The sequence below is a fragment of the Conger conger genome, chromosome 6, assembly GCF_963514075.1.
Source record: "Conger conger chromosome 6, fConCon1.1, whole genome shotgun sequence".
NCBI lineage: Eukaryota > Metazoa > Chordata > Actinopteri > Anguilliformes > Congridae > Conger > Conger conger.
This window is the reverse complement of record NC_083765.1, coordinates 18385844-18497246: the sequence shown is the minus strand read 5'-3', so window position 1 is coordinate 18497246 and position 111403 is coordinate 18385844. Positions and strand designations below refer to the sequence as shown.

The following is a 111403-nucleotide window of genomic DNA, read 5'->3' as shown; positions in this document are numbered from 1 at the left end:
TAATTGGTTTGTGACTAGTGTTTTTTACTAGATAAATGGATATCTCTAATTCTAAGGCTGAGCAGGTTCTGAAAAAGAATCTTTCAATCTTTAGACCTCAGTGGTTCCTCCTCCCCATGAAAAAATCATTAAAACGAACAAAAAAAGCACAAATTTGCTACTTGTTTATCCAACAAAATATTTTTCTGTGGTTTGATTTTCTCAACAATTTTCGCAGAAGTGCCTTTCAGCTGGGTTTGTTTATAGAGTGAGGTCCACAAGTCTGAGACCACATTTTCTATGTAATTGTGGAAATAAACATACAATTTTAGCATTTGAGTAAAATTTAAAACAAATTAAAGTTACTTCAAAGCTATTCAAGAACTACTTGAAGACCACAGAAGAACAAGGAATGCTGCACAATCCACAATCACCTGATCATTTATAGGGCCAAGCATTCAGTAACATCACAAGATGCTCTTTGGAACATTGTCAAATAATGCTGGGATAACATGGATCACCAAGTTTTGCACAAATTTGTGGAGTTCAAGACAGCTCAAGTGCATGTTGCCATGAAAGCTGGGGGATTCTGAAAATGCATATAAATCTTTCACAGATTCAACTTTTCACTGAAAATGTTTTGCTAATAATATAATTTCTCCTTAAATTAAACTTTATAAGAATGCAAATTCTGGTTTCAGAATTTTGGACCCCACTGTATATATTATTTTGCTTTAATGGTGTTGGGTAAAATTGCCATGCAGTAAAACAGAGAAACAGTGTCATGCGATTAAGCATTTTGATGGTTGGTATTTTAGTGTACCAGCATATGTGACGTTGAGCTGAAAATGGCTTCCCACTACTTGTGAACGGAGGCAGTCTCTATGGCTCTCTCTCCCCATGATTTCAGTCATGGCAGCAGCATTTTGAGTTCTGTTTTTCTTTTTTCCTCCCTTCCCCTTCTACACTTTCTCTGCATGGCTGTGGATGTTTGCCACATCTTAGCTGAGAGGTGCGTGAACAAATTTGGCTTGTAACAGGGAATTAACAAATGAAACCTAATATACAACATGATGGAATGTGTACATTTATATTAATGCTTGACTCAATCCAGAAATTGGCATATTTGAAATTTCAGTTGGGGTTCAGGTGTTAACAATACTGATGTTTAACTGTTGAGATTAGGTTCAAAGGCAGTATAAACACATCTTGTTACTTGTGCCCAAGTATTATGTTCCTGCGTGGCATGGTTCCATCTGCAAGAAAAAAATCTCCTCCCAAAATAAATCACAATTAAGCATACAGTATGCACACACGCTGAGCCCAACGTAATGTAATACAATATGGGTGCCATGTGTGTCCTGCATCAGTCAGCCAACACATGTTGATGTTCCAAGGACTTGTTTTCAGAAAACAAATCTGTTCTCATTGTTCTGTTTCAGGACTCTCCACAGCCCAGTCCCTGGGATTGGCAGACAGTTGGCCAGTGACCTGACTCACCCTGTGTGTCAGAAAGTGTCCCAGAGGAACAGTCTGTGAAACTCCTACACGTTCCTCCCCTCTGGTAAAGAAGGAATACTCATCCTGGGTAGGGTCACCAGCAGACACGAATTCACCATGTTCTCATTGCACATCTCCTTATAATTACAATGGATTCATATTCATCACTTCTAACCTTGTGGTGTCGTAAACTCAGAATTTGACACATTGTTCAAATGCATTTTATTGTAGCCAAATAACTAAATTCAACTTGATAGGGAATTCCAGACTGTGCATTTAATTGTATTGGTTATGGACAATTTGACCTGATGACAATGTGTACTATTGTATGATTAGTACCCGGATACATGACCAGTCTTCTCAATGAGTAAAAATAACTTCACAGAATTGTAACTCAAAGTCGAATTGTTACTGGTAATTGTGTTGACAGACATTCTTTTTAAAGATAATGTAAAATGACACAAGGATGTAGAATGTACAGTGTGTCAGAGACCCTGCTGAAGGCACTTGTGATATGGACTAGCCGTGGTAAATTGTGGGGATTTTGAACGTTCTCAGCGTGAGCTAGAGCTCTACATTCCTCAGTGATTTATAATGGGCTGAGGGCCACACCCACTGCTCTGCTTCTGAAGGACCCACTGCCTGGGAGTCAGGCGGACATTTTAACACGTCTCACATCCAGGGAGCGGGCCTGCATGTTTTTACATCCACTCCACAGCCATTTATCACAAGCTAAAAGGAAAATATAGCACCCAGACTAGCGAAAACATGGAAAACTCATGTTCAATTCTACAAAATTACTGCATTCAAAAAGGTTGCAAGAATTGGAAACTATTTATTTTCCTAAAGCTCTATCTTGGATTTAATGCAGTTTTTCCCCTTAATTCAACATTGACTGCATTAGCTTGTTGAAAACACCATACTGGCAAGGTACCAGTTATGTTTCTAAAAACATTTTGTGAAGAGAAGAGGTTTTCTCTCAGAAACAATTTATTAAATTAAATCACTTGCATAGTTTTATATAAAAAAAAGAAAGAAAGGTAGGTTTAATTTTTCATTTATTGGTTTTTGTACAAAAGTCTTTAGATATAATCCAAAGCAAGGGGCCATGAGTATGTTCACGACCGAGTCATATTTATTTTACATCCATTCCATGTACTGCTAAAACAACTTTTGATAATGCATACTACTGTATTAATTACACAGTTTGTGGTAGTACATTTTTTAAATGCTTGCATCAGTTTTTACAGATAGGACAGACATACAGCAAATACATTACAACTCAAAAGATGTCCCTTCTAAATTTGTTCAATTGTGCCTGTACAATAAATAAGTATAAAATATATCTCTGTTATCAATCTTGATGTATTTTAGAAACACATTTAACATACAAAACACTAACAGCTACAATCTCCGAAAAAAGTCCAGCTATTTCGGCAAAGGGAAACCAGTATCCTGTTTCTTGCCACATCGAAAATATTGGCCAATGCATTACTGATGGAAATGTGAACTATGTCAGTCATCTCCAGTAACTTGTAGTTAGATATTAGACAGTCTGTTCAAATTGATTTAAGAGACATTTTTGATGTAAATGGCCTTGACAGTTAAGACAGATTATAGTTTTAAATTTCTTGCTGGTACATCTACAACATTAACAAATGGACCACAAATTCTGATATGAAACAAATATATGAAAAAGCATCACAATATTACATCAGGAACCATCACAGCATAGGATAAATTTCTCCTGGAATGAGACAGATGTCAACACCACTGAACAGGACAAAAATGAGGAATGTTGTCTTTTCTTTCTTTTCGGTAAAGTCAAGTATAGTCAACGAACAATACAATCGAATCACACATCCACATTTTTCACATACATCGAGACCAACTGGGAAGGTAGCTAGGTGGCACTAACACATGCTTTTGATTTGCACAGATTCAGTAGTCCTTTTCTGTGAATCATCCACGAGTCTCACACGATCCTTTTGGGCAGTGGTGACAGCGGGAACGTCCCCCCTTCTCTCCTCGTGTCCTGTCTCATAGTTTCATCTTCTTCACCACGGGGATGGGTAGAACCTGGTGGATTTTGGACTTCTCCTCGTCCGCCACTAACTTCACCCAATCAGGACGGAAGCTCCCTTTGAAGCCCACAAATGCCAGTTTATCTGAAAAGGCAGAAAAGACAAATCATAAACTACTGTACATGCCCTTGTCACATGTCTGGTCTATTCAGAAAATGCTGAAATTCAACATAATGTCTGTGCATTGTTACCTCCTTTGCAGGGAGTTGAAGTGCGCTTTTGACTGTACTATACACTCACTAAGCACTTTATTAGGAACAACTGTACACCTACTTATTCATGTAATTATCTAATCAGAAAATCATGCGGCAGCAGTGCAATGCATAGAATCATGCAGATATGGGTCAGGAGCTTCAGTTAATGTTCACATCAACCATCAGAATGAGGAAAAATGTGATCTCAGTGACTTTGACCATGGAATGATAGTTGGTGCCAGATATGGTGGTTTGAGTATCTCAGAAACCGCTGATCTCCTGGCATTTTCACGCACAACAGTCTCTAGAGTTTACTCAGAATGGTGTGAAAATCAAAAAACATCCTTGTTGATGACAGAGGTCAACGGAGAAGGGCCAGACTGGTCGAAGCTGACAGGAAGGTGACAGTAACGCAAATAACCACACATTACATCAGTGGTATGCAGAAGAGCATCTCTGAACACACAACATGTAAACCTCTACGTGGATAGGCTACAGCAGCTGAAGACGTAATAAGCCTAAAAAATAAGTCTAATAAAATACCTAATAAAGTGCTCACTGCGTATATATTAAGAATGGAATGCTGACAATGGATTGCCTTTGAGGTGTCTAGGATTGCTTGAACAAAATGAAAGACTTTTGGCTGAGTGAATAGTATTAACAGAGGCACGGTTGCATTGAAAACATTGTACTACTTGCCTGTCTTGGATGATAATGAAATCTGGGAAGGGTAAATTATCATTTTGAATGTCAATATAATTTCCACTTGATCTAACTAGTGGAAATTATATTGACATTACATATTGGAGGGATAAGACTGCAGAAACATAAATTGATTGGAGATGGAAGATGAACGGGGGGGGGGGGGGATAAAGAAAAAGAATAAAGAGAGATACAGAAAGAGAGCCTTTACTGCCTATATGTGAAATGTACTTTCTGCAGAGAGGAGGCTGTGTATGTTACTCATTGTGGGTATTAATGGCGTCATTACCATATACGCTTGTGAGGGAAATGAAGGAAAATAAAATTATGCAAAATCTGGGCTTTATTATTTTGCACGAGTGAGGAGTCCATGCAAAAACCCATTATGCTGACTGAATTAGCAAACCTCTGTAAACAAAGGTCAACATTCAGAATATAATTACAGAAAGCTTTGAGATCTCTTTGCTCAAGGGAAAGGATACAAGGTTTTGAATAATTCTGTGAATCTCTCCCGGTGGAATGTACCCACTAGCACCCCCTGCTGTATTCTATGAATGCTGTTCACGTGGCTTTACTCAAATTCAGCACAATTTGCTAAGAATATTTTCTATCCATTTGGCCAAAATGTGAATATGAAGAGAAATGACTGCTAATTTATTTACTAAATGCTAAATAAAGCCTGATTTCTAAGTAGAGACCAGTGCAAATTGTAGGGAGAAGGACATGTGGGAGTTGTAGACATGACATGCGCCCGACACTCAAAGTGGAGCTTTGTCTGTTTATACACAAATTGCTCTGCCAATAGCAAACAAACATATTGCAAACCATTACTTCAGTGACCGTGAGTGCTGATTCCTTGGAGTGAGCATAAGGAGATGTGTACACTCGTTGTCTGTATTGCCAGTTCTCCCCAGGGTGGTAAAATTGAAGCGTCAACACTAAAGAAAATCACCTTTCAATTTCACAATCTTGTCTGCTCCAAGCTGTTCAAGTATCTTCGTCCACGGTCCTCTGGTGACAAGGCGTCCTTTGGATGTGATTAGCACTATGGATCTAGAGTCACAGGGGTGACATTAGACAAAAAGACATGTACCATCTGCAACATCAATATCTTAAACATGACTGCTGGTGCTGCTACTGCTAAGACTAATACTACAACTAATAATGATAATAATAATGATAATGATAATATTAATAATAATAATAAGAAAAATAATTTGTAGATGAACACAGCGTATGTGATACAGAAACAGGGAGGCTCACTCGTCCTGTAGGCCAGCGATGTAGCTCTCGATCTGAGCTGGGATGCCCAGCAGAATGGAGTTTCTGAAGCTCTTGCTGTCCAGCACCTTGCCACAGTGTCCGTCGATGACGGTCAGCTGCACTCCATCATCGGCCTGGTAGATCTTCTTTCCGTTCACCTGTGAACGACAGAGAGGTGATGACCACGGCTGTCTGTAAGTGTGAGGGCCGGCAACCACTGCACCAGATCAGCAGCCCTGGGTGCAGTCGGTGATGGAGCCCAGGCTGTTGCAGCGACAGAAGAGTAAATATTTATAGTGCTAATAATACTGTTCCGTGGAAAACATTAACCAGGGGCAACGTGCCGTACCTCTGCATATGCGAAGTCATCCTTGATGTGGAAGAAACGAGTGTTGTATGACTCCAGTTTGATCTCCAGGAAGTGCTCTGTTGTAGTCTGTTGTTGGACACAAAGGAATTTATGGACCTTAAAATTTTATACAGCTCAACATGGCAATAAATCCTAAGTGCCACGCTTTGGGCATTACTGGAGGTGCAGCATTCCATTGCTGTGAGACTAACAAGATGGAAACCGGTAGAACAGAAATAATGAGGCACATTAGTTAGTGCGATTAACCGGGGGAAAATCCACAGCCAAACATATTGAGCGACTTTTCTGTTCAGTCACAATTGATATTTACCTCATTAAATTTGTAACATAAATGCTTCTTGAGAGGTTCGCTCATTTTTGTGGTGCTGACTGTTTTTATTGATTTACCGATAAAGAGCTTTTAAACAGAATGCAATGTTTTCTTAGCATTTCTCTTTTCCATGACGTGGAAGAATTTAATCATTTAAAATAAACTAGGATAGAAATAGGACAGGCCATGGCCTTTTTACCAGCTTGGTGGTGGGCAGTTTCTTGGGCATTGGTACATCCACAACAGGCATCTCTGTGTATCTGGGGTAGGCCTCTGCCATGCAGTCACTGGGGCCGCTGCCCTTCGGGATCACAGCCTTAATCTTTATCCTCTCACATCCCTTCACTGAACAGAAGGCCAAACCCTCCTTCTCACTGTAGGCTCTGACCTTCATGAACAGGAGCCTGGAGGAACGGAGGAGAAGACCCAGTCAAAACCAGCACAGCCATTTTCAAATGACTACTCATTCAGCAAACATCCCTCACTAGCAGCACAAATATTTGGTAACTCCTTGTATTACAGCCTGTTAATTACCTAGTATTTCGTGGCTAAGTACCAGGTACTTATTAGGTAACTATTTTGATTTCAGAGGTAAGTACCATGAAACTGGCTGTAAATGTACATAGTACTTATATACACTCAGTGAACACTTGATTAGGTATTTATTATAATTATTTTTTTGACTTATTAAGTCTTCTGCTGCTGTAGCCTGCTGCTGAGTGATGATGCATTGTGTGTTCAGAGATGCTCTTCTTCTTACCACTGTTGTAATGTGTGCTTATTTGCGTTAATGTCACCAACCAGTCAGCTTTGACCAGTCTGACCATTCTCTGATGAAGTTTCTAATTAACAAGGCATTTCTGCCCAGAGAACTACTGCTCACTGGATGTTTTTTTGTTTTTCACACCATTCTCTACTAACTCTAGAGACTGTTGGGCATGAAAATCACAGGAGATCAATATTTTCTGAGACGGCCAAACTTGTATCTCACTTATATCACATTTCCTCCCCATTCTGACATTTGTTCTAAACAACAGCTGAACCTCTTGACCATGTATACATGTTTTTATGCATTTAGTTGCTGCCACATGATTGGCTGATTAAAATGGGCTGATTACATTAACAAGCTGGTCTACAGGTCTACCTAATAAATTGCTCACTGAGTGTATATGGTACTCACTGACTTTGTTTATAGTACTTACCACTGATATCAAAGTAGTTACCTAATAATTATACAAGTAGACCAGTAAATACTAGGTAATTTTCAGGCTGTAAAATAAAGCATTCACAATAAGTCACAAAATCTGTACAAATTCTAGACTTAAATAGACCTGAAGCCATCAACTATGCATCACATACATACAAAGACAGTGAAGTGATTTCAACCGGTTCCCATTAAAAACAATTCACTGAACAATGCCTGAGAGCAGAAAAAATTATGTCATTTAAGAAAGATACATGACGCTGTAAATATTCTCTACATGCAATGATGCTGTGTTTCAAAAGAGATTCAAGCTATTTTCATGCAGTTCCCTTTCAGCCGACAGTAGCGGAACTAATGCATTAGCAGGAGAAGCAGTCTAGAACTAATACGCCTAAGCCAGCCCATGCAGTTTGCAGTCATAATTCTCATTCTTATGTGCTTCAGAGTGACTGAGCAGCAAGCCAATTGAGCCCTGTTTCATATTTCATTGCTTTACATTATACAGTTCTGAGCTGCTGTTGTAATACACGGTCTTCTTCTGCTAACGAGAGCGCCGTGGGCATACCCAGTCTCTTCCTCCCAGTAGTAATAGCCCCTTGACAAGTGGCTGTGCTCCATCTTCTCCCTCTGTTGGGTTCTGAGGAAGACCCCTGTCTTCCTGGTCTGTTTGGTGAGACGGTTGTGAATGTCTGATATGATGGTGAAGGCTGTCCCTTTAGGATAGCAGAACCCCACGTTTATCCATTCATTCCTGCGTGATAACAGACAGCAATGATAGTTATTGAAAGAAAAAACAAAAAACAAAAAAAACAATGAAGCAACTGAGGTGAAAGGACGGCTTAAATGACTGACATACTTGTTTCTGAACACTAGGTGGCACCAGAACACAAACCAAGTTGGCCTTGGATTTTTGAGTTACATTCCCTGAATTGCAAGTCGTGAATGTCATAGAAATGCATTGTAAACCAAGCCTTTGTTCATCTTTGACGAACTGTGTCAGTATGCACTAGGGGTATGCACTGCATGTCTCAAGGAGTTTCATTGCTTGTAGGGACCACAAAATGTCATGCCACATTTGTACATTGCATCTCATCCTGTAGCTCTCTCAATGCTGATGGGAGAAGACATTTTGGGTGCCCAGAATGACAGGAAGAACACTGAAGACAATGACAGAGGCCAGACACGAGCCACCAGCATTACGTGATTCAGAAACATTCACTACATTTTTCAAGTGTTTCACAAACCCAAAATATCCATTCGCTTCATGTTTGATGCATCAATAGTATACAGTATAGAGCCATAGAAAGTTGTAGTGGGCACAATTTGAAATAAGCAGTTCAGGCGTGTTGAACTGGAGTGGCCTCCGTGGTTTTTACACAGCGAGGGCTCACCTGTTGAAGTTGATAAGCCACACGGTGACCTCGGCTGGGGCAGCCCGGTCCCAGTGCACGGTGTAGCCCTTGGACAGGGTCACCACCGGCTGGAACTGCTGGTAGTGGTTCCTCTTTCCCAGGGCTCCTTCCAGGATCAGTGGGTGTTCTGGGTACTCATCCTTCACAATCTTCATATCCAGGTTGGCCGGGTTACGTATCTGAATGTATATCTATGACACAACACCACAGAAATGTTTTAAATCAGAGCAGAATTGCAGGATACGTCGGTTATAGCAGAAACTGAAATGCGCTTGCCCATGTCAGATATTTTACAGCAGCAATTGAATTGAATTGAATATACTGTACAGTTGTGTTCAAATAAATAGCAGTGTGTTCAAAAAAATATTTTTTAATAGCTTTTCAAATGTAGTAGAAACATTACACATTCAATTCCAAATCAAAGCATTAGAAAATTTGATCAAGTCTGCGTTATTCTTTTACAGGAAGCAAGGAAAAGGAATATTAATCTGTTCAAAAAAATGTCAGTGTCAACATTTTTTTCTTCAAACTGTCTTCAAACTGTATGAACTGAAGACATTTTTCAAGATTTCACTTCACTTTAAATTCCTCAACTAATATTTAGTTGCATAACCATTGTTTTCGATAACTGCTGCGCATCTGCGTTGCATCAAGTCAATCAACTTCTGGCACCTAGAAACAGGCATTTCAGCCCAGGATGAACAAACTACATTCTACAGTTCCTGTGAATTTTTGGGTTTTGCTTTAGAAACTGCATTTTTAATGTCACCCCACAAGTTTTCAATGGGGTTGAGCTCAGGGGATGGATCTGGCCACTCCATTACCTCCATCCTTTTTGTCCGGAACTAAGATGTTCCAAGCTTACTCGTGTGTTTGGGGTCATTGTCTTGTTGAAACACCCATTTCAGGGGCATTTCCTCTTCAGCATATGGCAACATAATCTCTTCAAGTATTTTGATGTATTCAAATTGATCCATGATCCCTGGAATAGGAACCCAACATCGTAATATGAAAAACATCCCCATACCATGATTTTTGTGCCACCATGCTTAAATGTCTTCTGTGGCTTGAATTCAGTACTGTCGTACTGAACGTACTGACGTACTGTCGATGACCACCAGACCCGAAAATAAATTTAGTTTCAATAATGCTAGCTTAATAATGCTGACAACTTCGCTTTGATCAAACGTCTTCTGACTGTAGCAGCACTTACAGGTAATTGTAGATAATCTTTGATCTTTCTGGAGCTGATGAATGGCTGAATCTTTGCCATTCTGACTATTCTTCGATCCGTTTTAACAGTAGTTGCTTGTTTTCACCCGCTTGTTTCGGGTTTTTGTTGCCATTTTACAGCATTTGAGATCATTTTAGCTGAGCATCCTATAATTTTCTGCACTTCTTTATACACTTTCCCTTCTCCAATCAACTTTTTAATCAAATGACGTTGTTCCTCTGAACAATGTTTGGAACAGCTACTCCAATGTTTGGAACAGGAATTTTACTGAGCAATTCAGAAGGAAATATATTTTATAACAATGTGTCAAACATTTGCTTCCCTTCTTCCTTAATAAAGGACAATTAATGACACCTGCTTTTTCACTGAATTAATTAATTATCTAATTAAACTCTACACTGCTATTGTTTTGAACACGCCCGATTCAATGAATGAGTCAATTACTCAGAACAAGCAACATGGCATGTCATGACAGTTGGGTCTGTTATTTTTCTATTACACTACTACATCAACAAGTAAAATATTTGGCATGCAGAAATATCACTACTACTAATAACAGTGGTTCATCAGATTACTGATGTTGTACTGCTATTTTCTTGAACACAACTGTATGTATAGACTGGCGTATGAACGCAGACTGACAGTATACATACAGGTGAGGGACAGAGTACTGCGGGCAGGTAAGGAAAGCGTTCCTCTGACCTGGGCGTAGCGTCCGCTGCAGATGGCTGCCCTCCAGTCAGGCACATCGATGCAGTCGGGGTGTCTCAGCAGCCAGTTATCGTCCTTCACCAGGAAGGCCCCGGGGTACTCGCTGACCGTGCCGTCGATGTCGTGGAAGACCGTGGTCTTGTCCCCGTCCATCTGCATCTTGTTGAACCAAGGGCCGGGCTCCCCGAAGAACACCCGCGACGTGATCTGATTGGTTGTGAAGAAAGGGGAGGGGAGAGCTTTAACGAGGGCGCGGCCCCAGTCAGCCCCCTCCCAGAAGCACGGCGTGTGATGTAACGGCTGTGCGATTCCAGGCGACAACTTATACACAAACACCGCACTCTCTCTTCACACCGCAAGAGCAAGCAACGCGTCAGCGGAGTCCAGAAAATTTATCATCCAACATCTGCCTCCACTAATAAAATACTGCTTCAACCAGAGAAAGCTCCTGTAAATTACAACAGTGTAAAGAACTTCAAACACAGAGTGTGAAGTATTTTGACAGCTCACATTTATAAGGTTTTATATGCAGGAACAATAGATCTGAGGTAATAAGTTTCAGAAATTTCAAATCCCACATCATAGTCTCATACATATCCAAGTCTTATCTTAGATATATTATTATAAAACTTATAGTTTTATAGAATGTTTTTAGCTGTTATATACAGCAGAAACATAATAATAAATTTATAATAATAAATAAATTGAATAGAAGACATTTTTGCCAAAAATATCATAGAGAAGCCTATAATTCTAAGCCACCAATCTGCTTAAAAATACTTGGAAGCAGGATTTAAAGCACCTAATATGAAACATACATAGAAACATAGTAATTCAATGTACAAACAGTTTGGCTGAATGAGCAGGGAGTTTGACTCACAGGGACGTTGTCGAAGGTGATGTCGGTGACGTTGTTGTTGGGACAGCTCTGCCATGAGTTGTTGAGGCGGAAACCGAAGGCGCTGGTGTGACGTCCATCGAGGGCGATGTATTTACGGAAAGTGCAGTTCTGCACATTTATGGGCCCGTCGTAGATCTGCATGCCTCGGATGGGGAAGTTCCTGCAGGGCACAATGGAAAAAGACTTAGGATCGCTGTGTGAATAATACAACATCCACATATATTGCCTGGCAGGCTGACATTAACGTTGACGGGACAATGGAACTTATTTCGTGACTCTACTATATCATGGCAGCCATGCCCTGAAGCTGGTCACTCACACTCCTCTGGGAAGAGTTCTTCCATTGAGGTCTGGCCCCCCAGGCCCCCAGATACGGCTGTCGGGGACGGGCATCCCCCTGTTCTCGCTCTCCCCCACAAACAAGGAGTTCTTCACCTCCTGCCGGGAGCCATCATCATCCGGGAAGGTGCCCCCACTGCGTATAGGAGATGTCAGTTAGAGGACCACACGCAGACAGCCATCCCCACTGCTCCACACTCCCACCCGCTTAAATCGCTTTCACACCCTTCCAAAGCTCTCATTTCCCACTGCATCTCAAGCGACCTCCATATAAGGCGTTTTCCAATCAGGATCGCAACATGCCAGTTTACTGACGGTTCTATAAATACAGAGAATGCTTCCGTTCCTCGTTCTAACAGGAGAACTGGTACCAACCCGCTCACCTTGCGAGAGTCAGGCCAATTCCGTTATCAGCAAATCTGGGGGAGATAAAGGTCAGGGTTAACGCATGCAAAGGCAACGCAGTAGTTTTCATTACGTCAATACGAGGGAGTCTAAAGACAGTGCGCAGCAGGGCTTTTTCACACGCGAATGGACAGTCAGTAAGTAAGACGGCAGCATTGTTTATTGTCTTAAATGGATTCTACCTTCCTCCAGCCCCGTTAAGGCAGCGGAAAGCTTCAGTGTGGGTGCGCGCTGTACGTGATAAGTGGAGACAGGCGTGAGACAGAGCCGTGATGACAGCACACACTCACTGGCAGTTGTCGAGCCACACGTCACCCCCCCGCAGCCACGCCCCGTGGTCCTGGTTCTTGTAGGCCACAAAATGGTGGATCAGGGCTGGGACCCTGGGCTTGAAGGGATCAGCATCCTGGTGCGGGCCGTACCTTCATATCGGGGAGAGAAGGAGAGTGGGGGTTGTGTGTGTGGCCAGCGACACCATGTTACTCCCTCAGTGTGCCTTTGCCCTTTCCCACAGCAGCTGTTCCAAATTCAATAGACTGAATGTATTCAATTAAATCTATTCATTTTATCTTAATTTTTCATTACTGCTAACACTTCCACTAATGCATTTTATTCCTGTAAGTGCTCAAAGCATAACTCAAAGACTCAAACAAAAGATCTAAAACACAATTAAATGCTCAATTAAACTCGATTGTTCTCGTTTTTAATGCCATGTCTTGATTTAACCATGCCTCCGGGAAAAAAAACCTATTGTCAAAAGTTGTTAGTAAATCACGAAAGATCCCTGGAACTGGCCAATGGCAAATAACAGTTCACTAACTCTGAGCAGTTAGAAGGAAATTGCTCTAAATACCCAATGTCCACAAACAAGGCATTCTTTCCAACTTTTGCCATTGATTTAGGGAACTGAAATATCCAACTTTAAACAACAGCATGCTTTGCTTAATAAACCTTCTGAGATGTGGATATGGATGTGGATTGATCATGCACTATAATGAGCCCATGTTCTGAGCCCAGAGAGCCATAAGAGGGAATGGCTGTGCTGATGAAGGGGATTTCAATGCTAACCTGGCACCCACGAGAGACAGAAAGGGCCTCTTATCCTTGGCATTGGCTTGTGTGGTTTTCACTCCGTTGTCAAGGATCATTCCAGCCTAAAACATCGCATCAAATAAGTCAAATAGAAACCTCCTGGTGCGGGAAGCAAGAAATTAGCAAGAAGAAAAAACAGTAACAGCTCTGCACATCAGCTATTTGACAGCTAGTCTTGTGTTTTGATGTTTTTACCTTCTTAGGAATACGTATTTCAAAATAAGAGGTACGGGAAAGACATTTTCCGGCTTATTTATGTTTTGTGCCGCTCTGCCTACTCCGGTCGCCCCAGGCAACGACATAATGGCCTGTATACAAACCCAAGGACACATTACTTATCTGTCTTTTATTATCGCCTTTCAACAGTCAAGATGCTGTGTACTGCTGTAGAACATGTCTCATGTTTTATGGACAGTGATGACTCAAGAGAAACCATGTTTCAATTATTACATGGTATTAACTCCCACAATTTACATTTCAAGGATGAGGGGGAAATGAAAGGATCTGCTTCTATATTTCTGTCTTCACTGTACATGCAGGGGAACAAACATCTGAGGACATTACCAAGAAGAAGTGACTGTATTTTTTAACTGTATTTAAAACAATATAGATATTAAATATGTAAAATATGTAGGTATGTATACAACACCAGCGATACTGTATTAGCAGGTAGAATAGCAAACTCAATTAATAGATATAGTTAATAGCCTGGATATTTGTATTTTGAGCTTTAGGAACACACATTTGTTAATATGGGAATGGACTACCTCATCATGGCCGAACCAGATATCCATATATTTTCCCATTTCATATGAGCGTCCTTGGAAATGTGTTCACATTTTGGTTTGCAACTGCACTCCATAATGTATTCTTGAACGAAAAGTGTAATGGGATTATGATAATAGCATTATTCCTTGATAAATAATGAAAGGAAGCAGGACTGGATCGTGTCCTTGGGCTCTCGGTCCCCTCTGTATATCATGAAGCCTGTGTTGGCAGTGCCGTCACGCAGCCCGGTATAGCTGAGGGCAGTGCCTGTGGCTTACCCTGTAGTTGGAGTGGGCACGGTTATTGATGAACTGGCCCATGGGAGTGTGTTCTGTGCGCCCGGCGGGGTACAGGCCCTCCGAGGGCCCCGTGGGGATGTGGTGGAAGATGAACCAGAATCCCGTCTCCTGCAGAGGACACAGGGGGGGATTCAGCCACGGGGGTGGGCAAACACACGCTCTAATCATACTAATAACGTTTAAAACATTCACACACACTCACCCACACAGGGCTGAACTCAAGCAACATTTGTCTCACAACTCTGATTTACAATTAGCCTACATGCAGATGCATTTTTCTCTTCTGAATTATCGTTAGTTAGGCATATTATTTATGAAGATGGCTGAACTCATGATGACTAAAAACTACATTTACACTATTAGTCAAATAAGGACAAATACTGGCCTGACGCATTACTGCACACACACAGGCAGACAAACACACACACATACAGACAGGCGCACACACACACACACACACACACACACACACACACATACAGACACACACACAGACACACACACGCATGCGCACACAGAAAAACAGCCGTAAGATCCCTGGAGCTCATCATGTCCATTCAGCCGCTCATGGATGCTTTTACACTTGGTGGACTAGCGGGAATGAGACAGACTCTGGCGGCTGCATGGCCGCCTGGCTCTTTTATTAATTTTCTAGTGGAGAGAAATCTGAGGGCCCGGGCAGGTCTGGTTTCTCATCTCTAGGCCATTACTTAGGTCAAACGGGCCGCTAATGAGCCTCAGCGGGGCCCCACTGTCTGCTGAACACAGCCAGGTGGAGGACCAGACTCTTACCTCTGAGCCGGCTGCTGCACAGTTGATGAGGTTGTTATTGGGGTTAGCAATCCAGAAGGTGGATGTGGCACTGCACAGAGACATAACAGCAGTTTAAGACCCATTCCCCTCACCCCATCACTCATATTCCAGCAAATGCAGGGCGATGCCAGGATGGCAACAATGTCAAATTTCATCCTGGACTCACAAAAATGTCCTGAAATGCTGTCTCAGTGATTGTAACTTCAGAAACTATAACAGTCAGCGGAACATTCCATAACAAAGAGGAGTATTACCGGTATTTTAGTCAATTACAAGTATTAATTCAGGCCAATTGCTGCCAACGACTACGAAATCAAATTAAATATTAAACAGCCTATAGCACTGCAATAAAATGAACTAATGCAGATACATGGATTAAATTAAATTGAACAATAGAAATAGAAAAGGTGTGCCAAAGTCATATTATAATCATTTATGGGTGAGATAGCAGGATTGCAGAAACCATAAGACTGTCCCGTCCATATCCACACTGATGAGGAAACATTTTCACCATAACTGATGCTCCATATGGACACCTCCAGACGGAAGCCCTTTTTGTCATGTCAGCAGAGCTATGTGAGATAGCAGTCATAACTCAATAGTGTTCCATCTGTCTATACCATATTTTATCTTTGGTTAGAATCATTTGACTTGCAAAACCAATGTGTGATGTCACGTCACGACCCAATAACAATGGCTCACTACCAAACGTCAGCCTTTTGGCATCTCGCTCTAAAGAGGAGAGCAGACAGTTTGGCTGTATGTTTTCGTCACATTTATTCAGACCAAAGGGGACAGGGTTAAAGATAGAGATGAGGTCACAGGGCAGAAAGTGCCATGGTGGGGAATTTCAACCCATGTTAATGATGGCCGCCTTTTGGACTGCATCCTACATCTACACTCTCCCTTTTGTCTCATTTTTAACTGCACAGAACTATTTTCCAAATAAATGTGGAAGAAGAAAGAAAAAGCCTTATGTACTTGTAAATGAAATGCAGTTTGACTTGTAAAGAATTAAAAACACATCAGCTTCTGCCTGAGTGATCCCACCGGCACCCAAATACTCTGGAAAAAGGGTATGGTATTCTGCAGACACAGACTTCTCCCTAATTCAGCTTAGACTGCAGGTACAGACCACTCCAAAGAGCAGCAGTTCATTAAGTGTCCCAAATCGGGGGATTCCTTTTCCCATCACAACAAAACTGTGTCAATGTTTTGTTTAAGTGACTCATCTTCTCGGTTTGAGGATACACCCAAAACATTTATCTGAAGTCTGGCAGGAGTTCTGTCATGGAAAATGGATTCTGCACCCATTCCAGTGTAACCGATTTGTTTTCCATTCCAGGGAAGTAAGATTTGAAGTCACAACCCTGAAAATATGTTTTAAAAAAATAAAATCTATTTGACGTTCTTTATGAATCCATTCATGGCAGTAATGTGTCTTCAACTTTAGTTTGGGAAAAACATCAGCAGGAGAAGCAAGGCAGGCTACCCAGACAGTGTCCTCAAATACAACACGAAGGAGCTATGAGCACATACACCAGAAAAGCACATACTTCAATACGCAATTCAAACAGCCTGTAACTGCAGTGTTTTACCACAGGAGAGCCAGTGAACATCAGTGTGAGGCAACAGCTGCTGGAGCTCTGACCCACTGTCTTGGCAGACACTTTGAACAAGTCTGTGATTCATAGGCCTGGACTGGATACAGTTCATCACTTTAACTGCATCATTCAGAACAGTTAACTTTGGTCTGATTCTTTTCTCCGACTAGCTCCTCACTGACACTGTGTATGCACTCAGTGTCTGGGTTAACCTGCTAACCTCCCACAGACCCTCCAGACATAGCAGTGGCCCTATCCCTGTACACACAATGGAGGAGTTCCAATCCAGATTATGTTCCTTATCAAGAACTTGAAAAATATCATCTGTTTTACAGTACCAACACAAGGGAGGTGTATGTGGGATGGCCACTGAGGTCCACTGAGGTGCAGATAAGTCCAAGAGCACACTGATCCTGACAATGCTTGGCCTCTGTTTTCTTCTTTTCTGCAAGCTCGTCTCAGTTTGAAACTTGGTTTTAGCCACTGGACAATGCTTACTGGTGTAACAGTTCCCAGAGACCAATGGGAAACTTAGTTGTATGCTACAGCACATAATTTCATATTTCATATTACTTTGTTATTTTCACTTTGTAGTTAATTACAACCCGATTGTGGCACAGTGAAATGGTCTGAGCCATTTAGATAATGCATAGAAAATATAACTTTTTGAAATGTATTTGATTTGTCTATATTCTGTATTTTTTGACCCAGAAATGTAATTTATTATGGTCCCCCTGGGGCATATGTAGGAACCACTGCTCTAGATCAGTAGGCTGTAGGCTCTACACCGCCCTCTAGTGGATCCCGCGTGACGATCTTCCACTGCTGAAAGTGCAATACTTGCAGTCACGACAATGTCCAAATCTCGGCGTAGTGCAGCAGTGACAAACTCATTTCAGATGAGGCGCTGCTTGCCAGGATAAGCGGCTTTGCAATAATGAATGGCTAATGTCAGAGTGGCACAGTAATCATCAGAAGCATGGCGGCGACAGGCAGCCTCGCTCCCACAATCTTCCTCCACTCCACAGACCGCCAGCCCCAAAGGAGAGGCGGCCACATCCAAAGAAGAAAAAAAAAAGCTCTACTTTTATCTGCGCATTACATACCTCACTTTTTGTTATTACTTCATTTGAATCTGATATTTCCTTCAGCATATGTCCAATTACGTGAGTGAATATGTAAAGCAGAGTGATTCTTGGGGTGGTGGAGGGTGCAGGTGCTCTCTGTTTTGCTGTGATATATTTGAAGTATTAATGTGTGCGTGTGTGTGTGTGTGTATTGAATTATACATATAAACTCAGTGAGCACTTTATTAGGTATTTTACTTTTTTTTTTACTTCTACTGCTGTAGCCTATCCACTTAACTCCCTGAGTTATGATGCATTGTGTGTTCAGAGATGCTCTAGTGCATACCACTGTTGTAATGTGTGGTTATTTGCGTTACTGTCACCTTCCTGTCAGCTTCGACCAGACTGACCAGATTCTCCTCTGACATCTCTCATTAACAAGCTGTTTCTGTCTTTTGCACCATTCTTTGCAATCTGTTGTGCGTGAATATCCTAGGAGAACAGCAGTTTCTGAGATACTCAAACCACCCTGTCTGCCATCATTCGACAGTCAAAGTCACTCCTGGCCTGTAATCTACATGATTATATGCATTGCACTGGTGTCACAAAATTGGCTGATTAGATAATTGCAAGAATATGTAGGTGTAATAACATAAAAATGTTCCTAATAAAGTGCTCAGTGAGTGTATGTGAGCTAGATAATGTTTCAGACATTGACATTTTAGATTTTTAATCAAACAGGTATTTTTACACTCCAGAATTCATTCTGTTGCTGCTATCAGCAGTTGTATAATCAGTGAAGACAAGTGAACCAGTATCTGTGGTAGCCATATATGCCCAAACCCTAACATAACCACCAGATGAGGGAGGAGGGTGCTTTGGATTTTGGGCAGCTCCTTTCAGCCTCCACACTTTCCTCTTGCCATCACTCTGATAGAAGTTCTATAAATCTTGGTCTCATCTGTCAAAAGATATTTTTCCAGAACTCAGGCTGCAGGCTCTTTTAGATACTTCTCATCAAACTGTAACCTCATCATCATGGTGATAATTCTGGTGAACACACAATCTGAAACACTTGTGAAGCCATTAGTTAGCCCTTAGTTTGCTCTGAAATGAAGGGACTATGTTTAAAAAGTGCCGTAATTCCTACATTTACGTGGTGAAATAATAATAAATAAAATAATAAAACCTGAGAATCTACACTTTAATACATGTGAATTGTTGTTGGTGTTGAATTGTGGAGTACAGAGCTGTCTTTACATACATATCAAGTCAAGGAATGGCGAAAACAACCAAGATTAAACTTTGAGACAACATCATTTTTAGTCCTTTCACAATCTGAAAGGTGCATAAAATAATACTGATACTGCCTAAATAATCATGAGATATAAAAGCATAATAATCCCTGTCAAAATGAAAGCCTGTGACTGCATCAGCAGTATCTCAGCTTTCACACAGACTTTCATTAACTCTGATCGTAGTCACAGTGAAAAACAAAGACCAGGGAAATGAAGAATAACAAGTGACTCGATCAAGCTTTCCCGTGCTTTAGGTTGGGCTGTAATTATATTAATGTCCTTATGTCAATATGTAGTTTGTAACATTATTCTCTTAGATCACATTCACTGTTATCAGTTTTGATGAAAATTAATTTGCATTTGGTATAAAACTAAACTGGGGACATTATTTCAAAATCTATATCAATACCAATTTGATGCTCTGTTACTTTTCAAAGCAAATAAAAAGGAATAGAGATCAAGGCAATAAATAGACTGTAATGAAATCTAATCCCCTTAAGCTATGATTGACCAGAAGTCCACTGAATAAATTCAAGAGTTCCAAGAGTTCTTGAAGCAGATTTGTCCTAACTTCTCCTATGCAAAAAACAAGTGTTTGTGAGTCTGGGTAATTACAAGCTACTCTGAATGAGACGGGGGAGACAGAGAGGGAGCATGGCCGGTGGCTGTAACTAAAGGCAGGATCAAAGGGAGGGCGGGCCTCTCTCACCTGCAGTCCTGTCTGGGGTTGGCCACATAGCCGGGATAGGCGCCGTCGGTGATGTCTCGGCACATCTTGCTGTCCCTGTCGGAGGGCAGCAGAGTGCCCGCCTTCACCAGCAGCCCCAGGCAGTGGTCGAAGGTGTTGCGTTCCTCGGGCCCGTCCTCGGTGAAGAAGCAGTGGCCCAGGGAGTTGTATCCCACCACATCCTTCACCTGTCACAAACAGAGCCCAGCTTCAGAGACACGCTACACACCCAAACGCAGGTCCTTCCCATTATCTGCCTGGACAGAAACTACACTTTATAATTTATTTACCAGAACATTCCCGGTTTACATAGCGCACACATAATTCATTTATACCACTGGTTATGTCCTGAAGGAACTCAAGAGCACATGGAAGTGCTCTTTCTGGGAATGCGACGACGCTCCAGTTCAACGTTATCCATCTATTTCTGCAGACGGTTGTATTTTTAGAGCCTTTCTCACTCACAAACAGGTTTAGTGTGAGGGTAGATTCGGTTTATATAACCCATAACCTGGCACAAAAATAAACTTGATGATCATATCACTGGGGAGGAATATGACAAGCCCCAATGAGTCAAACCAGCGATAACGTCACGGGCAGATTTCCACTTTCGCCATGAAGCCTTCTGGAACCACCCCAGCGGGGCCCACTTGTCTTCTTTTCTCATCGGAGATCACACATCTCCTTTCTCAGCTCCGCTCTTAGCAGGCCCTTTCAGACGAAATCAAACAACCTCTCACACCGTCTCCAGCACCCCTTAAGGACATTTTATGAAGATCCCTAAATTGCCCAGCTGACTTCATTAACCACACAGAAGCGACAGATGGTGGTGCACTTGTTCAATCAGCGTAACCATCCTGACAATATCGCAAACATCGCACCAGCTCTTCTTCGCAGCGGAGGGGACATTCTTCACACAAAAAAGATTCATGCTCTCAGTGAACTTTTCAACTCTGTGTTGGTGGATACTAACAATAGTACATCAAGCCTTGTCACAGCATTTTCAGACAGACCAGTCGGTGCAGGCAAGATCCAGCATCTATTGATGGCCGCTGAGGTACCTTTCATTATTAAATCACAGCAGCCTTTGAACCCCACTGTAAATGGTGCTCCTCTTGAATACCCTGTTATCCCTCAGTGATGTGGGTCTGACTCAGATCTAATGTGTTTGGAACATGTGGGGGAAAAAAAACGGCCACTGGGGTTCAAAATGTGCCAATGGTACACAGTATTCTAGGACCTCCGCAATATATATCCCTCATTGACCGGCATGTTATTTGTAGCGAAGTGTATGTCCTTTTGGTGCCAAAAATGCTCATATTCCAAAATACAAAAACATAATTCAATAAGTAGTTTAATTTCATGTGAAACCACTGTCTCCTGTAGTATAATAATACAGTACATACAATACAGGCATTTGTTTTTTTATAAATTTTGTTTTAATTAAGTTTGTTAATTAAGTATTTTATATATCTTTCTGCCTTCATTAGGGTACATAAAAATGATAATTGTTTTTGAATGCAATGAATTGTCAGAAACCCAAACAATGCTGTTGTATTTCTGTCTGGGTTGCAATTATGTGACATGCAAAAGTTGCAACAGAATCGCCATCTACCTGTCTCTACCCCCCTTAACTCTGTCTTCCCTGCTTAACCCAATCTCCCCAACCTTGTGCCCCCCTCCCACCCCACTGCTCCCCCTCACCAGAAGGCCGTTGGATCCATGCACCGTCACACAGCGGGAGAAAGTGTGGTGGATGGACAGTTCCTGCACGTACGTGGGGGGGTCGTAGCCCCCTTTCTCATCCACATCGCCGTTCATATGGAAGTGCACGGGGTAGTGCCCCATCAGCTGCTGGCCCATATGCACCATCTCCACACCTTGCATATGGACAGCCTTGAAGCCATGCTCCACCTGGGGGAGGACAGCACAACCTCAAATCCAAATTCACTTTTTCCTCAATGTAGTCCATTCTTCATAACCATACAAACACGTCTTCAGTATGTATTCTATTAAATCAATGAAATTGTAATACTTGTGTATTTTCACAACAAAGCTTTTTTCAATTCTTGAAAATGATTTGAATCTGGATTTTATGTCATCGTGTACCAGCGGGCGTGTATGTAGATCAAATTTCCGTCAATTTTCCATTCCCCTCCAATCAATATCCTCTCACGCTGCGGTGTGTATTCTCTCTCCCAGAGCTGGAGAATACGGCTCTGTTCCCCCTCCTCATTTCACGCCAGTCAAATCGACACCCCGCCCTTCAAAAGCTCTCTGTATACTGTCATATCGCTGGAGGTAGTGCTGCTCTCACCTCCATTTTAGCTTGTTTTTCAGCGTGCAGATATGTGTGACTGTGTGTGCGCATGCCTATGCAGGGCAGCATTACTCTACTACCCGCTCTCGCATTTCTAGATGTTATGGCAGATTTATTTCACAATTTCATTTTGGATCCTGTGAGGACCGAGATTATGGTTTTACTTGTCAAAATATGTGAAATATATATGTACGGCTTCAGAGCTGAAATCAAGAATTCTGATGAAAAAACATCACAGAACAGGATACACCCTTGGAGAGATCGCAGGCTGCTTTCAAATAGGCATTTGGCTGCTTGTGTTTGTGGGTGTATTCCACTTTGTGTGGAGGCTGCAGTCTTATATGTCTCTAATTGTTTCAATATTTGTTAAATGTGCAACACTATAAATTATGTTCACAGGAAGCAATGAGAATGAATTCAAATTCACAAATAGACGCAATTTCATCCAAAGTGTTTTCTTGAGGGTGATAGATTTAATAAAAAAATACTGGCCCATAAAACAGGAAGCCACACTTTTACTGGTACAAACAGTTATTGCCATTCTCCCTCTTAGTGGGTAAAGTGCTTTAATTTGTGAGAAATATAAAATGTAAAGGAAATTGCAACTGTAGTTCCAGAACATTAAAGTAAAATTTTTTATACTGCCACATTTTTATGCACTTTCTGAGTTATGACATCCAATGCCTAACAGACAGAAAGTGCATAAAAAATTAACTAATGTGACACATTTCCACAAAGTAAAAGTTCCAACATTGACATTCCTCAAATCATTACCATTACTCAGTACTGGGCTGACACCCATCCAGGGCTGTCAGCATTTCAAATGGTTCTGCTCAATATATCTTTCACAAGCATAGTAAACAATGACAGAACATTATTCATTATGTTCCAATCAAGAGCATAATAATAATCATAATAATACACATGTAACTCAGAGCCTGCAGGGAGACACATACTGTACCTTTATGTGTCCTCCAAAGGTATCAAAGTCGAAGAACTTGCAGGCTTCGTTGCCATAGCAGCCGGGCTCCATCACTCCCTTAATGAGGATGTTCCTGGTCAGCATGGCCACCTCCGCCCTCATGTCCACTCCATCCACCTCCTCTCCTATGTGGAGGTAGTTTGGCTTCCCTGCAGGGTATGGAACACACCACTCAGCACAGTCCCAAGAGCAGGACATAGAGCAGGCCAGCTCTGTATCTATCACATATACACGCAACAGTTCAATGTGGCTTTTATACCATTTTCTAAAATGTGTTATTGTTGAAGCAGGTTTTCTGGGAAGGGAGTTTTCACAGAGGTTGAATTGAGCCTTCAGGCAGCTTCCCTGCAGTCGGGTACAGAGAGGATGACCCAGATAGGGCTGGAAATGGCAGGAGCATCGCGCTTCAGACCTGGGCTTAATGACTCACAGGAGGCCCTGTGCTCTTCCCTGTTGGCACAGATGACTGCATCTGGACACTAAAAGAGCTGTGTAACAAGGATAAATTGGCTCTCCCGGTGGATGAAAGCATTCTTTTTATTTCTCTATGACTTATTTATTTTTACTTTGTACCAAATGCCTGTAGCTACCTCTCAGGAAGGAGCGTGGGCCAACAGCAACACTCTGTGACACGTGAAGTGTGGCACAAGGCTACTAAATATAGGTCAGCACTCCTGACCTGAACACTGCTTGATACTGCAGACTTTGTACTTAAACAGTCAGATACTTCTTCCAGACTTTTCAGAGGAAGATGCAACAGTTTGTCTTTCAAGCACTTTTATAGGAAGCATTAAGTTAGATGTGTTTTTCTTGCAAATGTAAAAATGTTTATTGCAGTGTTCTGCCATTAAACAGAGTAGGCCGTAGAATTCTTGGTTCAGTAACGTTGAGCAAAGTGATAGATCTCTGAGAGGAATGCTGTAAATTAACTGTTCCCATGTCGATCCAGTAACTGATGGAAAAATAGCAGAACATTACATTCTCGCCTTGGACAGCAGACTATCTCCACGGGCCAAAGGCAACAGGCAGCGCCTGGCCCAGTGATGAGCATATCGGATCCCCAGTGCGAACGGCAGACAGATGGCTGCGTCTCACTCCAGCGTGTGTACACACGCCTCATAGGCCGCCCTGAGCGGACCCCGAACTGAAAACAATTACTCTGGGTTCATCTGAAGTGGCAGCACCTTCGCGAACAATGATTCAAAAATGATGCTGTTCATTCCGCTTGTTGCGAGGGTCTGTCACTGAGGGTCAGCGTGCACGCAGGGATGGCGAGTAATGACAGTAAATACATACACAGAGCAGAGAGCAGAGAGCAGAGTGAGGAACGCTTCAAAGCTCATTACCCGCCATTGCGGAGACGTCCCCTTGAAGGGCTGCACTATTAATTTATCATAAGAGTGGCTTTCTCATTAATTACAGAAAACCCTAGCATGCAGACCTTATTAAATCTACATATTTCAATTATTTGCAGAGGTGTGTGTGTGTGCTGTAACTCAGCCGTGAGTCTATAAACAGAGTGAAGACAGTGACAGGTGATGTCATCGCTCCACAATGCTACAGCTTCATTAGAAGTGACAAAGCAATGAATACGACTTGGAGATGAGCGTTTCAGCACTGACACCATGGGCTCCACAAACATCACTTTTGATTAGGGCTATATTTAGAGCTGTCTCAGCAGGCCCAGCGTAATGCATGAGGAGCAACACGCCAAGAAACATGCCCCACCAACATCAACGCTGTATCACAGCAGCCTCTATGTCAGCTGGGAGCTCCCTGTAGCTCAGTCAAATACCCACAACACGTCTACACACACACACATGCCATTTATCACACGCGTGCAGGCTACAGTACTCTCAGCTCATAAACCTACACATGCCAGTACAAATCTCACTGCACTGAAACACCTTTTATATTTTGCATTATATTTGTGTTTATGCTCTTCACCTATTCATGACCATTTACACAATATAAAATAAAATGCTATTAAACCAAATGGCTACATAGAATGTTTGTGAATAAATGCAAGTGCACACACACACAATGTAGTACTTTTCTTGTATGCACACACACACAGACAGACAGTTTATAGTTTATGTACACTGGACTGAAGTGTTGTACTCCTCATCAGCCTCCCAGCAGAGGGTCCTTCTCCATCAGCATATCTCTTCTTTCTCACAGAGCTCATTGCAAATACCACAGTGCAATCTTTTCTGACACACTTTGCCTCAGGGAAAAGTTTGGAGCTACGTCATAATCCTCAATTTAAAAAAAGTCTCCAACCAGACTTTTATTTATTTATTTCTTGCTAAAGGGTGAGCAAAATAGATAAAAACATTTTTGAGAGTGTGGGTTCCTGAGCTGGTTAGAAGGAATGCCGTCAGCCACACTCAAACCACTCATCTACATTAAAACACCCCAGGTCCTCCAGAACACAGGCCCACAAGCCTTTGCGCTCTATAAAAAAACAGCTCCAACAGGAACATGTCACCACTGCAATTCATCCGCACGCCTCGTGGAACAGAAACAAAACAACAAACCAAAGGCTGAAGCACTACGTACATGTCAAGTAATCTCTCCCACTCTTCTTTCCAGAACTAAATTATCCAGTTTCCCTCATAGCATGTTAGGCCATTGCATATCATCTCTGACCGCTGAACACAGACATGTAACCTGCTAACACCATAATGACAAGGCTATATTATAAAGAGCAACTGCTAGCATTATTCTCCCTCTCATTCAATTAGTTGGGTGTTTTGACATATGGCTTCACTGATAACAAGAAAATACATTTTCATATTCATTTTTCTGTGTTTAATGTTTATATGAACATTTGACAGTAGTGTAGAGGAGTGTTTTATGGCACATTAATGCGACCCAACATAGGTAGAATACAATTGCTGAAGCAAACGCAACCACAAAACCCTACAAAACGACCAAATGCAGATGCACATCTGGGACACCATGGACAAGGAGTAGACAAGACGGCTTCTTAACAAACATGAATCAGGGCAGAAGGTACAGATTAATATGATGAATTATGGTTCAGAAGAATTAAAATAAGACAGAGCTGTCTGCTCCCAAAATAGTCTAACCCTCATTCAAGTGGAAAGATGTCACATTAAATTACTAGTAACGTGTAAGCCAAGAGAAACTCACAGAAACAAAAAGATAAGAGGCAGCAAAAGAAGAAGACTTTTGTCATCCTTTATTTGAATGGTCTGTCAGTAAAGTTAGAAAGGGGGAAATCATTGGCAATTAAATAATCATGAGTTTGAGATGATTATTGTTTTTGATTATTAGCTTTCTGCTTACGGTCTATTTATCATTCACTATCACATAACACTACATGAATCACATTACTTTGCAGATGAGAAAGGTTCAGTCAAACTTAAAATTCTCGGTGGTTAGGGAGACACTAGGCTGTGTGCAAAGTACAGGATAGATGAACAGAAAATAATTATTTTGAATGTGAAAAACAAAAATCCTATGAATATATTACAGAGCAAGAGAGGTTGTATGGGATGTAGCATGTGTACAATATTTGTTACCAATGAGATGGCCTCTAAAACCATAACATTTGAATTTACAGAGTTATAGCAACACAATGATTAATTAATAGTGTTCATTGATATTCTTGCAGAACAGGCAAAGTTACAATCACAGGATTCTATGAATTTGCTGCTTGACCTTTTGGCCTGAAAAAGCCATGTATAATTAGCCTTTTTAGCAACCGGAACCACTTTTTCTGACAGAACCAGACAACAAGCTTGTGAACAGCTGAAGAACCACCTGCAAATAATGCGCCTTCAGCATTTTTTCAGCTTGGCACAAAATAGCTGAGTCATGCTTTAAAAAGTAGGAACATATTAGCTGCCTACATTCTAATGGCACAATCAGGCCTTTAATGTAAGTGTGTGCCCAGAATTTCAAACAAGGGGTCAGCAATCTTGGCATAATGTTGTTCACTTATAGAAATGCTACTCCTTCAGGAAACAGAAGGTATAGTCGTTTACAATTTTTCCGATGGGGAATTGGAAAACGGGGGGGGGGGGGGGGGGGGCATTGAGTGACAGAGAAAATTACACTCTTCTTTTTTTTTTCAGAAGAACATCCAACCCCATTTTCCCATCCTCTGGGCCTTCAAGCTCAGAGAGGGAATTTCCATTAGCCGGAGTAAGATACCAGCCATAAAAACAAAACTATTGCCACCTTAATTAAATTACCTCATTGTTTTTATACCATTACAATCCCTATCTCTAATGAGACTATTTGTGAATTATAAAAACAAGCACTTATCTGTATTATTTATTTCCTTTATTTTAAAATGTATGGTTCAATTTGTTTCCTTTTTTTTCTTTCCTGGATAATAGAAAATGTATATTTTCCTTGACCCATTCTTTCCTTAACCTTCTCTTCCATGACTTTCTTTGCATTCTTATGAGCAAACACAGGTGTCCAGACAATGAAATTTCACAAAACTGCACCATTTTATATGGATTACGATTGACAAGCTAGAATTAATTCCTACAAAGAGTCCTCGGCAGCGAGCCAATAACATCGATGCAACACGGTGTTCTCCACTCCTGGACCACCACTAAACTTCCAGGATAGTCCATTTCTATCGCTTAGAGAATCCAGCAATTGACTGACAACTGATTTACAGCAAAAGATTGACAACTGAATATGGAAAACTGGCTGGGAGTTTGGAAATGGTTAGATAAATATTCAAACTAAGGAATCTCGCACCAGTACTGCATGCATCAGTCAACACCGTGTGTTGTCAGAGAGTGAAAAGCTTTAACCAACAACTATGCGCTGTGAAAGCACAGCACATAATGTGATTCCAACAAGATCTAACTTAGATCTTGGTCTGCCTATATCTTGCTGGAACGGTCTGTGCAAGCAGGATGTGAAAACATACTTTTGCAGGTTTGCGTGTTTAATCTACAACAGGTAAATTGAGAACCATGTTTGCCAGCCGAATGCCCGGGGGTTAGCAATTATGTTCATCATGTCAGTATGGCTCTGTCATAATGAAAAATGCTTTCTGAATGACAGCAGACACATGTTGTTCTTTATGATTACTTAACCTTTAGAAATCTGAGGAATTATAATCCCTTTTACAATCACAAAACCAATCTGCTTTCACAGGGGTGAAAAGCTTACAATGCAAAGCAGACTGGTGTGCGACTGTGCGACAGGCAATTACAGACGTCTCGCTACTGCACTTGTTTGTTCCAGTTTTACAGCTCCTCTCTCTGCCTACTTGTCGGCGTCTTCTACCACAGCTGAACTCACAATCAAACAGCCCACATATGCCAGAGTACTGTACACTGCAGGAACAGATTGGCTTAGTGAAAACAATAGCATGCAAATCACCCACCGCCTCCCCAGTTCAGTTGTGTGTCCCACCCAGACACAGCTGCCACACCTCCGGGCTGTACAGTACCCCAAAGCTGCTTTCCACAACCTTCTCCAGAAAGCCAAATGTGTTCAACCCCTCAATCCCTCAACAACAGGGATGCAAGTAAATAATTCCCTTGTTATCTTGACCAGAAAGGCAAAATACACGGGGAAATGGAAACACAGGAATGACCTTATGCCGTGACTGTTTCAAATTAGGGAATTTAACAAATAAAAATACTTCAAGAAAGAGCTCATTTCTTCATAAAGACATCTTCACAGTGAAAAGTACATAATTCCCAAAACAAGCCAAGACCCAATGGCCAACTATTCATAGGTCAGGTACAGCTGTGCTGTATTTTAGATAGATTTCAGACAATACTTTTATGTGCATTTTTTTCACTTTCCAATAGCCCTCTCCAGATCAGACCAGTTATCATGTTCCTGTTCTATCCTGCACTGTTTTAATGCAGCTCTGCTTCTGCTTGAAAATAATTTGTGCAGACAGGTGTAACAGGTGGTATGTTTGTGATACTGATGGGACAGGGACAGGTAGCACCTAATGAACAATGAACACTGACAATGAAATATCTACAACATGGATGCCACGAATAATTGCATGTTCTCAAAATGTACCAAAACAGAATAATGTTATGATGCTGTCACGGTTCCCGGCAACCGGAGATCACCTGGTCCCCTGTCCCTATCCTGCCTGCCTTCTCCCCGGTTACCTTCCCTCGATTGTTAATGGAGTCTTCACCTGTGTGTCTGGTAGTACTGTTTGTTCCCCTGTTAGTTTTTCTATTATTGTATTATTGGTTGATTAGTTTTCCCCACCTGTGTGTCTTTAGTCATTAGTCTCACCTGCTTGTTCTCTGCATTTAGTTTGTTGTGCTTAGTCAGTCTGTGCTCACGTTTCTTTGCCTTCACATGAATCCTCAGCCTTCTTTTCTCGCTCCAGTCCTAGTCTATCGTTTCCTGTGTTATCGTCCTCATGTATTATTTTTCTTCTACCGGTGTTAGTATTTTGTGTCCTGTTTGTAATTGTGTTCTGGTTTGTTTGCCCCTCATCTGGTGTGATTCTCTGCGTTTGGGTCCACCTCTCGACCGACTGACAGGTGCTTAGGCCATACACACATCCGCCTAATTTTTTAATATGAATCGGACATCTCAGAAGTCGAGTGAGAAAATGGGACTGACCTTGCACTTTGACCTGGTTGGAGGCACAAGCTTTACATGGCAGAACCTGGAACTCCTCAGCCTGCAGCATTGAGTAGTCTGTGCTGGCCACCACCACGGTGTCCCCAGGGCTCCAGCTCCGGCCATCGTCAGCCAGCTCCAGGACAGTGCTGTTCGAGTGGGTGTCAATCGTAATGGATGCCTGAGGCCTCACTGTGGTCAGACAAAATACAGCCATTCAAAATGACTTGGCTCCGTAGCTGCAACCTACACACATGCATGGCCTGACGCTAATCCTATTTTAATAATGCATTAACAATTCAAGGATAGAATAGGAAGCATATAATGAGATGTGTATCATGAGCAATTCCATTCATTCACATGGTGTGAAACCTTAAGATCCTTTCAGGTATTTTTAGCATATCGGTGGTTGGTAAAGAATGTCTATAGTTCAGAACTCAAATAAATACCCACAAAACTGTTGAATTGTCAGAAACCAAGGAGAACAAAACAAAAACCAAAAAGGGTTTCCCACAGTGTACTGAGAAACAGAATGACAGCTAGTATAATGGTAGTTGTATATGAAAGCTATCTGAGCAGGCAAAATCACATGGGACTATATGTTGATCTTGGGAAGTGAAATCAAACAGAAGAAACATGCAGGTTTCATTATGTTGCTGGGTAATTCCATTGCTCTCAGTAAGAGTTTAAAATACCTACCGCAGGAGACCCGAAAAAAAAGGCCAAACTTATTGTTAGTTTCACTTTCAGCACACATACACACTGCACATGCCAACTATATATTATATTGACTTTTGTTTTGAGAGAATCAATTATGTAACTTGAAAGAGGCATTCATACATTCATTGCCTTTTGATAATTTAAATTATCTGGTGCAGTTTCCCATCTATTTCAGCTCCTTTTGAAGCAAATGAATACCCTCCCCCTCTGCAAAATGCTACGGATAATTGTGCCTTGCCTCTTGGGAGTCCTGGGCACAGCTGGTGCTAACATGGTTAGTATTAGACTCCAGACCATAGGGCACATCATTGCAAGGACTAATACATCAGTTGGATGAGGCGCTCAGAGAATTCACATAGATTATTCTGACTGCTCTGGCGACTAAAGATCACTGTATCATAGATATAATCTAGCCTCTAATATATTCAGAACAAAGCACAACAAACAACGTAATTTATTAGGATGTCATCACAATGTCACCCATGCCTTTACTGTCAGTGGAGACCTCATAAGGACTGTAAGATTGGGCGATTTGTTTGGTGATGCCCAAATGGATTAGGAGCGCATGTTACGAATGACCCTGAAGAAACAGGCGTACTTGCCGTGCACTTGGCTTCCAAAACATTGTCCTGCCCGATCTTATCGCATCCTCAGAGCTAAATAAAACCCGCTGAGATTAAAACCTTCCTGACATCTGAACATCTAATCCAGCTGCACATGGGCACATCTTCTCTTTCTGCGTGCGCAGGGAGCGAAGCTCCACCATCAGGGCGCATCAGATAGCGTTTGTGCTATAGCATCTAACAAATCATTTTCTCCCTCCATATAAGGAAAGGCGCCACATGGGGTATATGAGCTACATGGAGAGCAGACATGCACTGGAGGTAATTCTCATAATGGGGCTTGAACTTCAGACTACCTGCACAAAAGCCAACTTTCTTCAACCACAGGTTTTCATCTTTAGCCCAAAGCGACCATGTTGTGTTTAGACGCTGTAATGCATGACAACTCCGCAAGCCCAGACAGAAACCAGCGGCAGGTTTCTGAGGCACTACTTGTCCTACATTGTTGGCACGTGCTTCTCTAGTTGCAGCTTAGCATGCGATGTCACAACACTGCCAGTGCCTGGATAAGAGCAGGGGCCGGAGGAAGCCCGCATTCCCCACATACCCAGCTTTCCGCAGAGGAGACGCAGTCTGTAGTTGTGGCAGATTCCATCAGTCTGATCCTTATTGAGGCACACAAATCCATACTCCTTGTCATTCTTGTAGAACACCTCGCCCGTCATATTGGAGGGAACTCCATCCTGGGTTTCCACCTGTTGGGGGGATATGAGCGAGTGGACACCAGTGGTGTGAAGGATGTACTGGGAGCTGGGCCAGTTCCACAACCCCCCACTCATGTGCCGTATACTCTGTGGAACAGCCACAATGGGCAGACAACATCTGCTGCATATGTAATTAGGGGGCGTGATTAGCTGACACTCCATGATAACATCCATGTGGGTGCCACACAGTGAGTCAGACTGTATACATATTTTTCCTTTAAAGACTGTGGTTTGGCAGCTGTAGTGTATAGTTAGCAGGCAGAAAAAAAAAATGACAAACAACCATTCAATAAATCACAGACACAAAACAATGCATTCTGCTTCTTTGGCCAACAGTGGATATTCAGCAGCCAAAACCTAGTGTGCTGTGTAATCATTTGCATTTTTTTTCCATTGTCCTGTGTTCACTTTAGGTTAGCATGGAGTCCTCAGAGGAACTGTACCTGCAGGTCCATGGGGTTGCTGCAGGTGCGTTCTGGGAAGGCCTTATGGAGTTCAGCCAGCTTCTCCCAGTCGCCTGAACCGCGTTCGTCATCACGGTCAAACCACTCAGTCCACTCCGCCTCTGCAGGGGAACCAGCAGCACGTCTCAGCACTCATCTGCCACAGCAGAGATATGGCTCCCACTCCTTGGCTTGACAAGCAGGGGCCTGTGCAGCTATTACTGTAGTCCAATTTACTCTGAGGCTTTTCCTGCGGTTCAATTTTGCGTCTCAAGGACCATTTGCAGCAAATAATTGAAAGGCTTTCTCCCCGAGTTATGGTCCACAGGGTGAACACAAACCATCTGGGAATTCGAACACCGCAACTGGACTTCATCCAAATGAAATGCAGCAAAGCAACACACTGAAATGTGGAATCTTTGTATTCATTATATTAATACACTTTGATGGGGGTTGTCTTGAGACACATGATCACTTGTGTGATAGCCAAAGAAAATATGGCAATGCAGTGTGTGAATCCTAAAGGAAGGAAAATTAATCAGAGCAACAGCTCACATATTTGGCAACTACAGTATATAGAAATGGCACAGGAACATTACAGCCTCCATCAGTCTGTATATACCCAGTTCCCCCTCAGTCTCGTTAGTTCTTTATAAGATACTCAGTTGTTCAGTTTTTATATAACCACTTAAATGCTACAGTGCTCTTTGCCTCCATTAGTTGCATTGCATGCTACGTGAGATAATATATTCTGAACTGCATTCACTGTAAAAGATAATGACTCTTTACACAGGCAGAGAGAGCCTATTTTACCTTGCACCCATTGACTGGAGGTGGTGACGGTGAAATGCTCTCCATATCCCGACTTAAACACGCGTGAACTCTTGGCTTCGGACGAGGCCTTGGTCCCTAGCAGGCATACAGGGAACAGGGAACAGAATGTCAGTGGACCTGTTTCTGCATGCTCCGTCTGTTTGCTTTTGAACGCTGTGCAAACGAAAGCAGAGGAGGCTTCACCTTGATAGATGGCATGATCTTCCACAGAGGTGGACGCGTCGCCTTTCACGGTGATGAAACTCCAGGGATGACTGCAGATGGGGAGGGGAAGAAGGAATGGGAATGAGAGAAAGAGAGAGAAGGAGACATGCCTGCATTAGACAAACACGCTAACACCCTGCCCTGTAAACGATGTTGACGCAGAGAATGATTGGCGGGAGACATCAGACGGCTGTGTAATTACAGTAGGCATTGGTCGCAATCTCTGCTAGGACAAGCCGACACAGACACCAGGGGATACACTGGCATCTCTGCCTCATGCGTGTCTATACTTAGCAGACTCCACTGAGGTTCTCATTCTGCCTTTAAATGAAAGGAAATTGGGACTGAGCCTGAAGACATGGATCAGGCTGTATAGCAGAATGACAATGATGCTCCCCCGAACAACGGCTCTAAACAAATGACAAATAATGGTCCTCCTAACAAATAACTGCTCACACTCACAAATGCAATCAAGGCTCTGTTACCAGTGCATAAATTTCATTTGGGAAAATGATAGTAGGCTCCCTTTCTTCTTCTCTTTCCTGAATCCATTCTTGGCCTGGTGGAACTCAGCGACCCCTCTCCTCCACCCCCCACCCCCCCCAGAAACAGGTCATATGTTTGCCTGAGTCTTGGCAGTGTGGTCAAGACAGAGGGTGATAGGGAGAACAACATGCGCCCCTCCCTTAACGTTCTTTAATGTGCTAATCTATCATGTGGGAATGTTTAATCATGGATGTTTGTACATTTTTTACTTTGTCGGAAAGCATGTCTTCCACAGCTTATTCGGGAATTGATTTGGACTCCCTTCATAGTGCTTCACAATTCAACTGCTCTGCCAACGAGGCCAAGCTTTCTGTGTCCAGAGAAGTTTTATTACTCCTCCAGCACTCGCAGGATTGAGTCAAATAAACACTCTTTACTGGCTGCTCATTTTGAATACTGTTAACGTAGGATTTCTGAAAGTAATTACAGCACATTCCTTCCACAATGTGCCTGGTGGCTGTAGTTTTTTTGGAAAATGTAATCAGAGCAAATGTGTGTTCATCCTCATGAAATGTCTTTAAGAAAAAAACATATTGACTTAAGCATTGACTTAAGGCTGTATCCCACATGCTGTCATTCTTTAAGTCAGATCCCATTTTCAATGCATTCTTTACATTTTTTTAAGCACACAACACTCATTTTTTTCCTGTTTTAAGAAAAAAAAATACCCTAGCAGTGTTGGAGGGGGAGACAACCCTCCACATTTGAATAAATAACATCAAATAATTGAGTCTGTTGAAACCTCTGCGTGACATAAATCAATACCATGGTATTTTGGCAGTTGGAAGAGAGCGAGACCTCTTTCAGCACTAGCTAAATCAAGCCTGAAGTGATGCTATGCTACCTGCCCGAGTTGGCCACGAAGAAGCTTTGTCAATTACCAGTGTTCTGGCCATGCATGATTTCTGCTCTGTTCAGAAAGTGTAAAACAGTGTTAGAGGAGACAGCAGGAGAAGACCCCTACCGGAACCCCAGGCGGTGGAACTGTCGGCTGCCCAGCTTCAGTAGGGTCTTCTTGGCTGTGTCCTCCAGGTTATTGGAGCCTTCATCATTCACCACCATCGCCAGGATCATCCCATTTTCCACCGCTTCCACATATTGAGACAGGCGACGACTCTCGTCCTTGCTCCTGTATGTGTCAAATCTGGAATCGCAAAACGTTCAAGAGATCCAGTGAGAAACATGGCAGTTTATTGCCACAAACAGCAATAACAAAAGATATCTGAAGGCTGATATGCCTTTGTTTGGAAGTATAATTGAATGCACAGTTTCAAAACACTAAATGTGATTTTCTTTTGGATATTGTTACAAAATCTAAAGAGCTTTCTTGATATTTCTTAACACTCCTCAACTTGTTGTTTGCCTCCATAAATGCCTTGCTTCTAACTCTTAATAGCAATATAGCGTTAAGGACACTGAATTATTAGATTTTCATGGAGGGACAGTAGATATGGGATGCGGTATGTGAACAAATCAGACAGAGATGGCAAAATCACCAAATACAGAAGATGCCAGTAAACAAATCAAAAACAGCATATCTTGGGGATCATGCACTGACCTATCGGAGTGGAGGACCTCCCCAGACTTGGGATCTATCACATGGATGATGATTCCTCGGTTGCCCCAGCCCCTCTCAAAGTGGTAGCTGTCTTCGTTGGTCTCTCCTGGGTGCAGGGTCTTGTTGAGGAATGTCCAAGCCAGTTTCTTCTCCCCGTGGATCTCCAGAGTACCGCCTGTGCCCACCCCAATGTACTTTCGGCCAAAGTAGTGGTGGTCCACTTCGGGGTCATCAGATCTGTTGAGTTGAAAAACAAACATTACATTAATGGTATTTGGCAGACGCTTATCCAAAGCGACATACAGTTGATTAGACTAAGCAGGAGACAATCCTCCCCTGGTGCAATGCAGGGTTAAGGGCCTTGCTCAAGGGCCTAACGGCTGTGCGGATCCTATTGTGGCTATACCGGGGATCGTACCACCAACCTTGCGCATACCAGTCATGTACCTGAGCCACTACGCTACAGGCCGCCCTATATTATACTTTATAAACACTGAGATAATGTTGTCATTGATGGCCCGTTCTATGGCTGTGTTCTACACATACCTCCCAAACAGAGCTAAGGTGAGGTTGCCTTTATATGGGCAGTCTGGGCTGCCGATGTGAAGCTCCCCCTTGTCTCCTACGAGGATGTGCTTGGCTCGTAGAATAATTGGTCGGTTGGTGTCAGCAATCACAAGCTTTCCTGTTGAAAGAATACAGCCAAAAACAGATTAGTCTGCTCCACACCGACATAACAGAATACACAAACTTAGATATAACAGGTTTTATCTATAATCTTATCAGTGCTGGCATTTCATGAAAATGAAAAACTGTCACACATACTATGTGCCTGAGGTGAACTCCATGAGATATTAATACATAATTTAACTTCAAATATGTTTGCAATTTAACACATATATTGTTCAGACTGGGTGGTTAATTAATAAACAGCAGTAGAAAACTACCTCCGTTGTTGATTTCAATGGAATGAACTGTGGCTGAAGAGGAGAGGAGCACTTTCCTTCCGTAACCGATGGTTACACGATGAGCCTCGTTATGACCAGGAGCCCATGGCTGTAGACCAGGTTCTTTGTCCGGACATGCTGCAATAAGTAAAAGCAATCGTAAAGCAATCTAATGCAATTTATGTGCTCTACAACATTGTTTTTATCCAACAGGCTTGAATGGGCTTTGGTGAAACCACTTTCCTGGAAATAAAAAGGAGGGCAAAGGTGTCAGCACATCCAGGACAAGTGTGTTGACAGTTGTTGTAGCTGACCAACAGCCCACAGTGAGCTTAAACAGGCCTGCTCTTCTTTAATGTAATAACAGGGTGGATTTGAAGAATATGAAAGGGCACACAAATACTTTTCTAGTCTGTCTGCATGCGTGTGTGCACACACACCCACATACCAAGTACATCTGATGAACTCAGAGCTAGCAGTTAATATTCCCACAAAAACCATCCAAATTCCAAAACATTGGGTGATTTGGCAGTCTATCATGGAAAAATTGAGAGCATTCCGTTTTTGTTGCTGTTATTTCATCAAGAAAAGACTGAATGAAACCCTGTGACCTGTACAACACAAACCCAAGATGTTATGGATTATGAATAAATGAATAAATGTTTGAGAATAAACATTTATTCTAAAAACACAAAGTCAATGCTTGTTAGAACAGTATGTTGGCACAGGAAGGTTTGAATCCAAGTAGAATTTGCATAGAAACGATGGCTTTGTATTAGTAGCATCTGTTGTCTTTCCATCCTGGCAGATGTATGGACACAAGTGAAAATGATAATGACAGAAATTACACTTTTGAAATAAAAGAATGCATTCTGTGAACCTTCTGAATGGTGCTCATACAAAAACTGTACAAAAATGTTGTGCTTCATACAAACTGACATCGAGGCCTGCCAACACGATTGTTTCACACAGTGCACAGTCCAAACGCAAAGGAGAAGGACACTGCTTCAGATTGCTTTCTGTGTTTTCACTGGGAAATGACTTGCCATTGCACATGGCTCTGGAAGCTAGAAAACTAATCCTGTTTGTCATACAGAGTAACAAAATACTCTGCAAGGCTTCTGTTTTCAATTACAATAAATCTGACTTTGGCATTAAACGGAAAGAAAGAAATGTACAGTAACATAATTATAAACACCTATGAATATCATAATAATTGCCACTGGTACCTCAGAGTCCAATCCTTTTTAAGGAAACAAATTAATGCCAGATATGTCTTCAGGCTAATGTGGGATTCCCTACATTTGCTAAAATCATGTTACTATATAGCCTCACTATTTGCCCCTGAGTGACAGTACTGGGACTCAAAGGTTGAACTGTTTCCCTCTGAGGTAAACACTGCTCTGTCTCTCAGAAACTCCACAGGCTGTAAGTCAATATTCTATTCAACACAATCAAATTTAGACAGGTTCATTATCCCAGTGTCCAGTGTCCTATTATTGCTTTAAAGATAATACAAATGAGCCATAAATAGAATATCCCTTAACTCTAGCCAGGCATACAGTAATACAAAGCATCTTACATCCAAAATGTATATCTTTTATCATCTTCTTTTTGTGATTAAAATAGGGGGAGAAATAGCTATATTATATTAATGCAGATCTTTAAAAAAAATTCTAAATACATGTGTTTTGTATACTGTATATTCTTTACTACTTTTAACTTTGTTTGATGTTGACCTAAATGCTAGGGAACAGGCAGTAATGAATGCAGCCAAGAGAATGATCAATGAAAATAAACACATCTCCATACGCATACTTTTGAATCACATCAGAAATTATCCAGACTGCAGGTTGGTTGCAGAACTTCTGCCGGACTGACAATGCAAATAAATGTAAAAGAATAAAACCGGCTCTTATAAAGAGAGGATTAACCTTGCCAATATAAAAAAGGAGTCAGCTGATGGTGTCGGTCTATGTTTGTTGCAATCAGCAGAAAGCAGAAAGAAATACAATTAGCTTTCTGTGCTAACGGCCTTGGCCCCGAGCCAGAGAAACCACTCATTCTCTTGTCCTGACATCACCTTTTGTGGTACAGCCATACCTATCAGCTCTGCAACACTTCCTTTCTAAACTCCCATAGAAACTGCAGCTAACCCATAGGCATCAGTCTGTGTCTGAGTTACAGCACCAATGTAACAGAGGCAAGTCTTGAAATTTTTCAGCTGCAACTCTCCCCATCCACACAGCACAACATGAAATATGATTAACTCGCAAGACTGACTCTAGGGGGCAATGTCCCCAGCGACCCTACATGCACTAAGCTTGACAGCTCAGTGACTTACCAGCTTGGAGAATGGGGAGAACAGCTACAAGTAGTGCAATACAGGCCTTCATGTTTCAGTGCTGGGTGCTGGGACTACTCAGTGCTCAGCTGTGAGACACCTGAAAAAAAAAATACCTTTTGGTTAAATAAGGACAAGATCCCTTTGATTCAGAGATATACTCTATGGAGGAAATTGCAAGATACATAGCTGTGAAAAACAGGGGCTTCATCTGCCTTAACCAGAGATGTGCTGACCCTTTGGTCTTCACTCCTTCAAGGGAAGGAGATCTCATACCTTTTATGGTTGAGGTAATCTTCAAAGAGATTATATGAGCATTCACTCTGTATTTTTGACGGATCAAAGAACTCCAGATAGTCTAAGGAGGCCAGCTACAGCACTAATAATGCTGCACTTGTTCTTGCACGGTTATGTAAAAGTTATGTGACATTAAGCAAGAATAAAGCTCATGCATACTTCATTGCATTCATTTTTTGAGCGAATATTTCAAAAACAAACTTCATTAAAATGGAAGGCACTTGAAAACAGACTACTGTCTTCTACATCATTTAGAGCTGATTCTGAACACTTCTTGCACGTCTTCCCGTGTGCTGTTTCACTATGAGCCCAAGGGCCTTTGACTCAAATCATTACATGAGGAACGGCTTAGTGGGAACTAGCTCAAACTCCCAACACCCCAGCTGCTCAACATTACCCACATGGAAATTCTGGGAGAGGGACACTTGAGAACCCTTATGAAAATGCTACACCCATCTCAATGTAAGCAGCTACTGCAGATGTGTCTGGAGCCATAATGAATACATCCACACCCAACCCCACAGGACGGGCCAGACCATCAACACCCCTGCTTTAACCCATGAAGGAGCAGCACTCATGCACAGCAAGGCAACTCTCACTCACACACTGCCTCATTGGTACTATAGGCACGCATTGCTCTAATGTCCTGTTATTTCTTTGATTGTATATTGAGCAATTCATTTGTAATCATTAACATCAATTTCCCACTGAAGTGGCAACCATATTGTCTGTTCTATAATCATGGGGGAAAACATATTTGAAGCAAATAGAGCCAGTAGTAAGTGCAAGATGTTTATTTTGAATGTTTGAGATGATACACATAGACAGTAGGTTATTAACATCAGGAGGAAGTGTACAACTTGCTTGGGAGTTGATACACCATCCTTTTAAAGCTACCACTTTTGCCCCAGGAGCAAATATTCAAATTCAGGACGCAGTGTCTGGCAGCCCTTGCAGGATAAGCCTCTGATCCCCGAGGCTGTTATTCAGCCTCTATCCCAGATGAAGAAGGACCTCTATGACTTCCCCCTGAGGGCTGCCACACTGCTCCCAGACCTGGGTGTCTCGGGCCACTCCCCATCGCCCATGGAGCTGAAGCTTCCTGCAATGAGAAAAGAGGCATTAAGACAGGCCATGACGCCCAGCTGCCTGGGCTCAGACACCGCCAGGGCCCACCGTGAGCCACTGCATGCGCCAGTCCCCCCGGGATTCCAGAACTTAGAACTCTGTGTCAAATTGATGACTCTGTATAGATGCAGGGGGACCATCAATCAGCAGAATGACCAGGCCTTCAGCTAACGGGGTGATTAGCACTAATGTGAAGCCTGTGAGAATAGCTCATGAAAATAGTAGGACTCCGCTTCTTCAATTTCCTCCAACTTCAGTGAAAAACAACAGCTGCCTGGCCCCGTTTTCTGCCACCTCAGTTACTTCAGCATCAGCTCAATGGAATTCTGCAAACATAATAACCCATTTACCCACTTTTAGTTCAACGCCTATACTGTAACATATTCCTTCTTTTTTTTTTGTTGCATGAGAAGTGTGTCACGTAATCAAAAGAGCCAAGCACTAGGGATCTGCTATTCAGGAGTGGTTTTCAATGGCATTCTATCTCACAGATCAAAAAGAGCAAGAAAAGGGATATTATCCAGTCAAGAGCTATGTTATTCACAAACCTGTGCTTGTCCTTGTTCACATTCTTAACACATTCAGAGGGTACACTTTTGTCACTTCATCTTATCCTTGCTGATTGCAATTCTTTCCTTGCTCTGCTGCATAGCTGCTAAGCAAAAACATTTACTCGGTTACTCAAACCCAATCATATTATTCATATTATTGATGCGTTGCCAGCTCAAGAGTTTGAAATCGCACAGTCAGAGCGCTTAACTGCGTGCATGATCGTCACTTCCCAAAGCATTACATCACATTTACTGAAAGGGCCACAGTGGGCTTTGAAGAGCCCAGACAGAAATCCCAGAGTCTCCAGTCAGATCTGTGTCTAAACACGCCAGGACCTCTAACCTAAAGATATTTAAAAGAATTCACATGTGACTACCCCCAAAAACCAACATCCACTTTTCTTAGTGATGGCTGCTCTCCCGTTATCTATGTAGAAGAAAGCATGTCAAACACAAAACAAAAAGGCATCTGTGAACGGGGACAAAGTCTATCATATTAACTCCAGGCTGGCCAGTATAACCATGCACCTTTGTCACTTTCACTTCACAGTCCTGATTTGGTTATTTTGCACAGGAGCTTGTTATGGTAGACTCTTAACTACCAGTTCCAAGGCACTGTATGACCTCGGTGGGGCTGTGAGCACTTAAGTAATGTTCTGCTCAGTAAGGTTCAGTACAAAAAGGCATCCCAAAGGAGGATATAAAAAGGAATTTTAAAAATAGATGCCTTTTGATTCCTGTTTCTGTAATAGGCTGCGTGTCATCTGACTGCATCGTCTCAGTGGTGAAGATGTAATAGGCAATATCTCCCATATCTCTGTGAACTACGGGGCTTCCAAAGCCCTCCTGCTGTGCTTTTCTCCTGTGTGCCCACAGCTGCAATACATCTCTGTAGGCACAGAGGAACAGCAAACCATTTACCTTAACAATAAGCAAGAATAATCAATGAAGAACGGCATTATTCAAATCTACAAACCCTATTCTTCGATCGCTACACCGTATTACAGACTATAAACTACTTTTACAAAGCAATTCCAACTGTGTGGTCCTTTTGTCATGGTATACATTTGAAAGTTTAAACTGTAGCTTACAGATTCTTCAGTGGGTAACATTATATTTAAAGTTGCTTTAGAGACACAAACAGCAATTACAAATACCTTTACATTTCCAAAATAATACCCATGCAAAGCAGTTAAGGGGATAAAAACACACACTTCACTATGGAAACCTTTGTGATTGTGTTACCATTAGACAAAGTACACTGAGATGGCTACTCGGGTAGCCGGACATTATTAATTCAGTCAGTTCAGTCTAGTGGTGTCTTTGTCCATGAAAGGGAGATCCAATATAATGTACTTGGATAGGATTGCCCCTTGAAACTTGACCTGATCCACTGCAAGAGTTAGTGTTGAGGTGCTCCTATCCATTATGTCTAATCAAACCTAGCATGTCTATGCACCACAGAGCTGGGAGCTATCAAACAAAATCACTAATTCTAGATTCAATTTGAGGTTGACTTCATATCACAACCATGAGGAGTGAACAATGACCAGGGTGAACCTCTATTGAAATTCTGTTCCATCCTGCACATAAATTGCTCACTCAACTTTATTTTAATCAAAAGAGACAGGATGCAGTAACCCAAGTAAAAGTTCCACGGCCGTTATGCTATATGATACCTGGAGTGGAACCTAAGCTAGGACTCAATCAAATTGGAATGTGCTTTATTTTTTACCAATAACTGTAATACATTTATATATATTTTTTAAACAACCATAGGATGCCTGCTGTGGTTTTACTAGTGATTCCAGTGAAAAAATTGGTCAAACACACACTAATTAAGACAACAATGTAGGAGCAGCGATAAAGGTAAGAAGAAAATAGATGTGAACGAAATCCAGACCTATATAGTCTATGCTGGCAAATAAGGGTAGTGGTCCAGGACGTACTGAGACCAATCATTGCTGGCCCCCAAATTATCATTTTTAGAAAAGACTACACATTCAGAAATGCGAACAATGTCACAGTTCAAAGAAACATTAGTTAAATGTTTGTTTATATACTATACTGTATACACCTACAGAGAGTAGTTTCTCTAGTACTGTATACACCTACAGAGAGTAGTTTCTCTAGTATCAATTTAGCACTTTAGGATAACTTAAAGATGAGGTAACACTGGATGCTGAAATGGGCCTTTTTCCAATCATATGTAAAGAGTGAATTAAAAAAGTTATTTTAAACAGTAATAGTAATTTGAAATATTATATGTCTTGGCTGCATTTTTTATCAATCAAATTGTCTTTGTGAAATTCTATCAGGGATTCAAACTTACTGTATATTGTCATCATGTACTATAAGCTAAGGAGAATACTATTAGAATACGGGTTGGGAATGTATGGCTACACTGCTAAAAAATATGCACCTTAGCAACTGGACTGTATTAGGAGAACTGTGGTGAGTGATGCCATTTGATTACATGTCAGGAAGGAAGGAAGGAATGATTTTCTTTTTTTTAAACATCTCCCTTTTCAGTTCTTGGAAAATAGCTTTTGAAAAAAAGCCTAGATTTGGTTCCACAGAATATAAAAATAACACACCCCCACATACTGTACTGTCTGCATGATATAGCTAGATGCATTGGGCAGAGTCAGTCACTCAGCAAGTGCGTGCCACTGGAGGAAAAACAACCCGGCTGAGATGGCTGATGTCATGACCCCTGCATGCGGGCGAGATGGAGAGGTCCAGCAGGGTGGGACATACCAACCAGCCAGTGGGTGGCTCCCTGAGAGCAGGCAAATGACATGGACTGCACCATGAAGACATGTTCTGGGGAGCTCATGGCACAAGCCATTGAGAAAGACTGTGCTTAACCCTTTAAGGTGCAAGATCATGAATATGTGATCAGAACAAAAGTCATTCTAATGCTGATGTAACATTCACGACTGGTGAGTGAAGACTGCCTTTGTGAATTTAGAAAAATCATTCCAGAAAACTATTTTTCAAAGTGTTAAAGCACTAGCCACAGAGGGAAAGGAAGCAACACCTGGAGGATCTTACAGGGGACTTTCATGACACAGTATTAAGTGAGAGAATAGTCACTATGGTAACACATTTCATACATGAGTGCAATCCAAGTCTCAATGCCTGCCCTCTATTTTCTGGAAAAAGTAATATATCTTCCAAAATGGCTTTATCTGCCTCATTGGCGCTGACGGTGTTCTTCCTTTCCGTGAGAGGTCGATATGATAAGTTTATCAAAACTGAACAAAACAAAAGATAATGAACTGAAAATAAGTCTGAGTATGGATTAAAGCAGGCTCCTGGCTGTACTGCTGATTCGCCTGGGTCAGCACTGGCGTGCGTTTTTCTGTTGAGTGAAAGCTGAGAACTCCAACACAAGATATCATGCAGATAAAAGGTCAAAACTAAACCAAAGGATAGGCAGTCTTGTTATGCAACATTACTGTGGGCAAATCAAGCACAGACGCAGAAAAATCTACAACATTGGCCAATGACAGGAGTATGAAATAGAAATCCAGACAATGATGAAACCTATCGACCCAGGCACAAAAAATTCAGATTTAGCAATTTGTTCAACAATGATTTATTGCATCTGATGCCTGTCTGATTAATGAGCACAAGTGCAAACCAAGCCAAAGGACAATGGCATGGATGATAAAATACCGTCCATTGCAAGACACCTCAGGTCTCATGTAATGAGTGAGACTCCATTACTGTGAATGTAGCTCATACATTCATATTCAGACACAAGAGAATCACCAATTTGAAGATGTATAAGACTAGAAATACATTTATCAAAAGGGTAAGTTACTAATATGGAAGTAACTCACCAACCTCAATCACACATTTTACTTTGGTGACTCTACAAATGTCAGTATCTTCCGGTTAGTCAGAGGTAGACATCGAAATTATGAGAGTAACCAATCACATGGGACCTCTGCAAGGATATTCTTCTCCATTACTCTGACACCAAAGATGCCAAAGGAGAAGAAAAGAAAACAGCTTGAATACCATGTCCAACTTGGGAGAGACCTCACTTGCTCCAAGCTCCACATATCGATGCTGTTAGCTGTGAAGCACAGGAAATAACAGGGAGACCAATCAGGAGCTGAGGGAATTGAGGACAATCTTAAGAGGATGGGGTTGCAGGTCAACTGCCAATGAAGCTCCCTTTCCCTCGTCATCCATACATCTTTTCCCTGATACCCAACACCTACACTGTCCCAGTCTGACACCCACTAATTTTGAATGTGGTTCCACTGGGATAACAGAGGAACAACTGAATCCAGTTTCCCCTGAAAGGAGCAACAACATTGATGCAAGAAGCCCTGTTGCCTAAATCATATCGACAACTAATGGCGCTCACTTTGTTAACTCACACCATAGTCTAAAGTACTTTTCTCAGCAGATTAAAAAGAACCTTTATAAAATATTTAGAGTCTAAGCCTGTCACAGTCAGCCGCCTCAAGTTCTGTTATCAGATCTTTTGCAAGAACCCTCAATTCATCCACTTCAGTTAGCAGCAAACGCGAGGCATTTGTTTTCCCATCATTACTCCTTCGTCAATGTGAGTGACAGCTGTTATTGAGTGGAGTGGGTCTAAAAATGATGGTACTATTTCAGCAGATGACTGAAGAGCCTTAATTCACCACACAGCGAAAGGTCAGCTCCTTGGGGGGCCCTTGGCTTTGATTTAACCACTTAAATCGCAATTACAGTTCATCACAACAGTATCCATATTAGACTACAAACATATTGGTGAGCTGCCATGCTAACAAACCTGGGTTTCTGCATCATATTCAGCTGCTGCCAGCTACAGTTCAGCAAATAATGCTTTCAAACGTTTTTCCCCAATCGGGAATGCCCAATAGCTAGTTATTTGGGTGAGTGTAAACAAGCATAAACTCTCCTCGATAGCATTTGAAGTTGCTGCTGCTCCTTTTCACACCACATATTGCCAGTTAGGCTCACACAGACACGATTCAGAGGAAGACACACTCAACTGGTGACTTGTGGGCATTCAATCAACAAGATGGGGGTTGCCATGATGACAATGCTGTAGGCCTAATGAATCATGACATGCGGTAGGCCTAATCTGGGCACACCAAACCCCACCCATCATTATCAATGCTAGAGTCAGTCATGCATAGCCCCATAGGACAGCTGGCCACAGTCTGCACTGGCAGGGTCTGGGTTCCAGACCGTTGAGCCCATCTGTGCACTAGAACAACGCCTTAGCAGGATGAGCCACCCAGCAGCCCTAACTTATATTCAGAGAGAATTTGAGGACAGAAACTATGGCTTTCACAAAAAACCTTTGTGGCTATGCCTTCGCAATCAAAAGATATACATTTGAATATATTTGAATTGTGACTCTGACCGCAATCAGAGGAATACAAGAGCGGCGAAATGCTCAGCCTCGATGATATGCAATCACAGAACACAGCCTCGCTTTTTAGCCAAATTTTTTTTTTAAATCAATGATGGAGAATTTGGTCTGTCAAGCCCCTAAGTGAAATGCTATAACAGTTGTCCCATGTACACCTGTTACAGTTGTACAGAAAAGATAAAGACATTTTAAATTCTGCATTTCAATTAGTTTGAGAGAGGAACTGTACCGCATATCAGTAAGGTCACTCTGTGTGAAATTGGTACAAACAGGTTAGAAATGGGCAAGTTTCAAAACCATTTTAGCATTGCCACAGAATAACAATGCTTACATTACATGCTACAAATGATCTGAAGTACCTAAAAAATAAATAAACAAAATAACTGATAAATTACAACTGACTGGCAGGCAAGCAGAACTGATGCTGGGTGCAGATAACTTTTCCAGATAGCTCTACAATTTTAATAAGTTAGCCTCATTTCCATGTGCCATGCATCTTCATGCCTTTCCAAACTGTCTCGCATTTGCAAGTCAAATGTGAAATATTAAATGGTTGGTTAGCTTTCTGTCCTGTCGTGTGCTGAAGATTGAAATTTTGCGGTTTCCCATTAATCTGGTGGGAATCTTGCTGCCTGACAGGTTTGTTAATCTTTATACCTGTAATATGTCCCTTCTCAAAGATTAGACATCTACAATAAATAATATAGATGTGTACCACCCTGGTATACTAATGCAATAATGTAAAATATAATTTAAACCACAGACATTACAAAGACAGGATTGGATTCCTTTTTTTTTTTTTTGGCAAAGTATATCTAAATTGATGGATAATAAAATATTCATTAAATACTGCGGCTGAAAAAAGCATTTTACTAATAGCAATAGCAAAAGGACTATGGTCTGACCTCCATGTGCTGCTTCTTTAGTGTGCTATCTATACTATCAACACCCGAGCGAAATATTAGCTTGAGGCACTTCTTCAGCTGTCATAAGTACATTTTTGTAAATGCGTGTCAAAAACAATCCGAGTTACGACATTCTCTCATGGACAGTAGGCTGTTAGCACTTGCTCTACATGTTCCATGACTTAAAAAGATAACCTTCAGGATAAACTCCCTCTTGTAACAAACGCATTAATGAGGACATCACGTCTAGCATACAGCTATGTGGGAGGGTGGGAGGATGGGAGGGAGGGGGTAGGGGGGGGGGCTCATTGCGGCAGGTGCACTGGGAATAGCCAAGGCCTCCGTTCAGATTAAAGACATTCACATTACACACCCGCTCCCCATCAAAAAAAACACTATGTCTCCTTCCAACTGTTTCTGGGCAAATTGTGCTTCACATTTTGCGAGGGGTTTGACACGCAAGCCCTCTCCTCCAGCGATCTCAGCACGGGAGACACTGCCCCGCTGTCAGGCATTAAATCAGCGGAATCCCACCACAGGAATGAAAGGTTTGTGGTGGAAAAAGAGGAACAGTGCTGTTTTTTCACATTTTCAGTTTTTTTTTTCTTTTTCAATAAATCATAGCAGCCTCATTCCAGAGCCTGTAAAAAATTAAGGCCGCATTTGTCATTCCTTTGAGTGTCCTGACTTGCTTGTTGATTACGGCGGCTTTTTATCGGAGCGGGTGGGAGGGTCAGTGGCTGTGAAGATAAATCAGCAGTGAGTGCTCCAGACATCTTATTACTTATTTTAAGCACTGACTCTCAGGTGGGATTCAGGAACACGTTGCAAAAGATTCAACGCTTTCAAGGAAATTAAAGGCATTGAGCCAAATAAAGGGCATTAAAAAGGCTTGATCAATAACAAACAGCCCACCTGTGTGTACAATAGGTATTCAGCATCACAAAAGTCTTTGGGGCATAATTTTCAAGCTGTTATTTATATTGTTATTTTTAGCAATGATTATGTTTGGGTTGTTTTTTATTTTACATATTTACATTGCATTTCCGATTCCCAGTTTGGACTTTAACTCCCAATCTGAAGTCCAATCCCCCACCCCTGTAACATCTGTAAATTCATAACACAAACTAGCACAAATGTCATTCTGTGGGCACACCGCCAACTGCTGACACCTCTCTCTCTGTTCCATCAGCTGAGCAGTGCAGTTGTGTGGGAGGGCTGTATCTCCTGCTAGGCTGGCACCAGCAGACTGCAGGTGTCTGGAGCAACGAGACTGAATGGGACACCTGGCCCAGGTCTGGCAGAGGAACGTCGCTGCACTAAGAGCTCCAGCACCAGCTGGACGTGCCACCCCAGAGGTGATGTGTCCACCATCTGAAACTATGCAGATAATGACATTCTTTCATTCTTTCCTAAAGCTGGAAGGAAAAGCCTGCCGAGCAGTCGGCAGTATGAAGGTTTGTAGGCCTCCACCCCTTCATAGAAATTTTGAGAGTTGAAAAGGTCGTCCTTGGCCATCAGGGATACTCCAGAGTTGTGAGGAGTGCAAATGTGCAGTATACATGCAGAACAGAGAGCAGGATCCTCAAGGATCACAAGAATAATTATGTGAACAAAGGCTTTGCTTCACCCTCACCTTCTCTCCTCTACATTTTGGTTAAAAAATGAAGGCAACATCAGTAACATTGTTATAATAGACAGTGTCTGGACAGCAAAAAGAGATTTCATGAGGAACTGTCAACAGTTAGCCAGAAGTTGCAAACGGGTGCAACATTTAAGTAAATGAGGTAAAATGAGAACAAACCATTTTTCCATAGAAAACAAATTGTGCAGCATTGCTTTGCATCATTACTCTCTGCAGATGTCCTAGAGGTGGGATGCCTGGGGGTTCGAGTCATTATCGTTTCGTCTCGGTTGCAGTGAGGGAGGGCGGTATGCTGCCACAGGCAGGAGACAGGAGTTGGGATCAAATGTGAACACAAGTGCATCCATGACCCATAATCCAAAGATGTCACAGCACTGCTGACGTGCAAAAGCTCAGGTAAAAAATGCTTTCCCATCGCTTTCTCTGCCACACACTGGTAGCCTTTCTCTGCCATTAGAGAAGCATTTTGAAAATGTGAAATAAAACTGACTTTCGTTTATCAGCTGGCAATCGGGCCTCTTTCAAGTCTAAATGCACCTTAAAACGAAGCATTCTAATTGTGTATTATTAGCACCTAAGGCCCACTGCTGAGGTTTTCAAAGCTGTGCTTTAATTTCCATTTGAAATTCTGTTTTATTATAATTTTTTTGCCTAAAATAAGTAAGGGTTTTCACCTTGTGATGTGGAAGTCAAAATGACCTGGAAGCCCCCAACCCCCCAAGCCAGACAGATATACAGTATTCATTCCGCAGGGGGATGAAATCAGCATTTTGATATAGAAAGTGCTTTTGCAGGGGGCATTTTGTGGATGGACAGCCAGCCTTGCATTTAATTTTGCATGTAATATATCTGCCCATCTGTCATGCGTTTATGGCAGAGAAAGGACTCTTGTACATTTTGATAACTGCACACATCTCACAAACACTACCACCCGTCAGAGGCTAACAGCTCCCATCAACATCAATCAGTCAGCGAGACTAGAGAGGCAACAACACAACATGAAAAAGCACCCTGTTGGCAAACCTGGCCAGTCAAAACACCTCTGGACCTTCGTATTAGCAGAAGTAGACAAACATCTGGTCTAATATTAATAATCCAACTATTGTCTGTTCGTTTTTTTCCTTTAAAAGTAGAGCAACTAAATCCCAGATAGAGCTTTAGTTGAACTGACGGTCTGCCTGAAAAACTATTTGCAGGGCAGAGCTCATTACTTCCAGGGAAGTCTTCAGGTCTCCTGCTCCACCAGCCTCTCCCTGATTCATTGCTCCAGTGCACTATTTATTTAGACAGGATTCACTGTGATACACAGGGGACTGGCATACCTCGTGCTCAATAAATACTGCACTACTGTGCACTCATACACACACATGATAGTAGGCACACACAAAACACACATACAGGCCAACGCAAACACACAAACACGCAGGAGAGAGCTGGCTTTGGCACGAGCCCATGTGGACAGGTCACAATACTGTAGGTGTCCAGTCGTATGAAGGGACTGGTCCTGGGCATGGTGCCCCATGGCAGCTGTAGTACTGGTACAGGGGCGGGCCCTCCAGATATATGTCACTATCCGCCTAAATCAGATGCATGCCATATTCTGCCCACTGGGGAACTGTCACTCTGTTTCTCAAAGGACGCAACACCAAGGACACTCCTGCTCCCTTTGGCAAATCTAAAATAACACATCTTTCCATGAAATAGAAGTCAGTTTTCTCTGTCACCATCCCTTAGTGCTACCTGACAAAGCCTCCAAAAAGAACATTGTATAGGCACTTTTAATTATAGCCTGGTAAATGTTACCTCGATGTCTACTTTTTGAAGTCCTAAGTTTTGATCTGATATTTTCAATTCCGTCTAGAGTTCATGTCTGCTCAGAATAGAGATACATATTTCCTAATGTACAGCAGAAGGCATAATTATATAAAACATAAAAACATAAGGAAATGCCTATGGCAAATGCATCAATGCAATTAGGAGTCATTTCTATTTAAAAGCACTTAGAAACGCATTTTCTCTGACATTTGAATCATTTCAGACGGCAGGCCATCATCCTATCACTCCTGCAAGGAAAGAGACCTTTGATACAAATTTCTTTCCATATCCATATGGTGGAATAAAATAGAACCCAATTCTGCTTCAATGGACTTTAACTGCACTCAATGGAAACTGGGCATTGACTTTTCAATGTTTTATTCTCCCTGGCTGAAAGAGGTTTCAGCCATTTAAAACCGAAGTAGGGAAACTATGGTAAGCCAACTGTTGCAACAGACTCATAGAGCTGACAGGCACTGCACTGCTGCAATTTCTCTGCATTTGTTTTCGTGTGAATACATAAGCACTATATAGTATATATCCTGTATATATAGTCTACTATATACACTACTACTGTTTGAGCAATGTTTGTGTCAGTGGGTGTTTTAAAGTCTAGCCAGGTTTTCCAGTACTGTTGAAAAGTCTTATCAAGGGGAGCAGGCTTAACAACGAAACACATAATCTGCCATCTACCCACACATCTAACAAAAGCAACAACAATAATCCTTTTACAAAAATAAAGTCATTTCACAAAGAAGGAAAACTTTACATCAGCATTTCCGTTATTATATGCCAAACAAAGCTTTAATCCCTTAACTCAGATTTATAGGCAATGTCCTGCAGCCAAAACACAGGCCAGGCAGCCTGTACTCAGGTCTCATAGTGTCTGATGGACTTGAGACACAACTGCAGCTAAAAATAGGCACAGAAAAAGCAGCACTGTGTTCCATTTGTGTTTTTGACCAGTACGGTTCCAAATTTAATTTATTTGAGCTCTGTGAAGTTTCCTGTGCTTTGCACAGTATAAAAAAATAGTGCTCAAAAAAAAATAGTCAATAATTCCATACAAGTAGGTCATGGTCAAACATTTTCCCCTAACATTGGCATAGCCCTTGTGGTTAAAACTGCAAAAACAAGTCAATGACCTTAATTACGAAGGGAACTTCAAATTATACCTCCAGTCACGAGCTTGATTCTCAGACAAAAAGCTCCCTTCCTTGACTTTGCTGTTGCATTAGGCATCACTTGAGACAAACTTATTTTTAAGGACCTATTAATACATGCCTATTAGAGCATTCAGTACATTCCACTTATTACTAGGCATGACTTGTTTTTCATTGTTGCTAAAAACACAGTCAGCATGAAACAAATAGGGAATTTATGTAAAATGACATCATCCTCATGTATCATTATCACAATGATAAACACTCCTGAATTTAGTGTTATTACATACTTATAAATCTCACTGTCTATTTGCATTCCCAAACACTGAAAGGAATTCTCATTGGAACCAGAGTAGGAAAGCCGGAGAAACCCAATGGAAGAAGCCCTGTGGTATCTGGCCCATGTCCCCAGCTCATCAGCGAACCCTTCTGTGCAGCACACACACTATCCCCAGCTACCGCCAAACATGGACAAATAACCATTCTTAATATGTATAGTTTATTCATAGTCTAGTAGAATCAGCGTTTCAGGTCCATGCCAATAATCTTGCAACACCATTTTAAAATTCCAAAGCTTGACTGAACAGAGACAACACAGAACTTACAAATGAAACTGGATTAGCACTGGAATCTGTTTCACCCACGCAGCACTGTGTTTCTTCTAACTGTCTATGCCTTATACACTCAACTTGTTTCCACATGCATTAAATTCTCTGAAATGGTAGAGGGCAGGATGGTTTTGCCAAACCAAGTCTGAACTTGTAAAAAGGCACTATGTGATTGTTTACTTCAAAATAACATATCTGATGAAACAGGCTGAGTCTTGACTTCATTTAAATGCGCTTGCACGGCAATCAGAAATTAATACAGAATCATTTGATTGCTTTGAGCACCTGTCACAACAAGTATGCACACTACCATTGGACAGTCTACTCTGACTGCAGGGCAGGCTCCAGAAAAATTGTTTTGATGAGGTATTTGAGTAGAGTTGAGCTCAGCACAGTAGGAATGGCAATGAAATCTGATGTTATCACAGTGGAGTCATTGGGGTTACATGGAAAAGCTACACAGGAGAAACTCTGCTTCACAGAACTGAAAGGTAACCCTTCACATGAACTTGTACATAAGTTGCCCAAGTCAATAGAAATTTGGCTGCTTTAAGAGAACTGGCCTCCAAAGGCCTAATTTTGAATCCAAATTTGGAAAATGATCTGTAGAATTTCAACAATGCTCTGAACTTTCTCATGTGTCCTATGGCCCCCTCACAATCCCAAAAGAACGATAACCACAAGAGAAACACAGTATTATAAGTTCATATATTACAGAAATAATAGCTCAGCTAATAACAGCCCAAAACACTCTAATGCAATGGTGGAATATTTTACTTAGTTAAAGACCCAATGAATATTAACACCTTGTAGAAAGTATTTAAATGGTAGCTTATTGATAGCACTTTCATGAGAAAACCTTATGAACACTGCATGCTGATACATACCTAATAATATTAAATAAAGAAATGAATAAATAAATAAATAAATAAATATTTCCCAGATTCCCAGGGGGAAGTTCAAATGTCCAATAATGAACACGTCACTGCATCTGCGTTCCTAGGGAGAGGCTACTTATAAACTACATGACGGGTTTTGAAAAGCTAACAGGGATGATGAAGAAGTGGATGAGGGCTGGGTGCAGGGGATCCCCTCCTGACATTGCTCATGCTAGAAGAGTCTCCATCACCCTGCAGACCACTGCCGTCACTGCCTCCTCCTCTCATTAGCTCAGTGAATCTTAAAGTGACAAGGCCATTCATCATATTCCTTTAAAGAAATATATCTCTCTCCATATTTATCATTCCACCCAACACCTACGTAAGCACGACTAGCACAAGACATTTTTATTAAAATCCCCCATTGTCTGCCCACACACTTCCAACATATTGTTATTCATTTCATAAAAGCGCACGTCATCCATTATGTTCCATCATTCCAGTGAGCACCATCCCCTCCACTGCCTCCACAGCCAGCCCTGGAAGGCTCTCAGGCCTGCATCAGGCCAAGCAGACACCAACACCACCTGGCATGGGCAGCTAGGACACAAAAGCCAGAGGAATGCTCGCATGGAGAAAGACTTGGCTTCTGTACCACAGGAGCAAGGGTCTCTGCTAACTGAGAATTCCCACGGGGACAGCCAACAAAACCCACATGACAATGAAAGGCAAATTCCTTATATATTAGCTTATTAAAAAGCTCTCAGAGATGGAATGCGGCTTTACAAGTGGGATTACATGCCCTTGTACATAAAGTTACACTGCATCAAAAACTATCCTTTTCAACTGAAGACTGCAGAAGCATCAGTGAAGCACTGCGCTCCATCAATGTGCTGTAAGATAATGCAGCAGGATTCTTATTTCATTTTCCTCCAAATTTGGAATGCCAATTCACAGATGCAAGTTAATTCCACTGCCTCAACATCTTCCATCAATTTGGGAGAGTAAGAATAAGTATGTGTGATAAAACTGTGAGCGTATTTCTGGAATATGTACATTCTAAATAACAAGTCAAACAGTCTAATATAGTTTACCTCTCTAGACTCTAACTTCACAGTGTTAAACCTCAGCTTCAACCATTCGCTACACCATCTAATTTCACTAATAGGTGGTGTAGCACACAGTAGGAGCAAATACCTGCAGACACTGTGATATAATAACAGAGGTTTAACACTCTCTAGCAACGTAATTGCAAACTGCATTTATTACATAATTTAATAATACAGAAATAACAAAGCCTGACTTGACATGTATTGAGACAATAAGTGGATACCCAGACATGGGGAGCAGAAATGCCTTTGTCTCAGAGAGAAGAAGAAGCAGACCCCACCCTTAAAGGAGCCAGACTAACCTATTATCACAGGGGCAGCACACAGCCCCACAGGCAATCTATACATAACAAAGAAGCTGTGAAAAGCGTATATCCTTAGCTGTGTTGGCTTAGGTTTTAACACAGATTATATTTCAGTGCCAAATTGATTACTGCTAGCCAATGTTCCATCGAGGATATGTGCTATTAGTGGATATGTAGATCCGCAGAGGTTCTGAACACAAACCATGTACAGAGTTTCATTACCTTCATCAAATAAAGTATTTTCAACAATTACCATTGTGGCCTGTTAGAAACAACGATTTGCATCGTTTGTAGCAAGCTCTCATTTAAAATAAAATGTCAAGCTTACACTCAGCATGAAAGATGCTGGCACAAATTACTTCTATTTGGAAAACACTAAATCATTGCATAATCAGAACACAGTCTAACCTAGTTTTTCTGTAACTGACACCATAGAACGCTACATTTCAAACCATAGCTAAGACAGATTTCACTGATTACATCACTAAAAAAATTATGTAATGTTCCTGGAACCGGATTTAAAAAACGCCCAAAAACGTTCTTTGCTTTATTTTTGAATGAATATCACATGAAGTAACCTTTATTGTAAATATATTATGCAGAAATAGCCATCTAAAATCAGATTGTAACCTCACATGTACTCCAGCATGCAGATGGTGGATCTCCTGATGGTTTTGACCTAAATGTTTGGCTAATCCAATACTTAAAGCCTACTTATGGTTTCGAGTGTGCACATTTTTGGAAACACCTAGTTAGTGAAAGAAGTCATGTTCTATATCAAACTATGCCATAGGAATATCTCTAAAAAGGTCAGTGCAGTGTTCAAAAAAATGAAATGGATAATTAGACGCTATGTGGCAAAACCTGTTAATTTCCAAACAGTTGCTGACAGAATGTTCATTTGAGTGGCCTTGCTGGAAACTGTGGACTCTCATTCTCAGCTGTTCTGGCCGACCTTTCCATCCTGATGGCAGATATGCCTCTCCACCCACTGCCCTGTGCTGTGCAGTGAAAACAGCTTACACTGGGAGCAAAACTCATACAGCTAGTCCACTATACATCTGAAAGTTACGAACAAAGAAAACAAAGAACCAGCACTCTCGAGTGTATAGTTTTGCAGAAAATAATACTTCCCCAATATCCTGACATAACCACCCCTTAACATCTGCAGAGTTGTCTACCTAAGAAATATTAACATGAAAAGCATAAAGCCCAAGATACCAAAGCAATGACAAACGAGAACGACTGCAATGTTACCGCAAGTAATATAAACTATCTTGTGGTTACTGTGAACAGTAATTAATTGAGGATTATGACAATAAGGCGTGAGAGTCAATAAACAGAGCCCAAACTTAAATGTGTACTTGCTGCAAGGAAGAAGCCTGTACTTTCTGCTGCTGCTCACAGCAGCAACGTCGCAGTCGTGTCAAGACCGAACCCTTCATCAGTGTGGAAAGTTCCATCAATCACAGCGGCAGGAAAAACACATTAAAAAGAGCTCAATAGAATACTGGCTACATTCATCATGATTGACATAAGTCATTATAAAAGCAAGTCAAAATATAGAAATTGCTATAGTTCTCTGGAACATGGGCAATGATGTAAACAAGCTTTTCCATGGCAAAAAAAAAAAATTAAACAAAACGTGAAATATTTTATGCATTAGCGCAGCTCATGAGCCTTCGTGTGAATCTCTAGCACGTTGCAAAGATCACAGCATACCAGGGCTAAACAAAATATGATGATTAAATATAAAGAATGCCTTCTGAGGTGATCAAACAGACATTCAAGCCTGCCATTGTTAATGTATCTAATTAAGCAGTGCTAAATGCACTGAATAAAAGAGACTGGCTGCTCTAATCCTTTTTCTCTCCATGTAGAATACAAAGGCAGAAAGAATGCCTGTTCTCTTGACCTTCTGAGCACCTATGTGTCTCATTCGCATGAAGCTCAGAACACTTGCTAATCTCACCATTGCAAAAAGGTTACTCATCAAGGTTAATATGAAAAGAAATGCTAATAGATGCCCTGTTGCTGCCTTTTAGAACAGAAGAAAGCCTTCCATTAAGCTACTAATTATTTGAAAAAGGCAAATTATTTCAATGTGACAATTCTTCGATCTATGAGCACCATGTTGCTATGTCAGGGTTTGGTTTTTTAGCTCTATCTCTTGTATAGGCTCTGCTGATGAAGCTCAGTTTAATTGGATGTTTTTTCCAATTTTGCGGATGATTGTCCATTACTCTAATTGCAAATCGGCTTAAGCTACCCGAGGTGGTTGAACAAACAGATTTTGCATTATTTTTTAATGACAGGCATAGATGGTCACCTATTGCAGGAGTTTTGTCGAGACCACTTCTGGACAAACCTGAAAACCATTACCAATTAAGGTAAAGTCAAGAATTTACTGTGAAACAAAATGTGAAACAAGTTACCGTTCGTCTAAAGCTCTTAAGCCTTTCGTTGTGTTTCTCTCTTTGGTTGTTTTTGTAATTTTTATCATCTTTTAAGAAAGAGTGTCACTTCAGGAAAGTGACACATAGCTTTCCTGAATGAGCCAGGCACTGAGTAAAGACAGAATGTGAGCCTTAAAGTGAGGAATGTGGTTCAGCTCACTTTCGCCACACAAGAGAATATTGCATAGTAAGGTTTTTTTGGCATAGAAACTCCATCTGAAAAACATGTCTGAATAAGCCAAACAATTCAAAGGATACCGAGTGAGTTATGCCAATGTGTGACACTTTCTCCTGTTCTTTCTCTGTCTGGCCAACAACTTCCTCTGCTGCCTTCAATCTTCCCCCAAACAGAGACTCCCCACAGGAACCCAAAAATCTTCAAGACTTTTGAAAACAACTATTGTATTTAATTATTAGAAAGCAAACTCATGTCTTTTGTTTTAAACATTTTCCCAAAAACAGTTTTCCAGACACATATCCATAGAAAAATGTCCTTTCCCTAGGGACAGGATATCTGAAGAGAGTTTATTATCCACAGTTGCTAAAGATGACATCACCCTGATTCGGGCTACACGTTTATTGTTATTGAAGGTTATCAGTCTATGTGGTCTCCGTTCCCAGGGTCTGGAGGGCCCCATGTGGAGGTGAATGTGTGGATCTGATATGAGACAGGATCCAGATGCCACTCAGCCCAGTCTATGAGACGTGTGTTGGGAAAGTGAGCAATCAAAGACATGAAGTACATGAATAGAAAATCTCAGAGGAAGAATCTGAGCAAATATGACTGCTTTTAATAGCAGCACTCACAAGGCTGAACACCTGCACTAACAGTAAAATGTAATTCTGAGGCACCTTCTGCTCTGATACACACAGAGCTATGCGAGCATCGTTTTTTGCCTGTCGTTACTCCCCACCCTTTTACTGCGCACCATGGGGTATTCAATATTCCAGGGAATGTGACAAATAATAAGAAATAAGCCCTCATGCTAAAAACCTAGGCATCCAAATGATTTTATTTCCCTCTAATGGAAAACAAACCTCAGCCTCCGCCAAGAGACAATTATCTCTGCGAACAGCATGCGTGTTTTTAAACGTCATCTGACAGAGACCCCCCGAGATAGGTATTTTCACTTGTAAATTGCAAATCATTGCTATTAACAGATGATTAAAATGTATCATAAGGCCTGTTGAATTCATATTCCTTCTTTTTGTGTGAGATTTTAATGCTTATAGACAGATTAACCTGGAACTACCCAGCTATGGGAATTAAATACATTTTATGCACCTCTAAATTCTATTGAAGATGCTCTCAATAATGTTACCAACCCACTCACAGGAATGAATATGTCTCAGAATGAGAGCTGCGATGTGCCGCATGATAAAGAAGGCTTTAAGTACACTGGTACAGAGAAAGATACAGTGCAGTAGAGGGATTCTTACTTTTAATTCATTTAATGCTTACAGACTACTTTATTATCTTTCTTTCACTGCCAAAATATAATTCCACACAGGGTTACAATAGCATGGAGCTAATATGGAAACAATGAGGAGGTTTCAGTTATTACGGGGCTATCACACCGTCTGACTGATAGGTGCTGACAATAAAAGCCATGACTCACATAAAAGCAATAAACCAGAACTTTTCCCCTATAGTTCAGTATATTGTTATTTAGTTAAAATCTTTAATCTATACTACATAATACTATGTCTTGCATATTAAGATCACTCACAGTCTTCCAATGTGCACTTTTCTACTGTACAATGTCTTGATGCTTTGGCTATTTATCTTGTTTACAAATAACACAAAAACAATATATCCAAAAAGGCCCGTTGTGGGTGCAGGTTTTTGTTTTAGCCCAGCGCTAGGACATCTGATTCAAGTCCTAGATTCAACAGCATGATTAGTTAATTAGCTGAATCATGTGTCATAGTGCTGGGCTAACACAAAAAAGCCTGCACTCACACCGGCCCCTTTTGGAATAAGATTGGACACCCCTGTCACAGGGCAGCACATAACTGATTGTATCATCACTCAGGGAGCAGAGAGGCTCCCGTTTCATCAAGCAAGGCTGACACTGACACAATCACTACACAGCTCAGGTGCTGGACACCAGAGTGAAAACAAACACCCTCTGGCAACATCCATAGGCTTGTCCCACCACTGGAACATCCTCCATCTATTCGGGGGAACAGACAAGCATATGCTTTTCTCCAAAGGCCAGCTAAAAAAACAGCTGAGGCTAGGTTTTGAAACAGCAGGTAGCTGGTTGACCAGTTCCGACCAGCTCCCTGCTCAACATGGTTTAGCTAGTTGACCAGTTCAGACCAGCTAGCAGCTTGACATGGTTTGACCAGCCCAAGCTATGTTTTGACCATGGTTCACCAGCTACCAGCTCAGACATGCTACCAGCACTAGCTGGTTGACCAGGTGATACCCAGCTAGACCAGCTTCATAACTGGCTTGGCCAACTCAATTCTCAAGCTAGTCAAGCTAGCAAAGCTAGATTTAACAGCGGGGAGCACGCAATTACAATTTCCTGAGTAAAAGGAGAGGACATTGGGGTGAAGGGATGGGGCTGAACACATGATAAATGGAGAGAAAAGAAACTGTGAATGAAAAGTGGTTTAAAAACATCTGGGCTAATAGAAGGGGAGGGATATACCTAGCATATACAGTAGTGTGTAAAACATTTACTGTATATATGAACTCCTGTATCATATATACAGTAAAGCTTGCATTTATTAACATACCCACCTTCCCATAACCATGTACACTATATATATATATATTTAAAACATCTGGATACAAACATAACCATCACTTGAAATATAGGCTTTGATGGTCTAACTGCCTTAACAATACGTCTAGCTCGCTCTATTATAGTATGTTCACACAAAAGCCTTCATTTTTCTGTTCTGACAAAGAATGATTGCTGCAATTTCCAGATAAATAGATAGAAGTGAGATAAAAGCCTTACATTAGAAGTTGCCTCTAAAGATTTATGATGGCTTGCTGAAAAAATATAGGCATATATGAAGAGCAAAGCTGCATCTTGTATCCTACTCTCGTGTGTCCTTTAAGTGTGAAAAATGCTGCATTTATAGAAAGACAGTAACTTAAAATGTTCAAACAACACCCTGTCAAAACACAAAGTGATTACCTTCTGGTACTGTAGGACATGAGAAAAGCTATGGTCTATGAATATGTGCAGATTGGAATACCATGAATGACAATAGCAGCTTCTTTTCAAGAAGCTGAAAGCATTTCATTCATCCAACATTTCACAACAAACACTTATTATTCCATCAGTTAACATGTGTTAATGTGTTAATAACTCCATAACTCATACATAACATAACTCCTACTATGTCAAATTGAATATGATTAACTATTTCAAGGAAAGTCAACTTGGCCATCAGGAAGAAGGCCTGCAGACAGTCAATTAGCTTTGCAGTGCGAAATTCGTCATATAGGGATTTTGGGAAAAATATGATGTTCTGGGAATTCTCGTACTGTGCTCAGCCTTTGCACACCACAGTTTTTGTAGCCAGAAAACTGACAACCGAAATAGGTTAAACGAATAAACTAGCACAGGGTTATGCTGACTTTATGTCATGTTTACCTTAATCCAGAATGCTCTCACATTATTGGCATTTGGCAGACGCTCTTATCCAGAGCGACGTACATTTGATTAGACTAAGCAGGAGATAATCCTCTCCTGGAACAGTCCAGGGTTATGGGCCTTGCTGTGCGGATCTTATTGTGGCTACACCAGAATTAGAACCATCGTCCTTCCTGTCCCAGTCATTCACCTTAACCACTACGCTACAGGCCGCCCTCTCTCATAACAGATCCAAATCTACAACAAAACCTGCATAACCAAAAGCAATCAACCGAGTTGCGAATAAAATCATTGAAAATTAAATCAGTATCAATGCTTAGCAGTTGATAAGAAAACAATGTGTATCAATATCTAAACCTATGTCTACTTTAAATTAGATCTTGGTGCTGTATTGCTGATTAAACTACAACTGACACTAAAGGTGAAGGATTCAAAACAGACAAAACCCGACAACAATACTTTCTATATTTGTAAACACAGATTCTTTACACTTTTTTGTACTAACACTTTCTTCTAACACTTAATTCCAATGTTTGTGTTCTACTCTTCACAGATTCACTAAACCCGATAACACATTGCAGTTGTGCCTGTTACAGACAAATGTACAATTGTATATGAACACTTCTAAGCTCAGCCTCTGACTCACCTAAAATCAGTTCTTGCCGCCAGAGAGTAGCTGACATAAAAGGCCACGGCTAGTCCTTCATCCTAGCTTTGTCAACAGGCTGTCTGTGACTGAAATTACCACTCTGTTGCATGCAGCCTGTTCCAAGCATCTATTTTCCAAAGCATTATTAGTAACCAAGTCCTATAACTCCATATTTTATCTGGGAGAGAAAATGAGAGTGAGGAAGAAATATGGGAGACAGACTACGCTACGTGTTCCTACCTGCAAGAAAATGCCAAATCATGCCACAGAGCACTGACCGGTGTGTATCTGTTAATGGTCACAACATTTAAACCACAAGAGACAGAGATGCAGCAAGCAGTTGTCACTACAATCACTGTAATCAAACGAAATAGGTAGAAATGACAAAATACCACGTCCTAGGAAATAATGAAGAATAATGTACCATAAAGGAATATACCGAAGCCAAGTATGGTTGAAACAGTGGTGCTACAGGAGAAACAATAATGACACCATTTATTTAGGGCATTACAGCATTCACAAATGCTTTTTGCATTGAGATGTTACTGTGGTGGTTGAAAATGATCTTAAATAGTGAAACTATTTGTGCTTCCATCTGGCTCTTTTGTTTTCAGTCTGATACTTTTGAGGGTCTTTCTCCTCAGTCTCTCAAGGGGTTCATTTAGCTTCACTGAATGTAGGTTGCCTGACTTAATCCTATGCAAATGAGTGTTCAGCCTGGGCTCTGCACAGCTAAGTGTGAGTTTCAGTCTGCAAGGCACAGTAGCTGTATATGGATCACCCCAAACATTATTTGTTTGCTTTGCCGAGACCCTTATCCAAGGAAACCTATAGAGCCTGCATTTTAAATGCAGCTATCCATTTAAAAAGCTACAGAAATGTTCTAAAGCAGCACAGAAGAATCAACAAGCTCAAGCATACAAAACCAGAGCACAGTTGGGTATCTGAACCAACACATTTTCTGGGATGTCACATGGCTATTCTGCCTGGTTTTTTAATGTCTTATGAATAATACAGATTATGCTACTGCCACAAAATGAATTGATCTAGTCCATGGATAAGAACAGAATTAAAAGTCAATGGCAAATAACAAAGAAAAACTAAACAAAGAGATACGCCTTTGATTGCATCTCTACCCGTTGATTAAGTGGTAAAACGGTGCAGGCCTGGGCTAAGCTCATGGCAGCTATAGAGTATGTGCACCTTGCAACCTTCCTCAATATCCTCTCTCATCATCAGTACCATCTGATAGTATGGTCTCTGGCTGAGCTTCCCCTGACAGTCACAGCATATGAATTACTGGGATTCTGACGGATGTCAAGACTGACTAACCTGCAGTGGTGTCGTGGGGGATTCTTTTCCTGTTTCAGTGAGATGGCTGTGTCAGTCGTACCTTCAGATTCATTTCATGAGAGGCATATTTGCATATTTTTCTCTTTTACCTTGAGTGATGGTTTTATAAATAAAAAAATCTACACACCTGTTCAATTTTTAAGAATAATATCAAGGCATTACATTCCAATCCGACTTAATAATAATGGGATAACAGTAGCCACTTGAACTCTAACTGTAAGTGTAGTACACGCTTAATTATTGGTGTAGGTGTAGTACACCTTAATATGTTTTCCAACCCAAAAATATTGAAAGAGATCAGGCTGATTGCGAATCTCTCCATTTATACACATACGGAGGAGTCCAACCTCTGCCCACACATCAACGCTTATTACCATTTATCACATGTGAAGATAATGAGGTTTTCCTGTGAAAACACACATCTTCTCACCTTAGAGATTAGACTGCAAAGTGCCAGGGTTTCCAGCAGACTGCTTCCTAGTAATAACTCATAATTATGCCCAGTACAGAATATTTAGACAGTAATCCAACAATATTTTTACTTTAGCAATTAAATAAAGTGAGACAAGGAAGGCAACAATTAAAATGAAGTAAAATTGCAATCTTTAAAGTTAAATGTTGCCAAATGGCTGGCAATGATAAAAGAACAGATTGTGATGCCGGGCCCAGTTAAAAGTCAACACAATTTGTAAGGGACTGGCTTTGAGGGTTACAGTGAGCAGATTTATAGTCCCACATTCTAACAAAATGTTAGCAGCAGCATTGTTTTATGCAGTTTAGGAGATATCAGATAAATTTGCATCAGATATGTTAGATTTGTAAATACACTTTCTGAGATCCTTGTGAGAATTGGTTGAAAAACACATTTCTGTGTAAGGAATTTCTGGAGCAGTAAGGCTTACATATAATATCCTGCTCATTGATGTTGAGAAAAATGTTGAACCTGACTGAACCAAGGCATTATCATGCAAAAGAGTCCTCTGACTTTTTAAAGTTAACTAGCTTGCACTGCAAGACACTCCCTCATGATTCCTAACTGCAATATTGTACAAAATGGAAACAAATGTATAAAATACAAAATGTGTTTCTAAATTTGTCAATTTCAGAGTAGAGTCACATTTTACAACTTTGACATTTACAATACACCAAATCTAAAATTACTGAATCATCCCAGACTATGAATGCTGCATGAGAAGGTACAATTTCATTAAGTTTCATTAAAAGAACCAGCAGATGTTGTCAACAAAAAAAACTGAAGCATATTAAAGTGGGATACTGCCGTGCATAGTAAATCTGCAGAGAATCTGTGTGATGTGGACACAAAAAGGAATGTGCACCAACTCTTTCAAAATAGGGGAGGATGAAAGAGGATGTTATGATATCCACCTATGGACTGCAGATTAGCCTCAGCTGTGAAGAGTCCAGCTATGAGGCCTGAACGTCTGACCAGACCGTGCCTCTGCAGGGGACTATCTGAGACAGACCTGCCAGCATGTGAGGACGGCCACGGGACTCAGATGCACAGAACGGAACAAGGACATCTGTCACACCATCCACCTGTCCGGCTGAGATCCAGCCGGGATGTGCTGCATCAGCAACATGGATCAAGCGCCAATTAGAAAAACAGGGCAGTCTATAAAGGTGGAATGTGCACCATCAATTTCTGGCTGATAGCTGTTGCTGCCAGGACAGGGCAGAAAGCCTTATTCTCATATTCCCTGTGTGGAGTGAGCTCTTTCAGCAATGTTAAAACCTGCGGGTGCCTAACTGGAAACATATTTAACCAGGTTTATGGCGAGGGCTCTCAAAGATTTTATTTCAGTTGAGCCTTAGGTGGGCCTATTTCAACAGTAAAGACAAAAAGAGGCATTAAATATTAAAAACTAAAAGAATGTCAGGCCAACTCAACCTTTATAAACTACACAGCAGACGCAATCTGGCACTATCATCGCACTGTTTACGCATAAGAATGGATTATTCCCTACAGATGGGGTCTAAGACATGTCTTTGTTTGTTCTTATTCTGACAGAGGGGAACAATTATTCTCTGCAATCCTCCACCTATGCAGTTGTCAAATTTTATGAAATATTCCATACAATAGAAATTAATGAAAATGTTGAATCCAGTATATACATATAAAAGGAAAAACGGATGCTGCATATAAGGAGAAAACATGAAGACTACAATTCTCATAAAATATACTAAACCCACACTCAGCCTTTTATCCATTCACATTAGCCAGAGACTGTGAAGCGAATCCCATCACATGCATGAAATTCTGTCTCAGCAGTATCTGCTCCAGTGATTCCAGTCAATGTACATGCCCTCCTGCTCTGCGTAGATGAGAGGTCCCCTGAAGGATAACCATTACTGCCCAGGGCTGATAAAGCTTAAGAAACTCAATTCAACTCTTTCAGGTCTCCTCCTCATCAAGCCTCAGTTGCATCAGCATTTCTAAACTAAGCATCTAAAACAACAGCCCGAGCATTCCTTTTTTAAGATTTTAAAGAATCAGCGGTTTGTGGATTTCAGACCTTTTGATTTATTGATTTAGGCGGCATGAGGTGCACAGCCACAGACACAGATCTGGATTCCCAGGGCATACATACTAAACTACCTTTAACAATGACAAGTGCCCAATGATCCACTCAATCAATTTAGCTCAGTGCTTAAGCTCAATGAGATCTGTCGGGTGAAAAGCAGCACAGATATTCCCTAACGTAGAACCTGCTGCTTTAACACCCTTCCCAGACCACGATAATAACTGATGGGTAAAAGCTAGGTTCTATTCAGTGGATGTGAAGGGCTATTATTTTACAAGGACTCTAAACAATTCACAATAGCAGCCTTGTCAAGATATATAAAAATGGGTCCACTTTTCCTTCTTTGGATAAATGGGAGCTCAATGCCCGCCTCCTATAAATACTGGGCCTTGGCCCACAGCCGCGCCCCCTCCACAGTGGGCTCGCATGGGCCTGGCATTGAGCTGGAGCACAGCCAAGATGCCGTGCAGCCAAGCAGTGGCTCAGGATGATGAAGGCCACAGTGATTTTCCAGAGAGCATTAAAATAGATTCTGGCTCAGGCAAACCCAGTGTGATCAACAGACAGCAATGAGTACATTGGTCAAGCAGACCAACCATAACCCACTTCCATTTGTTATTCAGGCACAATGCATGTCCCCTTAGCGCTAAGCGAGGAAAACCATTGTGCACACTCACACATTATTCTGCGGTTTTAATGGGAATGTATCACGATAGAAATGCTCTCGCTATGTAACTGAAATCCTAGGTTGCTATGGTTTCTTGATTGGTTTCTACAATAGTAGGAATACGTTTATGGCAAACATTTAATTTCCGTTAGAGTATCGGGAGCTGTCCATGGTAAGGCAAACATGAAGCACAAATCTCACTGTTCTTATGAAGTAATTAACTGGATGTAAAAAGGTGAGGAATACAGTGCACTCTATCTGTACTCTTAGTGCTAAATCAACTTCCCCCAAGTCTGATTTCCCCAGTCCTGATGTACAAGCTCCACAACTGTGGAATCTCATCACCACATTCAGTCCTATTGGCCAGGCAACCAAGGGTGGATTTAATCATCCACTATCATTCACTCACTTCAGAATCATCAGAAAACACAACTTTACCTATTCTATCTTTCAGAATCCAGAATCCTGACACTGATTCCAGTTTATCCCTTATAATCTCTTAAACGTGCTTGCTCCATGCTGCAAGCCAACATACTGCAATGACTTTTTCAATAAATCGTATAATGCTTATGCATTTCAATGCCCAACTTTGTCTTCTCAAATAAACATGTTTCTGACCACATTTGCCACTGTAGTGTACTGCGTGTACTGTAGTAATATTTTAAAAGCCTGCAATGTCATTTTCTTGAATAAGAACGCATGGCTTATTGTTACAACCAAATGTTGGAAGTCACTAAACAGTTAAAACGGTTAAAAAAAACTGGTGCATCTAATTTGCTTGCAATTACGTTATCTTTTGAAGGTTCTTTTACTTTTACTTCTGAACATATGATACCTGCCAATATCACTTAATTGGTGAATAGTATGCCACAATTTGGTTTCGTACTTGGGAAATGCAGGTAGCCTTTTCATTATAAATTATACGCAAACATATTTTGCTTCTCTTCTCTTCATCATCCTATCGCAGCATGGAATCCTATGACTGCATTCTAACTTGAATTGTTTAAATTCCCTTTTGTCGAAAAAATCTGAAAACAATATGTTTCACATCACAAGTTTGTACCAAACAAGTTTCGTACCGTTCGATCATCTTACATGTTTTCTGGGTAACACATTAGTACATTATAATTATATTGGGCTGGTACACCACCTTGAAATTTGCGGATCGCATTGTGCGAGTGCTACTGTAAATGTATCGAGGAAAAAACCTAATCGACGCACTTGAGCTAAACCAAAATGGAACCATTCCAATATTTTATCCGCTTTTAAAGTAAAACAAATAATATTTGCAGAGCATGCCTAGTTTTCACCCGAAATGGCAATAGTACCAGTTATTGCTATTGAAACGACAAATGCTTATACGAATAAATCAAACCTCGCCAATCTTACCTGCACGCTGCACCTTTAAAAATGAGCATCCGCTGATACTTGTTTCAGGAATGACTGGGAGTCCAGCAGGATCCTTGCTGGGCTTCTGTCTGAAATGAAGTAGATGTTATTAGCGACCTACATTGGCAACCTCGCGAGCTAATAGATGTATAAATCAAAATAATGCAGGATAAAAAATAAGTTACAAACCTGGTGAGAGTCACAGAGTGGAGATGCTACATAATAGCGGCTCCACGTTGTTTGCCGCTGTTGCTTTGGATATGCACTTGATGCCTCATATAGAGCGTTATATCTTAGCTGCGCGCCTGCCTCGTGCAGAAGGTAAGCAGTGAGCGAAAAGGCGCAAATGTGGCTTCCACAGACGTCTTTAGTCTCAACCGGAGAAAATGCTTTGATTTAATAAAACAGCATAAAATTGTCTAAACAAACGCCACGACAGCGCTGACTTTTCTATAGGCTACTCATCGCTTTCACCAGTTCAATTTATAGGTAGGTAACCAAGTTGCTCCCACAAAATATTGTCACAAAATACCCACATTCCGCATACGTGATTACAGGTGATACTGACATCAATTGTGTGCGAAGATAATATTTCAGCATGTTTACGCATTATCGTTTGATCGGTATCATTTCGTACAAACAAACTGAACTGAAAGCAGCAATTCTCTTCCATCACAAAATATCATACACGTATATGCCTATTTGTCTAAATTAATCAGTGTAAGTAGTCACAGAAAGCATAGTGACAGCAACTCCGAAAATCACTTCACCGGGGTTTGCATTGTTCTTACCAAGACCATGGATTATCCTCCCAGTATACTCCAACGCGCGCAGAACAGAATGCTACTCCCCTTTATACACCTGTGGCTGTGCAAGCAAGAGTGCGCCTTTAGGGAAAAAAGAAAGTAAGAAAAAAACAAATGTATATTTCCTCAGTTGATTAATATCCAAAAGGCAAGGAGTCCTCACACCACCAACCTGAAGCATATGCGAGCCGTCGTCGACTTCGGTAAGAAGTGCAGTCTTGTGCAGTGAATGCGCTTATGATGTGACAGGGACAGTGCGCTCATGTGCCTACACTTCCAGGGAGCGAACGGTCTGTTATTTATACACATGTCTGCTCCAGGTTTGGCATGGGCTTCAGTGTTTACAACAGCTGAAAGGTACCACGCCTCCAAGAAGCCGATTGGTTAAGTAAATTAACCATCCGGGGAACTTAATATGCCATATAAAACACCCTTCCCTGTAATCACTTCATTGATGACGAGTAGCCTAAATGGAAACTATAAATACAAGCATTGGCAACAATTCATCAGCAATCTAGAGCTGAAATAGCCTTTACGTACTTATATCTAAGAAACTTGCTTTTGCATGAACCAAATTCACGTTCACATTTTCTTTTTGGAGCATTTTAACCAATTCATTGTCATTACGGTTTGCACCCTAATTATAATGCAAAAGATAGCTCTCTGTTGCAGGCATGGACTCTATTTCAGAGACTTAAATTGCGAATGTAGTCTACTGTAAGAATGAGTCGAACACTTCAAAACATCTCTCTCACAGTTCACATGCTTAACACATTCACAGTTTAAATCGATTTTTTCACTTCATCTTGCCCCAGTTGACTCAGACGCAGCATTGACTCAGAGCAGCAGACGCCGTTGCCCAATTCTGCATATCTCTCTCTCTCTCTCTCTCTCTCTCTCTCTCTCTCTCTCTCTCTCTCTCTCTCTCTCTCTCTCTCATTTCGCGTTCGTTTTAAAGGTAGGGCCCAATAGCATAACGTTCCACCTTCAGTTGTCAGTTAGTTAATAATAATAATAATAATAATAATAATAATAATCATCATCATCATCATCATCATCATCATCATCATAATCATTATAATATCAGAATAATATCATAAATAATATTCATATTAACTAACTCAAACGTTTTTAAAAATGTTTCAAAGTCTTGTTCTTTAAATATGGGATATGATAGTATGGATGAAAGTAACGACATATCCAACCATTTAATACAGTACGTAGGCCTATAAATCAACGTAATAATTCAGGCATGATAACAATCGATAATAGAAATATATGCGTTATGTGTCTTATAATTGACATATTGTATAATTCGAACCAAATAAATCTGGAAGCGGTGATGAAATCAAGCTCTCTAGAAGCTCTAATTTAGCATAGGCTGAAATCCTACTGTCTACTTCGCTGTAATTTGCCATAATTCTGACCATAGAGGACGCTGTTAACAAGAAATGCGCAGGAATTGTGAAGTCTGGGTGTATATTCGGTCATTTCTGGAAAGGCTTTATATATTCCATTATGTTCTGGATTATTTAATACCTACATGGATATGCGTATTAAATCCATCATGTTACTGATAAACAGTTATTATGGTTCCACAACACAACGTTTCAGAACATAACTCCAAAGAGTCAGACAAAAGTTGATAGACTGAGTTTCGGTCTTTGGAGAAAACACAAACTCTAGGGGGATTCAAGAACGATGAGGTAATCTAGGATGTTATCACACACTGCCAGAGCTGATTCGGGCAGAAGCCGGGGTTCTCAGCGCTGGAGTTCGTAGTTCAGAAGTGCCAGAAGTGTTAATCACAGCAGTGGTTTATCGACTGTTCCGGGGCACCGCCTCTGGAATTATCACCGGCATTATGCAGCTGGCCCCATGTTTATTCTGTAAACGAGGAAATTGAGAAATTTCGTGGCATATGTTGATTAAGTCTGAGAAATGCCACGGATGCCCAGGAGTCACTTTGAATAAATCAAGAGGACTTCCACTTCAGGTTGCTATGGTTGGTATACAAATCGTCGACCATTAAATGTAACGGTCTTAATATCTACGTATACATTTCCCCAGGACATACTATGGACATTATCGAACATTTTTTTCTGTGGTGAACTCATTTTAGCAGAAATATTGACATTCGCATTTGCTCAAAACAAACACTTGTTTCTCTGCATTTCTCAGAAAGACCATTGAACTTGATGTAGCGTATTGTTTGTGCAGTAAATAAAAACGACACATGCTTGAACATGGACAACAGCTATTTGCCTAGAAAGAGTAATTTAATGCCGCTTTTAATGTCTGGTTATTCTCACAAGTATAAAAAAGAACCTCATAATTTGTCCCAAAGGAATTCAGAAACATGACCAATTAAACATTAGTGTTTCCACAACTGTGGATGGTCCCCAACCGGGGACTATGAGTTGATACATGAAAGTAACTATATTTATTATAAAGTTATTTCATTCCATTATTTATATGATTCATGCATTTGTCTTGATATGTGTCCAATATGTTTAATAAAATCATTTGTATTGGATTTATATTTTGGAATCACCATTATACAGAATGCAGTAGGCTACTTCTATATTCCTTTTAAATACATTTAAACCTTTTAAACACACCACCAGACGATTTAGTGATACCAGCAGATAGAAAACTGACCTTAATTCCATCAATCCCAAAGGCTGCATTTGATTAGCAGTCATCCTTGGTTCTGACAGGGAGGCTGCACTGGCCTGCTCAGTGTGGGCCAGAGAGAATCTCTTCATCTGGAAGGTGATGACCTTGCGGAGGAGTATGAGCTCATTGCCCAGCAGGGGGAGCCCCGGAGGGCAGATCTTCTGGGGAGTCACGGTGCTACTTCCCTCTGAGCTCCACAGGCTATAGGGTTTCCAGAGGCTGGTCACAGCAGGGGTCATGTCCTGGGACAAACACGCGGTCCCTTTGCTCTCATTTTCCTGTCGGCACCCCTGCAGAAGCTCCCGATCGCCACAGAGCCTCAGAGTCTAGCTGCGCTGAAAGACATCCGCCGTAACGCGGCTGTGAGAAACGCTTCCACTTCGCCAGTGATCAGTTACATATGTCATGGCATTACACTGTTTTATGTGCCAAGTGGGATCATATTAAAATACACTTGCCAGAAATCTTTTTCGGAAACATCACATGAATCAGTTTCAATATATACCAAAAGTATAAACATTATCTGTCCATTATTGACCTGATGTATGGTTTGATTAATCATGCGCATGCTGTTCTACTTAAGGAGCAGCGGTGGAAAAATGAGAGATAAACAGAAAGACATCTTCACCAATCTATATGCATAAAATATGACCACGGAGGGAAGCAAGTCGGTTCTAAATCTTTAAGTTGAACTCCGGCTCCATTTGGCCGGTAAAAAAGTGGGGCAGTCCTCTGTGAATCCCATGAAGAATTTTCTAGAAACAGGCCTCAATTAACCTGTGGGAGCACGAGCCCCGGATCCCTGCCAGGAGGCAGAACAAAAAACCAACAGAGTGAAAAGCATAACAGTGGGGGATCCTGAGGTCTGATATACTGGAACCTACTGCTGAAATGAGAGTGATGCTTCAGGAGCCCCTGCATTTTTGGAGGTACAACGTGCTACCACTGTCTGGAATAAAAATGTCCTACCAATATCAATAATTTAGCAAATGCTCTTTACCAGGGCAGCTTACCAAACAATGCACATCAGGGCTTTTCACAGCAAAATGACTCATTTGAAATCAGTGTGTCTCTAATAACATACCCACCCAAAGCACACCCACTTCCACCCACTTCCTATTAGCTCTTGGAGACCTCTGAGTCTTCTGACAGTCCCATGGAACAGTGCCAGGTTTGTCCCACAAGAGACCACTCAATAACCTTAATGTGTGGGTGTGTGTGTGTGTGTGTGTGTGTGGAGGAATTTGCATTTGAGAAGGACATGGGCAGGACTGGCCTGGGAAGAGGTGGCTTCCTCCCAGCACACATCATGGGCCTCTGAGCACAGAGGCTGTCATCTGAGATTGAGGCGGGCCACAGCAGTTCATGCACCAAAGCTCAGGTCACATACTTTTTCCCTTCTTGTGTTTTTCGATGAAAGGAGAGACAGGAAGAAACTCAAGCTTAATCTTCCACTTAGAGATTACCCTGAGAACAGAACCATTCTCTTAGAGGGTGTATGTAGAAGTGTAGAAGCATTGTAAAGGGTCAGACAATCTTTATATCATCTTAAGTTATTTGGTTGTCAATTGACTTTAGCTGCCACAAGGGCAAAAGAAATGTCCATATCAAACAATATTTCCCTTTATATGAAATGGCAGTTTAACCTTGCTACAAAGCAGTAGTATTCACATAGTTCTGGAACTTGGAAATGGTCCAGTATCAAAAAACAATGTCCAGAGTGCAGAGGTGAAGAGTGTCAATGAGAATGTCAAGGTCCTGCATGGTTGGTCTGTATTAGGAGAGGTTGTGGCCTGCAGTCAGGCCTTCCATTTGTCAGTACATGAGACTGGTCCCAGAGGAAAGATCATGTTACAGGGCAGAAACAGGTTCACTCAGTGTTTTCACTGTCATGTTGACCAGCTCATCTTACCAGGTTTAAAAAAAGCGACACATTCTCCTTTCATACTCGATCAGTGTCAAGTCCAGAAGTATTGGCACCCTTGAAGGGGGGGGGGGGGGGGGGATTCTATTATAGAGCAAATGAAGTCTTATGCTGACACATACGGAAAACTAGAATTAATAACTATATGCTTTTACTCTTTAAAAACGTTTTTTATTGAGTAATCCATTTTTGGTAAGAAAAAAAAAATAGGACCCAAATAAATCAGCAGTTTGACAAACTATCAGATGTGTAACACTTTAAAATGTAAAGACAGAACCTAGCCACAACTCTCCCAGGTCCTCAGGCACTAGCTGCCTTTTTAGTATTTGGAGCCACTGGTTTGGGGTCCATTGGTCAGTCAGAAGATACATGTAGAAAAACAGATGTGTATTATAGTATATACACAATACGCATTACATACACCTCTATAGTATATACTTGCCTTAGATATCGACACCAATCACATGAAACTACATGTAAACTGGCAGCACTAATTGAAAGTGCAGTGGCCTACCATGGTGGAGAAAGTCTTACCTCATCCAATCTATTCTCTAGACCACCTCAAAAGAAGACCTTTTTGGAATGATACTATTAAAATCTGCAAGGGACCCAAAGGGCCCAAGGGTTAATAATTTGAAGAATTTTTATCTCTCAGGGTCCCAATATATAATTGCCCAAAAAAAGCATCAGGTAGTGCCATTATGCAGAGATTCATTCATTAGCAGTTTCCCACATCTCATCAGTCTCTGTCAAGCCAGGCAGCAAGTATGAAATTATGCACACAAAACCGCAGTTAATGCAGATACTCTTGTTCCCCTGAAAGCATCTGGCTTTGAGCAGCAGGTAACTCTCAGCATGCCAACTCATTAATATGGAAGGAGAGAGACCACAGAGCCTCTCTTTATCAAGTGCTCCCTGAAAGGCCTGTCAGGTGGAGCACAGGTTATACCTATAGACAATCGCTTAGAAATGCTTCAGTTTGTCTGCCCATCCACATTCCAAAATCAGCCAAGATGGATTAAGGTGTTTTCATTGGTACTTTACAGGGTCCCCCAAGACACCCTCAGTCTGGTAAACCGAGCACATGGTTTACAAAACTGAGGCTAAGGACTGGAAAAGCAGATTGTAAACCCAAGAGTACAGATTTCCAGGTTTACGTTTTTCAAAATTTATTTACTTATTTATAGGGTAGCGGTCAATAAGAAGATAAGGCCCGGTAGTATTTTAGAAAGGCACAACCGGTTTCAAAATCCCATCAGTGTGAGAATTCTAACAATTAGCACTTGTAAGAGGAAACCTCCACTGATGCATTGTTGGTTGTAATTGTTCTTTGTTCTTGTGAAATACAGTTGGGAAATTGTGCAAATCACCAAGGAAGTACAACAGGAACATTTGTTCTGATACAAAAAGAAAGCTGGAGGGAAGATTACCGTTTAAGATAAACACAAGCAACATATTTTTCATAAGTTATAACAGAATCAGGATTAGCTGGACAGTGCTGAACCTGTAACCATTTAAATAAACGGCTCTCTTTCAGATCCTATTAATGCTCACAGTTTCATTACCTTCAGGCAAAACAGAATTATTAAAATGCATTCCTTGCAACAGAAACTGCCTTTTTAATATAACTTCAGGTCAAGTTAAAACAAAATTATTTTACCAAATAACCTCAGCCTTTCACTTCTGAAAGCCCATTATTTTGACAGGCATAATAGTGAATGTGCAAATGTATGAAACAATTAGTATTTCAGTGAGGGCTTAGCAGTCTTCTATTACATTTCTGTTTGCCATGGTCAGTAAAATGGTGCATTCCAACACTTGAAAGATATCAATGATATGTGTTGAGACCAACTACAGTACGTGTGTGTGTGTGTGTGTGTGTGTGTGTGTGTGTGTGTGTGTGATGGTGCGTACTGAATGAAAAGCCAAACTTGCTTTTGGTACTTCCATGCATCCTTTATTCCATTGTAATCTTTATGACATTCACTGCGTTGCGTTAAAGCAACAAAACATTACAACACACAATTACATCAATCTCAGTCTTTCAGTATATTAAGTTAAGGCTTTTTGATTTTAGCAAAATCTACACTACTGTGTACCGATTAAGTATTTTGCATTATTTATGCATACTGTGATTCCAGTGGCAAAATCAAGTAGGCTAAAATACCTTAAATCACATTTCATATATATTTAGAGATAGATACATAAGTTTATTACAAATCAGCATTAAACAAATGTGTAAATTTATTAACAATTACTGAAAAAAACACTGTAAAAAAACGTCAGTATCAAAAGAATATGGGGACTAGAAACAGCTAACAAAAACCTGCTTTGTTTTGCCCTGCTTTTCTTAAAAAAAGAGGAAAAGAACAAAATTAGAGTTTGAGCTACAAACACAAGAGACAAGCCCTTTGGTTCCAAAAATAAGGGCTAAGAATTCTACAGCCTTCAAACAAGGAGGACAGACACTGTGAAAGAAAAGCCATTCATTAATGCTACAAGGGATGCCTTCTGACACTGCCTTACTGCAACACCGTGAATGAAAAAAAAAAACTGCTGGATATATTGCAAAATCCTTCACATTAAATTAATACCGCAGTGACAAGCCTTTACACCAACCCCAACTTTTCTAAGAAGGATATGTCATAACTGTATCGCCATTGAACAAATCTGGCGAATGTTAGAAAATAATAATACAAAGAATGGTCTTGATTTTCGATACAGATGGGGAAAGATTTTAATGTGAGGATAATGTTGTTAATGTTATTGTATGTAGCTGTACTACAGGTGCAATTTTGACAACAAGCCTCCTTAAGAAGTATATTACAGTATAATGGTGAAAATGAATTAAATTTGGCATCAAGCATGATTAGTTTTCATGAATGTATTTGACTAAATATGTAATACTCCATTAATCACATATTTTCCTACTTGTGACAAAATGATACTGACGACATGTCCGTGGTCTACAGTGACGGAAAATGACATTAATTTGTTGGGGCCAGAGCAAGTACCTATCAGCTGCAGAGATTTATCAAAAAGCAGGAGAAAATGTCTCAGTTTGATAGGCCTATATCCCAGTAGTGTTGAAATGTACTCCAATGCTCCAGATACAGTATGATCCAGTTTAGATTCACAGTGATTTTTCGAAAAAGAGCAGCAGTTAGCAGCACTCTCGTGAATCATAATGATTCCATACCTTCTACACCTGAAAGGAATGTTCAAACACACCATCAAAAGACATGAGGTCTTTTCTGTAGTGTCTGTATTTAACTTTAAAGCATAAATTTACACATTGTTTAGGTTACCCCCCACTCCCCCGTTACTGCTTGATGAAACCATCTGAGCAGACGCATATATGCAGGGACACTACTCTACTCACTTTAAAACACTGAAAGCACCATGCTCCATGAAAATTATTCCTTTCCTCATTCCCCATAACATGTCCTGTACAGTACATTTTAGTGTTAAATTAATTATGTCAAAATGTACTAAAAGCACAACATTTACAGTTTACGATATAACAGATAAGGGCTTTGTACATTAAGGAGTGTTCCCTGGGTCTTAAACGTGCCTGGGTAAGAGCAGTTGCAGTTTGCAGTTTCTCCAGAAACACTGGCCTGATAAGACTCCACAGTTCAAATCGTGGAATGCAAAAAAAAATCAAAAAACATAATCAAAATGTACAAAAACAAAACCGGTTCAATAACATCAGAACATAAAAATAGTGATTACTTCCAAACAAACATCTGCACCAGAAATGCAAGTCAGTTTAATTACCTTCAAGGACCTGAACCAGCAAAGAATACAATACAAACAAAAGACAACAACAAAAAAAACAAAAAAAACAACTAATAATTACTTGAGGTGCAAAACATTTCTTCATTAAGTACAAAAGAATGCAATCACATTTAAAACCACTAGGTCCTCCCCAAGCCATAGTTTGGCTTACATGGTCAGTAACAATATCAGTCATGTAGGCTGAGAAGAATCTAGAATCAAAAGCAAGTGCAAATAGGGGTTAGGTCCCTGGCTCCTGATCAAAGGGGACCTGTCCGCATATGTGCTGCTTGGCCTCTCCTCCCACGCCACCCCGTCCTCGGTCTGGAGCGGCTTCAGGAGTTGGGCAGCTCGAAGGAGATGAACTGCTTTAGCCGCTCCAGGTACTGGGCGTAGAGCTCGATGTCGTTGTGCCCGGCTCCCTCCACCCACAGCGGCTCCACGGGTCGGGGGCAGCGCTCGTAGATGGCCAGGCCGTGGGAGAAGTCGATCACCTCGTCCTCCGTGCCGTGGATCACCAGGACCGGGGAGGCCACCTTGGACACCTTGTCGATGCTGGGGCACAGTGAGAGGGAGGGGTACATGCTGTGACAGGGGGTCAGGGTGCGGAGAGAGGCTAACGCCAACGCCTACCTCCACAGAGTCCCGCGGAGCTCCGCCGCCAATAGTGGCTGGGTTTTACGGCCCGCTCAAACGAGCCCCACGGCGCCGGCGGGACCTGCTGCTGTGTGGGCTTCAAGATCTCTTACCGAGGCCTCGGCGGGGGAAAGCACTAATGTTTCCTTTCACTTCTGCATACTAATTAATTACAGGTAATGCTCCGCTAATCGTTCTTCATCCCCCACTTTAGCGAGGAGTTATTTGAATTCGGTGTTGAAGATAAATGCAATTATGGCATGATGGAGTAATTACATTTCGAACCAAGTGATGTCTAATGAGAATTATCTTGTACTAAACTGTTAGAAAATGCAGGAGTGATTTTCCCCTCGTGGAAGTAAACTACTGGCAGGACGGGTACGGATCTGCGGCGGAGCTGTGTGGGTCCCTCTGCGAACACGCAGCTCATTTACGGGGATTCTGGGTAATTTCATCTGAAGGAAGGCGCAGGTAGTTAAAGAAGCATGCGGCGTACACACCGGCGTCCCATGGAGCCATGGAAACGGATGGGTGTTTATGGGCTTGGCGCTCACAGGGCCTTCTCCCGGGCAGGTGCGGGGTGGGCGTGCCCGTTCCGGGGTACTGGGACACGCGGGGGCGAGAGGAGCCAGCGGGAACACGGGACACCTGCTTACGCGAACACGTACCGTCAGCCCGACAGGGCGTCAGAGATTGAGAAACATGAACCCGAAACCGGCACTCAGAACAGGAGTACTGCGACGCGGAGTAATACTGTACTGTGCTGTCACCTGGAGCGTGTCCATGCTGTACAGAGGGTGCGGGGGAGTCTTTGGCTCCACAGGCTGGTTTATTCGCTGACGCCTGAGAGCCGGCGTGCCACAGCGGAGGCCCGGGGCGTTTGGTATTCCTGGCCACCCGCACCCTCCGCCATCTCATCAAACTTTCATCCCGCTGAGTTCCTCAGCTCTGGAGCGGGCCAGCCTCAAGGCGGGGATTAACACACGCCCCAGTCCGCCCCGCTCCCCCGGTCCGGGACCACGCTGCCAGGCCCCGCTAATAAAAGCTCCGGGACGACGGAGCCGGGGGGAGCGTGCAGAGACACTGGATCCCCAGCTCAGGGTCGGACAGAGACGGGGAGAGGCCCGCGACAGCTGAGGGGCTCTAAAGTTACAGCGCTGCCCAGCTCTAATGGGCCAGCACACAGGTGCAGAAAACACGTCACACTTTCACATCACTTAATGGGCCTGTTTATGTCTGCGGAAAATCTAACTTTTCATATTCCTTAATGAAGTACTGACCAGATTTCCAAACAAAATAACGTCAACCTTCAGAACATATATTTGCAGAACAAAAACTGGGCAAAATTATAAAATAAATACGCAGTGTTGTTATACATTCAATAAAGCAAACTAATTTAAAGTCATAAATCAATATTTGGTGGAGTAACCCCAATTCTCCAAAGAATGTGGTGAGGTCTCAATTTTTTCAAGTGCTGTAACCTCGCTGTGGAGAGCTTTGCACATTCACTGCTCAATAGCTAAAATGCACTCTCATCAAACAGACACTTTCACCACTTACTGATGGCTCCAACTGTACAAAGTAAAGTCTATACAGAAGCCACTCTCCCTCTATTCATAAGAAAAGAATGGAGACAGACATTTTTCTTCCTATCTTCTTTAATGTAGCTTCCATTATTGTTCCGTTGGTCCAATGAAGACAGAAAAGCTGTACTCCAGCATAAAGGCGTCTGCAATTCCTCAGTGTTGACTCGTCCTCAAAGGGCACGGCTTGTTCATGGAAAAGCAGATTCCTGTGCACAAATGAGGGATCCCATTCTAATTATTAAAGTAGTCGGATTTCCGAACCCACTCAAATGTAGCACTGTCCATCAACTATATTTGTTTAGGGACACAAAGGAACAGCTTGCAACTGTGGGATGAGAGCCCTCTATCCGTCCGGTAAGAGGTAAAACCACATTACGTACCTCTACAGACGTAGGCCGGCGAACAGCTTTAATTCAGCCAAACCTAATCCAAGAAAACGTGAAACATGAAAGCACAGCCTGCTGCTAACCAGACACCCGACTTCACATTTAGCCGAGCGTCTGGCCTCACAGAGGGGGAGAGACGAGAGACCGTAAAAGTCTAATATTCTTCTGTACATTAAAGCTGCAGTGTTTCCCACACAGGGCTTGAACTACCCGAAACGACATCCTCTAATGGAGCCGCAGTGAAGATTCCATTACACTTTATCGTCGCGGAGAGAACCCATCTGATAAAGATAGTGTATCAGCCTCCTACACATCCATAGTCATGAAGATTAAAAGATCTCGCGGCTGTGGGCTGAGATCGAAACGCCCATCGTAACAGGGGTGGGGAGGAAATAATGCGCTAGAGCCGCAAACATAAAGACCTACAAACACGGTACAGAATTCATATCCAGCTTATCTAAAACCATAAATAGTCTCCCCTCCGCATATTCAGTATTCAGTTACGGTCGTAGCTGAGCAACAGAGACCCGACGTTTCCCGCTTTGTGATTCATGTGGAGTTTATGACCGAGGCGGTTCAGAGCAATGTCGCGCGATGTCTAGGAAGATCTCCGAAAAGCTAACCTGCGGAGAGGGAGGTTAGGACGAGGAGGTGATTGTGGGCTGAGGCACGTGGCTCTCCCGGGCCTTCTCCAGGGCCATCTCCAGCTTTGTGCCATGCAGGCTCCAGACCCCCCCTCCCCTTTCACAGCTGATGAAACCAGGGTGTAACTTAGTCGCGTGCGCACATGTCGGAGTGTTAATGGCTGACTCCTGAGCCCCAGACAGGCCCAAGGTTCTTAAATAATCCTGTTGAAAAGGCCGCGGGGCCCAAGAATAGCATGGTCCGTCCGCACGGAGGAGACCTGCCTGGACGGTGCACGTTCCTGATGCCGGGGCCTGCTTTTGGTTCCTCTCATGGCCTTGTTCTATTACCAACACGGCCCTCAGGGACAGATTAAACTGAAATGTTGACACACACATCCCAAAAATACAAAAGCAGACCTAATTGAAGGAGTATTCTGCTGGCGTATAAGGAGCTGTGGGTTATATCTGGCCACCGATCGGCGATTAGTAGACGGCTTGAGGTTTGAATTGAATTTCAGCACTGGCCTTTTTCTGGAAGACATGAAACTGAAAACTACTCAGCAATGCAATTCTCATTTCCCTGTTAGAGAAGGAAAGGGGGAAATACGTCTTCAAAATCTTTGTCACAATGACAGATGAATGCAGCAATGTGTCACTCTAAAACGGATTAATGGTTATGGGGGCGCTGTAGGGTGCCCGCTCTTAACTTTCTGAATAATTCTGAAGGGTCAAGACTTCTCAGAAATGTGCAAAAGACAAATGACTGCATCAACACTCAGACCAAATCACAATGCCATGCACAAAGCTGATGTAATACACATTATGAAAACTCAGTGAACTGCTTGAAAGACTGGGTGGGGTGATGTTATCAGACAAGAACTGCAACGGGGGCTTTGAATGAGCAAATCGTGATGAATGAGGCACTGAACAGTGCCAGTGCATAAAAGGAAATGAAAGATATATTAGACTAGCCGTCCACAGCAAAATAATTATATATACACTTAGTGAGCACTTTATTAGGTATTTTACACTTTTTTTATTTTTTATTTTTTACTTCTACTGCTGTAGCCTATCCACTTAGAGGTTTGACGCATTGTGTGTTCAGAGATGCTCTTCTGCATACTACTGTTGTAATGCAAGGTTATTTCTGTTACTGTCACCTTCCTGTCAGCTTTGACCAGTCTGACCCTTCTCCTCTGACCTCTCTTGTTAACAATGCATTTTTTTTACAACTGCTGCTCACTGGATGTTTTTAGTTTTACGCACCATTCTGAATAAAATCTAGACTGTTGTATGTGAAAATCCCAGGAGATCAGCAGTTTCTGAGATATTCAAACCACCATGTCTGGCACCAACAATTCCACCATACACATTTCTTCCACATTCTGACATTTAATCTGAAAGACAGCTGACCATGTCTGCATGCTTTCATGCATTTAGTTGCTGACACATGATTAAATAGATAAACAGCTGATTAAATATTTGCATTAAGCTGGTGTACAGGTTTACCTAATAAAGTGCTCACTGAGTGTATATATACAATATTTCCTCTTCTTTATAAAATATATATATTTAACTGCAGGGAGAAGAGCAATGCAATAAAAACTGAGGTCTGGTACATGGCGACTGGAGGATTGGGGGCCAGTCCTGTCTTGAATTTGGGAGTCTGACGCATGAATTAATGATTAATGCACTTTGCGAGATAAAAAGTATTTTAAAAAAGGCCAAAAGCCACCAATCAAATGTGAGCCGGGTGCAGGCTGTGCTTTAGACCTGTCGGGCCGTCTGTACCCACCTGGGAAAGGCATCGAAGCAGTAGGTTTTCCGGGTGTCCGGGAAGGCCACCCTGAGGCCGGACATGAGCGGGGAGTGCAGGATGACGGCGGCACACTCGTAGCGCGCGGCCAGGTCCACCGTGGGCACCGTGCCGATGCTCTGCCCGTACAGGATCACTGTCTCCGGCGTCACGCCGTACCTGGACGGACAGACGCACGTCAGTTCACACAAACATGACACCCCACCGCCTCCCCACACCCAGCAGTGTGGGAAAAGAGCAACCATGTAAGCTAAGAATGCATCGCTGAAATAAGCCATTTCACCGCCCTATAGAAGAGCCTCTTTACTTGGGGCGTAACTCTTAATGGAGCCCGTATTCACCTGGCGGAATTAATGTGAGTATTCAACAAAAAAGCTTGAGAATTCAGACTAAAGACTTCCACTAGTCTGAAAACAGAACCTGGAGCATCTGTCAAGGTCAATAGATTCATTCGAATTTGCAAAGAATACCTGTTGGGAATCCACATTAAGTGGTATCATGAACAGGTTTAGCAAGGATAGGGTTATTTCTGCCAGTGGGTTTGACATTGTATGGGCCGTGTATCTAAAAACATCAGCTAAAAAATATAAGACAAAAAAATGACAAGGATGACATGGCAGAGCACCTTTATGTGTTATGAACTTGGATGGTGAATCAATATCCCCGGATCAAAAATGATATGTAATGTCTGCATGTGTAGATAACGCCTTTACATAGATATTACGTTATTTAAAGTGCAAAGCTGGAATATCTGGCTACGGTCTCACACAGCAGTGCCATGGATTAGTCTTTTTTTAACACTAATTTTACTGGCTAATGTGTAGAATTAAATTAGGCGCCTAATTCAATATTAAGGATCAAAGCAATTGCATCTTCACATTGTCTTAAGAAGCAGACTGCTACTTCAACATCCTAACAATGTGAAATATTACTAGTATAAAAGTAATTTACATAGAAATACTTATTTTATTGTATTTGTTCAAGTATGTAATGCCTAAACAATAAGGATCAGAGGACAATTCTGAAAAATTAGAAATGTTTCACCAATTAAACTGTTCTGTAGTATAATGGTTAACATCAGCTCGTCTACATCTTTAGGAAATTCTGGATATGCACATCTCACTTTTAATAACCACTACTCATAATAGCAACAGCTTTAACTGCCAGATTTATGGAAAGGTTACAATTACCAATTATTTCACTTCCTTACACACACCTCCCCACATATGTGGATAGGTGGTGGTGCTTGTTATCTTTCATACCCATCTCTGCCCGTTCTTCCAGTCTACAGAGAGTAATGCAGTGCGACAGGCCTGGGTCCTGATTGGGCTGTAAATACCTCAGAGGCCAGAGACAATCATCAAACTGACTGTACGGCTCATTTAGCCATTTCCTCAACCGTCTTTAAGGAATACAAATTCATACCTCAATTTTGTATCACTCTTCTTAGTCGTTACACTGAGGCTACAGTATTTGGACTGTAGAGCAATTCATTATTGAGCCTCAGCCCAAAGTGGCATTACCATGACCACACCCATGATTTCCCATGTTAAAAAAACTAATCCTGGCAGTTAAGCACACCGAAAAAAACCACATCCTATGATCTGTTACTCATGTACTGCTGCATTGGCAAGAGTTCACCTCGAGGTCTTCACTTAAAATGTCACTCTGGAGAAATACAGTGCACATTTCTTGGGCGTGTTTTTTTTAAAGGCGCCTATGAAAGGCACCTTATGTTTGAGAGAGAATTCCGGCAACAAGCCACTGGTGGGTAAAAACAAGATGATGAGGGGGGGGGGGGGGGGGGGGGCCTGTTCTTTGGAAGCAATCTTCATAAAGAGCGAGTTTTATTTGACACTTGAAAAGGTGCTCAGAACTGCAGCGGTCACACGTGTTCGCCTTTACGCGGTGGGGAGGATTTACAGAGTGGCCGGGCGGTTGGCCGGGCGGTTGGGCGGGCGCGAGACGGCGTGCGGAGCGGCCCTTGGGCCGTCTCGTCTCTCACGCATCGTCGGTCAGCCCCGGGACGCTGCTCTGCGTCAGCTGTGCGCCGGGTCACCGCCAAATGGAAACACATTTGATACCTGACCTTTCCATTAACGCTCCTTTTCACAGCGCTAAACCCTGCAAGGTGAGACCGGCCCAGAAACAAAACAGCCTTGAACCCGGGCAGAGTACAGCGCCTACCCCAGCCTGCGCTCTCGCTACAGCGGCTTTCCACTCTCCAAACTGTATCCGCCTTCAAAGACTCAAATCCTCCGCAGCATTCAGGGATCCCCTCCCACACAACTGACTCCATTACGGGCGGTGTGCGGAACCAAACCGAGGGGACAGCTCTGGCCCAAACCGCCCGAACGTGACTAATCCAGTGGACAAACCGCGGCAAGCAGACACATCAGACTCTCCTGAGAGACAGGTGGCATTTACAAAATGGAGAACGGAGGAAAATGAACCGTGGACTGTGGAGCATCACAATAAAGGAAATGAGTTTGAGAACGGGTGGCAATTCAATCCAGTCAATTACAGCAAAGCATCTGGCAGGAATTAAACCGCTGCAGCACAGTACTATAATTCATCTGGAAGCTGCACTACCTGCCCTCGTGTTCTATAAGGCACACAGACGAGCAGCTCTGCTTGGCTGCCTTCGGTGCAGGTGCATTTTAGTGCGCTTTTACTGCTGCCAGACAACGCTTGCGGGTTAGAAACGACACATTTAAATATCAAATTTAAGCTTCGCCAACACTACCGTTTAACGTGGTTTAGGGGCACACCTCACCTAAAAACAGGACGTGTGTTTACACTCAAGACAAAAACGGTAAAGAATTCATAATGTACCACTCTGCATCCATGCATGCATGTCTTTTTGCAGTTAAATAATAGATAAATAAAAAGTTGAGATTTCAAATTGACTGCATTTTCATACACTAAGCATGAGACAGGACTGGAAGACCCACTTTCTGAAGAGTAGACACAATGTTTTGGGGCGGGGGCGGGGGTGAGGATGTTGAACTGTGACCAAAATCATCAGTCCAAACAGGAGCCCTGGATGGAAAGCTACTGAACACAGCGCCAAGAGGCCTGCAAGTCTTCATGTTAAAGAGGTCAAACAGTGAGAAATGGGTTGTCAAAACAAACATTGGTTTGTTTTCAAGAAAATGAAAGCAAGTCGCACAGGAGCCAGTCATTGGGTTACAGCCAGTATTAAACTGACTTATAGAACACTGGCCTTAAAAATAATAACACGGAAAATAGGATTTCACTTCGCTGGCAACGGGTCTGTAAAAAATACCTGTTTTAATGAGTGTGCTGGGCAGGAGCATTAAAGTATACAAAATGGCTTATGCTAAAACGAACATTTACAGATGGTTAGTAGCAGATATGGTTCTCTCCCCTGTCAGCCAGCATTGCCAACCCTTAAATAAACAGCCTACAGGTGAAGTTAAGTCTAAGCTCCATTCAGTCTTAAAGTGAAATGCTGAAGTCTCATTTGCAGTTGACCAGTATGGTCTGACATAAGAGGTAAGAAACTGACAGTGCTGTCCTGGAGTGGCCTCTTTGTGCGTTCAGTCTTGGACATAGATGGACAGAAATGTGTTACTGTGATTGTTCAGGTTGGGCTACTGAGAGGATGTACTTTCTTATTGAAATGAGAGGAGTGATAGAAAAGGCAGTTGTCTTCTACACTGTACAAGTTACTTGAGACACAATAAAGGACCATCCTTTGGCCTAAAGGACTGTCTATGTTCAACTGAGAAAGGTTAGAAGCTGGGGAGCTGTTGGAGACCCAGTATGCAAGCGGAGTCACAACCTCACATTCGATTCCTTTAATGTCACTCCAATAAGTTACTAATAGTACTGGTGGAGGAGGAAGAGGATAAGGGAAAGGAAGAAAAAAAAAAAGGAAAGGATGAGGAAGAATAAGAATTATTCTTATATAAAGTCCTTACATGATTTTAAAATCACTTTCCAAATAAAATACACAACAGGAGAGAAATGGAGATGAATGGGACAGTAAAAAATCTAATTCCTTATAAAACAAAGGCAGTTCAGCTCACAAAATAAGATGTTAAAATAATGCAAGTGGTTAAAAGTAGTCTAGTTCATTACAAATGCGAGGCATAAAACAAATACATTTAAGAAGAGGAATGGAGTGGATTTTTAAAGCATGAAGGGAATCGTTGAGCGTTGATATTGTTTGTGCAGCTCTGATCTTCTCTGGCAATGAATTCCAAAAACAATTCTCCAATACTGAAACAGATAAGCAAGGACCCATGGATTTTCGCCGAGTCATTTATAGATCGGTTCAGTCAGTGGAGGATCACACCAAATGCATTTACCAGCTAGTTACAAGCCACTGAACTGTGTGGTTGTTGTCCGGGGGAAACACTGCGTCTCCATCAGCTGCACTCCACCATCGGCGTGGTTCCACCACATGTCAGAGTAACACAGACAAGAACAGGATGAACAGAAACATCTGCATGTCTGTTATAGAGTTACTGCACTGCAGTTTATTGTGACATTGCTCTGCTTCCTTGAGCGGAACAAATTCACTTCTACTGGTTCAGCACGCAGCTTCCGAGACCAGTACAAATTATTGTGTTTGTTTGTTGTCATCGAACAGGTTTGGCTTCAGATCTGTGACTTCGACAGTCTAATCTGCTAGCCACCGCTGGCCAATGAACATCTGTGAAGTGCGGCCATGATTTCATGGGATCTAACTTACCATACAAATATTTGCAGGAGCAGTATGTGGGGCAGTGTTGCTTCGAAGACTGGATCCAATTCACGAGATTGTTCAACCATTTAAAGTTACAGCCAAGTTCAGTTCACACTTTATAGACTTGGAGCACTTGACTGATGCGTTAAACTCCACTGGCCCACTGACCTCACCGAACTATTCATAAAAACAAGCACAGCTGTTACAAGTCACATTTTCTCCAAGAAGGAGATGTGCCCGGCGCGATACAAAATGGAGAGTTTTTGACCTTTTAATTCACAGAGGGACCATAAAGCATGAAAAGCAAAGTACAGAGCCATTTACACGGAGATGGACTTTGCTGAAAGACATAACGTGTTTGTGTTGTTCATTTTGTTAATGCAGTTTAACAGCTGTGAAGGATTAAAAAACTGCACAACCTACACACCATTCTCTTCTCTCCTTATTATTTGAGTTATGAATTAATCCCCAGCCCGGTTGGTTCCACATCACACACTGTGCCAAAACGGTCCCATTAATAAATTAATTGAAGAAAAATGCTGACTTAAAGCCTCTGCAGAGATAACCTATGATGTTATTCTAAACTGCACTCACAAAATTCAGCGGCAAGCGGACAGGAAGGCGGAAAATTCATGCTGTCAAAATTAAGTCCCATTTCACATCTCTTTCTCAAAGCGGTTCCTGCAACTTTGGCTTGTGTTCGGGTTTCCACTTTAACTGTGCTCCTTATCGAAAACTGCTGTGCTAATCATTTTCAACACTATTCACCATTATCACACACTACCAACTACATTAATGTAATACTCTCACTCAAGACTTCTGGCAGATTAAATGCTACCTCGCATTCAAGACAGAATTCAGGGGACCTGAATCCTAACTGACGAAAGGAGCAGGAAGAAGTCCGAGGGGCGAAACAAAGTGTGAACACTAGGACCGTTGACAGAGCTGGGGCGCTTGTTTACGATGCATGGCTACAGCAGGGGGGCACTTATTTTCGGACAGACTAGACGTGATGCTGCATTCCTGAAATCAAAAGAAGAGAGGACGCTTGTCAGGATGTTACACAGAGCCGAGAGGTTCATTTGTCTCCGTCGTCGGTTATCAAAAACACAGCCGTAAACCACTGGCAGCGTGGTGATGGATTCATATCCAGGCAGCCGTGACAGCTGTAATGATGATTCAAGCCAGCCTGTGGAACTAAAGGGTGCCACCTGATTCCCAGCGCTGCACATCCACGGCTGTGATGGTTTCCAGCCACGTTGCGTGATCTATAATGTCTGCTGTTTCACAACGCGGTCTTTTAGGACAAACATCATCTGGAATCTGTGAAAATGTACGCCGCTCACCTCAAGGTTAAGCAGCATGGAGCACGAGGGAAGGTGCTCGTCTTGAATTCTTCTATGCCAGGAATGTCTTTTAAAAACTGACACTGACCCAAACCTTCGGGAAGCGATGGGCAGACAGCATAAATCACAGCAAGGCTTTATGAAACTACTATTCTTGGAACAACTCAGGGACCTGCAGTGGAACTGATTACATTGCATATTTCACACAAAAAAAAAACCTTTGTATTCCTGTAAATCTCTGTTTGGGCACATCTGTGAAACAGCTTTTTTTCACCTAGCATGTCAGCCTGCAACTCAGCTGCCTCTGTGGGATGCCAGCTCAAGGCTATGCATCAAGAGATGGCACTATAGCCAACTGTGTGGGTCAGCAGCGAACACAGGCCACAAACACACATCTTCCCTTCACTAGTTTGGTAGCAGAGCTCAGAACTAAAAAGCTTTAAGAACATCAAGAAATTGACCAAGAGGTGCAGGAAAATCTATTTCTTAAAAAGCCAACATCAGCTCTCCAGATGACAGAACACCAGGGGATACTTCAGTGTCAGAGAGGGATTGCCTGTCTCCAAACCCAGAGGAGACGATAGAAAACTATTTGAAAAGGTCTACCTTGCCTCACAGACAGCACAGAGAAAAGGATTAACGCATTACTCACTCCTACACAAGAAAATCTGCACATTTACAAGGCCAAGCTGCCACGGCTCAGCATATTATCTTAAGACATGCCAAATTCAACATGAGTTGCAAGAAAGATCCAGAAAAAAATAAAACTACTTGATTTAAGAAAGACAACAGGGTTTTTTTTTTTTTTTTAGAAATAAAACCAAGGGATTGATAAGCATTTGTGTGTGCCTGATTTGGCTAGGTTTGCCACAGAATTATTAGGGCACAGGCAGTGCAGAACTTAACAAGAGCTGGAACAATTCAGCATAGATCTGCATTTGAACAGTATTGCACCAAACTAATAGTGCATCAGCATGTGCACCGGCATCAGGTGTCACAATCACACAATTCAGTTTAAGAATCTTGCTCAAAGATACAACCATGCCAAGTTTGGCATGGTTGTATCTTTGAGCAAGATTCTTAAACTGAATTGCTTCTGTAAACATTGAGTAATATCACTTGTATAGATGGATGGTGTGTTCAAATGACATGGCACAAGAACCTAGGGTAGCCTATATCATGAACATTAGCATGGCTAGGGGGTATTGTTAGGCATGATTTGAACCAGAGTGCCAGCAAACCCCAAAGCAGTGCCAATATTTACGACATATCACGTTTATAAAGCGCCATAACGCTTTTATAAAATGTACTATGTACAGTATATAGCCTATAGATATTATAACAATTCACCAAAGAAAGGTAACACAACTTTCACTTACTGTTTTTTAATCAATTCTGAAGTGTGTCCTCACCCGGTTACTAAACATTGACATTTTCTTCTTTGGACCTACTTTACTGGCTGCATACAAACTACCTAAAATCAGCTGTTTTAATTCATTAAAACACTGGCTTCTAGTTGGTAGGTGAAACTATTGAAATGAAAATGTAGCACACTTCCAAATCTAAGACAAATTAACTAGCTAGCTATGTAAGCATTATAAAATATCACTTTCCCTTATTGTACATGTTAATTTGGCCACTGCAATTTAACTAATGCCTAGTAGCTAAGGTGCATGTGAGGGAAGCGGATGGTTGGTGATTCAAGCCCCGGTGTAGCCATGATAAGAGCCATGCAGCTGTTGGGCCATTATAAACCCACATTGCTCCAGGGGGCCCCTGCTTAGTCTAACCAGCTGTAAGTCGCTTTGGATAAAATCAGCTAAATAACTAATGTAATGTAATTAGAAGTCAATAACCCAAAGGTCAAACAGAATGTGAAACATTTCCATTTCAGTATTGTTTTGTGTAGGCTAATGGCTCTGTTAATGTTACAATATTTAAAATGGTCGAACTCGCAATGATATTAAAACGATGTGCAAACCTTCTATTTACCTGCCATTTATTTGGTCTATCAGGGATTACCATCACAGTTGGAATGTGAATTGAACACTAGAAACAATGGACTGCATCTATCCGTCACGCTGTGTGAATAACTGCTAAAAGCCTAAATGCAACGTAATATAATGGCATTCATGGTACGAGAATGTAAATAAAGATACATTAGTCAGAGTGGCTAACAGTAGTGGAGAACATTAGAGCCAAATGCAATCAGACACAACAAAGAGGGAATGAATAGAATCATATTGTTACACAGCTAGACAGTTGAGCACAATAATCCTAAATACAGTAACCTCTACAGAAAATGTAGTGTTATCTTATTCTTTACCCAAAACAGAAGAATCCATGCTGATGAATTCAAAGATCCCCCATGTCTCAACAACAGTGCACAAGATGCAGACTCGCTGGGCAGTCCAACTGCCAATTATGTTGCACAGCACAGCGGTCCGGGAGGCCCAATTATACCCAGTTGCAGTTAAAACATTAAATTGGTTGTTGGCAATCAAATGGTGATATTAAAAGGAGCGGAATTTTAAATAGTTTTTCCCCCCCCCCAAGAAAATTGCAGGCCAACTGTGTGCAGTGCTACATTTTTCTGTATGCTTCCTTTTTTCTAAACCTGCAGGTGTTTTGATTATCATATAAATCCAGCCATGCATCATGTAGCCTTAGGTAAGACAGTATAATTCATATAGCCTTTGTCTATCATTACACTGATAGACAAAGGCACGCAAACACAGCCATCCAAACAGGATAATACTGCATGTGTTACTTCCTACTGGCTCACGGAGCAATTACAGCTCAACCTGTAGAAAGGTGTAGGTTAGGCTTTTTTTAGCTAGGCCCACGGGCTTTTCATGCGCCTGAAATAAAATGATCAGAGATTGTAAAGGCATTCCTGAGGTGAAAAAACAGCTGCTGGAAATGAAGATGGGCTGTCCAACAGATTCACTGAGCACAGGGCTGTAATCTTGTCACACAGTATTTGCGAATTAAACTTCATCGCTGTTGATGGGCAAGTCTCTCTCTCTCCTGCCATCGTAGACTACTGAAAAGATGAGAAATGGGCAGAAATAACTTTTTTATGGGTGTAAGATGGTGGAAAACACTGTAAAAATGACATATAAAAGTAGGCCTATGTCCAACCGCCACAGGGAGGTCTGGAGGCACTATGAGGCATGCCAGAGGAAGAGCTCAACCAGTTCTGAGAGTATTTGGATCTTGGATAAAGATGCTGAACTTCTCATTCAAGTGCAAGATTTAAGAAAGAAAAAGGCAATTGATGTCAGATGTCCTGTTAGTCTGGATTTATTTGTCTGGCCCCCATACATTTCAGGAAGTCACTTCACTGCAATATTTCCTGTAGTTCTCCAAGAAGAATGATTATGTATTGATTTCCTGAAGAGTCGGCAGCCATGTCTGGAACATGGATCACAATGGACACAACTGAGGATTTGCACTGCAGTGACCCTGGCGATCGGGAAAAGGCGCAATGCAGCAGCGGTTAGGGGACTGGACCTGTGACAAGATGGCCGCCTGCAAGTATGAACCTTTTTCATGAAGAGAACATGGGGGGCTACTAACTGTATGTAAATCTAGTCACAAACTGCAAGACCCAATCAACCATGACAGATGGACATTAGAAATTTTTTTGAATTTTTATGACAAGGCTAAGAAGAGTGGCTGCAGCCTGACAATGGGCACATTTGCCACATTAAAGGATAATTTGCACCACGCTGCATTTTCACATTCCCTTTAGCTCAGTGCCACCCAACAGCCTGGGGAACCACATAACTGTGTTCCAGTAACATGACTGTGTACCACGAACATAACTGTGTACCATGAACATAACTGTATTCCACGAACATAACTGTACGTGGTAGTGTGTAGTATGACACATTGTCGATTAGCAATTGCACTATTACTGAAGTATGCATGTTGCTTCATCTCATAAAAATCACAAAAGGATAGAGAACAAAAAAAGATCATCAATGCATTCTGAAGCATTTGGAGCATGCGAATGTGACTAGCTGTGCTGCACTGTTATGGTACAGACAAGCCAACTGCTCAGTGACACACAATTTATAAATTGTTTTGTTGCATAATGAAAAAGTTGCAGAATGATCCGAAATCCAATTAAAACATTAAATTGGTTCCGCAAATAAAGTCACTAAATGCTTTTCAGCAGATAACAAGGAAAGCAAAAATAATAATCATTTCCTGTCATGCATTGGCAGTTTGGCAATCTCGTTCAGGTCATTATGTGATGCAGTATAAATGTTTAAACAGTGCATTAAGAGTAATAATAGCTTTCCTCAAACAGTTTTGTAAAAAAGAAAAAAAAAAAAGATCCGGTTGTGGATTTCAAAATTAATTGCGAAAATACAAAATGGACTAATAAGGGTTTTTTCCCGATACACGTTTGTGTCATTGTCATTTTCCCAAGTGCAATTTTCTCATTTAACTTCCTGTTACCTGCAGGGTGAAAAAATTAATTACATTGTAATATTATCAACATAACCTACATCAACTATATGCCCAACTGCTGATTACTGTAGCTCAAACAGGGTGTAAATAATTGCTAAAAAGTCCTATGAAATATAATGGAGTATAATTTCTAGAATATAAAGTGCAGCTAAATCACTAGTCATTGGTTTCGTAAAGGAGCGCACAGAATCCCATCCTGCCTGTCAGTGGCAGATGTGGCCAGCACGGCTGTGGAGTGAGGCCCAGTTGGAGGAAGCCTTAACCAGGGAAGGGCTTCTCTCAGCCTGCATACCGCAGCAACCTACAAATAAGCCGCTCATAGGCTGTTTAATGACAAGCTGAAATCAAAATGAGCTTTTTCAATTCTTCATAACCATACGAACACGTCTTAAAGTATATATTCCATAAAATTATTTAAATGGTAAAACATTTTTTATACGTTTTTTTCCCCCATCCCCTTCTTGGATAACAATTTGAATTTATATTGTACATCAAGCACCAGTGCGTTGATGAAATGCCCGTCAATGTCAGGACCTGAAACCTAACATTTGATTTGATCACATCATTACAAGTCCGGTTCTGTAGTCAGAATAACGTGTGCCATTTTCACACAAACAAAAATCCCCTTCACGATTCATCTACTGGTACACAGTTTAACCTTTGTTTAAAATGTAACTGCACCGATAACAATGGCCTTAATCACTATGCCAGAACCCAGGGAGATGTGCCCAAACCACAAGGCCCACATTTAGACAGGCACTTACCAAAAACAAGCCCAAGCTTTCATTTGGCACTGTCACACCAGGAAGACCTGCGCATCAGCTCACCTGAGAATCCACTGAGAGTAAACATCAGTTAATCCAAGGGTGAACAAAAGGCGATTAATGTCAGTCAACTTTCCCAAACGCAGAAAGGTCAGAATGGAAAGACAGCTTGCAACCTTGCCTGGAGAAAGACACAGAAATAGTCCCATTTATTGTTTCAATTTAGCCAGGCAGGTCGGGCTTTCAAAGCAAAATGGGCGCCGGGCTCTACATCCAGCCTAACTGGGGTTTATAATGGATCAGCAGCGGTGGCAGAGCCACTCATTCAATAAAAGCATCAAACAGCACAAGGAAAAGCTCTTCTTTAATGGCAGCGGCCAGCTGGCACCACACAGGCTGATGTGAAGTGATCTACGCTGTGTGCTTTACACGGAGCTCCTCACTCCGTCTAATGAGAACCGCCATAAGTGCAGGCAGCCAGAAGGCCAACCTAAATGTCAGCTATAATGAAGAAACTACTCTTATTACAGGTTTGACATTATGGCAGAAACAATCTATTTTTATTCAAAGTGAATAAAAATAATATGGACTCCAAATAAGCCTTTGCTAATACTGCAATAGTCAAAGAACACTGCAGACAATCCATACTTATAACTGGGGTCGGGCAAGCAGTTCCTCACTATTTCAGGAATGATAAGCACCGTGGAAAAACATAGTGGCAGGCAGGCTTTAATAAAATGAAAAGTACACTTAATGACCAGCATATACTGGTCATTACGTTTTAATTAATTCAAACACATTCCAATAGATCTTTCCCCAGACACAATTGGCAAAGATCATAATCTGACTTGAAAACATTTTTACCTTCTAAAAAAAGAACCGCTAGCAGAATACAAATAGGAGTAACCGGGCTGGGGATTATATTGCTTTCTCACATCAGAACATCACTGCCTCTCAGGCTTATTCTGGTGTCAGTGCAGGACACTTGATTGATTTTGATGTACTTATTTTCATAGTGACAATCAAGATGTCTTTGTTTATCAACAACGCAAAAGCCAACTTCTGGTTCAGGCATACATCGTCACATCGTCTTTGTCCCAGAACGTACAAGTCGGAAGACAATAACTGAATATTTATGTTATGGTCTTATTAAGCAGAAAGATAGCGTGGCTCCCCACAGGTACGAATAGCAGAGGCACTGCAGCACTGCTGAATTCACAAGCAAAAAAGAAACCAATAAAAGCTCAGGCTCAGCTCTCTATGGCAGGGGGAAAAAGGTGTGGTGGCACTATTTAACAAAATTGGCACTGTGTAGTCCTGAATTGATCAGGTCAGATGTAGGCTGCACTGCTAGACTGGTGTAGCTAGCCGCTTCAGGCTGCTGCCGATTAGCCTCGGAGGCCCTTCCTCCTCCACTCTTTTCCTGGGGGAAACCCTGGCCAGCTCTGTATGTGGGAGTAGGACAGAAATGCTGATTCCAACGGAAATCAAGCCTCTTAAATCCTATAGAGATTACACCCACTCATTCTTTACATAAGAACTGTCAGTAATGGGAAGCCGTGCATACAACCCGCATCAGTCTTAATCTCGCATACTCCTACACCGCCATGGATACGTGACCAAATCTATACGCTTGGGTGTACTTAACTCTTCATATACAGCCAAATTAAACGGCATTCATTTCACCTTGCGTGACTCATCTCCCCGGGTGGGGAAGGTTCTGAGAAGACACGTTGGAATCCATTTCATTAAAACTGTTTATCAAAGAGCCCATTATTGTGAATGGAACAGGGAATACTCCGGGTGCCACTGTATTCCATCACAACAAAGGATCAAAGCACTACTTGTTCGCTGCCAAAGATATAATTGGACATTTTATATCCTTAAAACAAAAGTCTCTCTTTAATTTTTAGACTCTTGAGTTGTCATCGAATGCTTAATGTAAAAATGTGGCAAGCAGGCTTGATAGCTTTTCAAAAGGCATCAGACGCCATTTAAAAGGCCCCAAAGAACTGCTCTGTATGGTATCTGCGAAATGCACAGCAAAACTTTAGGGTTGGACCTACCAAGCTGAATCTATACACATCAGCATAATTAGTGTTGTTTATTTAGTGTGGTAGAGATGTCAACAAGCCACTGCAGCAGGGAATATACCATCACACAGCAACCTCTTAGAAAAAAAAGAGTCTTAAAAAAAAAAACTACAAAAAAAACCAAAAACATTTCAAGCACCATCTTTACATGATGTCAATGTACAGATACAGGGGACCATATGCTACGTTCAGGTTAAGTGGCCCAAATCAATTTTGCCTATGTGACACAGACCTGATTTTTTAAAAGCTGTGTGAACACCAAAAAATCAGATCTTTTGCTATCAGATTTAGGCCCCTTCCATATGGTCCTAGATCAAATACCTATCTGATTTGTGGTCATGGAAATGGTACAGATCATACCGCACAGATCACCATGATCATCACACAGATCACCATCATCATCACCACACAGATCACCATGATCATCACCACAAAGATCATATCATCACCACACAGATCACCATGATCACCACACAGATCACCATGATCACCACACAGATCACCATCTTCACCACCACACAGATCACCATCATCACCACACAGATCACTATCATCACCAGACAGATCACTATCATCACCACACAGATCACCATGGTCATCACACAGATCACCATCATCACCACACAGATCACCATGATCACCATCATCACCACACAGATCACCATGATCACCACACAGATCACCATGATCATCACACAGATCAACATGGTCATCACACAGATCACCATCATCACCACACAGATCACCATCATCACCACACAGATCACCATCATCACCACACAGATCACTATCATCATCACACAGATCACTATCATCACCAGACAGATCACTATCATCACCACACAGATCACCATCATCACCACACAGATCACCATCATCACCACACAGATCACCATCATCACCACACAGATCACCATCATCACCACACAGATCACTATCATCATCACACAGATCACTATCATCACCAGACAGATCACTATCATCATCACACAGATCACCATGATCACCACACAGATCACCATGGTCATCACACAGATCACCATCATCACCACACAGATCACCATCATCACCACACAGATAACCATGATCACCACACAAATCACTATCATCACCACACAGATCACTATCATCACCACACGGATCACCACACAGATCACCATGATCATCACACAGATCACTATGATCATCACACAGATCACCATCACCACCACACAGATCACCATAACCACCACACAGATCACCATCATCACCACACAGATCACCATCATCACCACACAGATCACTATCATCACCACACAGATCACTATCATCACCATACAGATCACTATCATCACCACACAGATCACCATGATCATCACACAGATCACCATCATCACCACACAGATCACCATCATCACCACACAGATCACCATCATCACCACACAGATCACCATCATCACCACACAGATCACCATCATCACCACACAGATCACCATGATCATCACACAGATCACCATGATCATCACCACACAGATCACCATGATCATCACCACACAGATCACCATGATCATCACCACACAGATCACCATCATCACCACACAGATCACTATAATCACCACACAGATCACCATCATCACCACACAGATCACTATAATCACCACACAGATCACCATCATCACCACAGATCACCATCATCACCACACAGATCACCATGATCATCACACAGATCACCATGATCATACCACACAGATCACCATCATCACCACACAGATCACCATCATCACCACACAGATCACCATCATCACCACACCACACAGATCACCATGATCATCACGCAGATCACCATGATCATCACACAGATCACCATCACCACCACACAGATCACAGCTTCGGCCTTCCTCCGCCCTCATCCATCAACATTCCATGAAGCGTCATCCATCCTCCACAGCAAATGATCTTGATCAACTGCCATTTTGTTTGTTTCCATGATGGACTGTTTCCCAAATATATGTTTTGTTTGTCGTTTGTAATGCACACATGCAGGTTCCTACAGGGCAGAGGTCTATGATGCTAAATCAACAATTTCAGCAATTAATTTCCCCTTATTATTTCAAAAACACTTTCTGTATCATATTGAGTTCATCACAGCTAGCAAAATGAAGAGGCCTGGTGGGACTGGTCCCTTTTAAGGCCTTTCCCTCTCAGAACCACATTTACTTTAGACAAGTGCATCAATTTGAGCTCATATGTGCATTTGATGAGCACCCTTGCTCCAGTAAGGCTAACAATATAATTCCTCAAAGGACACAGACAGAGCAGTTGATCAGGGTCATGGTGTGAGGGACTGGCAGGGTGATAGTGGCTCCATTTCCTGCAGTGTATCTCCGGGGACTGGGGAAATGAATCATGCATGGGGGCTTTGCAGGGACCCCTGGCCTCAGCACCCCCTGTAGGGCAGCCATGTACGCTACCGAACCCGTCACTTCATTTCAGGCACCAGAAAGAAACCGGGGTAAGAGCGTGTACAGTACAGGCATTGAGGATTCAACAGTGTCTGTATAGGACATGCGTACTGATAAGTCAAATAAACATGTTGTCTTGGTAGCAGAAAGCCAAAATGTGCCATAAATGTCAAATAACCAAACAAAAAATAGGGGTAGCTAAGTCATAGCAAAATACATTTCTGGGCTATTCTGTTTGTGATCACAAATCATCTCAGACACTTCAAGTTGTTTTTTTCTCTCTCAACTAGGCCCGCAAAAGCACAAGCATGAGTTACCATATCTGGTTTATACATGACAGCGAAATCTGAATTTGACCACAGGCCTAGACGGGAAAACATGGCGACCCATGACTCTCAGAAGTGGAGACAGAAACTCTGTACATGTGTCATGCCAAGAACAAGTAAACCCTGTACACTCCTTCAGTGTGATCATCAATTCAAATGCGAGGTAGAGGATCTGAAACGGCTGACTAAGGATTATTGACTTACCAGACATTTAATAAAATAATACACAATTGCCACAAATTACATTTAGCCCAACAACATTATTACAAATGGAAAAAAGACTATCGCTCAGCAAATTCGCATTCGTGACATATAGGCCCTACTTGCTGTGAACCTTGGTATTCATGGTAATTCATGGTATCATTTTGCATGCCTTTAGAAAGAGCGAATGGTGAATTACACAGCGCAAAAGCATGGAAATGTGACTACTATAACGGGCGAAGTACACTATAACGTTAAAGGCCCCGACTGCAATATGTTCACATTAGCTAGCAATCATCTAAGTTCGTTGCATTCACGAAAATGTAGATTAGTGGATGACAGTAATATAGGAGCCTACTCACTTCGTCCTAAGGACCTGCCAGGCTGCTTCAATATCAGCATACAGATTCTTTTCCGATGGTTTCCCGGTGCTGACCCCGTAACCCGAATAATCGTACGAGAAGACGTTGCAGTTGATCCTCGAGCCCAGGCCGATGTAGAAGCTGCACATCTGACCGAGGTCCACTGCATTCCCGTGGGAAAACAGCAGGGTATACCGGCTGTTTGGGGCGCAGCGCACAAACATGCACCCGACTCGATTCCCTCGGCTTGTTCTGGTATAAAACACCTCGACCGCATCCAATTCACGCTGGGAGTACTGCCAGTCTGCACGCTCATTCAAATGAAGGCTACAGGTCCCGTCTGTATGGTTCTGCACCGTGTATGTGGGCTCCGGGGGGAGAAAGGCTAGTTTAGCAGCGATGCGACTCGGGCAGGGCGGGCAACAAAATAGCCAACATAGCTCGCCGATAGAGAAACCATTCATCCTAGGGCCTTGCTCGGGCATTGAGGCTCAGTATAATACAGCTAACTAGCTACCTAATCCCCTTTTCAATAGCACCAAAGCTAGCAACAATATGGCAAGCGATAAAACGACGATTATCTGACTATTCCTTCTTCTTATAGAGGAAAAAAACACAAACAACCGTCGGTATCATAGTTAATAAAAGTCTTGTGCGCAAATCATATAAATTCGTATTTAATTTCCACAAATATTGTTCAGAATAAAGGAAGACTAAAGCCTATGTTGAACGGCTAACACAAAGCAGGCTGCCATGTCTTTTTCAGAAACCAACTATTCGGCAAAGCTTCCGGGTTAGACTGCACATATCCTATGTCAATTCCGCTGCCAAGATAACGGCACATTATCATATTTGAAAGTGTATTCTTGAATTACAACCGTATTCAGTCTGTAAAAAGTAAGCAATATTTTGAATCCATTAATATATATTTTTTATCAGTTATATATTTTTTTCTTCTATTTACGACATTTACGCTGATTACTGTCTTACTGTCAGTCTCACGCAATACTAAGGGCCATTGTAACTAATCGAGTTTTAGAGTTTAAGGACTGTGTGTATATTATTAATTAATTCATGTATTTATTTATTTATTTATTGATTAATTCATTGTGGGTAATATACTGACAGTGAAATTAGTTGAGAAGGGCCCTGCCGGATTTCCTGCCTCGGTCCCCCCTTGTCGCTAGAAGAAATATTTCATCTAAGTGACTATGACTGGTTCAAGCTGACAAAAGCAACAGTGAATCAAATAACCACACATTACAACAGTGTATGCAGAAGTTGAACCATGAAGCAGCAGAAGACCAATAAGTTTAAAAATAAGTCTACTAAATACCTAATAAAGTGTCACTGAGTGCATAAGAACTGGAGACCGCTTCCGTTTACCGGTTCCTTGGATTCCTATGGCACTCAAAGCCAATTTATGGAGGCTTCCATGTTTGACTATGGGGCATTTTGGCACAAGGGCATGCACACTGGGGCTTCCTGTGGCACCATAGCATGTGCACTGGTTATGGTGCCTGGAGAGTTATTCGTTCAGTGTGAAGACATTTTAGAATTTAAAAATCCTGCCCAAAAGAGTATAATTTAGCCAGGTTACATTCATAGATTTGATTTTAATAGACTTCAGTGGGGAAATTAGCTTTTTTTTCATCAGAGGCTTAATAAACTGCAATACCCCCGGTAACCACAGGAGTTTGCAGTTTGAGATTCTTGCAGGGGACCAGGGATTGGGGGAATGTCAATCCCTGGTCCCCTGCGAGAATCTCTTCTCCATGTAACAAGCACAGTAATATGTTTTTATTGTGATGTGGTTAGCCTATATGTACTGCTGGCTCAATAATTACTGGCACCCCTGACTGGCAATGCACAAAAATACTTTATATACTTTATATAAAGTCAGAATGACAACATATGGCAAGATATTGTATATATTGTCGTTCTTCTACAAAACTTCTGCTTTTAATTACGTATGTGATTATTCAAATCATATCCTGATGTGACATTTGTATACGATACAGCTGCAGACTGCAAGTATATTAGAAAACTATAGCTAAGGCAATTGGTTGGAAGAAAATCCAGCACACAGACAGGCCCTCCAGAACTGGAGTTCTGCACCATGGATATAGACTGCTACCAGGATAAGGAAAGGATATTTTGCACATCAAGAATATTCAGGTCTCAGTGTACAGTAACAGACTGATGATATGCCCAACTATCAACATGTCTACAGTTAAAGACACTGCAGTGTCTTTGATGACTGGGCCAGTCTGGAGTTTAATATTATAACCATCCAACATTTTTATATGACACTAATTATGTGCCTACTTCCAAAATGAGTCTAAAAAAATCTATAAAATTAGAGCAAATGTGAAATTTACGTACATTACATAAACAATTTGATAATCATATAACAGTTGGTTGTTTCTTATGGTAGGAGTAAAACTGTAATATCTTACTGTATAACTCAACATGGCAAATTGTGAAACTGTGATAACAAGCAGCAGGATGATGCCTAACTTCAAAGGGAAACTCTCTTTAAGATTACTTGACTGAAGAGCAGTCATAGAATACCCAGATACTCAAAGAGACTAGTTATTATACATATTTCTGTCTATGAAGAGGCTTTGATGTCTGCTACAAATATAGTTTTAATCAGAAACTTTTATCAGTTTTCACTGACACCAATTTCCCTTGAGGAAGAAGTTGTTGAGGAATGGTAAAGTTATAGCTGAGGACCACATCAATTTAGTATTGTGTGTGGATGCTGTTTAGGGAGATTTAATCATTACCTCCTCTTCAAAAATGAATCCATTGTAAAATGGTGTATTCTACAAAATATACACCATAGGGAATTAACTTTCAGTTGAACAATAAATAAATAAATAAATAATACACTGTATCTGAATCATATCTGTATCTGACTGTTTTGACTCATTTGTCATTTCTGATGCTGAAATCAGAAAGAGAATGGTTGAGAATCCTAAGCAATGATAACAGCTTTTCCAGTCCTGCTTCAATCTGAAGTTACCTTTTCTTTGAATAGATTTTAGTGGCCCAGGGGGACATATAGGAACACACTTGCCATAATGTGCTATAATCATACCTGACCTACTGTTTCCTCTAAAATATATTCCTTTGATACCTTAATCCCAAAGAAATCAAATACTGTATAATATACACATAAATATACCTTATGTTTGTTCTCTCAGGACCCCGTTCCAGTGTTGATGTAATGGAAAACATATGTTTCCCTATTATGCCAGACATTTTAACTTGCTGTTGAGTTCAAATTCTAATGGAATACAGTTTCATCATTAAGGAAGGAACACACAGTTCCTGACCTCAAAAAAGATTGTTTGATTATTCAAGCAGGGGTGCCTACTGTTATCAGGATTGTTTATATAGTGCAATTAATATGGAATTTATAAATGATTTTGCTTAACCTCATCAAGGTAAACCATAAACAACCAACGTATTCAGGAAGAGTGATATAGCCACACATTTCTCTCTTTAATACTAGCTGACAGAGCTGTGTTTTTTTCACCTGATGGAATTCACTACTCATGCTTTGTGGTTTGACCTTAACTTTGGTCATCCAAATCAAGTAAGGAATACTTGTTTGTGCAGTTACACAATATGTTCTCATTTATTCAACCTTGGAAAAATATGCCAATATTCTGTAATGACCTTAAAAGGAGGAAGTTGTCCTTAGGTATTCTGTCCCAAGCCACTGTATAGTGCATGATATATTACCATGGCTTACCAAGTGTTGTATTGCAGTCACTGCTATATCAGTATTCTGTTCTATTCTATTTAGGTGAGAATATTGCTTTTACCTCTGGTAGCTGTTTTATAATACTACTCAAAGGGTGACATATTTTTTTATTGTCTGTTAATGTAAAAACGAAGGCTTTTATTCCAAATGGAATTTTCATTCTTTTCACCTGATGCAGTTATTGCCTGAAGCTGGCTGCAACTGTGTTTGTGCCCAACAAAACCCCCATCTTTTTAGAGAGTGTTAATGTTCAGAGGAATGTTCATATAGAGTGCATCTTTATTTGGACATTTAATTGTAATATGTATGAGAGTATTTGTATTAATGTAAATTAATACAAATGCATCTGGAATGGGGTTCAAATATATTTCTCCACTAATGAGCCTTTTTTTCCAGAGCTGCATTGGGCTGCTGTATGATAATTGCTTTTATTTCCATAAGAATAAATATGTTGCACCTCATTTTCATTTTATTCAAATAAGTGCAACAATGGGGTATGCAAAACATAACATTTTATACAGTTTTATCACCATGTATGCAAATAAGCTTCAGATGTGCATTAATTGATAGAGTAACAGCAGTAAACCCCAATCATTATAATCACCAGGGGGTTACAAGCAAAATAATGTAAACAGGAATCTCTACATATAGGATGATGGGTAATTCAGTAGACATTCATTAAGCATTGATTAGTTTTGCATTAGTTCCATTCTTGGCTTATAATAGAACTGCAAATATTAAATATAATGCTCAGAAATGTCTTAAGATCTCAAACAATCTGTGTATTGTTTGACCTTTTATCCTATTAACAAACCCCTGAAATTTCACCTGGAACATAACTTCAGTAATGGGGAACTGGGTCTGAAACCAAATTATTGTTTGATTAGCAGCAGACTGTTGGGACAGCCTGTAGCATAGTGGTTAAGGTGGTTAAGGTACATGACTGGTGTAGTTTGGTGGTTCAATCCCTGGTGTAGCCACAATAAGGCCCTTGGGCAAGGCCCTTAACCCCACATTGCTCCAGAGGGGATTGTCCCCTGCTTGGCCTAATGAACTGTAAGTAACTTTGGATAAACGTGTCAGCTAAATAACATGTCATTTAATAATGTAATATGTAATAATGAATATTAAAGCAGTTTTCTGAGGTAGCACAATCGTCAGAATGGCGTCACATTGATCACATCTTTGCTTCAGTGTTGTATGAAGGATACTGTCCTGGCAATGACACAGATTTACTGTTTGACTTATGCTGCACTCAAACCACCAGCCATTTATCAATTCCATAAGCTAAAATAAATAAATGTCTGGAGAGTGTCTACTGAAAAGTTTTACTCAGGCTGAAATCCATTTCTTAAATATTTTCATGATTTAAACACATTTACCCTTCCCAGTAATTATAATGATTATATAACATTTTAAGATGGTATATTTTTGGAATAATATATGGAATACTTTTAACAACAGTATATCTGTATTCCTACTGGTACTTTTCCTTTCCACTGAGTATTATTATATACAGTGCAGATCATTTGACAGTGACACCATTTCTGATGTTTTAGCTCATTGGATTTGAAATGAAATAATGAGGATATGTTGAGGATATCTTTTTTGTTGCCTGTACCTACCACGTTTCTACCTTATGTTGGTATGGTATGGAATGGAATGCTTTACAGTATGTCTCTGGATAAGTAATGAATTCACTGTGAATTTGTTTTTTAAAAGTAAAATAGTACATTCATAGAAAAAATGAAAGATTTCCCCCGATCAAGGAACCTGAAAACTGGTGGTTCATCTTAAAAGAAATGGTTCTATCCAAAAATATATTAAATCATAAATATTCAAATGTTAAATATCACAGAATATTACAACAAATGAACCCTTTGCCTGTGAAAATGACTGAGTGATCATTCTTTAAGGTGGTTTTAGGAATAGTGTGATACTACTGCTATGAGGTTTCTTTCTTCTTTGTTAATGATCAGATGTGCTTTCGGTAGATCAGATGTGCTTTCTGTAGAGCAGATGTGCTTTCTGTAGAGCAGATGTGCTTTCTGTACATCAGATGTGCTTTCTGTAGATCAGATGTGCTTTCTGTAGATCAGATGTGCTTTCTGTAGAGCAGATGTGCTTTCTGTAGAGCAGATGTGCTTTCTGTAGAGCAGATGTGCTTTCTGTACATCAGATGTGCTTTCTGTAGATCAGATGTGCTTTCTGTGGAGCAAATGTGCTTTCTGTACATCAGGTGTGCTTTCTGTAGAGCAGATGTGCTTTCTGTACATCTGTGATTGATGAGAATGCCTAGCCAGACTGACAAACAGAGCAAACCTTACACAATAAGTGGCATACAGTTAGCGGCTGTTTAGGACTCTGTGACCACCAGGGAACCTATGATTATTTTAAAATAGATTTACACTCAGCGAGCGCTTTGTTCAGTATTTATTAGACTTATCTTTTAGACTTATTAAGTCTCTGCTGCTGTAGCCTATCCACTTAGAGGTTTGATGATTTGTGTGTTCAGAGATGCCCTTCTGCATAACACTGTTGTAATGTGTGGTTGTTTGCGTTACTGTCACCATCTTGTCAACATTGAGCAGTCTGGCCCTTCTCTGATCTCTCTCATTAACAATGCGTTTTTGCACACAGAACTGCTGCTTACTTGATGTCTTTTGTTTTTCACACCAATTCCTTCCCCATTCTGACATTTGGTCTGAAAAACAGCTGAACCTCTTGACCATGTCTGCATCCTTGTATGCATTTATTTGCGGCCAGATGATTAAATATTTGCTTTAACAAGCTGGTGTGCAGGTCTACCTAATGAAGTGCTCACTGAGTGTATTATTTATAATGTTGGGTTGTTAGTGGGGCAAATCCAGTCCCGCTAGTCTAGGGCTGGTACTGCTGACAAGTGCATGTCTATACATATTTCATAATGGCTAACGGATTGTAATATATCAGAATGTGCAGTAGGCTGAGATGAGCATTCCGTCCTTCCTCACCATTCGGGGACTGGAGGTCTGTTGCAGAGCTTCAGTAGAGCCCTTGGCCATATCTTCTCAATATTTCGTAGTAAGCCTTTCAAGAATTTCAGCAGTCATTTGCTTGACTATTTAAATGTATGAGGTACATAGAGGTACATTTACAAAATCCACAATTTAAATGGTCCATCATTTGGAGCTCAAGTCAAATAAACAAAATCCTTTAGGCACAAGCTTACCTTACCGTTCTCAGAAACTAACGCACTGTATATTTAATGTATTGCACATAACCTGTAATGCAGCAGGTACTGTGGGCCTACTGTATACTGACAGGGCTGACTTTGTGTATTTTCTCTTGTTCAGGTATCATTTTTAGCATAGCATGTATAAAGGTCCTTGTGAAAATTCCCCTTGAAAGAAGTAGTGTTTCACAAATTACATGGGATGTCTTTTACAACCCTGGAGGGAATTTGACGGTGCACAGGCCAGCCTCGTTTGCCAGATGAATTCAATATTATTCGGCGACACACAATAATGAGGAAGCTGGGAACAGATACGGAAGCAGACTGCGCATTTATTCTCAATCATGAATACGCATATGGAAGCGGGAATGGAAGACATGTATCATGTCGAAAGGATGGACAGCTTCAGCAGATAGCATCGTGTGTCTGTGGGAAAAAAGGAAGAAATATGTGCTCTGGGATGCGGCTATCACACAGCCTAGCTGCATGGGGAAATCAAACCAGTGCTGATTGCTGGAGTCCATCTGTTTAATTTAAAATTCTTGAGTAGATAATGTACAGCCAGTTTTATAACAGAAGTGCATTTTTCATGAGCCTAGCACAGAAAATCCACTTTTGTGTAATTACTCCTTCGTTCTTGAGGTCGATAGATGCATACTAATTCAACGTCGATTCACGTAACAATACAATAGTGGCATCAATTTATTTCACATCAGCACCAGTAAATCATATTATTCTTTGGATTGTATCAATTAAAAGTGACTTTTGGAAATTATCCTTCTCGATACTAAGTTTTCTATACATGGAACCAGTCATGCTTAGGGAAAACAGAAACTGCTAATCCCTTGAGAGGGTTTCCGCCCACTTCAATTAGCTTTTCCTTATATGCCTAGTATTTGCATGAATTGTAGCTATTAAACAGCAGTCAAAGTTAAAGCTTTCCCTTCCCTTCATCTCTCTGCTAGTGTCTCTGGGATTTTATTTATTTATTCTTTTTAATATTTGGTTGGAAGTCATTAAATTTACAATAAAATGAATTGCCATGGGGAATACCAGTCTGTGTATTAATCTTCACTGCTCTACATTTTACTGTTCCTCAAGGCCTCCACAGACCTAAGGTACATGCTTCACATCATACTGAAAATCAAGAGGGAGAGAAACCTGCATAGCTAAAGAGCCTACTAATGTCTTGCACACATTGCTGCTCTACGGGAAATAGATTTTTATACTTTCCAATTTGTGTGTATGCACACAACATGTGCTCTATGTCCATGTATGGACAATATTTACATTTACCATTTATGTATGTATGCGTTTGTGTATTAATATGTACATACAGGCATGTATTTTATCTGTCACAAGGGCATACCTCTGTGTTTGAATATCTTGACAGGTAAATGATTAAATGATGGCTGGTTCCCTCTGAATGGTGAGTGGAATGTTGAAATATATTTAAAAAAATAAAATAAAAACCATACAGCTGTGAAGAAGGACTTCTAGGAATAGCAGAATTGAGAGTCAGTAAGTCAGACGAGAACATCACGATTAATGTTAAGTGCAAAATAAATTGGGATGTTGTCAAGGGAATCATACTTCAGGAAGCAAAAACATATTTTTGAAGGAACATCAACTTTTAAATATTTCAAGACAGCCAAGATACAAAATCTTGAATCCAGAATTTGTCTTGATATCTCGATCAGCTGAAGATATAGAGTGCCCTCATGTCAGGAGATCGTAAGTTATCAGAAAGCTATAAGTAACTTTTCATGTAGAAAAACACACAACACATTGCAATGAATTAAATCAATTGGACACCGCAGATACAGAAGATTCACATTCTGAATCCGGATGTTTCTGTTTTGAAAGGCTGATTAACATTTTGATTATCTTAAATGCACCGAATAAGTAAGTAGAAGATTATCTAACTGGTCACTACAATCTCAGGGTTCTTTGGCTTGTCTTACAGAGCAACCCATTTTAATGGCCCTTTTTGGTGGGTGTGAAAGATTTCACACCTCCAGATTTAACAGTTTTGTCCAATAAAGAACCCTTGAACTAGATAGAGGTCCTCTATGGAGGCTTGCAAAGATTTGGGCACCCCTGGTCAAAAAGCCTTTTACAATTCATATCTTGGTGAACAGAAGCACATCTGAACTGTTACGGATGAGTTAGAAATCTCTGCAAATTCTATTTTCAATTTTTACTGTTCATGTATTATAAAATAGAGGCTCTGTGCAAAAGTTTGGGAACCATCTTGGATTATTCTTCATTACTTTTTAAAAGAGATGATTACAAACGCCCAGACCCAGGTGATTTACTCATTAGGGCTTCAATGAGTCAGGTGAATATAATTCCAGGGCTGAACTTTTTATTCTGAAGTAACTCCATGCCTTCTAAAGTGTACAACTGAAGTGGCTGTTCTGTCTGGTGTTAACAACCATGGGTTCCTCTAAACAGTTGTCCAAAGATTTCAAAATGAAGATGGCTCATTTCCACCAAGAAAAAGAAGGCTACAAAAAACTCTAAACATTTTAAACTACCTAGAGAGAGGTTGGGTATTCCATCAAGACAATGATCCTAAGCATATCTAAAAAACAACCATGAAGTACGGATGAAGGTTTTGGAATGGCCACCAATAGTCCCCAGACTTGAATATTATAGAAAATGTCAATATTTCTGAGCTAGAGGTGTTCTTCCAGGAAGAATAGACGAAAAGTGGATATTGAAAGACTAATAATATAATAATAATAATAATAATAATAATTATTATTATTATTATTATTATTATTCTGAAACTGTAAAAAATACAAATAAAAAGTATTCTTGCTTTATTTGAAGAAATGTGTCATGTTTAACTGTGTACCATTTAGTGGTCAGGTTCACTTAGTCCACCTTCAAGCGCAAACTGAAGACGCACCTCTTCAAGCAGCACCTCTCCCCATCCCTCCCTACCTCCCTGTGAACCTTAATTGTTGTCTTTGTGATTTACTTTGTGTATCGGTATTTTTAGTTGGCTAGGTAAGCAGTGTTTGTATAGTTAAGTTTGGTCACTTTTGCTTTGTTGTTTGTTTGTTTATTTATAAAAAAAATAAAAAAATTTCAAATGTTTGTTGTACAGGTAGCAGTGAAATTGTACTTCCCTCTAGGGTCTTTCAGCGCACTTATCCCTGGTTATGGGTATGCACATTGTTGTACGTCGCTCTGGATAAGAGCGTCTGCCAAATGCCATTAATGTAATGTAATGTAGAACCATTTTTTTGGAGAGCTATCCTGATTCATAGCTAGCTGGCCATAATAGTGTTTTAACAATATATCTTGAGAGAGTTTAGATGACTGTGTGGCAAGTAAACCAGTAGCTTAGCTAGCTAGAAATTATTCAAGCTGAATTCTGAAATGATTTTGTACAAGCCTTCAGTAATTATCTCTTGGCCTAATCATGTCAGTGTATAACTATACCAGACAAATGTAGCATGCCAGCTAACACTGTCTAATGAAACTATTTATAATTAATGATGGGAAATGTTAACACAGGTTCAATATTTTGAGAAGGGCATTCCAGAGGAAATGCTGAAGTCGCACTTGATGATTCTGATTTTTCTGAAAATGAAATGGCAGTTCACTAATGTGATATACCATGCCGTTCCATGGGCACTACTCACTACAGTCTAAACCGTGCCACACAGTTTAACCCACTAAAAAGGACATAATGAATTGTGGCCAATATAGTGGTGATGCAGAGCAAAACTACATGTTTTGGATGCTGGTGGCTGCAAGCATGATATCAACTGTAAATAACTTTATGTTTTTACTTCCTTATTTTCCCATGAATAGACATTTTATTATTATATATGTTTTACTTACAACTGTGGGTAAGATACAATAACCTGGAAATATTATTTTTCCTTACTGTAAGTAATAACATTTCTATATTTCAGTTTACTATTATTTTATTTTTGGTCCAGAACACTTGCTAATTGTATGTTAGTTCAGCACAGCTTGTTTCTTTGTATCCCATGCAAAAGGCACTACAAAGTGCTTTTTGGTTCCAGTACCTCAGTCGGTAAACCAGCCTCTCATGTTAGAACGCTGCGAACATCACCTCTTAATGCCATACATTACACACTACTGCTCCAATTTTCATAGCTCTTGCAAGATTTAGATGCATTTAACAGCCAGAGATATGAGAGCAGGAAAGATACATTTTCATGACCAAATCCTCAATGTATCTCTTTCATTGTCATCCCTCAGACAAATAATTATACTATACTGTATTATGATTTCCAGTAACTTTGTAAATGATCTATCAGAACTCATACCCACAGAGGTCAAGTGAGTCCCTCTATTAAGTGTTAAACAGATCTCAAAGCATTAATATCATTCCATGTAAATCATTTTTTTAACTATCGGTAACATGTATGCAGAGAAAAACATGGGCATTTAAATATAGCATTACTCACACCAACACACACAATTTCTACCCACAAGCCACCAGACTTCCTGACTTCACAACCAGTCACAGTCACGTGATCACCATCATAATTATGTTATAGTAATAATGTTCAAATATGTACTTCTGAGCACTTGTTACTTGTCACAATGTATTAGAATGTTTCATTTGGGAGAGGAAAGGAAAGAAAATAGCTGACGTAAGTCAATTATGCCAATCGGACATATGACCTTTCCGACCATCACTATTCACCACCCTTTTTCCCAGCATTTACATCATTTCTTACCTCAAATGGATGATCTCCTTCATCCCGGACATTAAGCCACAGAACATCCTGGCTTGAGAATCCTTTCCAGATATCTCTCCTCAGGACTCATAATCCTGTTTGATGTCATCTTCATTGCCTCACACATTGACATCAGAAGACAAAGGTTAAGCCGTAATACAGTGACAATAAAAAGGGCTTTACGTAAATGGGGAGATATTGCCCCATAGCTTATCCACTCAAAGGCAGGAATTCTCAGAAACTTTATTTAATGATGTTGAAACATAGCAATAACTGTTCCTCCACAATGACGGTAAGAGCAAAGAAAGGGGTCTGAGCCAAAAGTGCACATTATACAAAAGGCGTTACGTACCTGAGTCACTTCAGGAAGACAATGACAACAAGAGCCGCTTTCTCATCAACCTCATGACTAATGACTCTTGGAAGTCCTAAAAGCCTTTCTGACTTAATAACAGTGTTTATTTCTGCTACAGCATAGAAACACATTGATTTTCTGGCACTTAACTGCCAAGGAATTCAAGCAAATTATATTTTGCACTTGAGAAATTGTAAACAGAAATGTTTTGCATGTCTGTTCTGTCACGTTTCGTAACAATACACAAAGGCAGTATTGGGGAAATTGCAACAACTTTATTCAGTGTTTACAGCTGCTGATGATATTCTGAGAAAATGGTGTCCTGCAGCTAACAGCATAGTCAGTAGATAAGGGAATGTTGAGCATCGAAAAAGAAAGGTGTTGACAGGACAAAATTATGTTTTGAGGTAAAGTAGGCTGCTATTTTTGAAACACATCCATAAATGCAAAATACAAGATCTTCCCTTCCACGAAGGCCTGGCACTATGCCTGTTGTAAAATGGTATGCTAATAATATTTGAATGCTGCAAGGCTGATGCTTGTTGATATAATTTCTGTTGTGTGTGGCATTCATTCATTCAGACTTCATCTTTAATTCATATTAGTTTCAATGAGTGGCAAAAGGCAAATTAATCATCTACAATGAGTGAAGAGTGCTGTTTTGCACATATCATCATGTTGTCTCTAGTAAAGCCCATAAACCATTGTACCAGAACAGGCACTGACAATTTGCACTGGCGTATATGTG

At 41.2% G+C, this 111403-nt stretch overlaps 2 protein-coding genes across 3 annotated transcripts; both read right to left on the bottom strand.

Annotated features, from left to right (window-relative positions):
• Positions 1-2520: 2520 nt before the first annotated feature.
• Positions 2521-68713, bottom strand: cemip (cell migration inducing hyaluronidase 1). Of its 2 annotated transcripts, XM_061245100.1 has the most exons (32): positions 68580-68713; positions 68393-68488; positions 67791-67906; positions 67602-67690; positions 39108-39207; positions 36764-36901; positions 36363-36501; positions 35817-36053; positions 35223-35402; positions 33692-33762; positions 33488-33583; positions 32675-32796; positions 32075-32222; positions 30185-30376; positions 23558-23727; positions 21981-22190; positions 20259-20464; positions 15560-15629; positions 14747-14875; positions 13677-13762; positions 12899-13030; positions 12587-12622; positions 12184-12339; positions 11844-12024; positions 10955-11170; positions 8998-9209; positions 8172-8357; positions 6602-6806; positions 6072-6158; positions 5723-5880; positions 5412-5512; positions 2521-3647 (listed from the first exon to the last, which is right to left on the bottom strand). In XM_061245100.1, the coding sequence occupies exons 5-32, from the start codon at positions 39157-39159 to the stop codon at positions 3520-3522; spliced, it is 4044 nt and encodes a 1347-aa protein (XP_061101084.1). In that variant the 5' UTR covers positions 39160-39207; positions 67602-67690; positions 67791-67906; positions 68393-68488; positions 68580-68713; the 3' UTR covers positions 2521-3519. The 2 variants fall into 2 exon arrangements, with proteins under 2 accessions (XP_061101084.1, XP_061101082.1); XM_061245098.1 differs by lacking the exons at positions 67602-67690; positions 67791-67906.
• A 6232-nt stretch (positions 68714-74945) lies between these two features.
• On the bottom strand, positions 74946-99335 carry LOC133130789 (alpha/beta hydrolase domain-containing protein 17C-like). Its single transcript, XM_061245628.1, has 3 exons — positions 98576-99335; positions 81820-81999; positions 74946-77345 (listed from the first exon to the last, which is right to left on the bottom strand). The coding sequence occupies exons 1-3, from the start codon at positions 99058-99060 to the stop codon at positions 77126-77128; spliced, it is 885 nt and encodes a 294-aa protein (XP_061101612.1). The 5' UTR covers positions 99061-99335; the 3' UTR covers positions 74946-77125.
• Between the last annotated feature and the right edge of the window lie 12068 nt (positions 99336-111403).

Excerpts from the sequence above, each read along its gene's own strand:
- cemip (XM_061245100.1), bottom strand. The coding sequence starts at position 39,159 with ATGAAGGCCTGTATTGCACTACTTGTAGCTGTTCTCCCCATTCTCCAA. Across the intron at positions 35,403-35,816 it reads GAGGTCCTCCACTCCGATAG|ATTTGACACATACAGGAGCA; the intron begins GTCAGTGCATGA and ends TTGCGATTCCAG. Across the intron at positions 20,465-21,980 it reads ATGGATCCAACGGCCTTCTG|GTGAAGGATGTGGTGGGATA; the intron begins GTGAGGGGGAGC and ends TGTTTGTGACAG.
- LOC133130789 (XM_061245628.1), bottom strand. The coding sequence starts at position 99,060 with ATGCCCGAGCAAGGCCCTAGGATGAATGGTTTCTCTATCGGCGAGCTA. Across the intron at positions 82,000-98,575 it reads TGGCAGGTCCTTAGGACGAA|GTACGGCGTGACGCCGGAGA; the intron begins GTGAGTAGGCTC and ends CTGTCCGTCCAG. Across the intron at positions 77,346-81,819 it reads TGCTTCGATGCCTTTCCCAG|CATCGACAAGGTGTCCAAGG; the intron begins GTGGGTACAGAC and ends ACTGTGCCCCAG.